Source organism: Aquarana catesbeiana, linkage group LG06 (genome assembly GCF_042186555.1).
Source record: "Aquarana catesbeiana isolate 2022-GZ linkage group LG06, ASM4218655v1, whole genome shotgun sequence".
NCBI lineage: Eukaryota > Metazoa > Chordata > Amphibia > Anura > Ranidae > Aquarana > Aquarana catesbeiana.
The window spans coordinates 73,250,701-73,394,879 of record NC_133329.1 but is presented as its reverse complement, the minus strand read 5'-3'; the positions used below and the strand labels follow the sequence as shown (position 1 = coordinate 73,394,879).

At 43.4% G+C, this 144,179-nt stretch overlaps 3 protein-coding genes across 3 annotated transcripts; all 3 read right to left on the bottom strand.

The window, feature by feature from the left end:
• Positions 1 to 12,112: 12,112 nt before the first annotated feature.
• On the bottom strand, positions 12,113 to 70,479 carry LOC141147991 (uncharacterized). The gene is made up of 8 exons (XM_073635147.1): positions 70,086 to 70,479; positions 65,829 to 66,122; positions 58,686 to 59,033; positions 53,620 to 53,913; positions 49,374 to 49,721; positions 42,853 to 43,215; positions 40,851 to 41,150; positions 12,113 to 14,160 (listed from the first exon to the last, which is right to left on the bottom strand). The coding sequence occupies exons 1-8, from the start codon at positions 70,477 to 70,479 to the stop codon at positions 13,826 to 13,828; spliced, it is 2,676 nt and encodes an 891-aa protein (XP_073491248.1). The 3' UTR covers positions 12,113 to 13,825.
• Positions 70,480 to 76,973: 6,494 nt separating this feature from the next.
• LOC141147990 (uncharacterized) lies at positions 76,974 to 108,443 on the bottom strand. Its single transcript, XM_073635146.1, has 6 exons — positions 108,314 to 108,443; positions 104,599 to 104,892; positions 91,783 to 92,127; positions 87,964 to 88,257; positions 81,290 to 81,637; positions 76,974 to 77,326 (listed from the first exon to the last, which is right to left on the bottom strand). Exons 1-6 carry the CDS (start codon positions 108,441 to 108,443, stop codon positions 76,974 to 76,976), a joined length of 1,764 nt encoding a protein of 587 aa, XP_073491247.1.
• Positions 108,444 to 123,849: 15,406 nt separating this feature from the next.
• LOC141147989 (uncharacterized) lies at positions 123,850 to 142,817 on the bottom strand. Its single transcript, XM_073635145.1, has 4 exons — positions 142,319 to 142,817; positions 137,934 to 138,281; positions 134,383 to 134,676; positions 123,850 to 124,352 (listed from the first exon to the last, which is right to left on the bottom strand). Exons 1-4 carry the CDS (start codon positions 142,815 to 142,817, stop codon positions 123,850 to 123,852), a joined length of 1,644 nt encoding a protein of 547 aa, XP_073491246.1.
• Positions 142,818 to 144,179: the final 1,362 nt, after the last annotated feature.

Here is a 144,179-nt window from a genome sequence, read left to right as displayed (position 1 = left end):
ATGGCAACCCTGGGTGACTTACAATCGCTCATCAAGATTTGATCAAACTCTTCTTTCTCTATAATAAGCCTCCGTTCCCCCCACCCCAGGTTCCCCACCCCCTTCTCTCCTTTCTTCCCCCCTTCTTTCCCACTTTCAATTTCTCTCTCCTTCTCCTTTTTCAGGCCCTCGGGCCTAATTCTGTAAGGACCGGACATTTAATAAATTACACAAATAAGTACATTCAGAGGTATTTGATCCTCTTTAAGGTTATTCAATTTAATCTGACTTTAGTACTGGTTCTTTTTTTTTTGTGTTTTTTTGTTTTGTTTTATATATCTATTTTTTATTTAATTTTTTTACTTATTTCTTCATGAAACATTATGTATTGCAACAACATCTCGTTTAGAAATCTTAGTTATTCCTATAGGTTTGCAATTATATTAATATCCGCTGATACCATACCACTACGCTAGAATAAGCGGGATGAGAATATGTCATGGTATGTCGCCTGGCCTCGGCATGGTGCCGCCCGAGTCCAGGCTTAAGTTTTTGAATAACAGTTTCACTCGCCGGATACCGGTAGTTTAATACCTGTTAACTCAAGATGTATCCATCACCGTTTTGTACTTATTTGTTGATGTATATTTTTTAAATAAAACCTTTTGTACAAGAAAATATGATTGTTATTCATATTTCAGAGGGGAATGTTATATTCTTAATATCTAAATTTTAATTGGCTTTATTAAAAAGAATATGCATTTTCCATAATTGTGTGAATGATAAGACTTTGAGCTAATGATATTCAGATGGCGACTCATTGACTAAGACTGCAGGTCAAGAACCTGTCAGAATTTGATGGATTTTGTAAATAATATATGTATGGGTTGAAAATCTTCCTATGTAACCGATACTCTGTTTGATATATGCGTTTATGTTTTAAATGGTCTGATGTTTAGTCTGAAGGTTTCTCTCACACATATATCTTGTTTCATGTTTAGAAGGTTTGGTAAAGTTAAAAATAGATGTTGCTCTCTGTTAGCCCCCACTCTTAGGAAGGAGGAGAAAGGGGAGTGTATGGGAGGGATTTGTGTTTGGGCGCGAATTTGAAAGACTGAGTTCATATAATCACAAGGAATCCAGTCTTCTGCCTCTTTCTTACATCTCCTCCTTCCAAGCTACACACACTTCTTCAAGACACACAGCATTTCTTCCAGGACACAAGAAGTTAATCGGCCATCTTTAAAGTCAATTCAAAGGAAAGCACATGTCTAATGACTTTAAGAACTCTTTTCAGATTTTTGAAACAAATGAACTATATTTGAACATTTTTTGCATATATGAAACAACACTAATTCTGAATATGAATGTACTATTTTTGTAAGTATTTTCCAAGTTTATGTGTGTACAATAAAACACACGGTTTGATTTAAGCTGACTCAAGCAGATATAATTCCAAAATTCGTCTCACGAGAAATCAATCATTATTGAAGGCTTTTATACAATATTAAGCCATTTATTTCAGTTACCCCCAGAGAAAGCGGACTTTTTTTCCGGTTACCATTTTCTCCAATGTGGCATTGGGCAGCTAGACTTGGCTCACACTTTTGCAAGGCGTATTCTGCATGAAGGCAGCCTATTCAATCTCCCCAAGGGTAAACAGATAAAAATCAACTAACAAGGGTTTAATGCATTCCTTACTCTAATCAAAATGAAAAAAAAAGGTTTGGCTTGATACTCTCAGGTATGTGTCCACATTCCACAGAATTTAAGATTTGTAGTAATCACTGGGGGTTCTTCTTGGTGGTCTTTTGGCATGAAGTTTTAACCAAGAAACTGAATATATACACAAGAATACACCGTAGTCGAAGTGCATCCCTCCGTCATACGCAGCCTTGCTCTCAGCTCTCCTTTCTCGCCCTCACCCCCTCCTCCATGCCTGTCCCCTCCTCCGTTGCCCCCTGCCCCCGCCGCTATTAGTAAAATAAAAAAATTTAAATGGTCCCTGCCAGCCCCTCTCTTATAGCCTGGCATAGCACACTGCATTAGTCTTTTATAAAAATGAGCGTTGTAAATTCTGATTCAGAGCGATCTTCAGGCTGGTTCACGTGACTCTCGGCAGGTTTGCAGGGCTACTGCAGAAGAGGCTGAGGGACCAGGTGATCTCGGCCCTCCTGCAGAAGCCCTATATCAGAGGTATACAGTGGTCGTGAGTCAGGCAGGCCTGAAGATCAATCTAAATCGGTATTTACAGCACTCATTTTTTAAAAGACCAATGCAGTGTGCTATGCCAGGCTCAAATAGAGGGGCAGTCAGTGTTTGTTATTTATGGGTTAACAAACACTTTAAAGCATCCCCTAAGCATGTTATTTAACCACTTGCTTACTGGGCACTTAAACCCCCCTCCTATCCAGACCAATTTTCAGCTTTCAGCCCTGACGCACTTTGAATGACAATTGTGCGGTCATACAACACTGTACCCAAATGACATTTTTATTATTTTTTTCCCACAAATAGAGCTTTCTTTTGGTGGTATTTGATCACCTCTGCGGTTTTTATTTTTTGTTAAAAAAATGTAAAAAGACCAAATTAAAAAAAAAAAATATTAAAAATATTTTGTTATAAAATTTTAAAAAAGGTAATTTTTCTCCTTCATTGATGTACACTGATGAGGCGGCACTGATGGGTACCGATAGGTGGCAGTGATGGGCACTGATGGGTGGCAATAAAGGGCACTGATCGGCAGCACTGCTAGGTGGCACTGGTTGGCACCACTGGTGGGCATTGATAGGTGGCACTTGTAGGCATTGATAGGTGGCACTCATGGGCATTGATAGGTGGCACTGGTAGGCACTGTCAGGTGGCACTGGCAGGGGGTACTGGTGGCACAATTGAGGCAGAATTGCCTCTTCATCTTCAGGACCGATGTCCCTTGCTGATAAGCCGGTGATCGGCTTTTTTTTTCTCCTCGCTCTGTCAGCGTTAGGAGAAAAAAAAAACGATCACAGAGCTTTTGTTTTGATCATGTGATCCGCTATCATTGGCTGACAGCTGATCACATGGTAAGGGGCCAGGACTGGCCCCTTACTCGGATCAGTGATCACCTCAGTCTCAGTGACTCAGTGATCACAGCGCGCTCCACGCAGGAGAATTCAGGTCCGCACTGTAGCCGTCATTCAGCTATAGCGCGGATGTCAAGTGTTAAAGGAATTCCATATTTTTTATGTTGCCCTTTAAGCTGCTCTAAAACGGCCTCTCCTCGTTGAACATGTACATGCCCAATTTAGGATTTCCCACGGTGGAAACACACACACTTATAGTACGTACATAACAAGGGTATATTGTTAGCAAAGGACTTTGTAAATTGTTGTCATAAAGGTGGAGCTATTAATAACAGTAACTACTTTAGGGATGAATTCATAAAATGACACATGAAAGATTTGGTAAATATAGAGAATACATAATACAGCTGAAAATCATTGTATTAGTAAAGAAAATAATTCAGATAATGCCCACCTATCATTACATAGTATACAGGCCTCTGCTTTTTTTATACTCCTCATTGCTGGGCTAGTTAAGAATTAATTAAAGACCACAAAATCTTATTTGCTTAAAGAAAATAATTATAATGGGATGCTCATTTCTCAAAAGTTTCAGAACACTTTTTACAAAAGTTTACCAAATTATATTTTTTATAAAAATCACATGAATCCTCTTTATTAATAGAAATGGTAAAAGTGTGTTTACAAACGTATGTAGACTTAAATAAACAGACAAATACACAGCATGCATTATACTATTTAAAATCAATACATTACAAAAAATACTTATAGGTGTAATTATATGATGGGGAGAAAATTCCATAAATATTGCATTGGGAAAATGCAGTTTTTATAAATATTACACATTAATTCCCAACAAAAACCAAAACAGGGCTATCTATCCCCCCACCCCCCCACCCCCCCAAAAAAATTGATGTGTAATATAGTAAAATAGGGTAGACTACAGATGCAAAAGTATAATATGTGGATCCAAGGCAAAAAAACCAAAGAATGTCCCCTGCAAGCCCAAGATCTGCATGGTGAGTGCTGCTGGGTAGAGGGGAGGTACACCAGTGCACATGCATTGTTAATCTCCCTTTCCTATTAACCACTTGACCAGGCCATTTTTTGTGATACGGCACTGCTTCGCTTTAACTGACAATTGCTTGGTCATGCGACATGGTACCCAAACAAAATGTATGTCCTTTTTTTCCCACAAATAGAGCTTTCTTTTGGTGGTATTTGATCACCTCTGCGGTTTTTATTTTTTGCACTATAAACAAAAAAAGACAGACAATTTTGATAGGAAGAAAAATATTTTTTTCTGTTTGCTATAATAAATATCCAAAAAACAAAAAAAAACAAAACAAATTTCTTCCTCAGTTTAAGCCAATATGTATTCTTCTACGTATTTTTGGTAAAAAAAATTGCAATGAGTATATTGTTTGGTTTGTGCAAAAGTTATAGCGTCTACAAAATAGGGGATATATGTATGGCATTTTTATTATTATTTTTTTTACTAGTAATGGCAGTGGTCTGTGATATTGCAGCGGACAGATCAGACACTTGACACTTTTTTGGGATCAGAGCTAAAAATAGCCACTAATTACTGTATAAATGTCACTGGCAGGGAAAAGGTTAACACTAGGGGGCAATCAAGGGGTTAACTGTGTGTCCTATTGAGTGTTTCTAACTGGGGGGGGATGGGACCGCCTGGAGGAGGAGACATGTCGCTGTTCATAATCAGTATGAACAGCAGATCTGTCTCCTCTCTCCTGACAGAATGAAGATCTGTCTGTTTACATTGACAGGTCTCCGTTCTGTCTCTCTGAGGAGCGATCACGGGCATGCGCATTGGCTCCGTCGTTGCACCCCCTAGTGGTCTTAAAGACCCAGAGGACCCACCTGCCACAGTGTAACTGCGGCGGCTGCTCCTTCAGTGGTTACGATCCCAGCAATGTGTATAACATCACTTCTGGTTTCTGCTGTAGCCAGAGAAGAAGCTGATGGAGTGTGATCTGTGCTTCATTAGCTTCAATGGAGGGCAAGTGAGACATCAGGGATCTAATACACCCCTAATGTATTATTACAAAGGACCTGTCAAAACAATATTATATCACACTTTTGGTCCCTATCTAATATAAATAAAGCTACGCTGGTACAACTAGAGAGACTCTGCAAGGCAACATAGCCACCCAAGAGGAGGATATAATATAGCATGAACTTTAAAAAGCCTATTTTGCTGAAAATATGTGTGCCACATAAAAATGGAAGATAAAACAATGATATAAAATAGACACTGCAAGGTCAACTGTAAAGTGGAACTTTAATCGCCACTACTCCAGTGATGCATGGTCTGTGGTGACCTTCGCCGACATCTTCTATCCAGCTTCTTCCTGGTCATCTTCATTACCGACCCTGGTGGATGTAACTTCCCCTGTATGCACACAGAAGTTCATTCATCCCGGTGTTCTGCCGAGAAAGTTCCCCTCGGCGGATAAGGACCCCCCTCTACTGCGCAGGCGCAGCGCTTGTGCAGTAGGAGCCGGCAGAAATAGCCAAAGCCGAAAAGAATACAAATCAGCTGTACACGGCGCCTGTAAGAGGGCCCCTCGCGGGCTCGCTTCACTCGCCACGCTTCGGGCACGGCCTTGCTTCGCTCGGCACTTTTTTATTCCCCCTCTAGGTCCACTTGGATGGTGGGCCTTGAACTTGGACCTAGGGCGCAGGCGCCATGTACAGCTGATTGAAGTTTCTCAGCTTCGGCTATTTTTGGCGGCTCCTTAGTCGTTCGTACTGCGCAAGCGCTGCGCCTGCGCAGTACAGGGGGGTCCTTATCCAACGGGGGGAACTTTCATGGCAAGACACCGGCACCCAGCAGATACCAGCACATATGCAGCTCAGGTTGTATGTAAATGAAGAATACAAACAGGAAGATAAAAAACCTTTATTACAGAAGAGAGATAACGTCTCTTACATAACAAAAAGACCTTCCTGCTCACAGCTCAAACCATCAATTAAACTTTTTTCCAAAATTGTTACAATTAAGGCATGCCATTGTTTCGTCACATATGGCGACCCATAACATTTGGCTACCCGCTGGAGTGCGCATGCGCGATGCCGCCATATGCGTTCCAACACTGTTTCGCCAGATTAGGTGACCCGTCAGAATGTGTAACGGAAGTGACGTTCCATCCCGCCATCTTGCTACATCCTGCACTCCTCAATACTAAGGATACACTGAGAAGGGGAAAGCGGACATCTTGTTACACCCACCGGAGTTTTGCATTTTACACTTATTTGTAACAGTAAACTGAGTATATATAATGAAATACAGTACTTAGAACTACGTCTGACTGGTTAGATGTTGAATTTTGAAAGCAGCGAACTTCTGTCAGATTAGCAAACCTATGACATAACACCGACGGAACACCACTTCCGTGATGGTTTTAGTGTGCTCTTTTGTCCTAAAACTGTTGGAACGCATATGGCGGCGTCGCGCATGCGCACTCCAGCAGGTAGCCAAATGTGATGGGTCTGCCATATGTGACGAAACACCATGAATGACAAATGTCACAGTTGCTTGTATTCTCAACTGAACTGTCTAGCCAACAAATGGCTAGCGTCTGATCACAAGCACAGAACTATGTCAACTGCCAGAGGTGTTAGATTCCTTGGCTGCACAGGATAGGAGGGTTAAGTTCTGGTTTAAAAAACACATATTGTTCTACTTTAAGATAGAAAAAAGCTTGGAACGCTACCTGTTCAGAGGAAATTGTAACCATGTCACTTTTAAACCCTCATAGAAGAAGTTCACACCTGCCACAAACACGTGGTAAATTTGCAATGGAAATTTTCTTTCTCTTCTGTACCATTGCAGAAGAGTGTTCGTCATCAGTACTCCAGTCTTATGCCCCGTACACACGATCGGACATTGATCGGACATTGATCGGACATTCCGACAACAAAATCCATCGGATTTTTTGCGAAGGATGTTGGCTCAAACTTGTCTTGCATACACACGGTCGCACAAAGTTGTGGGAAAATCCAATCGCTCTGAATGCGGTGACATAAAAAACGTACGTCGGGACTATAAACGGGGCAGTAGCCAATAGCTTTTGTCTCTTCATTTATTCTGAGCATGCGTGGCACTTTGTGCGTCGGATTTGTCTACACACGATTGGAATTTAAACGATCGGATTTTGTTGTCGGAAAATTTTATATCCTGCTCTCAAACTTTGTGTCTCGGAAATTACGACGGAAAAGTCCGATGGAACCCACACATGATTGGAATTTCCGACAACACAAACAGATCACACTTTTTCCGTTGGAAAATCCGACCGTGTGTACAGGGCATTACTCTTTTACAATGCCTTCTTGTTTAGGTTTGATTTTAGTGGTGAAGATCTCCAAAATTTAATATCCAATAAGGACTAGCAGTAAGGATTAGGGCCGAAACAACTAATCAATTAATCGACAACTAATCGATTATGAAAATAGTTGTTGACTCAGTTAAATTGATGATAGGCAACTCCTATCCTCATATTGATTAGTGGTTCCAAATTAATAATAACTACTGCAGTAGGGAACAGACACAAAAGATACGCTCAGCATCTTTCCAAATTACTGTTCTGCTTTATTATGACGCAATTGAAGGTTTTTATGCACATGATTACGTAGGTATCACATTAATATTACAATTGTACGTTTATGGTAACAAGGGGAGTTACATAGGCAGGCTAATTCTAATCAGGACTCGAAAGAATGTAAACATTTACTGAAAACATTATTAGTGCCGTGTGCACAGTGAGGGCAATGTGCAATACATACAAAATACAATACAATTATATACAGAACTTACAAATTTCCATTACAGTCTCCCCTCTTTTGATCAATATTTTGATCACTAACCATACCTGCTATCACCTTTAACCTGGAAACTCCACACGCTTAGGTGGAGGTAGTCCTGGCCAAAGAGGCAAAAAACTCCATTGTGGAGAAAATAATAGCTGAGCATCTTTTTCATTACAAAATGACTTTTCATTGTGAAAAACAAATGATTGATAAGACATATTTACAGTACTGGCTGTACACTCCTGTGGCCAGAATGGCCTTCTAGCTGAATTGTTGGCATGCTGACTTATCAGCACATGTAAACACAGACAATTCTACATAAAATGGAAGACGTACAAAAGACAAATATGACTTCACACATGGCTGAACTACTTTTCAAATATATATATATATATCCCTTACAATTAAAGTAATTGAATCAAAAAGTACCCTAGACTGTGATGACAAGAGGGAAACAAATCAAACACAGAGATTTCTTTAATTTAGTCATTTTTGCAGTGTCTGGTGTGGATCCAGGTGACTTTTCCTTCAAGTTTTGCAAAAACTGTACATGAAATAGATGCTGTATTGAGTCTCCAAACATTTCCTTATATATAAATGTCTCTTAACAATCCACAAGTCACCTGGCTTTAGTTTTAGATCCTTCCAAACTTTTAGGATCTGGAATAGGGGAGAAAACACATAAATGAGTTTGTCAAAAACCTTAAAAGATCAGCAACGTTCTCTGTGAGATCCGAATGGAGGACTTCAGCTGCTGAGACAAAATATAAGCAAGTGAGTAACACACTCCCAAACCAAATCCCATAGGGAGAGAGTCCAACATCCCCCTTAGGGGCTTCATAAAATATAAGAAAACATTCAGGCAAAAGTTTTCTAGTTTCTTACTCTACTTTGTCCGCTACATTGTAGACAGTAGGGGGTGTAAAAATAAAACCTCAAAACTTCTATTAAGGACTCTCCTATAAAAAATGATTTCCTCTGTTACTCTCTGTACTTTCTGGCACTCTGTACTTACAAACTACTTCTGATAACACTTTTTACTGTGGCCTTTGCAGTAGCATTTGCCACTGGACATCCAAAAAACATGTCCATACAGACAAAATGCATACTTGTAAGATCCTGACTTGGGCATCTGGATATATCTTTTTGTAATCTCTGGAAGGGATGTTCAGCTTTTGGTAACACCTTTGGTAACAGGTAAAACAAGAAGTGGTATGTTATAAAAACAACTGTGGAGAACCCTGGCTCTATCCCACGCTCATTTACTAAGGCAGCCATAACTACTTGTGACTGATGAAACGGTCCATGTGTCAAGCTGGAGGGAAAAGAGTGGCTGGCAGACATAAATGATCACCTTTTCCAAAGTCCTGTTTCATAAGAAGTTGCCCCCTGTGGACCACTTGTTCTTCTCGTTCTGGGGTCCTTAAAGTTGAATTATTAATCCCAGCTATACTGGGCCAGAACTAGGGTGGAATCTGTGAGTTGCACAGACCCATCAAGTGTCCGGGGCTGTAAATGCAGCATCCTTAGTCACCTGGTCTGCTTCCATGTGTGAAAGTTAATATGGCTACCTCAGCAAGAACCTGGAAGGCTGAAAACAGCCAATCAAATTAACTTGGCATGCTTTATTGGTTTACCTGCCGAAGTAAAAACAAACTTCTGGCCCTTCAAATGGAACCAAAAGCTCTCTATATCTCGACTATCTATATAAATATACACTTTTTTATAGCTCACAGGCTTTGCTAAAACATGGAGCTCTGCTTCTTGAGCTGGGAAAAAAGATCCAATGACTTTGAATACAGAGTATCCTTCTGGGTGATAAACTGAATACTCAAATCTACAAAAAATTAAATATCTGGGTCTTCAGGGAGTGTGTCCTGCACTGGGCTCACAGCAACTGATTCCTTCATCATCAATTTAACACATGTGTCTTTTCCTTTCTTTTGAATAAATGTACGCATTTTTCATTGTTAGATTTGTACATAAACAAACTCATATTTTAAACCTTTCATTAGACAGACATTTAGTTAGCTGTATATTTGCTGTGCAGAATGTCGGACCATTAAAAATTAAATGTTTGACCAAAACAAATATCTAACTTTGTCTAAAAGCACCTTTGTATAAAAGCTACAGCTCTGATATATTGGGGTGAACCCTTCATTACTGGGTCCAGCTTGCATAAATATATTACAATGGCTTGTTTTCTATCATGCTGTTTGTGTAAGAACTCCAGTTTCATGTTTCAAAACACAACTTTTTCCTGGCAATATTATAATAAATGATAACAATACCCTGTGGTCATGCAGAGATGCCCATAAATCCAAAATATTCTTCTACTTATACCACTGTACTTACAAGAAAAAGGGGCACATCATTTCACAATCCACACATTCTGCTTTGGATTTCAAAAATAAAAATAAATAAAACAAAAGGATCAACAATCTGTATGATGGACCAGAAAGCATCAAAAACTAAAAAACAACTGGCTGCAGGTGGCATTTATCCTAACAGGGTGTGTGGACTTGATGTGAGGGGTCTGTTATATTTAAATTTTATTTATTATTACTCTCACATCATGGACCGCACATCAAGTTATTATCAAAAACCTTAAAATTTCATTTTTGTAGAAGAACTTCTTATGTATCCCATCCATCTTGGTTTTGTTAAATATTATGGCAGCTTTATTCAAAATAACAACCTCATCTTAATCTTTTTTTTATCTCAATAAGGGCTTATTGTATAAATGTAAAATTACAAAATTGTTATCTTAATCTAAACTAATCTCATTCATTACAAATTTCCCCAATAACCTGAATATCATTTCCAACCAAAGGTTGTCTAAACCAGTTTCAATATACCTATATTATTAATAAAATTGTTAAACTCATATTAGAAATGAATACTCATTATTACTTAATTTTACTTAATTTCCCTTTTTTACATGCACTGTTTTCACTATCAAAGGATGTTCAATGTGTGCAATACACGGTTAAATGTAACCTTCATTTTACCATGTTTGGAAAACAGATTCAAAATAATTGTGATCACATTGTTTACCATTAGATTCCTTAACCCGGCACATGTTTTGTCTAAAAAACTGGATTGAATTGGCATGGTGTCCTTCCAGCTTATCACTGACCACATTCTTTCAGGAGAGCACAAAGGAGGGGGTCACATCTGCGTACATGACACACACAAGCAATAGAACTAAAGGTCCCAGCATTCGCACACACATACACCAATATCTCTCTCACTTTCTTTTAACTCTCATTAATATTTTCCTGTCTAAATTCTACTTTATTTTGTTCAGATATCTTTTATATCTAGCTTCTATGATCAGATGGGCAGCCAGAGTGCTCATCCCATCTTCCCTCTCTGACAACATATAAAGTATTCTGTTTTAATTCTCATTTCTCTGTTTCTGACTTTTACTAGTTGTAGTGCCTGACCCCAAATTCATCCCACAACTTAACATGAAAATGTCCCTTTCTGTCTAGTGTTAATGTCACCCTTGATCCATCCTGCTCACATAGATAGCTGTTTCTCTAGCTGTTTACTCTGCATGATTCTTAGTCCCTATGACCTTTGGTAACCCAGTTACCCATTGTGGATCCCTGTCCACTCTAACCATTAATCTAGGGGCTCAGTATAGGCGGAACCGCACCTTTGGTTCATATATAGCGCTCCTCTTGCGCTGGGCATTTTTGAGGGTCTCTTACCCTTCATTCCCTTACTTAATTCAATGCCCATAATGACTGGCCAGTCTTCTCTCTTCTCTACGTGTGCCTATACCCTCTTGCCTCTAAACTACTTTATCTAGCAGATTTACTACATATACCTGTGAACAGCACTATTCTTCCCTTTCTTATCTATAACACTCCAATGGACAATAGACAGGGACAACATAACATATAACCACCAATCAATACAGTTCGATTAAGGGGAGTAAAATAGGTACCCTTTGTCCCGAAAATGCCTTACCGATCAAGGAAGTCTGATAACTCAAATGTAAGCAAAAGGCTTACCTCAGCCGGCTGATTATCAGAAATTCCCAGATCGTCTCAAGCTCCTCGTTTCGGATACTCAGGGTCACCTGGAATCCCCTCCTAAGGCAAAGCTCGCCATGCTGACTCAGTTAAATTGATGATAGGCAACTCCTATCCTCATATTGATTAGTGGTTCCAAATTAATAATAACTACTGCAGTAGGGAACAGACACAAAAGATACGCTCAGCATCTTTCCAAATTACTGTTCTGCTTTATTATGACGCAATTGAAGGTTTTTATGCACATGATTACGTAGGTATCACATTAATATTACAATTGTACGTTTATGGTAACAAGGGGAGTTACATAGGCAGGCTTATTCTAATCAGGACTCGAAAGAATGTAAACATTTACTGAAAACATTATTAGTGCCGTGTGCACAGTGAGGGCAGTGTGCAATACATACAAAATACAATACAATTATATACAGAACTTACAAATTTCCATGACAGTCGTCAATGATTTTCATAATCGATTAATTGGCCAGCCGATTAGTTGGCCTGCATAAAGAATGCATTATTTGTTTACATATCAGGAAATACAATGCAGCACACATACAGCTCAGTACGCCATCCATACATGTCAATAAGTGCCTGAGAACTTCTAAATGTGTGAGGCGCAATGCCTCATGGGACATGTAGTTCTGGGCAAGAAGTGAGTGGTTCTAAAGGCAAAAGATTTATTTACCTTGCTATAGGGGCGCACTATACTACACTTTGCAGATTGCTATTGGGGCACTCTGAAGGCAGGAGGAGCCAGAAGTGTCAGTGGGGAACCCTAGAAGAGGAAAATCAGGGCTGCTCTGTGCAAAACCATTACACAGCGCAGGTAAGTATAACATGTTTGTTGTTTTAAAAAAATCACTTTAAAGACTCTGTGCAGGGAAGATCAGCCTCTGTACCCAGAGAAGGTGAAGGCTGATAGACTGGAGGTAATAGAAGGCATTACAAATTACATTTAAAGTAAACTTTTACCAGTATTGTGCATTATATTTAAAATGATCATATCCATGAAAAAATAAAAAAAGGCTCAGCTTTTAGCACTACTTTAATATAAAAGATTTATATCTCCCTTCCCCCCTTCATATAGCTTCACGTCTGACTCCTAGTTATAATGCCCATATATCCTACTTCTAGGTGTATTTATTATTATATATGATATAAGTAATATATATATTATTACTGTCACTGTTTCACAATCTGAGTCTGATGACGTTTACCAGATTCAACCTCTAATCGTATATACAGTATATCTCTTCTGCTTAGGTGTGCGCAACCTATTGCATTAGGGTGCGCACCTCAAAGCTCAAACACAAATGTGCGCGTGACATATTTACCAGCCTCTTCCCCACTCTTCATCCTGAAACAATGGGGGGAGGGGGGAGCAAAGGGGGACCAGGGCAGCAGAAAGAAAAGGGACAGGGGGAGTGGAGGGGGTGGCATATATTGGTACCGATCCCACCCCCCACTGTCCAGGTTCTTGGGGTCGGCGAGGAAGGATTGCGGTTTACCTTTCACCTTCCCGCGATCAACAGGTAGATCTCGACTGAGGGGTTGCCAGCCCCAGGATTAGGGTGTGCCCAGGCACACCTGGCACACCCCTTGCGCACGCCTATGCTCTTCTGTCTTTTATTCTCAGAGTGGATTAGATATTTTGCTCCCTAACCATATAGTGGGTTATTTATATTTACCACTGCATAGAGATATTAAAGAATAAAATGCCTTTTTTTTAAACTTTACATATTAACTAAATTGTACACCACACTTTTTTTAAGGTTATTATCTGATTAATCGAAACAATAATCGGCCAACTAATCGATTATGAAAATAATCGTTAGTTGCAGCCCTAGTAATGATAATCATCCAGAACAAAGGTCAGCTGCAAGACTTGCAGGTATACACAAATTAAACATTTTCATTGTCAGAGGAATTAAGGGATAAATGCTGGAGTTTATTCATGGTTCTATCTGAGGCGCGCTTCTTGGTTTCTGGATTCCTGCGTTTTTTCTCTTGGTCTTTTTCGTCATACATAGGATAGCGTGACCCATGCAGCTTGAAAGAGGGTTTCTGTTTATTCTTTACATAAGTCACTCCGGGTGTATCTAGGTTGGTCTCCCCTGGATCTGAGGGCACCTCCCAGTCATCCTCGCCCGTCTTTACCATAGTAGTAGCTGAATTGTGATCTTGGTAGGCCTCCTGATTATCTTCATATTGTGGAAGTTGGTTTTGCTGCTCTGGTTCTGCAACAAAAAGCCACAAAAGTTCAACCTGATGATTCAGAAACTTGATGTAAAAGATTTGTTTTAAAATTGGTACTTGAGTTCGAATGTTTGTACCATTCCAGAGATATTTTATATTGGATTTACATTTGTTACAAAGATGGCAGTAAACTTGTTTTTTATTTTTAAAGCAACCTAATACAAAAATGTAATTTCTAGTTTTGAAGGGAGATGTGAAGGAATAGAATACCTGTCAGGTATATGTGCTCTGGACTGTGTCCCCATTATGGAGGTTCACTCTCTCTAAGGGGTTGACGTACTAAAGGCAAATAGGCTGCACAGTCAGGGGCGGATCCAGGGGGGGGGCAACAGGGCAATGAGTGACATCTTTGAGTCAATCACGTCGGACTCGGAGTCTCAGACTCAGAGCCGACGTGACCGTGACAGGAGCTGCCTGGAGCGGAGGAGCCTACCTAAGTGTAGTCTTTCCTGGTCTGATAGGCAGTTGTTGCTGCAGTCTGGCACTGTGTGGCAGAGGCCAGCAATCTTCCTCCTCCGCACCGCCCATGAGTGTATTGGCCGTCCCACCAGCAGCACCTCCTCCATCTTGTCCATACAGTCACTCACACTGACTGCAGGACTCCGCCCCTGGTGAGTGTTGGCTCCACCCACCTCCTCCCTCCATCTTGTCCACCTTGCAGTCTGCAGAGCGGCGTGGATACAAGAAGTAGAAGGCTGCGGACACTGACAGTGAAATTACTGGACCCAACCAACTGGACTCCATTTCTCCTGCATGGGAGCCCCTCCCCCCACCAGAGCACCAAATTAATTGACTTAGCCTCACCGAGGCGACCTGCACATGACTTCCACGGCGACTTGCAAAACGACTTCTGTATAGAAGTCTATGCAAGTCGCCTCAAGTCGCCCCCAAAGTAGTACAGGAACCTTTTTCTAAGTCGGAGCGACTTGCGTCGCTCCTATTAGAACGGTTCCATTGTACAGAACGGGAGGCGACTTGTCAGGCGGCTAGGTCGCCTGACAAGTCGTCCCTGTGTGAACCGGCACTGAAAGTGAGTAAAAAAAATAAAAAAAGAATTAATTCATGTGTCAAGTCAAAAAGCAAAATACATGTGTGGCATTATGTATGAAAAAAAAATGCCCCTTTAGTCTTGACTTGTTCTATCTCAACCCCTTCAGCTCCAGAACCTTTACCCCCCCTTATGACCAGGCCATTTTTTGCGATACTGCGCTGCGTTGCTTTAACTGACTGACAATTGCGCGGTCGTGCGACGTTGTAACCCAAGTAAAATTGACATCCTTTTTTTTCCCACAAATAGAGCTTTCTTTTGGTGGTATTTGATTACCTCTGCGGTTTTTATTTTTTGCAATATAAACAGAATAAGAGCGTCAATTTTGAAAAAAAAAAAGCATTATTTTTTGCTTTTTGCTATAAAAAAAGTCTTAATTGGTTTAGGCGGATCTGCATTCTACTACATATTTTTGGTAAAAGAAAAATCCCAATAAGTGTATATTGATTAAAGCAGCGCTTCTCATCGCACATTATTCATGAGCTGAGGGGCGGGCCTACAGACACTGAACGTCATCCAGCCATCCAAGGCGTGGTCTGAGAGCTACAGGCCCCCTTTTTTATTGGCTGCCCAGTATGAGGGAGTTATGAATATGCAATAAGCCGGCCCCTGGTTGAAAGAACCAGGAAGCGGCTGTGGTCCAGGCGCCTCCCGCGGAACACGGATCGGGGGAGACACAGGACAGGAACCCCTGGGAGCATTCCCTCCACATTGGTGTCCCCGTTGCTGCGGACCATCTGTTTGGCGAGGAGAGCGGGAGAACAGCCTAAGGAACCTATTGTGGATCATCTCCACTACTAAGCCTGTATTGACCCCCCTGAATAAGGGCAGTCGCAGGTTTTCTGGTAAGCCTCCAATTTTACCATCTGGTGGTGGGCTGCACTAGCGGTGGATCATGCAATCCCGAACCCTGCAATAATATCAATTTTTTGGGATTTAAATATTTTTTGGATTTATTTCTTCACTTATGACACTTACGAACTTTATTTTACTTTTTTGCACTTATGAATTTTATATTTTTCAATTTGCGCTGGTGTTTGCTTTTTGTATACACCCCTCTAGGGTATGGACTCACGTTAACATTTATCACTATATATGTGATTTTTCACTATTTTGTATTTATTATATGATGGAATAAGTTTAGGAAATGATCTAATAATTCACATGTGCTTATAACATATATGTTGATTATATCACTAGTCCAGCGCTACACTGTTTGTTTTGATATAAGTGTATATTGATTGATTTGCTCAAAATTTATAGCGTCTACAAACTATGGGAAAGATTTATGGCATTTTTATTTATATATTTTTTACTAGTAATGGCGGTGATCAGTGATTTTTAGCAGGACTGTAACATTGCAGTGGACGGATCAGACACCTAACTGACTAAAAATATGTACTGTCACTGTACTAATGACATTGACTGTGAAGGGTTTAACATCAGGGGTGATCAAAGGGTTAACTGTGTCCCTAGAGGGTGCTTGCTAACTGTGTGGGGGATGGATTCACTAGATGAACAGAGTAATCCGTGTTTCTGGTTAGCAGAAAAACAAGATCACTCTGTTCATCTCTGACAGAACAATGGTCTGCCTTGTTTACATCTTCAGATCACTGTTCTATCTCTGTGGGGAGCGAGACAGCCAGACCTGCTGATTAGCTACCCCCTGGCCAATCAGCGCACGCGCCTTAGCTGGCTATTGTACGAAATGGCGTACGTGGTGAATGGCGTTACTGTGATACCTCTATCTACACCTCCCCTACTGTTAATACTATAAGGCGCGCACTTTTTGTTGCCCGTAGACAGATTGCTCTTAAGTGGACCTCTCCACATCCACTGACTGTGTCCGATTGGATTGTAGATCTCAATAGGATCATTCTCTTTGAAAAGCATACATATTCCCTAAGGAACTCCCTGAATAAGTTTGATGTTATCTGGTCTAGATGGCTTCAATCTATGACTTAGGTATCATGTCAACCAATGGGTACTGTGTACTTTTTAATACTGGATTTTATTATTCTTTTTTCGTGTGTCATATGCACTCCGAGTGAGCGGGGGGATGGTGGGGTTTGTTGAAGGGGGGTGGTCTGGGTTTTTTATTTGGGTTTTGGTTTGGTGTGATTTTTATTTTTGTGGTTTTGTCTGTATTGTGTCAATGTTGTTTTCATATAAAATAATAAAAAGGATTTGATTTAAAAAGTAATTCAGATGGAATTGGAAATGAATTTGAAAACAATTTTGAAATGTAAACATATCGCTGATTTCCGTCAAAAACAGTGTATTAGAATATAGTCGTCTTATAAAATTTAAACTTCAAAAAGAATAGAATAGAATAAAAAAGAATAGAATAGAAAATAAAATAATAGAATAGAAATAAAAGGAATAGAAACAAAAAGAAAAGAATAGAATAGAAAAGAAAATAATTAATTAGAAAATAGAAGAGAATAGAAAAAAATAGAGTTAAATTAAATAGAATAAAATAGAATATAAGCATATTCTGAAATTTGAATAGAATAAAATAGAAAGAATATAGCCATCTTCTGAAATTCACATTTCAAATTTCAAAAGAAATGGAACCAGATATTCTTCACAATGACTTTGGATTGATTCAATAAATAATTTAAACACATTTCGTTATTAATGCAACAAAATAAAACAAGCATCTGTGCCCCGTTGGGGAGTTTTCCCTTCACTTCCTGTCCCATAGCTAAACAGGAAGTGAGAGGAAATCCCTGTAAATTAAAGGAAATTCCTTGGGGAACCAGAATTAGTGGCCCCATTAAAAGATTTCCCCTCTATTACTTTTCTGGGGACAACCCAAATTTTGGGATTTTTTTTTACTTCCAATAATAATGGTAAACAGGACCAATAAAGAGGGTGACTCTCATTAATCGGGACACAGACAGCAATAAAAACTAATCCCTTTCCACTCTATCCAAAACTAAAAAAAAAAGTTTTTCCTTTAGTTATACTTTAACAAATCAATTCTGCACATCTTTGCTGCTCACTCTGCAAGCAAATTTGCCCCAGAGTTGAGTAAATGAGGTGAAGCTCTGCTGACTTCCATCATTCAATCATGTGCAAGCAAAAACATTTTTTTTTCCAACACGTGATTGGTTAATCTTTCCAAATGGAAACTTTCCACATTCACTAAGCTCTGGGGTAAATTTCCTTGCAAAGTGAACAATGAATTTGCCTTTAAAAAGATCTACCCCTGCATAGGCATGTGCATGGGGGTGTGCTGGAGGCGCCTGGGCACACCCTAATCACCCCAAAGGTATTAGTGTAGCCGTGCCCGCTTCCACCTTCTATGTGTTTATCTTTCTCGCTCCCCTGTGCCCCTGGAGCTGTTGCTGTACAAAGTGGCTGTTCTTGGTAGTGACAGGGCAGTTTTTGTTTCCTCCCGCACAGCTTTGTTGCTGGAGGGTAAGCCGAGCTCCGCTGCCTGCTCTCTCTTGCTGCTACCTCTGCACAGGGGACAAACAGGACAGCCTGTATGTCTGCTCCCTCCTCCCATCTCTCTACCGAGAGCAGCAGTGTAACACAGGGGAGAGAACAGAGCACAGTGCATCTCCCTCCACCTCCTTCCCTCTCCTGTATGATGTATGGCAAAGGATTAAAGAAAAGTAGTAGTAGTCCAGAGGGGCAGGAGTGCTGTGAAAATTCATGGAGCTGCAGACTCTAATGGCCACTGCGATTCTGCCCACGATTGCAAATTGTGAATGGAGCATAACGTTGAAGCCAGTGGGTGAGGACCTGATACCAAGGGTTGAGAGGTTGAGCTGCTGTGGATGTTTCATGTGTGTGGTAACCTGGAGCAGTGCATACCCAATGCTGGGTATCTGTGCCACACCAGGGCCCACAGAACTGGATCACTGAGTGTTGTTTGGCCACACCGGAAACCAAAGCTGGAGGGACCTGTTGCCGTGTGGACCTACTGCCTGGGTGAGTCAGTGAGGAAAAGATCACGAGGACCAGGAATTGCAGAACCTACTGAGCTGACCGCCAAGCCAGCGGGACCTAATTAGTCGCCTGCCAGGAGTGGCAATGCTGAACTACATACATTATTTTAACCTCGCATGTGTTTAAGCTTTGAGGGTTCACACCCTAATGCAAAAGGCAGCACACACCTATGAACCCCTAGCTGTCCTGGTGGCCACTACTACAAGGACTGATGTTAAGGGAAATACTACAAAATAATGTAAAACCAAATTTAAGGTATATACAGTTAATCATGAATATTGATCTTAGAATTATTGCCCTCACTATAATGTTCATGGCGATACCTCCCATGTGTGATGTAATCACTTTTTTTACATACATGTGCGGCACCTATGAGAACATTTGCATTTATGTGTATGCCCGGGGTTGGGGGTTGGTAACAGGCATGCTTTTACATTTTTTTATTTACTTTTTTATTTTATTTAAATGTATTTTTTTTTACATGTTTTATTTGACTTATTTTTTCATTTCAATTTATTACTATCACAACGGGAATAACAGGCCTCCTATATGATAGCTTTGGGCAGGTGACAGGTCCTCTTTATGGAGACATTAGTGGTCTATTAGACCTCTGATATCTTCCCTGCCCTCCAAAACAAGTACAGATGGTGCTTGGTTAGCTACTTCCCTGGCTGTAGCAGTCAGGGGATCACAGCTCTGAAACAGAAAGTGATGAAATAATCGTAACTTTTGGCTTCATTAGTCACAGATGAGATTTGAGAATAGATGTTCCTCATCTCCTGTGTTTAGCTATCCTGCCCATTTACCATGGTCCCAGGCTCCCCGGGTGGCTGGTGTTGGCCCTTCCCATTACAGCTGATCTCCGGCTGTAAAAATTGTACCAAGCTCATGGCTGCAACTTGTTATAACCACTTGCTGCCAGGAGGTTTATGAATGTTCAGCGGTAAGTGGTTAGTGATATAACTTCTTTTCCCTCTTCTCTTATTGCAGTGTATGTGGTACTCACCGGTGACTTGCAGAGCTCCTGTACTCCTCTCTTTTGGTTCCTCCAGGCTGGGATTTTTCACCCTGCAGATATATTCCACACCCTGATCTCTCTCCAGAGAGGGGGAGAAGGTCACACATGATCTACATCTATAGGGCTCATCATTCTGTCTCTCTAGTGGAATATTGGTGACTCCGTACACCTCATCTGAGGTCACAGGATACATTTCTCTGGATTGCTCGTCTTTTATTATTATTATACAAGATTTATATAGCGCCAACGGTTTACATAGCGCTTTACAAATTGAGGGTAGACAGTACAAATACAATACACTTTAATACAGTAGGAATCAGAGGGCTTATGAACTGCATCACCTTCACAGCATCCAGGAAGTATTTTGTTACTGCACACTGTATGGTGGCTTCTTCACCGATCTCCACCTGTGGCCTCCAAGGAAAATCTACACAATTGTACACAATGTATATAGCACACCGCACATAGAACCAAGAAAGTAAAGTCTTGAAACATATTTTGTATTCCCTAACAGCTGGAAATGGAAGGATAACTAAACCCAGGAACAAAATGCAATATGTTACAACCCTTATATATGGTGGCTGCATTAGTTTTCTTTTTTAACTACTTCAGACCCAGAAGAATTTGTCCCCTTCCTGACCAGGCCATATTTTGAGATACGGCAGTGCGTCGCTTTATGTCCTTTTTTTCCCACAAATAGAGCTTTCTTTTGGTGATATCTGATCACTTCTGCGTTTTTTATTTTTTACGCTACAAACAAAAAAAGAGCGACAATTTTGAAAAAAAACACAATATTTTTTACTTTTTGCTATAATAAATATCCCCAACATTTAAAAAAAAAATGTACCAATTTATCAGGCCGATATATATTCTACATATTTTTGGTCAAAAAAAAAATCACAATAAGCGCATATTGATTGGTTTGCGCAAATTTATAGCGTCTACAAAATAGGGGATAGATTTACGTAATTTTTGTTATTATTTTTTTTATACTAGTAATGGTGGCGATCTGCGATTTTTATCGGGACTGCGACATTGCAGCCGATAGATCGGACACTTTTGACACTTTTATGGGACTATTGACATTTATACAGCGATCAGAGCTAAAAATAGCCATTGATTACTGTATAAATGTCACTGGCAGGGAATGGGTTAACACTAGGGGGCGATCAAGTGGTTAGCTGTGTTCCCTAGGTGTATTTCTAACTGTGGGGGGATGGGACTTACTGGAGGGAGGAGACGGATTGTTGTTCCTACTTAGAGACGGCCGCCCTATATTGTGACATGTCGACGACAGGGGGGGGTGGGGTGGGGGGGGTGTCGGTCAGTAGGATTACCAGTTGAAAATAAAGTAAAAGAAGCTTAAAAAAAGGAAACAAGTACAGACACCAAACTGATGACTAGTAATCTGCAAAATATAAAATTTTTGGTTTTGGGTGTAGATACACTTTAAACATAAATGCATAGCTTTTAGTTCTTTACTATTTAAAATTGGAACGTAAACTGACACTTCTGAGAAGTCATTGCTGTAGAAGTGTAGTTGTAGTTTCAGCTTGGGGATCATAATACAAATTAGGGTTGCACCAATGCCGGTCAAGTACTCACTGCTGCCGAGTACTGATACCATTGTGGTGTGTTTCGAGGCCATACAAAATGAATGGGCTCAAATCGCACTGCAAGGAATCGAATGCGAAATCACAAGCAGTTTCCCGCACTGCTGCTGTGTGAATCTACTGAAACCACTATGACAAGCCTGGGTTCACACAAGAAAGGTGCGGGAAACCGCATGTGATTTCGCATTCGATTCCGCATTCGATTCCTTGCAGTGCCATTTGAGGCAATTCATTTTGTATGGCCTCGAATCGCACCTTAAAGGCATCTGTTTTTGGTATCGGAACATTTTCACAAGTACGAGTATGGTATCGGTGCAAGCCTAACACAAATATATACATTTAAATTATCATGAGGTTCTCCAAACCTCCAGAAGTCATCTGATCCAGAGATTATCCATGCTCTTGTGTTGAGTAGTTCTTATAGGTTTATAAATAATTATGTGCAGCGCAAAAAAAAGGAAACAATAAATGAATAGTGTATAAAGTATCTAAATTAAAGTCCATACAGATACAAATACAAATAAAAAATTCTTCTGGTTACATCCAGGACAATCGCTTGTCAGCAGCTGTGATAAGTAAAACCATGAGGATGCCGTTACCAGATCAGATGGACCCCTTAATTACAGGGGGTCTTTGAGGCGTGAATGGACCACTGGCACACTGCTCAGCTGGATGTCATCTGCAGGAGGCAATCATCTGATGTCCCGGGATCCGGAGCGGGCTGAGAGATCCGTGCAGATCAGGTGGACCACTTAATTATAGGGGGTCTTTAAGGCATAAATGGACCACTGTCACACTGCTTTGCGGGAAGAGGTCATCTGATATCCCGGAATCCGGAACAGGCTGAGAGATCCGTGCTTCGATGGCAGAATCAGCGGAAAAGTTCCCCAATGAAAGGAATGAGAAAGGAATCTAAGAGCGATCCGTTTGCAAAGTCTTTCCCAAAAAAATTTATTTAAAACACATGAGGGTTAAAAGCGCTCAGCTGAGAAAACTTTCCAGCGCTCAATGGGGACATCATCCCAGGACACAGTAAAATTTTAAAAAATAATAAAAACTAAGTAAAACTTATAATGCTAATATACATCCCAAAGATAGGATCCCAGAAATAGGATTCTGTATATGCACAGTCTATATATAGGGGTACTGAAAAATCACTATAAGACATTTGTCTTAAAATAAAATAAATACTTAAAACACCACCCGCAGCCATCTCTTACAATGAATCAGATCATTATTCACATTCTGAGCAGAATTCTCATTATGTTAATTATGATCAACAATATGCCAGGACTCCCATTGCGTTACAAAATAGATTCGCTCCTCTTTCCCAGGACAATGCATAGTATCAGAATCATTTTTTAGGGAACCCCCAACCCCAATGGCCGGATCAAGGAGAATTTACCCCGACCGGAAACAGACAGGGTGGAAAACGAAGACAAAGAGAGGGAGAAGAGCTGGACGAAAAACAAAAAAGATTAAAATGCCACTAGGTAGGGGCATATTTAATATCAGTGGGGTAGATCTGTCTGAAGACGAATTACGAGTGTTGGACAAGGGTTTAAAATTTGCCCCAGCCTGCAACCTCAGTGAATTTAAAACTTATATCAGTCTGCAAAAGTTTGTTAGAACTTTAAACATTAGGAGATATTTTCTCTCTAAACCTGGGGAAAGGTCAGTTTGCGGCCCGCCCAATATGAATGTAGGCACACACTCAAATTTAGCCAATAAATCAGTTTTTAACCCTCTAAAAAGTGATCATAGACATGTAGAGGTCTTTAAAAATATGGTGGCTAGTGATTTAGAGGACCTAAAAGTGAGAAAAGTTGGGGACCCCTCCTTTCTCAAAAAGGGAATTAACTTACTGGAAAAAAACAAAAATGTAGTGATCCGACCCGCCGACAAGGGGGGTGGGTTAGTGGTCATGAGCAAATCCTACTATCAAGGAGAAATGGATCGATTACTAGCTGATAGAAAAACGTACCAGATTCTTAGTACAGATCCTGTTCTCCAGTTCAAGAATGAATTGGAGGTCCTTATCACTTCAGGAAAAACTACTGGAGTGTTGAATAAAAAGGAAGCATCCTATCTGAACCCAAGTGCTTGCAGGAGACTGATTATATACTTTTTACCTAAAATCCACAAGGATCCCCAGGCTCCGCCGGGGAGACCCATTGTGAATGGTATAGACTCGGTCTCCGAACGCTTGGGTCAGTATATCGATTACTTTTTGAAGCCTCTGGTTACTACCACCACAGCCTTCCTGAAGGATACTAAGCATATTATTAACATTGTGGAAAACCTAACCTTCAGTAAAAATAGTTTATTGGTGACAGCCGATGTTGGCTCACTTTACACCATCATCCGCTCTGTTCAATGGGCGTTGGATAAGTCCAACCTTTCCCCCCAACTTTGTAATTTTATTGTGAGAGCACTAGAGTTTTGCCTAGCTAGGAATTACTTTTGGTACGGGGGTAAATTCTTTTTACAAATCCTCGGTGTAGCCATGGGCGCTCGTTTTGCGCAGAGTGTTGCCAACTTGTTCATGGCACACTGGGAGGAGGAATGTGTCTTTGGTAGCAGACCTGCTCAGTTGATCTGCTACCAAAGATATATAGATGACCTGTTCATGATTTGGGATGGAGACTCACTTAGTCTCCAGTTATTTATGTCCAGGCTTAATGGCAATACTAAGAATATCCATTTGTCTTGGAATGCTGATGCCAGGAGCATAGCTTTTCTAGACCTGGAGATTTTTAATCATGAAGGTGCCTATAGAACTCGCAATTACTGTAAACCAACTGACAGGAATGGGTATATCCCTCTGGACAGTTGCCATCACAACACATGGCTAATGAATATTCCTAGAGGGCAGTTCATTCGCCTATGGCGTAACTGCTTTCTAGGACAGTGATTATTATTCTCAAGCCAATATCATGGCAGAAAAATTTGTACAGAAGGGCTACACGCAAACTCTCATTACGGATGAAATATTGAAAGTAGGCTCCCTCGATAGATCCACTCTGGTAGGAGTCTCTACTAGGAATAAAAATGGGACCCAGGAGGACTCCCAATTTAGGATAATCCTTGATTATAATATTCAGTATAAGAAAATAGAGAAAATTATTTTAAAACATTGGGATATCCTGAAAAAGACAATATCCTGGGACCCACTCTCCCATTACGCCCGAGATTTATCTATAGACGCCCACCCACCTTACGAGATCTATTAGCCCCGGATGTAGTGGACCCCCCTGTTATTAAAGAAAACCGCATCTTTAATTTTATGTCTGGTTTCTACGCATGCGGAAAATGCCCAGCATGCAGGCACTGTAAATTTAATAATAAGAGGAAGAAGGATTTTTCTGCCAATGCCACCGGTAAAACTTATCAAAAATAAAAAAATCTTATTACATGCGACACTGTTGGCGTAGTATACATGCTGCAGTGTGAATGTGGCCTCCAGTACGTGGGGCGAACTTCGAGACCAATGGGGGTCCACATCTCAGAGCATGTTAATAACATTAAACGAGGCCTCAAAACTCACTCTGTCTCTAAACACTTAAGATTGTGCCATAACAGGGACCCAAAAAAATTGGTATTTTGGGGTATAGAAAAAGTTACGAAACATTGGAGGGGGGGTAATTTTATCAGGCAACTTAGTCAAAGAGAATCCTTCTGGATACATGAAACCAGGGTGTCAGTCCCCAGAGGACTAAATGTTGAGTTCGATCTTAATTGTTTTATTTCTAATAAATGATCGAACGTAATCTGGTTTTAAAATTACTGATTAATTTCTTATTTCCAGTTGTTGAGCTGTGGAATCTTATTTTTTTATTCACCTATATGCTAGTGCTATGTGGTTGCAATGTGGTTTTAAAAAAAAAAATTCTAATTCATTGTAAGAGATGGCTGCGGGTGGTGTTTTAAGTATTTATTTTATTTGTCTTATAATGATTTTTCAGTACCCCTATATATAGACCGTGCATATACAGAATCCTATTTCTGGGATCCTATCTTTGGGATGTATATTAGCATTATAAGTTTTACTTAGTTTTTATTATTTTTTAAAATTTTACTGTGTCCTGGGATAATGTCCCCAGTTTTCTCAGCTTCTGTTTCCGGTGCTCTGTCACTCCCGTTGGTTATTCAGTTAGAGTATATAAGTCTCTGGGTGATGGGCGTGCTCTACCCTTGCTGATGAAGTCCCCAGTGACGTAACGCCGCCTACGGGGTGGAGTATTACCGCCGACATCACCCGCAACCATCTCAAGTGAACAGCTGTCCCGCTCCGGACAGACTGCATTTATCGTTTTAATACTTTCTTATGTAACATAGCACTGCTGAGCGCTTTTAACCCTCATGTGTTTTAAATAAATTTTTTGGGGAAAGACTTTGCAAACGGATCGCTCTTAGATTCCTTTCTCATTCCTTTTATTGGGGAACATTTCCGCTGATTCTGCCATCAAAGCACGGATCTCTCAGCCTGCTCCGGATCCCGGGATATCAGATGACCTCTTCCCGCAGAGCAGTGTGACAGTGGTCCATTTATGCCTTAACCACTTCAGCCCCGGAAGAATTTACCCCCTTCCTGACCAGAGCACTTTTTACAATTTGGCACTGCGTCGATTTAACTGCTAATTGCGCGGTCATGCAATGCTGTACCCAAACGAAATTTGCGTCCTTTTCTTCCCACAAATAGAGCTTTCTTTTGATGCTATTTGATCACCTCTGCCGTTTTTATTTTTTGCGCTATAAACGGAAAAAGACCGAAAATTTTGAAAAAAAAATGATATTTTCTACTTTTTGTTATAAAAAAAATCCAATAAACTCAATTTTAGTCATACATTTAGGCCAAAATGTATTTGGCCACATGTCTTTGGTAAAAAAAAGTCAATAAGCGTATATTTATTGGTTTGCGCAAAAGTTATAGCGTCTTCAAACTAGGGTACATTTTCTGGAATTTACACAGCTTTTAGTTTATGACTGCCTATGTCGTCATTTCATGAGGTGCTAAAATGGCAGGGCAGTACAAAACCCCCCCAAATGACCCCATTTTGGAAAGTAGACACCCCAAGGAAATTGCTGAGGCACATGTTGAACCCATTGAATATTTATTTTTTTTGGCCCAAGTGATTGAATAATGACAAAAAAAAAAAAAAAATTACAAAAAGTTGTCACTAAATGATATATTGCTCACACAGGCCATGGGCATATGTGGAATTACACCCCAAAATACATTCTGCTGCTTCTCCTGAGTACGGGCATACCACATATGTGGAACTTTTTGGGAGCCTAGCCGCGTACGGGGCCCCGAAATCCAAGCACCGCCTTCAGGCTTTCTAAGGGCATAAATTTTTGATTTCACTCCTCATTACCTATCACAGTTTTGAAGGCCATAAAATGCCAAGATGGCACAGCCCCCCCCAAATGACCCCATTTTGGAAAGTAGACACCCCAAGCTATTTGCTGAGAGGCATGTTGAGTCCATGGAATATTTTATTTTTTGACACAAGTTGCGGGAAAGTGACAATTTTTTTTTTTTTTTTGCACAAAGTTGGCACTAAATGATATATTGCTCACACAGGCCATGGGCATATGTGGAATTGCACCCCAAAATACATACTGCTGATTATCCTGAGTATGGGGATACCACATGTGTGGGACTTTTTGGGAGCCTAGCCGCGTACGGGGCCCCGAAAACCAAGCACCGCCTTCAGGATTTCTAAGGGCGGAAAGTTGTGATTTCACTCCTCACTACCTATCACAGTTTTGAAGGCCATAAAATGCCCAGATGGCACAAAACCCCCCCAAATGACCCCATTTTGGAAAGTAGACACCCCAAGCTATTTGCTGAGAGGCATGTTGAGTCCATGGAATATTTTATTTTTTGACACAAGTTGCGGGAAAGTGACAATTTTTTTTTTTTTTTGCACAAAGTTGGCACTAAATGATATATTGCTCACACAGGCCATGGGCATATGTGGAATTGCACCCCAAAATACATTCTGCTGATTCTCCTGAGTACGGGGATACCACATGTGTGGGACTTTTTGGGAGCCTAGCCGCGTACGGGGCCCCGAAATCCAAGCACCGCCTTCAGGATTTCTAAGGGCGGAAAGTTGTGATTTCACTCCTCACTACCTATCACAGTTTTGAAGGCCATAAAATGCCCAGATGGCACAAAACCCCCCCAAATGACCCCATTTTGGAAAGTAGACACCCCAAGCTATTTGCTGAGAGGCATGGTGAGTATTTTGCAGCTCTCATTTGTTTTTGAAAATGAAGAAAGACAAGAAAAACGTATTTTTTTTTTCTTTTTTCAATTTTCAAAAGTTTGTGACAAAAAGTGAGGTCTGCAAAATACTCACTATACCTCTCAGCAAATAGCTTTGGGTGTCTATTTTCCAAAATGGGGTCATTTGGGGGTGGTTTGTGCCATCTGGGCATTCCACGGCCTCCGAAACTGTGATAGGCAGTGAAGACTGAAATCAAAAATTTACGCCCTTAGAAAGCCTGAAGGCAGTGCTTGGTTTTCGGGGTCCCGTACGTGGCTAGGCTCCCCAAAAGTCTCACACATGTGGTATCTCCGTACTCAGGAGAAGCAACAGAAAGTATTTTGGGGTGTAATTTCACATATTCCCATGGCATGTTTGAGCAATATATCATTTAGTGACAACTTTGTGCAAAAAAAAAAAAAATTGTCACTTTCCCGCAACTTGTGTCAAAAAATAAAATATTCCATGGACTCAACATGCCTCTCAGCAAATAGCTTGGGGTGTCTACTTTCCAAAATGGGGTCATTTGGGGGGGTTTTGAACTGTCCTGGCATTTTATGCACAACATTTAGAAGCTTATGTCACACATCACCCACTCTTCTAACCACTTGAAGACAAAGCCCTTTCTGACACTTTTTGTTTACATGAAAAAAATATTTTTTTTTGCAAGAAAATTACTTTGAACCCCCAAACATTATATATTTTTTTTAAAGCAAATGCCCTACAAATTAAAATGGTGGGTGTTTCATTTTTTTTTTTCACACAGTAGTTGCGCAGCGATTTTTCAAACGCACTTTTTTAAATTTTAATGCACTAAAACACACTATATTCCCCAAATGTTTGCTGAAATAAAAAAGATGATCTTAGGCCGAGTACATGGATACCAAACATGACATGCTTTAAAATTGCGCACAAACGTGCAGTGGCGACAAACTAAATACATTTTTAAAAGCCTTTAAAAGCCTTTACAGGTTACCACTTTAGATTTACAGAGGAGGTCTACTGCTAAAATTACTGCCCTCGATCTGACCTTCGCGGTGATACCTCACATGCATGGTGCAATTGCTGTTTACATTTGACGCCAGACCGACGCTTGCATTCGCCTTTGTGCGAGAGCAGGGGGGACGGGTGGTTTTTTTTTTTGTTTTTTTTTTTCTTCATTATTTTTTTGCTTTTTTATCTTATTTTTAAACTGTTCCTTTCATTTTTATTTTTTTTTAATAATTTTTATTGTTATCTCAGGGAATGTAAATATCCCCAATCATAGCAATAGGTAGTGACAGGTACTCTTTTTTGAAAAAATTGGGGTCTATTAGACCCTAGATCTCTCCTCTGCCCTCAAAGCATCTGACCACACCAAGATCGGTGTGATAAAATGCTTTCCCAATTTCTCAATGGCGCTGTTTACATCCGGCGAAATCTAAGTCATGAAATGCTCATAGCTTCCGGTTTCTTAGGCCATAGAGATGTTTGGAGCCATTCTGGTCTCTGATTAGCTCTATGGTCAGCTGGCTGAATCATCGGCTGCATTCTCAGGTTTCCTGTTGGGACAGGAGAGCCAGAGAAAAACATAGAAGACGGTGGGGGTGGGGGGGGGCATTTCCTCCCACTGCTTGTAAAAGCAGTCTAGAGGCTAATTAGCCGCTAGGATTGCTTTTACATGAAAGCCGACCGCTGGCTGAAAAGAATGATACCAAGATGATACCTAAACCTGCAGGCATCATTCTGGTATAACCACTCAAAGTCCAGCAACATACCAGTACGTTGCTGGTCCTTGTTGGGCATACATTGTAAACTTTTTTTTCATGCAGCCTGTGGGCTGAACGAAAAAAAAATATTGATCGGTGGGTATGCCCACCATTAGAATACCTCCCTTCATCCACCCACTTCTAATGATGGGCATACATGCACCGTTTATATATGCCGAAGCATGGGGGCATCCTCCCGCAAAAGGCAGGAGCAAATCGCTCCTCCACCCACTGCTGCCCCCACGCTTCGGCATATATGCTGAAGTATGTAACTGTGGTGGTGAAATCACCTCCGACAGCGCTGGAGTCGCGGCTTTATGTATCGTGGGAGCAAACGATGTTGCTGTCAAGATAAATAAATCCGCGCTGCAACTGAATGGCGTACCTGCTAAGCAAATGATGGTTAACAAAAAAACAAAGTAACATTACAGTATAACAGGAAAACTTACCATACCTGCAAAGCAAAATACAAAAAAAAACATAGTAAAAAATAAAACATTTAACGCAACCTGTGCCTACCTAAAATATATATATGCCGAAGCATGGGGGCATCCTCCCGCAAAAGGCAGGAGCAAATCGCTCCTCCACCCACTGCTGCCCCCACGCTTCGGCATATATGCTGAAGTATGTAACTGTGGTGGTGAAATCACCTCCGACAGCGCTGGAGTCACGGCTTTATGTATCGTGGGAGCAAACGCTGTTGCTGTCAAGATAAATAAATCCGCGCTGCAACTGAATGGCGTACCTGCTAAGCAAATGATGGTTAACAAAAAACAAAGTAACATTACAGTATAACAGTAATACTTACCATACCTGCAAAGCAAAATACAAAAAAAAACATAGTAAAAAATAAAACATTTAACGCAACCTGTACCTACCTAAAATATATATATGCCGAAGCATGGGGGCATCCTCCCGCAAAAGGCAGGAGCAAATCGCTCCTCCACCCACTACTGCCCCCACGCTTCGGCATATATGCTGAAGTATGTAACTGTGGTGGTGAAATCACCTCCGACAGCGCTGGAGTCACGGCTTTATGTATCGTGGGAGCAAACACTGTTGCTGTCAAGATAAATAAATCTGCTCTGCAGCTGAATGGCGTACCTGAAAACAAAAAAGTGGTTAACAATAAAAAAACAAAGTATAAAAAAATTGCATACCTATAAAGCAAACATGATAAAAACATAACAATAAAACATTGCAGTATAGAATGCAGAACAATAGAGAGAGAATAGAGAGAGAACAATAAAACAACAACTATTTTTGGTTTTTTTATTTTATATATTTTTTTGTGTTTTTTTCTTTTTTTTTACTTTTTTTTGTTTTTTTGTTTTTTTTACACTTTTTTTGTAACTTTAACTTTTTTAACTGGTATCAGGTTTGGGTCTATCAAAATGCGACAGCATCTTGGGAGACCCTGTGAAAGTGTGTCCTAGTCTGTGCAGTGCTGTACCCTACGCTAATACTCCGCTAGTGTATGGTAGCGTTCAAAACATTCAACAATGCAAAGACCAGGACTGCCAGGACAGAGGGGACAATAATACCGGGTGTCACGCCTAAATCCACGCTTGCTGCAGACACGACATCTTTTTTGGGGGGTTCGTTGGGTAGGGGTACTCGGGAGGGCATAAAGAAAATGCCTCTCATGCAGCCGGCTTACTGCATTTGGTTGGGGAAGGTGAGGTAGAGCACCGTCTGGAAACAGAAGGGCTCTGACGATCTCTTCCTGGAATTTAAGGAAGGATCCAGTCCGTCCTGAAGCTCTGTATAGCACATGAGCGTTCAGCAAAGCCAATTGAAATAAATAAACAGACACTTTTTTGTACCAGCGTCTGGCCTTACGGGCAATTAGGTAGGGCGCCAACAACTGGTCGTTGAGGTCCACCCCTCCCATAATAAGGTTATATTCGTCGACACAGAGGGGTTTCTCCACAACACCAGTCGCCGTAGGAATTTGGACCGTCGTGTCTGCATGAAGGGAGGTAAGAATGAAAACATTCTTATTGTCCCTCCACTTCATAGCGAGCAAGTTATTACACTTCAAGCAGGCTCTCTCCCCCAGCCTAAGACGGGAATCTACAAGCCGCTGGGGAAAGCCCCGGCGATTAGATCGCACGGTGCCACATGCTCCAATCTGATGATCAAACAAGTGACTAAAAAGTGGCACACTCGTGTAATAATTGTCCACGTACAAGTGGTACCCCTTTTCGAATAAGGGTGACACCAAGTCCCATACTATCTTGCCAGCGCTTCCTATGTAGTCAGGGCAGTTTGTCGGCTCTACGTGACTATCTCTTCCCTCGTAAACCATAAAACTACATGTATAGCTTGTGGCCCTGTCACAGAGCTTATACATCTTGACCCCGTATCTGGCACGCTTGCTGGGAAGGTACTGTTTGAATGACAAGCGGCCAGAAAACTTAATCAGGGACTCATCAACGCAGACAACTTGATGGGGGGTAAACAAGTCTGCAAAACGTTGGTTGAAGTGGTTTACGAGGGGCCGCATTTTGTGGAGCCGATCGTATCCAGGGTCTCCACGAGGACGACAGAGTTCATTGTCGTTGAAGTGCATGAACTGCAAAATCTGCTCGTATCGTGCCCTGGCCATGGAAGCAGAGAACAAGGGCGAATGGTAAATTGGGTCAGTGGACCAATATGACCGCAACTCACTCTTTTTATTCAACCCCATGAGGAGGGAAAGGCCCAGAAAGATCTTAAATTCGGAAACCGTAATTGGTTTCCAATCTCTGGCAAAGGTGGACTGGGGAATAGTGGCGATGTGTTGACCAGCGTACAAATTGCTTTGGTCCACAATAGATCTATAGAGATCTTCGGTGAAAAACAGCGAATAAAAATCCAGTGGCATAAAGTCAACTGTTTCCACCTGAATTCCGGGTTGGCCAGTGAAAGGGGGAAGTATGGGTGCTGCAGAAGTGGTGGGTTCCCAATTCGGATTGGCGAATGCAGCAGGAAGGGCACTATGGGCACGACGGGCCTGTGTTTGTCTTCTTGGTGGCAGCGGGACACTACTTGTGCTTGCCACCTCACTAGCTTGAACTGCACTTATGGGACTCGCCACGTCACCACGTGATACTGCAGTGCTGGATGTACGACCAGGGTGTACTAGGCCGCTGGTGCTTGCCAGTTCACCAGAAGGAATAGCGGCACTAGTACTTCTCTGCTCCATACGAGAGCCCTGCGGTTCTTGCACTTCAAGGACAGAAGAAGAAGTTCGGGGTCTGGTACGCCTGACCTTAGCAGGGACCACAACTCCGTCGTCAGAGCTATCTGTCATGGAGCCGCTGTCCTCTACAGGATCGTATTCTGAGCCTGAATCTGACAGATGAGTGACTTCCTCTTCACTATCTGTCATGATCAGAAACGTGTAGGCCTCTTCACTAGTGTACCTTCGATTTGCCATTTTGGGCTCTAAATTTAGGGGTACACTAGTGAGACTCTCAGGCAAAAAAGCTCCTGACTGTCAGCGACTGTATCAAAACGCTACCAAAAAACTGTTAGCGATCGCAGGGATCAGGCCTGACTCTGCGAACGCTGCAGTTATGTGTGCTTAGTGTTTTGTAAGTGTCAGTTATCGATCGATACTGCACTTGGGTGGGGTGGGCTGGGCTGGGCCGAGGAGCAAAATGCAGGTGCTAGCAGGTATCTGGGCTGATCCCGCTAACACTGCGTTTTTTTGGGGGACCCTAAATTGCTGGGGAGTATAGATCTGATCGGATCAGATATCGATCCGTTCAGATACTATAGCACTAAGGGAGGTGTATGCTGCGTGCGTGAGTTTTAGCAGTACTGGCGCTAACCTCGCGCTGCCTGGGGCGACGCAGACCTTATCTGATCCTAAAAACATAACTTCTATCACCGCCGGGCAATTAGGGAGTTAAACCTTTATAAGGTAATAAACGGCGGGTGCCCTAAAACTATAATAAACTATAATGGTAGGTTAATTGGATCCTGTCTAAATTGGCCCTAGTATAGGTATGAATGTGAGTTAGGGACCTTAGATTGTAAGCTCCTTGAGGGCATAGGGACTGATGTGAATGTATAATATATATATGTAAAGCGCTGCATAAATTGACGGCGCTATATAAGTACCTGAAATAAATAAATAAATAAAATAAAATAATAAACTATAATAAACTGTAATAAACTACAAAAAACAAACTAGCTAACCAGCGTCACCCGTAATACTTATACGGTGATCGCTGGTGAAAGGGTTAACTAGGGGGCAATCAAGTGGTTAAAACCTTTAGCAGGTAGTATATGGGGGTCCCTGTCGCTATAAAACACTCACAGCGAACCTATATACTTACCTCCCCTAACTAGCGTCACCTGTGTCACTAATGCAGCGATCAGAAAAACGATCGCTTAGCGACACTGATCACGGGGTTAACCTTTATTAGGGGGGGTTAGGGGGGTACCCTGGACCTAAAGGGAGGTACCCTAGACCTAAAGGGGGCTAACCTAACTGCCCTAACACTTATAACTGTCACAAACTGACACCAATGCAAAAAAAAAAAAAAACTGCTATTGGTATCAGAGTGACAGGGGGTACAGGGGGGTGATCGGGGGGTGATCGGGGTGTGAAGGGGGGTGAAAAGTGTGCCTGCGTGTTCTACTGGAAGTGTAGTGTTGGTGCACTTACTTGGATGTCTTCTCTCCTCGGCGCTGGGACGAAAAGACCGACTCGAAGAGGGATGACATCACTTCCTCTCCCTCTGTTTACATTACAGAGGGAGAGGAAGCATTTGATTCGCTGGGAGCGATCGGGAGGGGGTGGCCATCAATGGATGGCCTCCCCCTGACCTTTCATCGCCCGCGAACAAGAGCCGACCGCCTATGGCACTGGGGGGGGGGGGGTCCGATCGGACCCCCCGCCCGCAGGAAGGCATCACGTATCAGGTACGTGATTTTGCCTGCCCGTGCCATTCTGCTCACGTATATAGGCGTGAGGCGGTCGGCAAGTGGTTAAAGATCCCCTATAATTAAGTGGTCCACCTGATCTGCACGGATCTCTCAGCCCGCTCCGGATCCCGGGACATCAGATGATTGCCTCCCGCAGATGACATCCAATGGAGGAGTGTGCCAGTGGTCCTCAAAGACCCCCTGTAATTAAAGGGTCCACCTGATCTGGTAAGGGCATCCTCATGATTTTACTTATCACAGCTGCTGACAAGCGATTGTCCTGGATGTAACCAGAAGAATTTGTATTTGTATTTGTATCTGTATGGACTTTAATTTAGATACTTTATACACTATTCATTTATTGTTTCCTTTTTTTTGCGCTGCACTTAATTATTTATAAATATTTTGACTGAAGTTGGTGTATCCTTTAGTGTCCAGCTTGCATATTTCTATTAGGTTTAGTTTGCGCTGATTGTCCTTTTCATTTAAAAGTTCTTATAGGTTGTAGGGTTTAACCACTTGTGGACATTCTACAGTATATAAATGTCTTGCTTAAAGTGGTTGTAAAGCCTGGTAAAAAAAAAACAAAACTGCAAGACAAAGACATAATGAGCTAGCATGCGCGCGGGAGCCGCCGGTAACGGTACACAGACTGAAGCAAAGGCACATATTTATTATAGGCTTACCTGTAGCATAAAGTTGTTGTAAAGGGTTTACAACCACTTTAAAGAAAACCCATCAGAATTTTTTTTTTTTTTTTTCTAAGCTAACACAGTGAAGCCTAAAATACCGTATTTTTCGCTCCATAAGACACACCTGACCATAGGAAGCACCTAGGTTTTAGAGGAGGAAAACAAAAAAAAAACATTCTGAACCAAATGGTGTACTAAAATATTTACCAGTGCCCCTGAAATGCAGCCTGACCTGAGTCCATTAAAGCGGAGTTCCACCCAAAGATGGAACTTCCGCTGTAAGTGCTGGAGACCCCCTGACATGCCACATTTGTCATGTCATTTTTTGGGGGAGGGGGGGAGTGGGTACCCTGGTTTTACAGGCACCCAGCTCCCACTTCCTCCTCTGGTGCCGGAAGGAAGATCACCTCTTCCCCCTCCATCCCTGTAATCTTCTGGGACACGTCATAGGTCCGGCCATTCACAGCATGGCTTGCATGAAGCCACACCCGGATGCCCACAGTTAAAATGCCAGCGGAGAGGAGGGGGGGTGGGGCTTCGGGCGTCCACATCGTGGACCGTGGGACAGGTGAGTGTCTGATTATTAAATGTCAGCAGCTACACTTTTTGTAGCTGCTGACTTTTAAATGGGTGGAACTCCGCTTAATTTTCAGCCTGACCTGTATACATCACATGCAGCCTGACCTGTACGTGGCGACTGGCGAGGATGTCATCACATTCGCCTGTCTGCCTGTCACTCAGAAGACAGAGCAGCCCGAGCGGCAGTACTCCATTCGGCCGCTGGGGCTTCTCTGTCTCCTGTGAGTGATAGGAGATTGCCCAGCACTCGCGGGAGACGGCCGTCCTATATTGTGACATGTCGACGACAGGGGGGGGGGGGCTGGTCAGTATTTGCTCCGTAAGACGCACAAGCATTTAACCCCATTTTTTGGGGGGGGGGGTCTTATGGAGTGAAAAATAGGTTAGTAAATAAATCCTTGCATGCCTTAGTAAAATAAAACAAAAATAGCCTGATAATCAGGTTCAAGGAAAAGTATATATATACCGCGCTGTCCCCTTAATCAGAATAAAAGCAGCCAGCACAGCAAAGGATTAGTTATGCAAAGTGTAACATACAAATAAAAATTTCAGATGCCTACTAGGAATAGTGGCAAATAAATATATATAAGTGACTGTGCAAAAAAATATATAAAAAATAACATACAGTGGGGACGGAAAGTATTCAGACTATCTTAAATTTTTCACTCTTTGTTATATTGCAGCCATTTGCTAAAATCATTTAAGTTCATTTTTTTCCTCATTAATGTACACACAGCACCCCATATTGACAAAAAAACTGAATTGTTGACATTTTTGCAGATTTATTAAAAAAGAAAAACTGAAATATCACATGGTCCTAAGTATTCAGACCCTTTGCTCAGTATTTAGTAGAAGCACCCTTTTGATCTAATACACCCATGAGTCTTTTTGGGAAAGATGCAACAAGTTTTTCACACCTGGATTTGGGGATCCTCTGCCATTTCTTCCCGCTGAAGAAGAGGATACCAGGGTTATGGCAGCTAGCTGCTGCCATAACAACGATAGCCCTCTTCAAAGTACCGACGTATAATGATGGTGGGTGGTCCGTAAGTGGTTAATAGAGGTTTTTTTTGCCTTCCTCTAGATCAGGGATCTTCAAACTACGGCCCTCCAGCTGTGGTGGAACTACGCGTCCCATGAGGCATTGTAAAACTCTGACATTCACAGACATGACTAGGCATGATGGGAATTGTAGTTCCTGAACAACTGGAGGGCTGTAGTTTGGAGACCCCTGCTCTAGATCAACTGTGGGTATAGGGTTCCGTATATGGAGGTTTTAAAAAAAAATAATTCTATGTATTTTTTTTCTATTGGTTGAACTAGATGGAATCACTGATTAAAATACCCAAGCTATACTGTTGGTGATGCTAACCAAGGCTGAAGACTGGTGCTCATGGCTGGGATGTGAAGTCCCTCAATACTTTTAACATTGATAGATATAAGCCAGCAACTCGGTGGACTAAAACATTAAAAACCTTTATTGGCTACACAAGTACATCCAGTAAAACAATGCTAACTTTTTTCAGCCACTGTGGCCTTAGGGTCGGTTCACACTGGGGCAACACGACTTACAGCGTGACTTAGCAAGGTGACTTGGAGGTGACTTCAATGCAACTTCAGCTCGACTTTGAGCGACTTCAAGTCGCCCCCAGGACAGGTGACTTTGCCTGTGGCCAATCAGAGCTAATCAGCTCTTGTGACATACAGTACCTGCCCGCGAGAATGTATTCTGGTTCTCGGTGACTGGGTACTGTACATCTCACAGTCCCATCATGCCCCGAGACTGTGACGTCATAAGGTATGGGGTCACCGGGTGACCACACCCCATGCCTATATAATTTGTTGCGCACTATTGACACAATATCGCGGTCACTCTTCCTGGGTAAATTCTTTTCTTTTTCCTGTGAAGTCGCTTCACTATAGAAGAGGATCCGACTTGGAGGCGACTTCCATTGAATTCTATGGGTACAGGTCGCTTAGAAGTCGCCTTGAAGTAGTACAGGAACCTTTTCTGAAGTCAGAGCAACTTCAGTGTACATTAAGGCCCCTTTCACACTGTGGCGGGAGGTGCGTTGGCGGTAAAGTGTATTTTTAGCGGCGCTTTACCGTAGTTTTAACGCCGGTATTTGGCCGCTAGCGGGGCGGTTTTAACCCCGCTAGCTGCTGAGCAAGGGTTATAGCCACGGTGCCCCATTGATTTCAATGGGCAGGAGCGGTGAAGGAGCGGTATACGCACAGCTCCTTCACTGCTCCAAAGATGCTGCTAGCAGGACTTTTTTTCCCATCCTGCTAGCGCACTGCTCCAGTGTGAAAGCCCTCGGGGCTTTCACATTGGAGACAAAGCAGCGGCACTTTCAGGGCGCTTTGCAGGTGCTATTTTTAGCGATGTAGCGCCTGCAAAGCGCCCCAGTGTGAAAGGGGTCTAAGACGGCTCTCATTGACTATAATATAATTCCCAATGTCAAATGACTTGGGGCGACTTGAGGGCTGACAAGTCAGATCCCAAGTCGCGGCAGTGTGAACCGACACTCACTCATAGTATGCTATGAGTAAGGCCACAGCAGCTGAAACACATTAATAATAGTTTTTCTGGATGTACTTGTGTAGCCAACAATGATTTTCAATGTTTGTGTCCACCGAATTTCCGGCTAATATCTGTTGAACTAGATAGACTTTTTGTCTTTTTTCAACCTAAGTACAGTAACCATCTTGAGGATTCTGTTACCTGGAGATCGTTTTCAGTTGTCTAAATTACTGTTTTGAGAGTAATGATGATTTCTTTCAATGAAGGTGAATCGTGTGCAGATGTTGATTTGTGTTCTTTGTTGGTTTTGTCCATTGCAATCTGACACCTGCCTTCGCATCACACAACTGTGAGGTTGTGATTTCTGTGCCCATTGTATAATGCGATTAAGCTCTTGAGATAATTACATTTAAATGCATACTTGTAAGCTACTAAAAGTCTAGGTCTGCATTTTGTAGTTAGGTTTTTCGCTGTTAACAAAGGAAGTATGCAAGCAAAGCTGTTATTATCTGACATTAATTGTAAAGTTGGTTGAATGTGAAAATTCACAGAAAATAATGAAGTCCTGGAATTCTGATTATTTCATCAAAGGTTTCTGAGAAGAACACTGAATATGTCCCTCCTGATGGCCACATTCACATTTCCCAATAATATTCATAATGGTCATATGTATTCAGAGGATGAGGAAGCAGAAAGGAAAACACAGATCAAATGCTGGTTCAGTAACACTACGTTTTTTTTGTTCTCCCTTCCTCTAAACCAGGGGTCTCCAAACTATGGCCCTCCAGTTGTTCAGGAACTACAATTCCCATCATGCTTCGTCATGTCTGAATGTCAGAGTTTTACAATGCCTCATGGGATGTGTAGTTCCGCAACAGCTGGAGGGCCGTAGTTTGGAGATCCCTGCTCTAAACCCATATTCATTAATTCAATCCAATTACAGCTGCACTTTTGATATTGGATTGTACTGGATGTGGTATAAACTTTGTGAAAAAGTGATGGTTTGATGGGATGGTGCTTGGATGTTCTTTTATTGAACTGTTGTATGGTGGTGAAAAAATAGGATTCTCTTTTTCATTCCAGTTTGATGTACAAGTGTCTATTCAGGCTTTGTGTAGGTCAGTGGTTCTCAGCCTGTCTAGGGCCGTGACCCCTTGATAAAATTTCCCAAGTTGTGGGGACCCCTAACAGTAAAATTATTTTCGTAGCGTGGGTAGTCAGCACCCAAGGCAGGACAAGTAATTTGCGTCCCTAACCCACAGACATTTAGCACTCCCTGAGACCCTTCCACTCTTATTAAACCCCTTATAGTACATTTTAGGATGCATCATTCTCTTTGTTCTCCTTTCTTTTATCTCTCTCTATCCTAATTTCTTGTTTTTTTCCCCATCCCTCTCTCTAGCCATTTTTCTTGTTCTTTCTTTTATTTTTTCTCTCCCTTTATCTTTTTTCCTTCCCCTCTTTTCCTCTCCCCTCCATGTATTCTCTATTTTTACTCCTTGGTGGGGGGTGGGGAAAATGGGATGAGCAGCAGTGCTGGCGGGGAGTTGGGATGAGGGGCAAAGCTGGGGGAGTTCTGTTTAGCCAACTTTGGTGCTCTTGATCAAGGTCATCTGCTGATCTGAGAACTGTAGTGGGGACTTTTAATGGCAACTCTAATCACAGGTAGTGTTACTCACTGTATCTCCAGCTGTGTGGTGTCTCACAGCAGTGACACCTATGCCGAAATCAGGGGATAGGGTCTCCTCCAGCCTCTCCCACTTCACATTCCACACCAGCAAACTGACCTCTAGTCTCTGCCCCCCAGCCGTGCCATGAACTGAATGGGTGGCTGCGAAGAGACTGAGTGGGCGGCCACTGGCTCCAGGAACAGCCCAGTTGGGTGGCCGCGAAAGGGCTAGGAGAGCGGTGCGGGCTTCAGGAACAGCCCAGGATTCGGTGACCTCTGGAAAATCGTTATTCGACCCCCAGGTTGAGAACCACTGGTGTAGGTAAACAGCAAGGGCTCATTCATACGTTATATGCGTTGCTTTGATGCATTGCCATTCATTCTGAAAAGCACAACAATGCAGCTTACAACAGATGCAACTTTGTGGTGCGGTGTGCTTCCAAAAATGGGTGCATGCACCATTGTTTGGGATTGTAACACAAGTTAGTACATTATTACTCATTGCGCATTGAGGTGTGGTTTAGAGTTACAGCCACCAATGCATGTAACATAAATTGCCGTGCAGAGGGAATGGGCTCTAAGTTAGTGGTAAGAAATTAGTTTTTCTCGCACTTACCCAGATCCCTCCAGGACAGGACTTGTGATTGCTGTCCATCCAGAGATTTGTGGTTCCAGGTCACATGGAGAGTGAAGTTGGGATTTAATAATAGTTTTCCTGGGACAGTACAATGACTGTTACCATTAAATGTTCCATCATTATTCTCTTCATACTTCTCTCTGGACTCCAGCTTATCTTCTCCTGATCTCCAGCTGAGCTCCACATCTCGGGGGTAAAATTTCTGCAGGTTCAGAGAACAGAGGACATCTCCATTGTCGCACAGACTTGTCTTCACAGGTCCCAGGGCTTGTGGCTTTGCTAAAATTGATATTTAAAAGACTTTGGTCAAAAGTGCACATTAAAGTGTAGCTGTCTGTTTGGATAGGTTTTTAGTAGTATATTCAGCATAAACACAAGGTCTACTCACCTATCCATGCTCCCTCACTGCCTCCCCGCTTCACTGCAATGCTCACTTCCTTGCTCTAAAGGGATTGGACTTCAGGGTATGGAGAAGCATTCTACACCACTACTAAATTTACTATTTGCAGGTTTATTGCCAGTTGGAGTTTAGTGACAGATTCTCATTAATATAAATTCACTTCTAAATCCTCTTAAAACACCCCATCTGGCGCTCGTACCATTGGTTGAAAATTATAATATTGTATTACTAAAACCTTAAATTTGTCCTCTGCAGTTTTAACACCTTATGCACAAAATTTCTAGTGGTATATATGTAAAAAGCTGGGGCTGGGGCTGGGGCTGTACTATCTGGTAGGGCTTCTAGTATTGCTAGACTTCAAAAATTATTTTAACATGAAAAAACAAAATTGAAAGGGAATTATCACTCCTCTTTATGACACCAGATCCAGCACACCAGACATAGAAGCAAGTATCTTTCCTTGGGTTACTTGTTACATATCTAGATGCAACAACATACTAAAAATATCATCTAACATGGTCATTGTTGTAATGTATTGCAGCGTATTACTTAATACGCTTTTGTAGTCACTGAAGTCTCTAAGAACCTTCGGAGTCCAATGTCCAAATACAATGGATTAAGAACCTTCAGAGTCCTCTGCTCTGAGTCCCCTAATGCCGCGTACACAAGACCGGACTTTACGGCACACTTTGTCCGGCAGACTTTTCGACTGAGTTTACGACGGACTTTCCAAATGAACTGACTTGCCTACACACGATCAACCAAAGTCAGAAGGATTCGTTAATGATGACGTACGACCGGACTAAAACAAGGAAGTTCATAGCAAGTAGCCAATAGCTGCCCTAGCGTCGGTTTTTGTCCGTCAGACTAGCATACAGACGAGCGGACTTTCCGACCGGACTCGAGTTTCAAATCTAAGTCCGTCAAACTTTAGAGAAAAAAAAGTCAGCTGGAGCCCACACACGATCGAATTGTCCGACGGACTCCGGTACGCCGGACCAAGTATGCCGGAAAGTCCGATCGTGTGTAAGCGGCATTAGTCTTAAAATCACTCACAGGCTAGGATGCCCCTTTGGTAGGGTTGCACTTTTCATACAGTAGAAAAGCACCCTGCACACATACACTCTACCAAAGAGTATAAAGGCTGTTATCTATGACTTGAGGCTGGAGGCTTGCTGCCCCCTTACCATGGTGATATTATCCCAAGCATGGAAATATACTGTACTTAATAACCCTCTAAGTGTTCATAATGTAAAAAAAATGGATCAACTCAAAATTTGATGTATTGCCCATCTTTCAAATTAAATAATTGCATCATATTTATGATTCAAGGGAAAATAAGGAAGCCATTCATGCCAAAAATATATCGCCTGGAACTACTCCACCTATCAGTCTTTATTGCATCAAACCTTTTGTCCATTCATGAATTTAACATTATGTAATAAGCATTTTCTTATTTGGAAAATTCTGGCTTAAGACTGTTATAAAACAAGCAGTATTTGTTGTATTCTAACAATACAACTCATTCAGCACATATCACAAAAGCACTTGCAGGTACATTAAAATGAGGAATTATCTCACCATATATAGACTCAGGCTGGAATTTCACGGTCTTGGTTTGTTCATCAGAGGTGATTTTGCAGGCAAAAGTGACTTGAGGGTGTCTGGACACGGATGATACAAATGTCAGTGATGATGTTATATTGAACAGTACTTCTTTATCAGACTCTTCTGACTCCTTAGATATTGTATAACCAGAGTCTGTCAGGGGATCCCCTCCATTGCTGGATATTTCCTCTACTTTTCCATCTGTCATTTCCACCATCCACATCACCCCAGTGTCCTCAGAGCAATAAAACAGTGAAATATACAGAGCAACCTTCTCCCCATGAATCCACCGACGAGGTCCCTGAATCTTCCCAACAATGAATCTCAGCTGATCTGCTAAAAGAAGACATGAATACCAAAACTCAATGCTACTCATCTGCAGGAACTTGACACATTACATAGACTATAAACATCTACAATAAGTCTATACATTTTATTAAAAAAGCTGCTTTGTATCTCATAATACAAATCCATTTTTTTTTAAAGAAATAAAGAAATGATACAAGAAAACAAGAGAATCTAAATGAACTCTACATTATTTGATTGCTGCACCTGTTAACATGATAGATGTTGAGCAAGAAATATACCCAAAATCATTACTAGATTATACACACAGAACAGGAACATCTGGGGAAAGGTGGGAAAATAACCAGTAGCTGTATACACACTATATGGACAAAAGTGAGAGTATTGATTTTAGATATTTCCAGTGAAGAGTATTGTTAATAATAGAGCATAAAAAGGTATTTTCAACAATGGTGTACTTGCAACCTTGTGGTAACAGTTTGGTGAAGACCATTTTCTTTTCCAGCATGACTGTGCCCCTGTGTACAAAGCAGCTCTCTAACGACAGATTGATGATTTTGGTGTGGAGGAACTGGAGTGTCCTGCACAGAGCCCTGACCTCAACCGTACTGAATACCTTTGGGATGAATTGGAATGACGATTACCAATCATATCTTCCTATTCAACATCAGTACCGGACTTAACGCCACTCTTTTGGCTGAATAGGCAACAATTTCCCTAGATACACTCCAAAATCGTGTAAAACACCTTCCCAGAGGAGTGGGGTCTGTTAAAGCTGCAAAGGTAGGTCAACTCCATATTAACCACTTAAAGACCGCCCACCGCATATAATTTGTGGCAGGATGGCTCTATTGCGCAAAACAATGTACCTGTACATTGTTTCTTGCAATAGATACTGTTGGCGCGCGCACGCCGCCAGAGACACATGTGTGTGCCTGCTTCACAGAGGAGGAGCCGATGCACGTGCCTGGCGAGCCCAATGTCCACTGGCCACCCGTGATCGTGGTACAGAGAGGCAGAACGGGGATCTGCCAATGCAAACAAGGCAGATCCCCATTCTGACAGGGGACAACATCGAGATCTTCTGTTCCTAGTGATCCTAGTGATGTGTTGTCCCGGTGAGCCCATCCCCCACACAGTAAGAAAACACACTGAAACACACATTTAACCCTTTGATCGCCCTGATGTTAACCCCTTCTCTGCCAGTGTCATTTATACAGTAATCAGTGCATTTTTTTAGCACTGATCACTATATTGGTGTTACTGGTCCCCAAAAAGTGTCACTTAGGGTCAGATTTGTCCGTCGCAATGTCGCAGTCCCGCTAAAAATCGCTGATCACTGCCATTACTAGTAAAAACCATTAAAAAAAAAATTAAAAGTCCATAAATCTATCCTGTAGTTTTTAGACGCTATAACTTTTGCGCAAACCAATCAAAATTTGCTTACTGTGATTTTTTTATACCAAAAATATGTAGCAGAATACAAATTGGCCTAAATTGATGAAGAAATTTGTTTTTGTTTTTTTTTGGATATGTATTATAGCACAAAGTAACAAATTTTTTTTTTTCAAAATTGTCGCTCCTCAGTATGTGATTAAATATCACTAAAATCAAGCTCTATTTGTGGGAAAAAAAGGACATCAAAACTTATTTGGGTACAGCGTCTCACGACCGCGCAAAGTCCGTTAAAATAACGCAGTGTCATATCGCAAACAAATGGCCTGGTCATTAAGGGGGGTAAATCCTTCCGGGGCTGAAGTGGTTAATGGCCATGAATGTTTAACAAGATAAAGTAGGTGTGATGTTGAGGTGTTCACAATCCTTTGGCCATATGGCATAAATAAAGGTACTCCAGATTATCAAACAGGTTTACATGAGTCAGAACTCAGATCAAAATCACTCCAATATACATTCTAATGTTAAAAGTGGGACACCAGGAGAGTTTTACGGTGGAATGAAATCAGTGTTCACTATAAGTGCAGGACTTCCTCTATGACAGGGGCTGGGCTTCCATCTGCATTTAGTGTACTGATAATAGTCCCTTGGACTAGTTGTTACCAGTGCCAATCCCCTGGCAGATCTAGCAATGGACTTCACTTTTCACTTGACCTCAGTCACTGGTGGAATGGATTTATCATTTCATTTTTTTTTTAAATTCTATATGTATATAATCTATCTGGTGTATGTTATTTGCTATAATTAAAAATCACATTTAACCACTAAAGGACAGAGCCTCGTTTTGAGATTTGATGTTTACAAGTTAACCGCTTCCCGACCGGCGCACGCCGATGTACGTCGGCAGAATGGCACGGCTGGACAAATGGGCGTACCTGTACGTCCATTTGAATTTCCTGCCGTGTCATTGCGTGCGTGCGTGCCGGCCGGGAGCTCCGTGAGTCGGGTCACGGGTCCCGCGGACTCGATCGCCGCGGGGATACCCACGATCGTCTCACGGAGAGCAGGAACGGGGAGATGCTGATGTAAACAGCATCTCCCCGTTCTGCCTAGTGACAAGTGTCACTCGATCTCTGCTCCCTGTCATCGGAGCAGAGATCAGTGTACTGACACACACAGCCCCTCCCTCCTACAGTTAGAAAACACTCCCTAGTACTGACTTAACCCCTCCCCACCCCCTAGTGGTTAACCCCTTCACTGCCAGTGTCATTTACACAGGAATCAATGCATTTTTATAGCACTGATTGCTGTATAAATGACAATGGTCCCAAAATGTGTCAAAAATGTCCGATGTGTCCGCCAAAATGTCGCAGTCAAAATAAAAATCGCTGATCGCCGCCATTACTAGTAAAAAAAAATTATTAATAAAAATGCCATAAAACTATCCCCTATTTTGTAGACACTATAACTTTTGTGCAAACCAATCAATAAATGCTTATTGCGATTTTTTTTTACCAAAAATATGTAAAAGAATACATATCGGCCTAAACTGAGGAAAAAAAATGTTTTTTTATATATTTTTGGGGGATATTTATTATAGCAAAAAGTAAAAAATAATGCGTTTTTTTCAAAATTGTCACACTTATTTTGTTTATAGCGCAAAAAAAAAAAATTGCAGAGGTGATCAAATACCACCAAAAGAAAGCTCTATTTGTGGGAAAAAAAGGACGTCAATTTTGTTTGAGAGCCACGTCGCACAACCGCGCAATTGTCCGTTAAAGCGATGCAGTGCCGAATCGCAAAAAGTGCTCTGGTCAGGAAGGGGGTAAATTCTTCCGGGGCTGAAGCGGTTAAAATCTGTTTCTTTGTTTCTAGAGAATTACTTAGAACCCCCAAACATTATATATATATATATTTTTTTTTTACAGACACCCTAGAGAATAAAATGGCGGCCGTTGCAATACTTTATGTCACACCGTATTTGCACAGCGTCCTCACAAGCACAACTTTTTTGGGAAAAATAAACTAATTTTTTTTCATTAAAAAATAAGACAACAGTAAAGTTAGCCCAACTTTTTTTTTATTGTGAAAAATAATGTTACGCCAAGTAAATTGATACCCAACATGCCATGCTTCAAGATTGCGCCCGCTCATGGAATGGCAACAAACTTTGACCCTTAGAAATCTCCATGGGCTACGTTTAAAAATCTCTACAGGTTTTGAGTTACAGAGGAGTTCTAGTGCTAGAATTATTGCTCTCGCTCTAATGATTGTGGCGATACCTCACATGTGTGGTTTGATCGCCGTTTTTATACGACGGGGCGCTTTATTTATTTATTTTTTTCTTACACTGTCTTTGTAAACATCCCTTGTAATAGAAAAAAAGGATGACAGGACCTCTTAATGTGAGATCTGGGGACAAAAACACCTCGGATCTCATATTTACACAAAAATGCACCGATAAAAGTGATCTTGCGGCGTACCCGCAACTTAGACCACTTTTATCCAAAAGCCAACCGCTTGCTGAAGAAGAGGATACTGGGGTTACGGTAGCTAGCTGCTGCCATAACAATGTTATTCCTCTTCAAACAGCCGACGTATAATGACGGTGGGCGGTCGGCAAGTGGTTAAAGTGACTAAACCAACAACAGTAAAATCAGTCTGTATATGCAGTAAATGCATGCTTGTTATACTCACTTTGGAGCCTAAGGGGATAATCCGCCATTGTGTAAAAAGGCTGTTTGATTCTGTATTTTTAGCGCCGCTTTGCTGTCGTTTTAGCGGCACTATTTGGGGTTAAATCCGCCCACAAAATGCCGCTGCAGTGGCGCTTTGCCGGCGGTTTGGCAGCGTTGCCCATTGATTTCAATAGGCAGGAGCGGTGGAAGAGAGGTGTATTCACCGCTCCTACAGCGCTGCAAAGAAGCTGCTGGCAGGACTTTTTGTGACACCCTGCCAGCGCAGCGCCCCAGTGTGAAAGCACTCGGGCTTTCACACTGGGATTGCAGCTGAGGCTTTTTTCAGGCACTTTACAAGCGCCTGAAAAACGCCTCCAGTGTGAAAGGGGTCTTAAGCTTAACTTTAAAATCCTTTGGGGGGATTTGTGCTAGGAGGGGAATTTTGGTGGGGAGAGGATTTGGGTTAGGATGGGGGATTTGTGCTAGTAGGGGTGATCTTGGTGAGGGGAGAATTTGTGTTAGGAGGGGAAGTTTGGGAGGGGGATTTGTGCTGGGGGGGTTGAGTGGAGGAATATTTGTGCTAGAAAGGGGGATTTGGGAGAGTATTTTGTGCTAGGAGGGGGAAATTTTATTTAATATTTAAACGTAGTGACAAGAAAATTCAGGAATTCAAAGGAGCACATTTTTCCCCCTGTCCCCTTCCTGATTGGCTGGGCGGAGAATCAGAAAGACAATAGCGAATATTAATTTGCTATTGTTACACAACTGGGTGGGCTCAGGGCGCACTTTTTCCCCTGCCTCCATGATAACCTCATTAGAAGCTAAATAGCAGTTTAGAAAGCAATGAAAGGCAGTAGGACACTACTTAGTTCATCATTCTGCTGGTTGATCGGGTCACACGCACCCCCGCACTTTCCCCCCTGCACCCGTATGGACAGGCCGCCACTGGTCTGGTGCTCCTTACATTGTTACATGATATTTTATGGCACCCAGAGTTTATTGGTAAGTGCATCTAAAGCTGTCTGGCGATAATAATAATCGCATGTAAAATCTGACAGGTTGGTTGATCGATTGATCAGCTTGGGTACATTCAGCCTGCCCAAAACTGGTTTGAATCTCAGCTGGTCCCCACTGCACCGGCAGAGATTTGAACCGTCTATGGCCGGCTTTACTCAACCTGCTTCAAGCTGTTTTTGCATTACCATTGACATGCACCCCCGGCTGGTCACCAGCTCCGCACTTACCCCATCTAGGTCACGGGCAGTGGCTTTACCCTGTGTCTCCTCCTCTGCTTCACGGCGGGTTCACCTGCATCTCCTTCCTCCTCTGCGGCCAATAGGATTGCCTCTCCTCTCGGCAAATCGGGTGACAGGTCTCAGGATCCGCTTCCTGATTGGCCGGGAGGAGAATCAGGAAGACAATAGCGAATATTAATTTGCTATTGTTACACAACTGGGTGGGCCCCAAGTGCAGTGCTCTGCTCCCCGAGCCCACCCTTTTTTGAAGCCAAGCCAATTAGAGCCTCAGGCTCTAATCATGTGCTTCTAAAAAACCCCCCACTGGAATGTACTTGTACTGTCCTCCCTAATGTTGTAAAGCGCTGCGTAAATTGTTGGCGCTATATAAATCCTGTATAATAATAATGAATGCGTCCGGTGTCCCACATGTAGATTAGGGGGTGGATTTGGGGGGGGGGGTGTGGCGCCCCTGCGCCCCGTATGGACGGGTCGCTACTGGTCTGGTGCTCGTTCCATTGTTGCATGATATTTTCTGGCACCCGGAGTTTATTGGTAAGTGCATCTAAAGATGGCTGGTGATAGTAATAATTGTATGTAAAATCTGACAGGTTGGTTGATCGATCGATCAGCTTGGGTACATTCAGCCTGTCCAAACATGGTTTAAATCTCATCCAGTCCCCGCTGCACCGGCGGAGATTTGAACCGTCTATGGCCGGCTTTACTCAACCTGCTTCAAGCTGTTTTTGCATTACCATTGACTTGTATGGGGGAGAAGCAGGTCTGATACCAACAAAAGCCAAGCGACACAAGCCCTTAGCTACCCATAGTCTACCTTCATATACAGAACAGTTACACATTTCTGGCTGTTTTGAGGCACCTTCTATAGTAAGAGGTCCTGTGCTCTTCTCCACTGGTTCCTTCAAATATAGATGCTCCACCCTGCAGATAAACTCTTCTCCCTCATCTGCGATGGATGGCTTAAATTGTATACATGCTTTGTATGTGAATGTGTTATCCTTCTGCTTCTCTGGTGTGAGATCTGAGATATTGTACCCATCATTCTGGGACAGAGGGAATTTGTGTTCACTGTCCTTCTTCTTCTTTAGCCATTTCACACTCAGGACTTTGGGAAATACATTGGACACCTCACACTTCAGCGTTGCTGTATTTCCATAGAAAAGATTGGGAACTGGAATATCACATACCTCTGGCTTCCAGGGAAAGTCTGTGTGCAACAGGAAAAATATATAAATGATTATCAATATCATTACCAGACAAACAAATTGTGGAACCAGCAGGTAAAATTGATCAGTGAATTGCTAGCACTGTAATATTGCTTCTCTCATTTCTAACTCTGTGTATATTTTGGTGGCAATCATGTGACCTTGGTTTTTAAACCTATGATAAGCATTACAAGGAACCTGGAGACAGCGTGTTTTGTTTTTTATTATTAAAAGTTTTCAAATGTAGAAAAAGATTTACGTTGTAAAAGCTCATCATATATTTAAAAAAGAAAATGTAATTATGTTGTAACAGTTTGTACATCACTTTAACCACTTGAGGTCCGGGCCATAGCCGAATGACGGCTACAGCGCAGACCTCAATCTCCGGGAGGCCGTCATGGGACGTCCTCCCCTGTGCACGTGCACCGCGCGCACCCTGCAGGGCGCGCGGCGTGCGCGCTGTGATCACCGAGTCACGGAGACTCGGATGATCACAGATCCGAGTAAGGGGCCGGTCCCGGCCCCCTACCATGTGATCAGCTGTCAGCCAATGACAGCTGATCACATGATGTAAACAAAAACTCTGTGATCGGTTTCGTTTTCTCCTCACGCTGAGAGCGTGAGGAGGAAAAAAAAGCCAATCACAGGCTTATGTGAAAGGGACATCGGTCCCGAAGAGGAAGGAGGCACAGATGCCTCATCTGTGCCTCCAAGTGCCATTTGTCATTGACACCTGCCAGTGCCCACAGTGCCCACAAGTGCCACCAACAATGCCCACAAGTGCCACTAACAATGCCCACAAGTGCCACCAAAAATGCCCACAAGTGCCACCTAGCAGTGCTGCCATCAATCAGTGCCCAATCAGTGCCCAACACTGCCACCCATCAGTGCCCATCACCACCACTCATCAGTGCCCATCACTGCCACCTATCGGTGCCCATCACTGCCACCATCAGCGTACATCAACGAAGGAGAAAAATTACCTGTTTGCAAAAATTTATAACAAAATATAAAAAAATATATATTTTTTAAAAAAAATTCTGTCTTTTTCAATTTTTTTAACAAAAAATAAAAAGCGCAGAGGTGACCAAATACCACCAAAAGAAAGCTATTTGTGGGAAAAAAATTATAAAAATTTCATTTGGGTACAGTGTTGTATGACCGTGCAATTGTCATTCAAAGTGCGACAGCGCTAAAAGCTGAAAATTGGTCTGAACAGGAGGAGGGTTTAAGTGCCCAGTAAGCAAGTGGTTAAAGGAGTTTGATGGTTACGGCATACACTTTCATTTTATAACATCAGCATTGGAATAATACAGACATATTAGATTACTTGAAAAATCTCCTCCTTTCATGTTGTGACAGGGTTGCCAATCCTCATTAAATTTATGGACAGTTTGTAAAAAATGTTTACAACTGTCTGTAAATATGAAGGGCTGATAATCTGTCATGCTGGGTTGACTTTTTAAATATAAACCAGGCAAATGACTTGTTATGGGTATTGTCAGTTTTTCCATATCATGTTGATAGTGTTTACATATATATGAATTGTCTTAGTTTTTAATAGGAGCTGTGTTATTTTTCAGGTTCTCAGTAAAATAAGTGCACTGTCAGTAATTGTTTCATGGTTTCTCAGTAAAAAATGCTGTGGAGGTTGGTAACACTTTGTTGTGACTGTCTATCTGCTGGGTATCTCTGACCACAACTTCCTGGATTCCCTGCATGCTTTGCAGCTTCTCCTCCATTTTTAATGTCTACATGTCCCATGGTACCTTGCTGTCTGCAAGCAGTGATCCCTGTACTGACTTCGCCTCCTGAAACTCCTCCCCCCCAGTACCTCTGTAGATCAGAAGGCGGGCTCTGTGAAATGTGTGACACAGCATTGCCTACTCACAGGTCATATTGAATATGTGTCACAGAATTCCAGAAATTAAATGTGTGGCTGATCTTTAGAAAGTTGAAAACGTCCATATACACAATCCTATACCCACAGTTCATCCAGAGAAAGGCAAAAAAACCCAATAAAGCATGATCCAATTAGCTCCAGTGGGGGGAAAAATCATTCCTGATCCCCCAACAGGCAATCAGATATTCTCTTCAGGGGGATTCAGACTAATAGGTGTAGGCTAGAAATAATTTAAATAAAATGTGGAAATGATTATATGATTTCACATTTTGAGTATAGATATGATTTATAACAGTTGCAGGCTGCTGCTGTCAATGTGCCTCTCTGCATGGTGACAGTTGAGCTGGCAGGCTTGTATTGTAAACAAACTCATGTGATCTGTGTGATTGGATATCATGATGATCACATTAGGAACCAATCAGAGTGGTTTCTGATTGTTTGTGTAAAATTAGCAGTGACAGTGCAGTCTCTAAACTAGTGCAAGCTCCAAGTTACAAAATGAAAGGTAGATGAAAGTTCCCTCATTGGGGATTGTAGGGGGGGATTAGGTAAAGTGAGTCTAGCTTTAAAGCACTTGCTAACCAGCCGCCGTCATTATACTGCGGCCGATGTGTCCACCATAATGTCCCAGTCATGATAAAAATCGCAGATCGCCACCATTACTAGTAAAAAAATAAATAAACAATAAAAATGCCATAAATCTATCCCCTATTTTGTAGACGCTATAACTTTTCCGCAAACCAATATAAATCAATATACCAATCGATTGCTTTTTGCAATTTTTATTACTAAAATTATGTAGAAGAATACATATCGGCCTAAACTGAGGAAAAAATTCGCTTTTTTTTAAAAAAAATTGGGGCTATTACAGCAAAAAAGGACAAAATATTGTGTTTTTTCAAAATTGTTGCTCTTTTTTTGTTTATAGCGCAAAAAATAAAAAAAAAAAGAGACCACATGATCAAATACCACAAAAAGAAAGCTCTATTTGTGGGAAAAAAAAGGACGTCAATTTTGCTTGGTACAGCGTGGCACGACTGCACAATTGTCAGTTAAAGTGACGCAGTGCTGTATCGCAAAAAATGGCCTGGTCATTGAGCAGCCAATTCTTCCGGGGCTGAAGTGGTTAAAGTGTTACTAAACCCACAACAGTAAAATCAGTCTGTTTATGCAGCAAATCATGCTTGTTATACTCACTGTGGAACATATGCTCCGCATTGTGTAAAAAGGCTGTTTGATCCTGTCTTCTCTGACCCTCCCCTTTTTCCACTGTCCCCTGATAATTTCCTGATAACACAGAGCCTATGGAGTCAGACTGCACATGCTCAGTTTGGTGTGTATTGCTAGAGAGGCTTTTTTTTTTTTTTCTTGGATTTTCTTGGATTTCTTGGAGAGTGATGTGATGCTATATACTGCTGATGAGAAAAGGTATTTAGCAGTTTATATTTACTAAAATCATTGCATTTCCATGTTCTGTGTACTGTAGGAGAACAGATATAGTGACTGCAGGCTCCTGGGTTTAGTAACACTTTAAGTGTAGTGAAACAAAAATAGAAAAACACATTACTTACAGATAGTAGGATTGGCCCTTGTTCTTCTGGCTCCTACATTACCTGAGATCCTTATCCTCCGGCCCCCTCTTCCCCTGCCCCATAATCTTCTGACACAGAGGGGTTAATAGAGCTCACAGATCTGTAAGACACACTCAGCAAAAGTGCCAACTATGTCCACTGTTTTCTACCTACCTCCACCACTATGGAAGCTGTACTATAGATTCCTTTCACTGAACTGTCCCATTGCCTGCAATGGCAAAGAACAGCAGTTCCCGAATACTAAATGTACACTAACTGATATGTCAGATATCCCTAAAGGTTTTGCCATAGCAAGGTCAATGACTGAATAATCCTAAAGCTTCTCACATGATTGCATAATTATTCACTAACACAATCCCGGTTCATTTCTATTTAGTAAATTCTGGATCTGATCATTCTTGGTACCTTTATCCAGCACAGACATCTCTCTGCTCTCCCAGTCCTCCATGGAGTCGTGTTTCCAGGACACCCTCACCACAGAGTCTGGAAGACTGAAGAAGTTCCCAGGAAGTTTATATTCACTGTTAATTGTGTATGTTCTGTCATCGTTTTGAGATATTTTGCCACAATCTGAAGTCTCCTTGTCATTCCATTTGATCTGGATATTTCTAGGGTAAAATTTTTCGATATCCAGGGAGCACAAAACCTCTTCAGAATCAGTCAAAGACAGTTTTATAGGACCGGACACTGTGGGCTTTGCTGAAAGAAAAAGAGCAAGAAATGATCACAATCACAGTGCAGTATAATCACTTTTCTAATTGTCTTCCTAAAACTTGATACATATGGGCAGTGTGACAGCAGGCAGGTAAAATCACCTGGTTGCATCCAGGATGGAAAGTATGTATGCCCTAGATTCAGGCTTTATGCCGACTTATACCACTAGGGGGAGTGCTGGGAGTCCTGCAGGAGAAGAGTTAAAGAGGAGTTCCACCCAGGGGGCCGTCAAAAAAAAAAAAAAATTAAAAGTCAGCAGCTACAAATACTGCAGCTGCTGACTTTTAACTGGACACTCACCTGTCCCTGGGTCCAGCGATGCGGGGGATTGAGGCCTCGCTCGTCCCCCCCCTCCGCTCGTCGGCGCCGGCATTTCAAATGTGGGCGCCGGGCTGTGGCTTCACAGCCTGGCACCCACTGCACATGCGCAAGCGGCGCCGCGCGCCGTGATTGGCCGCTCAATCACCTGAGACCTGTAATGGGTCCCAGATGATTGACAGGAGGGAGGGAGCAGAGCAGAGCCCTTCCTGTGCCTGGGGGGAAGTGATGTCACCAGCCCAGGCAAAGGAACAGGCAGACTACGAGGGACCCCCTAGCAACAGGCATTTAGAGGTAAGTGAAAAAAAAAAATATCCAAATGTTTTTTTGTTTTAGATTTTTTTCCAGGTATTTTTGTTTTTTGGGTGGAACCCCACTTTAATGAGCCCAGCTGAAGTAAGTGGGCTCATTAAGACCTATACAAAAAACCCCAGAATGCTTAGGGAGATGCTCCATCCTGGAACCAGTTCTGTGTGTTTAGACTGGGGAGTGTGGCATCTGTCCTGTGTGGTGAGGTAACGCCTGTGTGGCAAACTTCTAAAAGAGAGATAGGGACTGGAGCAGCACAAGGCTGCACCCAATTGTTAGATAGGGAATCTATGTGTGTAGTAAGCGGTCAAGCTGACCAGGATTTCTTTTCATGTTTCTTTTTGTTTTGCTGTTATTTTTCAATGCATATAGTCTAAATAAACCGCACCTTTGTTTTTGTTTCACCTACAACACTGTCTGCTGTGCCTGATTTTGTGTGGTGAACCCATCCAGGGGGTCACACACACCCGCTGCCGAGCTAACCCCCTCACAGTTGGTGGAGAAGCAGGGGCAGAAGCAGGGGCAGTTTTTTTTAAGGCCAGCATGGAGGAGATACTGAGACAGCTGGCTCTAGCAAATGCAAATCAGCAGCAGACAAATGAGGGTTTGCAAAAGAGTCTTGCAGCTCAACAACAGAGCCTCGCAGCTCAGCAGCAAGCTCACCAGCAGAGTATGGAAGCTCAGCAGAAAGCTCACCAGCAGAGTCTGGAAGCTCAGCAACAAGCCCAGCAGCAATCTGAGGCCCACTTCATAGACCTGTTAAAAATGCAAGAACAGAGACTCCAACAACAAATGGAGACATATTAATGCAGCAACGTCCGCAGACCAGTGAGGCAAGTGGTTCCACTAATACTGCATCCTTTGGTGTGAGCCGTTTACTGACAAAAATGACTGGAGAGGATGATCCGTAGGTGTTTTTGACCACATTTGAAAGGACTGCTGAAAGGGAAAAGTGGCCTAAGGAGCAGTGGGCTGGACTTGTGGCCCCAATGTTAATGGGGGAATCGCAGAAAGCCTATTATGACCTAGAGCCGGACCAAGCAAAAGACTATGTGGTGCTAAAAACGGAAATATTGGCACGGCTGGGTGTCACCCTGGCCGTCCGGGCTCAGCGTGTACATAACTGGACTTTCCGGCTTGAAAAACCCCCCAGGTCTCAAATGTATGATCTCATTCACCTGAGCAGGAAGTGGCTGCAGCCAGAGACTTTGACCGCACCAAACATTGTGGAACGTGTTGTTATGGATCGTTTCCTGAGAGCTCTTCCTACTGCCATCCAAAAGTGGGTAAGCCATGGAGACCCAGAAACTGCAGATAAGCTTGTGGATCTGGTTGAGAGCAGTGTTGCCAACCGTCAGTATTTTTACTAGCAGCCAGTAAAAAATGGGCGCTTTTCTCCTGCCAGTAAATGCCAGTAAGAGGAAAAGGTTGCCAGTAAAAAATATGGCTGTGGTGCTTGGCTCGGAACTGGGCATGCGCAGCTCAGGTCCAGAGCTGGACAAGACCATCCAAGTGCCTGCTACAGTGTGTTCAGGCGGTACCGGCGGGGGGGGGGTCTGGCGGAGATGGTGCCTGAGCATGTTGTGTGATGTCATGGTGCAAGGGACATGAGCGGAGCGGCCAGAGCCTCGTGTGCGGGTCTGTGGGACAGGAGAAAGACAAGCCAGGAGCGGGATGGTCAGTGCTGTTTGGACTGGATGGACTGGAGGGGACTGAGAGGACAACCTGGCATGGTGAGAGACTGTCACTGTTACTCAGGAGGGGACGTGTCAGTGATCTGTGCTGCTGCACACTGCTGTCAGTGTCACTGAGAGTCCATTTCATGTGCGTGTCGCCCATTCTAATTTCCTGCCCCTGAGTAACTTACTTACTATATTGAGAATAAAATAAGAAATATGCTTTTGCCTTAATATCTACCTTAAATCACATTGCTAATTGCATATTGTACTTATTTGTAGCCTAAATACTAAAATTTGCACTTACAACTGTAATTTTGTAACTTTTGGAAATGCCAGTAGAAACTTGGCTGTGCCAGTAAATTTTGGGTGTCGTGTCAGTAAATTTCAATCTGGTAGGTTGGCAACACTGGTTGAGAGGTACTTGGCTACAGAGAACCTGACTACCTCTTCCAGGGACTCACGGACTTTCAACCCCAAGACCAGACCATCCCCAGTGGCGGGTAAGATGACTCCAAGGGGTGAGGGTGGAGAGAGTGAGAGGGTGGAGGTTCAACCTAATGTCTGGCGGGAGCAGCCCCGGAAGCCCAGGCTGCAAAAGGCAGCGAAAAAGATTATTTGCTACCGCTGCCGGCAAGAGGGACATATTGCAGCCAATTGCCCAGTTGTGGATGAACCTATGCAATGTGACTTTATAAGGGACAGACGTCAGTCACTGTCTGCGACAGTTGCATGCACTGCTATTCGGGGACCTGAGAAACATTTATGTAAAATTTGTATTAATGGTAAAAATGTTGATGTGTTGCTGGATTCAGGTAGCCTGGTGACATTGATAAAAGCTGAATTAGTTACTACAGAGGTCTCTGGGAATAACAAGGTGGCTGTTATTTGTGTGCATGGGGACACCCGAGAGTATCCTTTAACTTCAGTGTTTTTTGAGACCCACAAAGGTAACCTCTCTCATCAGGTGGGGTTAGTGTCTCACTTACCACATGATGCCATTGTGGGAAGGGATTTTCCAAAGTTCTGGGAACTCTGGGATTGTCCTGAGCTCCCCACTGGTGCCCCTATAGACCAGGAAGATGATGACCAGAGTTCCTCTGAGAGTGGTGAGGACTCTCCAGAATTTCCCTTGTCGGTATTGGCGGGGGAAACTTGAGAAACTGGGGAGGAGCCAACATCCTCAGATGAAAACATGCCGTCTGTGGAGTTTTCGGATCTCGAGGTTCACAGGGAAAATTTTGCCACAGAACAGTTAAAAGACCTCACCCTAATCAAGGCACGGGAAAATGTGGTGAAAATAGATGGCGAGTTAGTGAACCCAGAAAAGACTTGCACTTACCCGTACTTCACTGTGGAAAGGGACCTGCTGTATCGAGTGGCTCAAAGGGCAGAAGAAACCATTGAGCAACTTGTGGTGCCCAAACCTTACAGGAAGTTGGTGTTAGAATTGGCCCATGGGCACATTCTTGGAGGTCATCTGGGGATGGAGAAAACCAGAGAGAGTGTATTGCAGAGATTCTATTGGCCTGGGGTCATGAAGGAAACAGAAAATTATTGTTCCTCCTGCCCTGTGTGTCAGAAGTTGGCACCTATGCCACATTTCCGTAACCCGCTGGTACCTCTTCCTATCATTGAGGTCCCCTTTGAGAGGATCACAACGGATTTGGTAGGTCCGATAATGAAGTCCGCTAGGGGGCATCAGTACATTTTGGCTATATTGGACTATGCCACCCGTTATCCGGAAGCGATTCCTCTTTGAAATATCTCGGCCAAAACCATAGCCAAAGAGCTATCTCTTGTTTTTAGCCGCGTGGGTATTTGTAAGGAACTGCTTACAGACCAGGGTACACCTTTTATGTCCCAGGTTATGAAAGAACTATGCAAGTTGTTCAAAGTGACACAATTACATACGTCTCGGTATCACCCCCAAACAGATGGGTTGGTTGAAAGATTCAACAAAACCCTAAAACAAATGTTAAAGAAGGTGGTGTATAGAGATGGAAAGAATTGGGGCTGTCTAATACCCTATTTGATGTATGCCATTAGGGAGGTACCCCAATCCTCTACGGGTTTCTCACCCTTCGAGAAACTCTATGGGAGACACCCAAGAGGACTGCTGGATATCGCCAAGGAAACTTGGGAAAATGAGAGTTCTCCCCACAGGGGTGTGATTGAGCATGTCGCCCTGATGCAAGATAGAATTGCACAGATAATGCCAATCGTAAAGAAACATTTGGCCGGTCATCTGGTCCCCACTGCACCGGCGGAGATTTGAACCGTCTATGGCCGGCTTTACTCAACCTGCTTCAAGCTGTTTTTGCATTACCATTGACTTGTATGGGGGAGAAGCAGGTCTGATACCAACAAAAGCCAAGCGACACAAGCCCTTAGCTACCCATAGTCCACCCTCATATACAGAACAGTTACACATTTCTGGCTGTTTTGAGGCACCTTCTATAGTAAGAGGTCCTGTGCTCTTCTCCACTGGTTCCTTCAAATATGGATGCTCCACCCTGCAGATAAACTCTTCTCCCTCATCTGTGATGGATGGCTTAAATTTTATACATGCTTTGTATGTGAATGTGTTATCCTTCTGCTTCTCTGGTGTGAGTTCTGAGATATTGTACCCATCATTCTGGGACAGAGGGAATTTGTGTTCACTGTCCTTCTTCTTCTTTAGCCATTTCACACTCAGGACTTTGGGAAATACATTGGACACCTCACACTTCAGTGTTGCTGTATTTCTATTGAAAAGATTGGGAACTGGAATATCACATACCTCTGGCTTCCAGGGAAAGTCTGTGTGCAACAGGAAAGAAAAAATATATATGATTATCAATATCATTACCAGACAAACAAATTGTGGAACCAGCAGGTAAAATTGATCAGTGAATTGCTAGCACTGTAATATTGCTTCTCTCATTTCTAACTCTGTGTATATTTTAGTGGCAATCATGTGACCTTGGTTTTTAAACCTATGATAAGCATTACAAGGAACCTGGAGACAGCGTTTTTTGTTTTTTTATTATTAAAAGTTTTCAAATGTCGAAAAAGATTTACATTGTAAAAGCTCATCATATATTTAAAAAAGAAAATGTAATTATTTTGTAACAGTTTGTACATCACTTTAACCACTTCCCTACCCGCCCATAGTCATATGACGTCCTGGGATGGGATCTCCCATCCTGGGTGGGCGTCATATGACGTCCTGGGACTCCCGGCCGCCTAGGGGGCACGCGCGCGCCGGCCGCGTTCCTCGGGACCCGGTGCATGTGCCCGGCCGCGATGTCCGCCGGGCACCCGCGATTGCCCGTTAACCGGGCCGGCATGTGGATCTGTGTGTGTAAACACACAGATCCACAGCCTGTCAGCTCTGAGGAGAGCGATCTGTGTTCCCAGAACGGAGGAACACTGATCGGTCTCCTCCCCTTGAGCGTCCCCTCCCCCTTCAGTTAGTAATCACTCCCTAGGAAACACATTAACCCCTCCCCGCCCCCTAGTGGTTAACCCCTTCACTGCCTGTCACATTTACACAGTAATCAATGCAATTGTATAGCATTGATCGCGGTATAAATGTGAACGGTCCCAAAAATATTTCAAAAGTGTCCGATGTGTCCGCCATAATGTCGCAGTCACGAAAAAAAATCGCGATCGCCGTTAAAAAAATAAATACATTTTTTTTTTTAAAAATGCCATAAATCTATCCCCTATTTTGTAGACGCTATAACTTTTGTGCAAACCAATCAATATACGCTTATTGCGATTTTTTTTTACCAAAAATATGTAGAAGAATACGTATCGGCCGAAACTGAGGAAAAAATTTGTTTTTTAAAAAAAAAATTGGGATATTTATTATAGCAAAAAGTAAAAAATAGTGTTTTTTTCAAAATTGTCGCTCTTTTTTTGTTTATAGCGCAAAAAATAAAAACCGCAGAGGCGATCAAATACCACCAAAAGAAAGCTCTATTTGTGGTGAAAAAAGGACGTCAATTTTTTTTGGGTACAACGTCGCACGATCGCGCAATTGACGTTCAAAGTGCGACAGCGCTGAAAACTAAAATTTGGCCTGGGAAGGAAGGGGGTGAAATTGCCCTGTATTGAACTGGTTAAAGGAGTTTGATGGTTACGGCATACACTTTCATATTCTAACATCAGTATTGGAATAATACAGACATATTAGATTACTTGAAAAATCTCCTTTCATGTTGTGACAGGGTTGCCAATTGTCATTAAATTTATGGACAGTTTGTAAAAAATGTTTACAACTGTCTGTAAATATCAAGGGCTGATAATCTGTCATACCGGGTTGACTTTTTAAATATAAACCAGGTAAATGACTTGTTATGGGTATTAAAAAAAGGAAAGAAAGGAGAGCGCACTGACCTAGTGCATTACCACTAATAGCATTTATTTAAGAAAGTTAAAACAGCAAATGGATACTCACAAACGAGCGTAAAAGTCAGGCATGAACAATAGCTGCAGGTGAGCAGTAGCAAACATCAAACAACAGGGACGGACATCAGGTGGATGAGGCAATGGCTGACGCGTTTCGGGGGAGAACTCCTTTCTTCAGAGCCTAATCGGGTTGTGACTGCTCACTAGTGAGGGCTCCTCTATATATGTGTGTGCGTGTAACTATGCATCCCAATCACCACCAGCACCAGCCCACAGAGGCCACACCCACTCACACAGGAATCACAGCCCCCTTTGGGTGGTGGGGCCCTCCCTAGTGTCACTCAGTCGCCATAGTGACCCAGGGTGATTTTCTACCGAATTCCCCACATATCGATGGCTATACTGTACCCAAATCAATAGTAGGGTTAATGACTGACCATATCCTAGTATGTAAAAATAAAAATAAACTGCATAGGCTGACAAACGGAGGTGGTCGGGCAGGAGTATTACCATGGCCATGGTGTGCAAGTGTAAACTCCATAGGCTGACAAACGGAGGTGGTCTGACAGGAGTACTATCTGTATCACCTCTACAGTTGCCGTGTGTTGGGGGGGTGCTGTGGGGATAGCAAATACCTGTTCAGATGTCGGGGGCCTTCAGTCGCCATCTGTCGCCAGTGGAACGCATGCCGCTTCGATGTCCAGGAAGTGCGGGTGCGTTTACGCTCCACCGGCGAATACCGGCTGGCCCAGACGTCACTTCCGCTCGCGCGTGCGCAACAGACGCGGCCCAGAAGTGCGGGTGGATATGCGGTCCACCCGCTACCTCCAACAGCCGCAACCTCAACACTCGCAAAGAGCAGTGGGAGTGTGGATGCGCACGCATCCACAATGGACTGGCACCTCAGGACAATGTATATTACATGCAAGTCGCCCCCCTGAATTGACCCAGTGTAAACATAATAAAAAAGATAGATAAATAAACTGGATCGAAAAGGGGGGGGGGGCCAAAGTGGGAAGGCTAATACTGGAAGGTGGCAGGGACGCACAGAAACCATAAAGCACAACAGACAGAGGAAACCAACCTCGTAGAAGTTGTCATTAGAAAGTCCCCAGATATGAAATAGGTGGTGCAACATGAAGGAATCATTGTAGTCCATACAAAAGTATTGGACCACATAGTGGATCATGAATCTTGGAGCAAAAACCATTTCAGGGAGTGTGCATATGTATACACATACATATATATATACACACATACACACCCTCCCAGAAGGACATGCACACAAGGAAACCTGGTCTACATACATATATAAAAAAACTGAATCCACAGAACTGCACATACATGAAGTCCCGTACATACATCTGGAGGTATAGAACTAGATGCATAAAATCATAAAAAATCTATATCAGTGTCAAAGAATTAAAAATTCAAATTAAATTAAAATTTAAAAATTATTTTAAAATTCAAAATAGAAATTGGAATAAGAATTGAATAAAAAAAAATTATATATAATGATTCTCATTAATAAATTATATCAGTAAAAAATCATTGTCAATGGGAATGTAAACACAACACATGTGCACAAGTATGCGCACACATGTTGACCCATTGTACGTGTTCATAACTACAAAAAAAAATAATATTTTTTATATAATAAGGGAATTGGGACAAAGACAAACCAGAGATCAACTGCTAGGTGATGAGGAGTCAAACCAGATCACCCCACCCAGTAGCAATCCCTGGAGTGTCCTCCAATCTAAAACCGATATCTAAAAGCCATGGTGAAAAGTAGGGCACCTAAAATAGGTGCTACAATAACATCTGGAGACTTTCTAATGCCATGTACCCGCTGAATTCTGGTAAGTAGCAAGGGATATAAAATAAACCCAATGAAAATACACATATACTGTTGCAAATACACATGAACAAATCATACATAAAAAAACGTCTACACTGAACATGCTCAAAGACTATCTATGTCCTAGCAGGAGGACCCCAGCCAAGCAGGTGGGGACCCTCCTAATCTAACTATAGGTGCTCAATGGCTTCCATGGCCATAAATGGTATATGTGGGAAAATCACCTGGTTCATTCTGGTTCTCATTGATCTAGAGGTCCGGCCGATGTACAGAAGGCCACATGGACAAAAGAGACCATGAACCACATATGCGGTGCCGCAGTTGATAAATTGTTTGATCTTGTGGATCTTGCTATCAACTCCTACTACATCTTTCTTTCTGTGACACATGTGGATGCAATTTCCGCAATTTCCCACATCTATAACTGCCTTTTTGGTCAAAAATTGTTGTCCAAGGGCTATTAAGTCCTCTATTTTTGATCTTTTTCACCCTGCTTGGGGCAATTAGGCTCCTCAGATCTTTGGGCCTCCTGAAAACCAGATTAGGGTGTGAAGGAAGGCTTGTCTTTAGAATTGGATCCGATTCTAGAATCCTCCAATTCTTTTTTTAAAGGGGTTCTCCCCCGAAACGCATCAGTCCATTGCCTCATCCACCTGATGTCCGGTCCCGGTTTGATGTTTGCTACTGCTCACCTGCAGCTATTGTTCATGCCTGACTTTTAAGCTTGTTTGTGAGTATCCATTTGCTGTTTTAACTTTCTTAAATAAATGCTATCAGTGGTAATGCACTAGGTCGGTGCGCCCTCCTTTCTTTCCTTTTTTATAGTCCATGAATACCCATTATTCTGAGGGAGGCGGCAAGACAGCAGATACCACTGAAGCATTTGGTCCTACCACACATTAAAGAACTAGCTACCTGAGCGCAGGAGAGATTTTTTAGTTTTGTTATGGGTATTGTCAGTTTTTCCATATCATGTTGATACTGTTTAAATATATATGAATTGTCTTAGTTTTTAATAGGAGCTGTGTTATTTTTCAGGTTCTCAGTAAAATAAGTGCACTGTCAGTAATTGTTTCATGTTTTCTCAGTAAAAAATGCTGTGGAGGTTGGTAACACTTTGTTGTGACTGTCTATCTGCTGGGTATCTCTTACCACAACTTCCTGGATTCCCTGCATGCTTTGCAGCTTCTCCTCCATTTTTAATGTCTACATGTCCCATGGTACCTTGCTGTCTGCAAGCAGTGATCCCTGCACTGACTCCGCCTCCTAAATCTCCTCCCCCCAGTACCTCTGTAGATCAGAAGGCGGGCTCTGTGAAATGTGTGACACAGCATTGCCTACTCACAGGTCATATTGAATATGTGTCACAGAATTCAAGAAAGTCAATGTGTGGCTGATCTTTAGAAAGTTGAAAAGGTCCATATACACAATCCTATACCCACAGTTCATCCAGAGAAAGGCAAAAAACCCAAATAAAGCATGATCCAATTAGCTCCAGTGGGGGGAAAAATCATTCCTGATCCCCCAACAGGCAATCAGATATTCTCTTCAGGGTGATTCAGACTAATAGGTGTAGGCTAGAAATAATTTAAATAAAATGTGGAAATGATTATATGATTTTGCATTTTGAGTATAGATATGATTTATAACAGTTGCAGGCTGCTGTTGTCAATGTGCCTCTCTGCATGGTGACAGTTGAGCTGGCAGGCTTGTATTGTAAACAAACTCATGTGATCTGTGTGATTGGATATCATGATGATCACATTAGGAACCAATCAGAGTGGTTTCTGATTGTTTGTGTAAAATTAGCAGTGACAGTGCAGTCTCTAAACTAGTGCAAGCTCCAAGTTACAAAATGAAAGGTAGATGAAAGTTCCCTCATTGGGGATTGTAGGGGGGGATTAGGTAAAGTGAGTCTAGCTTTAAAGCTCTTGCCAACCAGCTGCCGTCATTATACTGCGGCCGATGTGTCCACCATAATGTCGCAGTCACGATAAAAATCGCAGATCGCCACCTTTACTAGTAAAAAAAAAAAATAATAATAAAAATGCCATAAATCTATCCCCTATTTTGTAGATGCTATAACTTTTCCGCAAACCAATATAAATCAATATACCAATCGATTGCTTTTTGCAATTTTTATTACTAAAATTATGTAGAAGAATACATATCGGCTTAAACTGAGGAAAAAATTAGCTTTTTAAAAAAAAAAATTGGGGCTATTACAGCAAAAAAGGACAAAATATTGTGTTTTTTCAAAATTGTTGCTCTTTTTTGTTTATAGCGCAAAAAATAAAAACCACAGAGATGATCAAATACCACAAAAAGAAAGCTCTATTTGTGGGAAAAAAAAGGACGTCAATTTTGCTTGGTACAGCGTGGCACGACTGCACAATTGTCAGTTAAAGTGACGCAGTGCTGTATCGCAAAAAATGGCCTGGTCATTGAGCAGCCAATTCTTGCGGGGCTGAAGTGGTTAAAGTGTTGCTAAACCCACAACAGTAAAATCAGTCTGTCTATGCAGCAAATCATGCTTGTTATACTCACTGTGGAACATAAGAGGTTAAGCCTCCGCATTGTGTAAAAAGGCTGTTTGATCCTGTCTTCTCTGACCCTCCCCTTTTTCCACTGTCCCCTGATAATTTCCTGATAACACAGAGCCTATGGAGTCAGACTGCACATGCTCAGTTTGGTGTGTATTGCTAGAGAGGCTTTTTTTTTTTTTTTTCTTGGGAGAGTGATGTGATGCTATATACTGCTGATGAGAAAAGGTATTTAGCAGTTTATATTTACAAAAATAATTGCATTTCCATGTTCTGTGTACTGTAGGAGACCAGATATAGTGAATGCAGGGTCCGGGGTTTAGTAACACTTTAAGTGAAGTGAAACAAAAATAGAAAAACACATTACTTACAGATAGTAGGATTGGCCCTTGTTCTTCTGGCTCCTACATTACCTGAGATCCTTATCCTCAGGCCCCTCTACCCCCGCCCCATAATCTTCTGAAGCAGAGGGGTTAATAGAGCTGACAGACCTGTAAGACACACTCAGCAAAAGTGCCAACTATGTCCACTCTTTTCTACCTACATCCACCACCATGGAAGCTGTACTATAGCTTCCTTTCACTGAACTGTCCCATTGCCTGCAATGGCAAAGAACAGCAGTTCCCGAATACTTAAAGTATACTAACTGATATGTCAGATATCCCTAATGGTTTTGCCACAGCAAGGTCAATGACTGAATAATCCTAAAGCTTCTCACATGATTGCATAATTATTCACTAACACAATCCGGTTCATTTCTATTTAGTAAATTCTGGATCTGATCATTCTTGGTACCTTTATCCAGCACAGACATCTCTCTGCTCTCCCAGTCCTCCATGGAGTCGTGTTTCCAGGACACCCTCACCACAGAGTCTGGATGACTGAAGAAGCTCCCAGGAAGTTTATATTCACTGTTAATTGTGTATGTTCTGTCATCGTTTTGAGATATTTTGCCACAATCTGAAGTCTCCTTGTCATTCCATTTGATCTGGATATTTCTAGGGTAAAATTTTTCTATATCCAGGGAGCACAAAACCTCCTCAGAATCAGTCAAAGACAGTTTTATAGGACCGGACACTGTGGGCTTTGCTGAAAGAAAAAGAGCAAGAAATGATCACAATCACAGTGCAGTATAACCACTTTTCTAATTGTCTTCCTAAAACTTGATACATATGGGCAGTGTGACAGCAGGCAGGTAAAATCACCTGGTTGCATCCAGGATGGAAAGTATGTATGCCCTAGATTCAGGCTTTATGCCGACTTATACCACTAGGGGGAGTGCTGGGAGTCCTGCAGGAGAAGAGTTAAAGAGGAGTTCCACCCAGGGGGCCGTCAAAAAAAAATAAATTAAAAGTCAGCAGCTACAAATACTGCAGCTGCTGACTTTTAATTGGACACTCACTTGTCCCTGGGTCCAGCGATGCGGGGGATCGAGGCCCCGCTCGTCCCCCCCCTCCGCTCGTCGGCGCCGGCATTTCAACTGTGGGCGCCGGGCTGTGGCTTCACAGCCTGGCACCCACTGCGCATGCGTGAGCGGCGCCGCGCGCCGTGATTGGCCGCTCAATCACCTGAGACCTGTAATGGGTCCCAGATGATTGACAGGAGGGAGGGAGCAGAGCAGAGCCCTTCCTGTGCCTGGGGGGAAGTGATGTCACCAGCCCAGGCAAAGGAACAGGCAGACTACAAGGGACGCCCTAGCAACAGGCATTTAGAGGTAAGTGAAAAAAAAAAATATCCAAATGTTTTTTTGTTTTTTAGATTTTTTCCAGGTATTTTTGTTTTTTGGGTGGAACCCCACTTTAATGAGCCCAGCTGAAGTAAGTGGGCTCATTAAGACCTATACAAAAAACCCCAGAATGCTTAGGGAGATGCTCCATCCTGGAACCAGTTCTGTGTGTTTAGACTGGGGAGTGTGGCATCTGTCCTGTGTGGTGAGTTAACGCCTGTGTGGCAAACTTCTAAAAGAGAGATAGGGACTGGGGCAGCACAAGGCTGCACCCAATTGTTAGATAGGGAATCTACGTGTGTAGTAAGCGGTCAAGCTGACCAGGATTTCTTTTCATGTTTCTTTTTGTTTTGCTGTTATTTTTCAATGCATATAGTCTAAATAAACCGCACCTTTGTTTTTGTTTCACCTACAACACTGTCTGCTGTGCCTGATTTTGTGTGGTGAACCCATCCAGGGGGTCACACACACCCGCTGCCGAGCTAACCCCCTCACAGTTGGTGGAGAAGCAGGGGCAGTTTTTTTTTTAAGGCCAGCATGGAGGAGATACTGAGGCAGCTGGCTCTAGCAAATGCAAATCAGCAGCAGACAAATGAGGGTTTGCAAAAGAGTCTTGCAGCTCAACAACAGAGCTCAGCAGAAAGCTCACCTGCAGAGTCTGGAAGCTCAGCAACAAGTCCAGCAGCAATCTGAGGCCCGCTTCATAGACCTGTTAAAAATGCAAGAACAGAGACTCCAACAACAAATGGAGACATTAATGCAGCAACGTCCGCAGACCAGTGAGGCAAGTGGTTCCACTAATACTGCATCCTTTGGTGTGAGCCGTTTACTGACAAAAATGACTGGAGAGGATGATCTGTAGGTGTTTTTGACCACATTTGAAAGGACTGCTGAAAGGGAAAAGTGGCCTAAGGAGCAGTGGGCTGGACTTGTGGTCCCTCTGTTAACGGGGAGAATCGCAGAAAGCCTATTATGACCTAGAGCCGGACCAAGCAAAAGACTATGTGGTGCTAAAAACGGAAATATTGGCACGGCTGGGTGTCACCCTGGCCGTCCGGGCTCAGCGTGTACATAACTGGACTTTCCGGCTTGAAAAACCCCCCAGGTCTCAAATGTATGATCTCATTCACCTGAGCAGGAAGTGGCTGCAGCCAGAGACTTTGACCGCACCAAACATTGTGGAACGTGTTGTTATGGATCGTTTCCTGAGAGCTCTTCCTACTGCTATCCAAAAGTGGGTAAGCCATGGAGACCCAGAAACTGCAGATAAGCTTGTGGATCTGGTTGAGAGGTACTTGGCTACAGAGAACCTGACTACCTCTTCAAGGGACTCACGGACTTTCAACCCCAAGACCAGACCATCCCCAGTGGTGGGTAAGATGACTCCAAGGGGTGAGGGTGGAGAGAGTGAGAGGGTGGAGGTTCAACCTAATGTCTGGCGGGAGCAGCCCCGGAAGCCCAGGCTGCAAAAGGCAGCGAAAAAGATTATTTGCTACCGCTGCCGGCAAGAGGGACATATTGCAGCCAATTGCCCAGTTGTGGATGAACCTATGCAATGTGACTTTAAAAGGGACAGACGTCAGTCATTGTTTGCGACAGTTGCATGCACTGCTATTCGGGGACCTGAGAAACATTTATGTAAAATTTGTATTAATGGTAAAAATGTTGATGTGTTGCTGGATTCAGGTAGCCTGGTGACATTGATAAAAGCTGAATTAGTTACTACAGAGGTCTCTGGGAATAACAAGGTGGCTGTTATTTGTGTGCATGGGGACACCCGAGAGTATCCTTTAACTTCAGTGTTTTTTGAGACCCACAAAGGTAACCTCTCTCATCAGGTGGGGGTAGTGTCTCACTTACCACATGATGCCATTGTGGGAAGGGATTTTCCAAAGTTCTGGGAACTCTGGGATTGTCCTGAGCCCCCTACTGGTGCCCCTATAGACCAGGAAGATGATGACCAGAGTTCCTCTGAGAGTGGTGAGGACTCTCCAGAATTTCCCTTGTTGGTATTGGCGGGGGAAACTTGAGAAACTGGGGAGGAGCCAACATCCTCAGATGAAAACATGCCGTCTGTGGAGTTTTCGGATCTCGAGGTTCACAGGGAAAATTTTGCCACAGAACAGTTAAAAGACCTCACCCTAATCAAGGTACGGGAAAATGTGGTGAAAATAGATGGCGAGTTAGTGAACCCAGAAAAGACTTGCACTTACCCGTACTTCACTGTGGAAAGGGACCTGCTGTATCGAGTGGCTCAAAGGGCAGAAGAAACCATTGAGCAACTTGTGGTGCCCAAACCTTACAGGAAGTTGGTGTTAGAATTGGCCCATGGGCACATTCTTGGAGGTCATCTGGGGACGAAGAAAACCAGAGAGAGTGTATTGCAGAGATTCTATTGGCCTGGGGTCATGAAGGAAACAGAAAATTATTGTTCCTCCTGCCCTGTGTGTCAGAAGTTGGCACCTATGCCACATTTCCGTAACCCGCTGGTACCTCTTCCTATCATTGAGGTCCCCTTTGAGAGGATCGCAACGGATTTGGTAGGTCCGATAATGAAGTCCGCTAGGGGGCATCAGTACATTTTGGTTATATTGGACTATGCCACCCGTTATCCGGAAGCGATTCCTCTTTGAAATATCTCGGCCAAAACCATAGCCAAAGAGCTATCTCTTGTTTTTAGCCGCGTGGGTATTTGTAAGGAACTGCTTACAGACCAGGGTACACCTTTTATGTCCTGGGTTATGAAAGAACTATGCAAGTTGTTCAAAGTGACACAATTACGTACGTCTGTGTATCACCCCCAAACAGATGGGTTGGTTGAAAGATTCAACAAAACCCTAAAACAAATGTTAAAGAAGGTGGTGTATAGAGATGGAAAGAATTGGGGCTGTCTAATACCCTATTTGATGTATGCCATTAGGGAGGTACCCCAATCCTCTACGGGTTTCTCACCCTTCGAGAAACTCTATGGGAGACACCCAAGAGGACTGCTGGATATCGCCAAGGAAACTTGGGAAAATGAGAGTTCTCCCCACAGGGGTGTGATTGAGCATGTCGCCCTGATGCAAGATAGAATTGCACAGGTAATGCCAATCGTAAAGAAACATTTTGGCCGGTCATCCGGTCTCCACTGCACCGGCGGAGATTTGAACCGTCTATGGCCGGCTTTACTCAACCTGCTTCAAGCTGTTTTTGCATTACCATTGACTTGTATGGGGGAGAAGCAGGTCTGATACCAACAAAAGCCAAGCGACACAAGCCCTTAGCTACCCATAGTCCACCTTCATATACAGAACAGTTACACATTTCTGGCTGTTTTGAGGCACCTTCTATAGTAAGAGGTCCTGTGCTCTTCTCCACTGGTTCCTTCAAATATGGATGCTCCACCCTGCAGATAAACTCTTCTCCCTCATCTGCGATGGATGGCTTAAATTTTATACATGCTTTGTATGTGAATGTGTTATCCTTCTGCTTCTCTGGTGTGAGATCTGAGATATTGTACCCATCATTCTGGGACAGAGGGAATTTGTGTTCACTGTCCTTCTTCTTCTTTAGCCATTTCACACTCAGGACTTTGGGAAATACATTGGACACCTCACACTTCAGTGTTGCTGTATTTCCATTGAAAAGATTGGGAACTGGAATATCACATACCTCTGGCTTCCAGGGAAAGTCTGTGTGCAACAGGAAAAAAAAAATATATATGATTATCAATATCATTACCAGACAAACAAATTGTGGAACCAGAAGGTAAAATTGATCAGTGAATTGCTAGCACTGTAATATTGCTTTTCTCATTTCTAACTCTGTGTATATTTTAGTGGCAATCATGTGACCTTGGTTTTTAAACCTATGATAAGCATTACAAGGAACCTGGAGACAGCGTGTTTTGTTTTTTTATTATTAAAAATTTTCAAATGTAGAAAAAGATTTACATTGTAAAAGCTCATCATATATTTAAAAAAGAAAATGTAATTATTTTGTAACAGTTTGTACATCACTTTAAAGGAGTTTGATGGTTACGGCATACACTTTAATTTTCTAACATCAGCATTGGAATAATACAGGCATATTAGATTACTTGAAAAATCTCCTTTCATGTTGTGACAGGGTTGCCAATCGAAATTAAATTTATGGACAGTTTGTAAAAAATGTTTACAACTGTCTGTAAATATCAAGGGCTGATAATCTGTCATACTGGGTTGACTTTTTAAATATAAACCAGGTAAATGACTTGTTATGGGTATTAAAAAAAGGAAAGAAAGGAGGGCGCACCGACCTAGTGCATTACCACTAAAAGCATTTATTTAAGAAAGTTAAAACAGCAAATGGATACTCACAAACGAGCGTAAAAGTCAGGCATGAACAATAGCTGCAGGTGAGCAGTAGCAAACATCAAACAACCGGGACGTACATCAGGTGGATAAGGCAATGGCTGACGTGTTTCGGGGGAGAACCCCTTTCTTCAGAGCCTAAGCGGGTTGTGACTGTTTACTAGTGAGGGCTCCTCTATATATGTGTGTGCGTGTAACTATGCATCCCAATCACCACCAGCACCAGCCCACAGAGGCCACACCCACTCACACAGGAATCACAGCCCCCTTTGGGTGGTGGGGCCCTCCCTAGTGTCACTCAGTCGCCATAGTGACCCAGGGTGATTTTCTACCGAATTCCCCACATATCGATGGCTATACTGTACCCAAATCAATAGTAGGGTTAATGACTGACCATATCCTAGTATGTAAAAATAAAAATAAACTCCATAGGCTGACAAACGGAGGTGGTCTGACAGGAGTACTATCTGTATCACCTCTACAGTTGCCGTGTGTTGGGGGGGTGCTGTGGGGATAGCAAATACCTGTTCAGATGTCGGGGGCCTTCAGTCGCCATCTGTCGCCAGTGGAACGCACGCCGCTTCGATGTCCAGGAAGTGCGGGTGCGTTTACGCTCCACCGGCGAATACCGGCTGGCCCAGACGTCACTTCCGCTCACGCGTGCGCAACAGACGCGGCCCAGAAGTGCGGGTGGATATGCGTTCCACCCGCTACCTCCAACAGCCGCAACCTCAACGCTCGCAAAGAGTAGTGGGAGTGTGGATGCGCACGCATCCACAATGGACTGGCACCTCAGGACAATGTATATTACATGCAAGTCGCCCCCCTGAATTGACCCAGTGTAAACATAATAAAAAAGATAGATAAATAAACTGGATCGAAAAGGGGGGGGGGGAGGGAAAGGGAGGGGGGGCCAAAGTGGGAAGGCTAATACTGGAAGGTGGCAGGGACGCACAGAAACCATAAAGCACAACAGACAGAGGAAACCAACCTCGTAGAAGTTGTCATTAGAAAGTCCCCAGATATGAAATAGGTGGTGCAACATGATGGAATCATTGTAGTCCATACAAAAGTATTGGACCACATAGTGGATCATGAATCTTGGAGCAAAAACCATTTCAGGGAGTGTGCATATGTATACACATACATATATATACACACATACACACCCTCCCAGAAGGACATGCACACAAGGAAACCTGGTCTACATACATATATAAAAAATCTGAATCCACAGAACTGCACATACATGAAGTCCCGTACATACATCTGGAGGTATAGAACTAGATGCATAAAATCATAAAAAATCTATATCAGTGTCAAAGAATTAAAAATTCAAATTAAATTAAAATTTAAAAATCATTTTAAAATTCGAAATAGAAATTGGAATAAGAATTGAATAAAAAAAAAAAAAAAAAAAAAAATATTATATATATATATATATATATATATATATATATATATATATATATATATATATATATATATATATATATAAAAAAATACGTGGAACGATGCTTATCAAGCATCGTTCCACGTATTTTTTTCTATTTATCATGGTGGAATTTTGGGAGTCCACCCTGACGGTGTCTTGATCTAACAAGGATATCAAGAGAAGAGGGTAACCCACCTGATGTTTATCTATATATATATATATATATATATATATATATATATATATATATATATATATATATATATATATATATATATATATATATATATATATATATATATATATATATATATATATAATGATTCTCATTAATAAATTATATCAGTAAAAAATCATTGTCTATGGGAATGTAAACACAACACATGTGCACAAGTATGCGCACACATGTTGACCCATTGTACGTGTTCATAACTACAAAAAAAAATAAAAATATTTTTTATATAATAAGGGAATTGGGACAAAGACAAACCAGAGATCAACTGCTAGGTGATGAGGAGTCAAACCAGATCACCCCACCCAGTAGCAATCCCTGGAGTGTCCTCCAATCTAAAACCGATATCTAAAAGCCATGGTGAAAAGTAGGGCACCTAAAATAGGTGCTACAATAACATCTGGAGACTTTCTAATGCCATGTACCCGCTGAATTCTGGTAAGTAGCAAGGGATATAAAATAAACCCAATGAAAATACACATATACTGTTGCAAATACACATGAACAAATCATACATAAAAAAACGTCTACACTGAACATGCTCAAAGACTATCTATGTCCTAGCAGGAGGACCCCAGCCAAGCAGGTGGGGACCCTCCTAATCTAACTATAGGTGCTCAATGGCTTCCATGGCCATAAATGGTATATGTGGGAAAATCACCTCTATAAGGGGGGGAGCATCACGAACAATACGAAAGACATTGAATTGATCAATATTTTTAAATATCGTGAGGGACCTAGATGGATCTCCCAAGAAGGAAATAGCGGACTTGCAAAAATTGCACATGTCATAGGACACTATGCAATTACATTTCTTCGTTCAGGCCTTTCGGGGACAAAGTCCCCAAAGTGAAAATCCAATAAGCCTCTCTGGTACACAATAACTGGTACTTTTTGCCACTGTCTAGATCATTGGGCATAGCTTCTAGGCCAAACACCCTAAGGCCATCTATAATACTGTCGTGAGCCTCTAGAAAGTGTCTTGATATAGAATATTTATCCTTTTTGGTCATGATGTTGCTTCTATGTTCGTTCATTCTGGTTCTCATTGATCTAGAGGTCCGGCCGATGTACAGAAGGCCACATGGACAAAAGAGACCATGAACCACATATGCGGTGCCGCAGTTGATAAATTGTTTGATCTTGTGGATCTTGCTATCAACTCCTACTACATCTTTCTTTCTGTGACACATGTGGATGCAATTTCCGCAATTTCCCACATCTATAACTGCCTTTTTGGTCAAAAATTGTTGTCCAAGGGCTATTAAGTCCTCTATTTTTGATCTTTTTCACCCTGCTTGGGGCAATTAGGCTCCTCAGATCTTTGGGCCTCCTGAAAACCAGATTAGGGTGTGAAGGAAGGCTGGTCTTTAGAATTGGATCCGATTCTAGAATCCTCCAATTCTTTTTTTAAAGGGGTTCTCCCCCGAAACGCGTCAGTCCATTGCCTCATCCACCTGATGTCCGGTCCCGGTTTGATGTTTGCTACTGCTCACCTGCAGCTATTGTTCATGCCTGACTTTTAAGCTTGTTTGTGAGTATCCATTTGCTGTTTTAACTTTCTTAAATAAATGCTATCAGTGGTAATGCACTAGGTCGGTGCGCCCTCCTTTCTTTCCTTTTTTTATAGTCCATGAATACCCATTATTCTGAGGAAGGCGGCAAGACAGCAGATACCACTGAAGCATTTGGTCCTACCACACATTAAAGAACTAGCTACCTGAGCGCAGGAGAGATTTTTTTAGTTTTGTTATGGGTATTGTCAGTTTTTCCATATCATGTTGATACTGTTTAAATATATATGAATTGTCTTAGTTTTTAATAGGAGCTGTGTTATTTTTCAGGTTCTCAGTAAAATAAGTGCACTGTCAGTAATTGTTTCATGTTTTCTCAGTAAAAAATGCTGTGGAGGTTGGTAACACTTTGTTGTGACTGTCTATCTGCTGGGTATCTCTTACCACAACTTCCTGGATTCCCTGAATGCTTTGCAGCTTCTCCTCCATTTTTAATGTCTACATGTCCCATGGTACCTTGCTGTCTGCAAGCAGTGATCCCTGCACTGACTCCGCCTCCTAAATCTCTTCCCCCCTGTACCTCTGTAGATCAGAAGGCGGGCTCTGTGAAATGTGTGACACAGCATTGCCTACTCACAGGTCATATTGAATATGTGTCACAGAATTCAAGAAAGTCAATGTGTGGCTGATCTTTAGAAAGTTGAAAACGTCCATATACACAATCCTATACCCACAGTTCATCCAGAGAAAGGCAAAAAACCCCAATAAAGCATGATCCAATTAGCTCCAGTGGGGGAAAAAATCATTCCTGATCCCCCAACAGGCAATCAGATATTTTCCTCAGGGGGATTCAGACTAATAGGTGTAGGCTAGAAATAATTTACATAAAATGTGGAAATGATTATATGATTTTGCATTTTGAGTATAGATATGATTTATAACAGTTGCAGGCTGCTGTTGTCAATGTGCCTCTGCATGGTGACAGTTGAGCTGGCAGGCTTGTATTGTAAACAAACTCATGTGATCTGTGTGATTGGCTATCATGATGATCACATTAGGAACCAATCAGAGTGGTTTCTGATTGTTTGTGTAAAATTAGCAGTGACAGTGCAGTCTCTAAACTAGTGCAGGCTCCAAGTTACAAAATGAAAGGTAGATGAAAGTTCCCTCATTGGGGATTGTAGGGGGGGATTAGGTAAGGGGGGTCCAGCTTTAAAGCACTTGCCAACCAGCTGCCGTCATTATACTGCGGCCGATGTGTCCACCATAATGTCGCAGTCACGATAAAAATCGCAGATCGCCACCTTTACTAGTAAAAAAAAATAAAATAATAATAAATATGCCATAAATCTATCCCCTATTTTGTAGATGCTATAACTTTTCCGCAAACCAATATAAATCAATATACCAATCGATTGCTTTTTGCAATTTTTATTACTAAAATTATGTAGAAGAATACATATCGGCTTAAACTGAGGAAAAAATTAGCTTTTTTAAAAAAAAAATTGGGGCTATTACAGCAAAAAGGACAAAATATTGTGTTTTTTCAAAATTGTTGCTCTTTTTTGTTTATAGCGCAAAAAATAAAAACCACAGAGATGATCAAATACCACAAAAAGAAAGCTCTATTTGTGGGAAAAAAAGGACGTCAATTTTGCTTGGGTACAGCGTGGCACGACTGCACAATTGTCAGTTTAAAGTGACGCAGTGCTGTATCGCAAAAAATGGCCTGGTCATTGAGCAGCCAATTCTTCCGGGGCTGAAGTGGTTAAAGTGTTGCTAAACCCACAACAGTAAAATCAGTTTGTCTATGCAGCAAATCATACTTGTTATACTCACTGTGGAACCTAAGGGGTTAAGCCTCCGCATTGTGTAAAAAGGTTGTTTGATCCTGTCTTCTCTGACCCTCCCCTTTTTCCACTGTCCCCTGATAATTTCCTGATAACACAGAGCCTATGGAGTCAGACTGCACATGCTCAGTTTGGTGTGTATTGCTAGAGAGGCGCTTTTTTTTTTTCTTGGGAGAGTGCATGTGATCAGCACAGGGCCAGTCAGCACTGTCCAGACAGAAGGTCAGGGGTCCTGCAGCCTCATAGGACAGCTCAGTACAGTATGAAAACTCCTCCTACAAGCTTTACCAGACACTGATAGAAGTCACAAGACTGCTATATACTGCTGATGAGAAAAGGTATTTAGCAGTTTATATTTACTAAAATAATTACATTTCCATGTTCTGTGTACTGTAGGAGACCAGATATAGTGAATGCAGGCTCCTGGGCTTAGTAACACTTTAAGTGAAGTGAAACAAAAATTGAAAAACACATTACTTACATACAGTAGGATTTGGCCCTTGTTCTTCTGGCTCCTACATTACCTGAGATCCTTATCCTCCGGCCCCTACTTCCCCTGCCCCATAATCTTCTGACGCAGAGGGGTTAATAGAGCTGACAGACCTGTAAGACACACTCAGCAAAAGTGCCAACTATGTCCACTCTTTTCTACCTACCTCCACCACCATGGAAGCTGTACTATAGATTCCTTTCACTGAACTGTCCCATTGCCTGCAATGGCAAAGAACAGCAGTTCCCGAATACTTAAAGTATACTAACTGATATGTCAGATATCCCTAATGGTTTTGCCATAGCAAGGTCAATGACTGAATAATCCTAAAGCTTCTCACATGATTGCATAATTATTCACTAACACAATCCCTGTTCATTTCTATTTAGTAAATTCTGGATCTGATCATTCTTGGTACCTTTATCCTGCACAGACATCTCTCTGCTCTCCCAGTCCTCCATGGAGTCGTGTTTCCAGGACACCCTCACCACAGGGTCTGGAAGACTGAAGAAGTTCCCAGGAAGTTTATATTCACTGTTAATTGTGTATGTTCTGTCATCATTTTGAGATATTTTGCCACAATCTGAAGTCTCCTTGTTATTCCATTTGATCTGGATATTTCTAGGGTAAAATTTTTCTATATCCAGGGAGCACAAAACCTCCTCAGAATCAGTCAAAGATAGTTTTATAGGACCGGACACTGTGGGCTTTGCTGAAAGAAAAAGAGCAAGAAATGATTCCAATCACAGTGCAATATAATCACTTTTCTAATTGTCTTCCTAAAACTTGATACATATGGGCAGTGTGACAGCAGGCAGGTAAAATCACCTGGTTGCATCCAGGATGGAAAGTATGTATGCCCTATATTCAGGCTTTATGCCGACTTATACCACTAGGGGGAGTGCTGGGAGTCCTGCAGGAGAAGAGTTAAAGAGGAGTTCCACCCAGGGGGCCGTCAAAAAAAAAAAAAATTAAAAGTCAGCAGCTACAAATACTGCAGCTGCTGACTTTTAATTGGACACTCACCTGTCCCTGGGTCCAGCGATGCGGGGGATCGAGGCCCCGCTCGTCCCCCCCCTCCGCTCGTCGGCGCCGGCATTTCAACTGTGGGCGCCGGGCTGTGGCTTCACAGCCTGGCACCCACTGCGCATGCGCGAGCGGCGCCGCGCGCCGTGATTGGCCGCTCAATCACCTGAGACCTGTAATGGGTCCCAGATGATTGACAGGAGGGAGGGAGCAGAGCAGAGCCCTTCCTGTGCCTGGGGGGAAGTGATGTCACCAGCCCAGGCTAAGGAACAGACAGACTACGAGGGAGCACCTAGGAACAGGCATTTAGAGGTAAGTGAAAAAAAAAATATCCAAATGTTTTTTTGTTTTTTAGATTTTTTCCAGGTATTTTTGTTTTTTGGGTGGAACCCCACTTTAATGAGCCCAGCTGAAGTAAGTGGGCTCATAAAGACCTATACAAAAAACCCCAGAATGCTTAGGGAGATGCTCCATCCTGGAACCAGTTCTGTGTGTTTAGACTGGGGAGTGTGGCATCTGTCCTGTGTGGTGAGTTAACGCCTGTGTGGCAAACTTCTAAAAGAGAGATAGGGACTGGGGCAGCACAAGGCTGCACCCAATTGTTAGATAGGGAATCTACGTGTGTAGTAAGCGGTCAAGCTGACCAGGATTTCTTTTCATGTTTCTTTTTGTTTTGCTGTTATTTTTCAATGCAAATAGTCTAAATAAACCGCAGCCTTGTTTTTGTTTCACCTACAACACTGTCTGCTGTGCCTGATTTTGTGTGGTGAACCCATCCAGGGGGTCACACACACCCGCTGCCGAGCTAACCCCCTCACAGTTGGTGGAGAAGCAGGGGCAGTTTTTTTTTTAAGGCCAGCATGGAGGAGATACTGAGACAGCTGGCTCTAGCAAATGCAAATCAGCAGCAGACAAATGAGGGTTTGCAAAAGAGTCTTGCAGCTCAACAAAAGAGCTCAGCAGAAAGCTCACCTGCAGAGTCTGGAAGCTCAGCAACAAGTCCAGCAGCAATCTGAGGCCCGCTTCATAGACCTGTTAAAAATGCAAGAACAGAGACTCCAGCAACAAATGGAGACATTAATGCAGCAACGTCCGCAGACCAGTGAGGCAAGTGGTTCCACTAATACTGCATCCTTTGGTGTGAGCAGTTTACTGACAAAAATGACTGGAGAGGATGATCTGTAGGTGTTTTTGACCACATATGAAAGGACTGCTGAAAGGGAAAAGTGGCCTAAGGAGCAGTGGGCTGGACTTGTGGCCCCTCTGTTAACGGGGGGAATCGCAGAAAGCCTATTATGACCTAGAGCCGGACCAAGCAAAAGACTATGTGGTGCTAAAAACGGAAATATTGGCACGGCTGGGTGTCACCCTGGCCGTCCGGGCTCAGCGTGTACATAACTGGACTTTCTGGCTTGAAAAACCCCCCAGGTCTCAAATGTATGATCTCATTCACCTGAGCAGGAAGTGGCTGCAGCCAGAGACTTTGACCGCACCAAACATTGTGGAACGTGTTGTTATGGATCGTTTCCTGAGAGCTCTTCCTACTGCTATCCAAAAGTGGGTAAGCCATGGAGACCCAGAAACTGCAGATAAGCTTGTGGATCTGGTTGAGTGGTACTTGGCTACAGAGAACCTGACTACCTCTTCCAGGGACTCACGGACTTTCAACCCCAAGACCAGACCATCCCCAGTGGCGGGTAAGATGACTCCAAGGGGTGAGGGTGGAGAGAGTGAGAGGGTGGAGGTTCAACCTAATGTCTGGCGGGAGCAGCCCCGGAAGCCCAGGCTGCAAAAGGCAGCGAAAAAGATTATTTGCTACCGCTGCCGGCAAGAGGGACATATTGCAGCCAATTGCCCAGTTGTGGATGAACCTATGCAATGTGACTTTAAAAGGGACAGACGTCAGTCATTGTTTGCGACAGTTGCATGCACTGCTATTCGGGGACCTGAGAAACATTTATGTAAAATTTGTATTAATGGTAAAAATGTTGATGTGTTGCTGGATTCAGGTAGCCTGGTGACATTGATAAAAGCTGAATTAGTTACTACAGAGGTCTCTGGGAATAACAAGGTGGCTGTTATTTGTGTGCATTGGGACACCCGAGAGTATCCTTTAACTTCAGTGTTTTTTGAGACCCACAAAGGTAACCTCTCTCATCAGGTGGGGGTAGTGTCTCACTTACCACATGATGCCATTGTGGGAAGGGATTTTCCAAAGTTCTGGGAACTCTGGGATTGTCCTGAGCCCCCTACTGGTGCCCCTATAGACCAGGAAGATGATGACCAGAGTTCCTCTGAGAGTGGTGAGGACTCTCCAGAATTTCCCTTGTTGGTATTGGCGGGGGAAACTTGAGAAACTGGGGAGGAGCCAACATCCTCAGATGAAAACATGCCGTCTGTGGAGTTTTCGGATCTCGAGGTTCACAGGGAAAATTTTGCCACAGAACAGTTAAAAGACCCCACCCTAATCAAGGTACGGGAAAATGTGGTGAAAATAGATGGCGAGTTAGTGAACCCAGAAAAGACTTGCACTTACCCGTACTTCACTGTGGAAAGGGACCTGCTGTATCGAGTGGCTCAAAGGGCAGAAGAAACCATTGAGCAACTTGTGGTGCCCAAACCTTACAGGAAGTTGGTGTTAGAATTGGCCCATGGGCACATTCTTGGAGGTCATCTGGGGACGGAGAAAACCAGAGAGAGTGTATTGCAGAGATTCTATTGGCCTGGGGTCATGAAGGAAACAGAAAATTATTGTTCCTCCTGCCCTGTGTGTCAGAAGTTGGCACCTATGCCACATTTCCGTAACCCGCTGGTACCTCTTCCTATCATTAAGGTCCCCTTTGAGAGGATCGCAACGGATTTGGTAGGTCCGATAATGAAGTCCGCTAGGGGGCATCAGTACATTTTGGTTATATTGGACTATGCCACCCATTATCCGGAAGCGATTCCTCTTTGAAATATCTCGGCCAAAACCATAGCCAAAGAGCTATCTCTTGTTTTTAGCCGCGTGGGTATTTGTAAGGAACTGCTTACAGACCAGGGTACACCTTTTATGTCCTGGGTTATGAAAGAACTATGCAAGTTGTTCAAAGTGACACAATTACGTACGTCTGTGTATCACCCCCAAACAGATGGGTTGGTTGAAAGATTCAACAAAACCCTAAAACAAATGTTAAAGAAGGTGGTGTATAGAGATGGAAAGAATTGGGGCTGTCTAATACCCTATTTGATGTATGCCATTAGGGAGGTACCCCAATCCTCTACGGGTTTCTCACCCTTCGAGAAACTCTATGGGAGACACCCAAGAGGGCTGCTGGATATCGCCAAGGAAACTTGGGGAAATGAGAGTTCTCCCCACAGGGGTGTGATTGAGCATGTCGCCCTGATGCAAGATAGAATTGCACAGGTAATGCCAATCGTAAAGAAACATTTTGGCCGGTCATCCGGTCCCCACTGCACCGGCGGAGATTTGAACCGTCTATGGCCGGCTTTACTCAACCTGCTTCAAGCTGTTTTTGCATTACCATTGGCTTGTATGGGGGAGAAGCAGGTCTGATACCAACAAAAGCCAAGCGACACAAGCCCTTAGCTACCCATAGTCCACCTTCATATACAGAACAGTTACACATTTCTGGCTGTTTTGAGGCACCTTCTATAGTAAGAGGTCCTGTGCTCTTCTCCACTGGTTCCTTCAAATATGGATGCTCCACCCTGCAGATAAACTCTTCTCCCTCATCTGCGATGGATGGCTTAAATTTTATACATGCTTTGTATGTGAATGTGTTATCCTTCTGCTTCTCTGGTGTGAGATCTGAGATATTGTACCCATCATTCTGGGACAGAGGGAATTTGTGTTCACTGTCCTTCTTCTTCTTTAGCCATTTCACACTCAGGACTTTGGGAAATACATTGGACACCTCACACTTCAGTGTTGCTGTATTTCCATTGAAAAGATTGGGAACTGGAATATCACATACCTCTGGCTTCCAGGGAAAGTCTGTGTGCAACAGGAAAAAAAAAATATATATGATTATCAATTTCCTTACCAGACAAACAAATTGTGGAACCAGCAGGTAAAATTGATCAGTGAATTGCTAGCACTGTAATATTGCTTCTCTCATTTCTAACTCTGTGTATATTTTAGTGGCAATCATGTGACCTTGGTTTTTAAACCTATGATAAGCATTACAAGGAACCTGGAGACAGCGTGTTTTGTTTTTTTATTATTAAAAGTTTTCAAATGTAGAAAAAGATTTACATTGTAAAAGCTCATCATATATTTAAAAAAGAAAATGTAATTATTTTGTAACAGTTTGTACATCACTTTAAAGGAGTTTGATGGTTACGGCATACACTTTCATTTTATAACATCAGCATTGGAATAATACAGACATATTAGATTACTTGAAAAATCTCCTTTCATGTTGTGACAGGGTTGCCAATCGAAATTAAATTTATGGACAGTTTGTAAAAAATGTTTACAACTGTCTGTAAATATCAAGGGCTGATAATCTGTCATACTGGGTTGACTTTTTAAATATAAACCAGGTAAATGACTTGTTATGGGTATTAAAAAAAGGAAAGAAAGGAGGGCGCACCGACCTAGTGCATTACCACTAATAGCATTTATTTAAGAAAGTTAAAACAGCAAATGGATACTCACAAACGAGCGTAAAAGTCAGGCATGAACAATAGCTGCAGGTGAGCAGTAGCAAACATCAAACAACCGGGACGTACATCAGGTGGATAAGGCAATGGCTGACGCGTTTCGGGGGAGAACCCCTTTCTTCAGAGCCTAAGCGGGTTGTGACTGTTTACTAGTGAGGGCTCCTCTATATATGTGTGTGCGTGTAACTATGCATCCCAATCACCACCAGCACCAGCCCACAGAGGCCACACCCACTCACACAGGAATCACAGCCCCCTTTGGGTGGTGGGGCCCTCCCTAGTGTCACTCAGTCGCCATAGTGACCCAGGGTGATTTTCTACCGAATTCCCCACATATCGATGGCTATACTGTACCCAAATCAATAGTAGGGTTAATGACTGACCATATCCTAGTATGTAAAAATAAAAATAAACTGCATAGGCTGACAAACGGAGGTGGTCGGGCAGAAGTACTATCTGTATCACCTCTACAGTTGCCGTGTGTTGGGGGGGTGCTGTGGGGATAGCAAATACCTGTTCAGATGTCGGGGGCCTTCAGTCGCCATCTGTCGCCAGTGGAACGCACGCCGCTTCGATGTCCAGGAAGTGCGGGTGCGTTTACGCTCCACCGGCGAATACCGGCTGGCCCAGACGTCACTTCCGCTCGCGCGTGCGCAACAGACGCGGCCCAGAAGTGCGGGTGGATATGCGTTCCACCCGCTACCTCCAACAGCCGCAACCTCAACGCTCGCAAAGAGCAGTGGGAGTGTGGATGCGCACGCATCCACAATGGACTGGCACCTCAGGACAATGTATATTACATGCAAGTCGCCCCCCTGAATTGACCCAGTGTACACATAATAAAAAAGATAGATAAATAAACTGGATCGAAAAGGGGGGGGGGGGGAGGGAGGGGGGGCCAAAGTGGGAAGGCTAATACTGGAAGGTGGCAGGGACGCACAGAAACCATAAAGCACAACAGACAGAGGAAACCAACCTCGTAGAAGTTGTCATTAGAAAGTCCCCAGATATGAAATAGGTGGTGCAACATGATGGAATCATTGTAGTCCATACAAAAGTATTGGACCACATAGTGGATCATGAATCTTGGAGCAAAAACCATTTCAGGGAGTGTGCATATGTATACACATACATATATATACACACACCCTCCCAGAAGGACATGCACACAAGGAAACCTGGTCTACATACATATATAAAAAAACTGAATCCACAGAACTGCACATACATGAAGTCCCGTACATACATCTGGAGGTATAGAACTAGATGCATAAAATCATAAAAAATCTCTAACAGTGTCAAAGAATTAAAAATTCAAATTAAATTAAAATTTAAAAATTATTTTAAAATTCGAAATAGAAATTGGAATAAGAATTGAATAAAAAAAAACAAAATATATATATATATATATATATATATATATATATATATATATATATATATATATATATATATATATATATATATATATATATATATATATATAATGATTCTCATTAATAAATTATATCAGTAAAAAATCATTGTCTATGAGAATGTAAACACAACACATGTGCACAAGTATGCGCACACATGTTGACCCATTGTACGTGTTCATAACTACAAAAAAAAATAAAAATATTTTTTATATAATAAGGGAATTGGGACAAAGACAAACCAGAGATCAACTGCTAGGTGATGAGGAGTCAAACCAGATCACCCCACCCAGTAGCAATCCCTGGAGTGTCCTCCAATCTAAAACCGATATCTAAAAGCCATGGTGAAAAGTAGGGCACCTAAAATAGGTGCTACAATAACATCTGGAGACTTTCTAATGCCATGTACCCGCTGAATTCTGGTAAGTAGCAAGGGATATAAAATAAACCCAATGAAAATACACATATACTGTTGCAAATACACATGAACAAATCATACATAAAAAAATGTCTACACTGAACATGCTCAAAGACTATCTATGTCCTAGCAGGAGGACCCCAGCCAAGCAGGTGGGGACCCTCCTAATCTAACTATAGGTGCTCAATGGCTTCCATGGCCATAAATGGTATATGTGGGAAAATCACCTCTATAAGGGGGGGGAGGGGGGGACATTGAATTGATCAATATTTTTAAATATCGTGAGGGACCTAGATGGATCTCCCAAGAAGGAAATAGCAGACTTGCAAAAATTGCACATGTCATAGGACACTATGCAATTAAATTTCTTCGTTCAGGCCTTTCAGGGACAAAGTCCCCAAAGTGAAAATCCAATAAGCCTCTCTGGTACACAATAACTGGTACTTTTTGCCATTGTCTAGATCATTGGGCATAGCTTCCAGGGCAAACACCCTAAGGCCATCTATAATACTGTCGTGAGCCTCTAGAAAGTGTCTTGATATAGAATATTTATCCTTTTTGGTCATGATGTTGCTTCTATGTTCGTTCATTCTGGTTCTCATTGATCTAGAGGTCCGGCCGATGTACAGAAGGCCACATGGACAAAGGAGACCATAAACCACATATGCGGTGCCGCAGTTGATAAAGTGTTTGATCTTGTGGATCTTGTTATCAACTCCTACTATATCTTTCTTTCTGTGACACATGTGGATGCAATTTCCGCAATTTCCCACATCTATAACTGCCTTTTTGGTCAAAAATTGTTGTCCAAGGGCTATTAAGTCCTCTATTTTTGATCTTTTTCACCCTGCTTGGGGCAATTAGGCTCCTCAGATCTTTGGGCCTCCTGAAAACCAGATTAGGGTGTGAAGGAAGGCTTGTCTTTAGAATTGGATCCGATTCTAGAATCCTCCCATTCTTTTTTTAAAGGGGTTCTCCCCCGAAACGCGTCAGTTCATTGCCTCATCCACCTGATGTCCGTCCCGGTTTGATGTTTGCTACTGCTCACCTGCAGCTATTGTTCATGCCTGACTTTTAAGCTTGTTTGTGAGTATCCATTTGCTGTTTTAACTTTCTTAAATAAATGCTATCAGTGGTAATGCACTAGGTCGGTGCGCCCTCCTTTCTTTCCTTTTTTTATAGTCCATGAATACCAATTATTCTGAGGAAGGCGGCAAGACGGCAGATACCACTGAAGCATTTGGTCCTACCACACATTAAAGAACTAGCTACCTGACCGCAGGAGAGATTTTTTTAGTTTTGTTATGAGTATTGTCAGTTTTTCCATATCATGTTGATACTGTTTAAATATATATGAATTGTCTTAGTTTTTAATAGGAGCTGTGTTATTTTTCAGGTTCTCAGTAAAATAAGTGCACTGTCAGTAATTGTTTCATGGTTTCTCAGTAAAAAATGCTGTGGAGGTTGGTAACACTTTGTTGTGACTGTCTAACTGCTGGGTATCTCTTACCACAACTTCCTGGATTCCCTGCATGCTTTGCAGCTTCTCCTCCATTTTTAATGTCTACATGTCCCATGGTACCTTGCTGTCTGCAAGCAGTGATCCCTGTACTGACTCCGCCTCCTGAAACTCCTCCCCCCAGTACCTCTTTAGATCAGAAGGCGGGCTCTGTGAAATGTGTGACACAGCATTGCCTACTCACAGGTCATATTGAATATGTGTCACAGAATTCAAGAAAGTCAATGTGTGGCTGATCTTTAGAAAGTTGAAAACGTCCATATACACAATCCTATACCCACAGTTCATCCAGAGAAAGGCAAAAAACCCCAATAAAGCATGATCCAATTAGCTCCAGTGGGGGAAAAAATCATTTCTGATCCCCCAACAGGCAATCAGATATTCTCTTCAGGGGGATTCAGACTAATAGGTGTAGGCTAGAAATAATTTAAATAAAATGTGGAATTGATTATATGATTTCGCATTTTGAGTATAGATATGATTTATAACAGTTGCAGGCTGCTGCTGTCAATGTGCCTCTCTGCATGGTGACAGTTGAGCTGGCAGGTTTGTATTGTAAACAAACTCATGTGATCTGTGTGATTGGCTATCATGATGATCACATTAGGAACCAATCAGAGTGGTTTCTGATTGTTTGTGTAAAATTAGCAGTGACAGTGCAGTCTCTAAACTAGTGCAAGCTCCAAGTTACAAAATGAAAGGTAGATGAAAGTTCCCTCATTGGGGATTGTAGGGGGGATTAGGTAAATGAGTCTAGCTTTAAAGCACTTGCTAACCAGCCGCCGTCATTATACTGCGGCCGATGTGTCCACCATAATGTCGCAGTCACGATAAAAATCGCAGATCGCCACCATTACTAGTAAAAAAAAAAAGTAATAATAAAAATGCCATAAATCTATCCCCTATTTTGTAGATGCTATGACTTTTCCGCAAACCAATATAGATCAATATACCAATCGATTGCTTTTTGCAATTTTTATTACTAAAATTATGTAGAAGAATACATATCGGCTTAAACTGAGGAAAAAATTAGCTTTTTTTAAAAAAAATTGGGGCTATTACAGCAAAAAAGTACAAAATATTGTGTTTTTTCAAAATTGTTGCTCTTTTTTTGTTTATAGCGCAACAAATAAAAACCACAGAGATGATCAAATACCACAAAAAGAAAGCTCTATTTGTGGGGAAAAAAAAGGACGTCAATTTTGCTTGGGTACAGCATGGCACGACTGCACAATTGTCAGTTAAAGTGACGCAGTGCTGTATCGCAAAAAATGGCCTGGTCATTGAGCAGCCAATTCTTCCGGGGCTGAAGTGGTTAAAGTGTTGCTAAACCCACAACAGTAAAATCAGTCTGTTTATGCAGCAAATCATGCTTGTTATACTCACTGTGGAACATAAGAGGTTAAGCCTCCGCATTGTGTAAAAAGGCTGTTTGATCCTGTCTTCTCTGACCCTCCCCTTTTTCCACTGTCCCCTGATAATTTCCTGATAACACAGAGCCTATGGAGTCAGACTGCACATGCTCAGTTTGGTGTGTATTGCTAGAGAGGCTTTTTTTTTTTTTTTTTTTTCTTGGGAGAGTGCATGTGATCAGCACAGGGCCAGTCAGCACTGTCCAGACAGAAAGTCAGGGGTCCTGCAGCCTTTATAGGACAGCTCAGTACAGTATGAAAACTCCTCCTACAAGCTTTACCAGAAATTGATAGAAGTCACAAGACTGCTATATACTGCTGATGAGAAAAGGTATTTAGCAGTTTATATTTACTAAAATCATTGCATTTCCATGTTCTATGTACTGTAGGAGACCAGATATAGTGACTGCAGGCTCCTGGGTTTAGTAACACTTTAAGTGAAACAAAAATAGAAAAACACATTACTTACAGACAGTAGGATTGGCCCTTGTTCTTCTGGCTCCTACATTACCTGAGATCCTTATCCTCCGGCCCCTCTACCCCTGCCCCATAATCTTCTGACACAGAGGGGTTATTAGATCTGACAGACCTGTAAGACACACTCAGCAAAAGTGCCAACTATGTCCACTCTTTTCTACCTACCTCCACCACCATGGAAGCTGTACTATAGATTCCTTTCACTGAACTGTCCCATTGCCAATGGCAAAGAACAGCAGTTCCCGAATACTAAATGTACACTAACCGATATTCCAGATATCCCTAAAGGTTTTGCCATAGCAAGGTCAATGACTGAATAATCCTAAAGCTTCTCATATGATTGCATAATTATTCACTAACACAATCCCTGTTTATTTCTATTTAGTAAATTCTGGATCTGATCATTCTTGGTACCTTTATCCAGCACAGACATCTCTCTGCTCTCCCAGTCCTCCATGGAGTCGTGTTTCCAGGACACCCTCACCACAGGGTCTGAAAGACTGAAGAAGCTCCCAGGAAGTTTATATTCACTGTTAATTGTGTGTGTTCTGTCATCATTTTGAGATATTTTGCCACGATCTGAAGTCTCCTTGTCATTCCATTTGATCTGGATATTTCTAGGGTAAAATTTTTCTATATCCAGGGAGCACAAAACCTCTTCAGAATCAGTCAAAGACAGTTTTATAGGACTGGACACTGTGGGCTTTGCTGAAAGAAAAAGAGCAAGAAATGATTCCAATCACAGTGCAATATAATCACTTTTCTAATTGTCTTCCTAAAACTTGATACATATGGGTAGTGTGACAGCAGGCAGGTAAAATCACCTGGTTGCATCCAGGATGGAAAATATGTATGCCCTATATTCAGGCTTTATGCCGACTTATACCACTAGGGGGAGTGCTGGGAGTCCTGCAGGAGAAGAGTTAATGAGCCCAGCTTAAGTAAATGGACTCATTAAGACCTATACAAAAAACCCCAGAATGCTTAGGGAGATGCTCCATCCTGGAACCAGTTCTGTGTGTTTAGACTGGGGAGTGTGGCATCTGTCCTGTGTGGTGAGTTAACGCCTGTGTGGCAAACTTCTAACAGAGAGATAGGGACTGGGGCAGCACAAGGCTGCACCCAATTGTTAGATAGGGAATCTACGTGTGTAGTAAGCGGTCAAGCTGACCAGGATTTCTTTTCATGTTTCTTTTTGTTTTGCTGTTATTTTTCAATGCATATAGTCTAAATAAACCGCAGCCTTGTTTTTGTTTCACCTACAACACTGTCTGCTGTGCCTGATTTTGTGTGGTGAACCCATCCAGGGGGTCACACACACCCGCTGCCGAGCTAACCCCCTCACAGTTGGTGGAGAAGCAGGGGCAGTTTTTTTTTTAAGGCCAGCATGGAGGAGATACTGAGACAGCTGGCTCTAGGAAATGCAAATCAGCAGCAGACAAATGAGGGTTTGCAAAAGAGTCTTGCAGCTCAACAACAGAGCCTCGCAGCTCAGCAGCAAGCTCACCAGCAGAGTATGGAAGCTCAGCAGAAAGCTCACCAGCAGAGTATGGAAGCTCAGCAGAAAGCTCGCCTGCAGAGTCTGGAAGCTCAGCAACAAGCCCAGCAGCAATCTGAGGCCCGCTTCATAGACCTGTTAAAAAAGCAAGAGCAGAGACTCCAACAACAAATGGAGACATTAATGCAGCAACGTCCGCAGACCAGTGAGGCAAGTGGTTCCACTAATACTGCATCCTTTGGTGTGAGCCATTTACTGACAAAAATGACTGGAGAGGATGATCCGTAGGTGTTTTTGACCACATTTGAAAGGACTGCTGAAAGGGAAAAGTGGCCTAAGGAGCAGTGGGCTGGACTTGTGGCCCCTCTGTTAATGGGGGAATCGCAGAAAGCCTATTATAACCTAGAGCCGGACCAAGCAAAAGACTATGTGGTGCTAAAAACTGAAATATTGGCATGGCTGGGTGTCACCCTGGCCATCCGGGCTCAGCGTGTACATAACTGGACTTTCTGGCTTGGAAAAGCCCCCAGGTCTCAAATGTATGATCTCATTCACCTGAGCAGGAAGTGGCTGCAGCCAGAGACTTTGACCGCACCAAACATTGTGGAACGTGTTGTTATGGATCGTTTCCTGAGAGCTCTTCCCACTGCCATCCAAAAGTGGGTAAGCCATGGAGACCCAGAAACTGCAGATAAGCTTGTGGATCTGGTTGAGAGGTACTTGGCTATAGAGAACCTGACTACCTCTTCCAGGGACTCACGGACTTTCAACCCTAAGACCAGACCATCCCCAGTGGCGGGAAAGATGACTCCAAGGGGTGAGGGTGGAGAGAGTGAGAGGGTGGAGTTTCAACTTAATATCTGGCGGGAGCAGCCCCAGAAGCCCAGGCTGCAAAAGGCAGCGAAAAAGATTATTTTCTACCGCTGCCGGCAAGAGGGACATATTGCAGCCAATTGCCGAGTTGTGGATGAACCTATGCAATGTGACTTTAAAAGGGACAGACGTCAGTCATTGTTTGCGACAGTTGCATGCACTGCTATTCGGGGACCTGAGAAACATTTATGTAAAATGCGTATTAATGGTAAAAATGTTGATGTGTTGCTGGATTCAGGTAGCCTGGTGACATTGATAAAAGCTGAATTAGTTACTACAGAGGTCTCTGGGAATAACAAGGTGGCTGTTATTTGTGTGCATGGGGACACCCGAGAGTATCCTTTAACTTCAGTGTTTTTTGAGACCCACAAAGGTAACCTCTCTCATCAGGTGGGGTTAGTGTCTCACTTACCACATGATGCCATTGTGGGAAGGGATTTTCCAAAGTTCTGGGAACTCTGGGATTGTCCTGAGCCCCCCACTGGTACCCCTATAGACCAGGAAGATGATGACCAGAGTTCCTTTGAGAGTGGTGAGGACTCTCCAGAATTTCCCTTGTCGGTATTGGCGGGGGAAACTCGAGAAACTGGGGAGGAGCCAACATCCTCAGATGAAAACATGCTGTCTGTGGAGTTTTCGGATCTCGAGGTTCACAGGGAAAATTTTGCCACAGAACAGTTAAAAGACCCCACCCTAAAAAAGGCACGGGAAAATGTGGTGAAAATAGATGGCGACTTAGTGAACCTAGAAAAGACTTGCACTTACCCGTACTTCACTGTGGAAAGGGACCTGCTGTATCGAGTGGCTCAAAAGGCAGAAGAAACCATTGAGCAACTTGTGGTGCCCAAACCTTACAGGAAGTTGGTGTTAGAATTGGCCCATGGGCACATTCTTGGAGGTCATCTGGGGATGGAGAAAACCAGAGAGAGAGTATTGCAGAGATTCTATTGGCCTGGGGTCATGAAGGAAACCTCCTTCCCTGTGTGTCAGAAGTCGGCACCTATGCCACATTTCCGTAACCCGCTGGTACCTCTTCCTATCATTGAGGTCCCCTTTGAGAGGATCGCAACGGATTTGGTAGGTCCGATAATGAAGTCCGCTAGGGGGCATCAGTACATTTTGGTTATATTGGACTATGCCACCCGTTATCCGGAAGCGATTCCTCTTTGAAATACCTCGGCCAAAACCATAGCCAAAGAGCTATCTCTTGTTTTTAGCCGCGTGGGTATTTGTAAGGAACTGCTTACAGACCAGGGTACACCTTTTATGTCCCGGGTTATGAAAGAACTATGCAAGTTGTTCAAAGTGACACAATTACGTACGTCTGTGTATCACCCCCAAACAGATGGGTTGGTTGAAAGATTCAACAAAACCCTAAAACAAATGTTAAAGAAGGTGGTGTATAGAGATGGAAAGAATTGGGGCTGTCTAATACCCTATTTGATGTATGCCATTAGGGAGGTACCCCAATCCTCTACGGGTTTCTCACCCTTCGAGAAACTCTATGGGAGACACCCAAGAGGACTGCTGGATATCGCCATGAAAACTTGGGAAAATGAGAGTTCTCCCCACAGGAGTGTGATTGAGCATGTCGCCCTGATGCAAGATAGAATTGCACAGGTAATGCCAATCGTAAAGAAACATTTGGCCGGTCATCCGGTCCCCGCTGCACCGGCGGAGATTTGAACCGTCTATGGCCGGCTTTTCTCAACCTGCTTCAAGCTGTTTTTGCATTACCATTGACTTGTATGGGGGAGAAGCAGGTCTGATACCAACAAAATCCAAGCGACACAAGCCCTTAGATACCCATGGACCACCTTCATATACAGAACAGTTACACATTTCTGGCTGTTTTGAGGCACCTTCTATAGTAAGAGGTCCTGTGCTCTTCTCCACTGGTTCCTTCAAATATGGATGCTCCACCCTGCAGATAAACTCTTCTCCCTCATCTGCGATGGATGGCTTAAATTTTATACATGCTTTGTATGTGAATGTGTTATCCTTCTGCTTCTGTATTGTGAGATCTGAGATATTGTACCCATCATTCTGGGACAGAGGTAATTTTTGTTCACTGTCCTTCTTCTTTAGCCATTTCGCACTCAGGACTTTGGGAAATACATTGGACACCTCACACTTCAGTGTTGCTGTATTTCCATAGAAAAGATTGGGAACTGGAATATCACATACCTCTGGCTTCCAGGGAAAGTCTGTGTGCAACAGGAAAAAAAAAAAATATATATGATTATCAATATCATTACCAGACAAACAAATTGTGGAACCAGCAGGTAAAATTGATCAGCGAATTGCTAGCACTGTAATATTGCTTCTCTCACTTCTAACTCTGTGTATATTTTAGTGGCAATCATGTGACCTTGGTTTTTAAACCTATGATAAGCATTACAAGGAACCTGGAGACAGCGTGTTTTGTTTTTTTATTATTAAAAGTTTTCAAATGTAGAAAAAGATTTACATTGTAAAAGCTCATCATATATTTAAAAAAGAAAATGTAATTATTTTGTAACAGTTTGTACATCACTTTAAAGGAGTTTGATGGTTACGGCATACACTTTCATTTTATAACATCAGCATTGGAATAATACAGACATATTAGATTACTTGAAAAATCTCCTTTCATGTTGTGACAGGGTTGCCAATCGTCATAAAATTTATGGACAGTTTGTAAAAAATGTTTACAACTGTCTGTAAATATCAAGGGCTGATAATCTGTCATACTGGGTTGACTTTTTAAATATAAACCAGGCAAATGACTTGTTATGGGTATTAAAAAAAGGAAAGAAAGGAGGGCGCACCGACCTAGTGCATTACCACTAATAGCATTTATTTAAGAAAGTTAAAACAGCAAATGGATACTCACAAACGAGCGTAAAAGTCAGGCATGAACAATAGCTGCAGGTGAGCAGTAGCAAACATCAAACAACCGGGACCAGACATCAGGTGGATGAGGCAATGGCTGACGCGTTTCGGGGGAGAACCCCTTTCTTCAGAGCCTAAGCGGGTTGTGACTGCTCACTAGTGAGGGCTCCTCTATATATGTGTGTGCGTGTAACTATGCATCCCAATCACCACCAGCACCAGCCAACAGAGGCCACACCCACTCACACAGGAATCACAGCCCCCTTTGGGTAGTGGGGCCCTCCCTAGTGTCACTCAGTCGCCATAGTGACCCAGGGTGATTTTCTACCGAATTCCCCACATATCGATGGCTATACTGTACCCAAATCAATAGTAGGATTAATGACTGACCATATCCTAGTATGTAAAAATAAAAATAAACTGCATAGGCTGACAAACGGAGGTGGTCTGACAGGAGTACTATCTGTATCACCTCTACAGTTGCCGTGTGTTGGGGGGGTGCTGTGGGGATAGCAAATACCTGTTCAGATGTCAGGGGCCTTCAGTCGCCATCTGTCGCCAGTGGAACGCACGCCGCTTCGATGTCCAGGAAGTGCGGGTGCGTTTACGCTCCACCGGCGAATACCGGCTGGCCAAAGACGTCACTTCCGCTCGCGCGTGCGCAACAGACGCGGCCTGGAAGTGCGGGTGGATATGCGTTCCGCTACCAACCTCGTAGAAGTTGTCATTAGAAAGTCCCCAGATATGAAATAGGTGGTGCAACATGATGGAATCATTGTAGTCCATACAAAAGTATTGGACCACATAGTGGATCATGAATCTTGGAGCAAAAACCATTTCAGGGAGTGTGCATATGTATACACATACATATATATACACACATACACACCCTCCCAGAAGGACATGCACACAAGGAAACCTGGTCTACATACATATATAAAAAAACTGAATCCACAGAACTGCACATACATGAAGTCCCGTACATACATCTGGAGGTATAGAACTAGATGCATAAAATCATAAAAAATCTATATCAGTGTCAAAGAATTAAAAATTCAAATTAAATTAAAATTTAAAAATTATTTTAAAATTCGAAATAGAAATTGGAATAAGAATTGAATAAAAAAAAAAACAAAATATATATTTATGGTTGGAGCCCTATGTCCGATATGTACATGGATAACACTTATAGTAAAGATAAGACTTACCAATCGGAGATAGACCTGAAAGTGTGGACTTACCATATGAAATGGACCTGAAAGTGTGCCTTGGTCTAATGGCTGGTATGCCAAAATAAGGGGGCATACCCTGGTTTAAGAAATGATTATTGTGTAAGAGAAATGAATGAAATGAATATTTGAGAAATGCTGTGAAATGGGGATGGGAGGGTGGGTATCGCGCACAGGAAACCGACAAGCACCACAGGTGAGCGGGCTGCTTAAGTACCCCCCGGGCTCCTCCCATAAATTCAGGCCACCATACTGGCCTTCCTACTTATGTTTGGAGCCCTATGTCCGATATGGACATAGATAACACTTATAGTAAAGATAAGACTTACCATCGGAAATAGACCTGAAAGTGTGGACTTACCATATGAAATGGACCTGAAAGTGTGCCTTGGTCTAATGGCCGGTATGCCAAAATAAGGGGGCAAAAACATTCAGGTAGGGTTATAATTTTATTGGTTTTCAGTTATTTATTGAGCCAATTTGGAGAATGCCTGTGCCATCTCTGTTTGTGGATTGGGGATATACCGGGCGAAGCAGGCTGACTTCCACCTGCCTAGTCTTTTGATGATGTGGTCTGGAACCCCGTGGCGGGACGCCGCGGAGGCGGCTCCGATGCGGAAAGAGTGTCCGGAATACTGACTAGGGTTAAGGTGAAGATTGCGGAGAAGTATCCTTATGTGTTCCACAAACTGAGAGGCGTTTAAGGGTTTAACTGGGAATGGTAGAAGGGGACTGCTGTCTGGTTGCTCAGGCAGAAGTGACAGGAGTCGGTTGAGTACGGCGACTGGACACCAGCTGTTGTTGGTTTTGTAGAGGTGAATGTTCACTCCTGAGCCCGTTTGCTGGGTTTTAGAGACCTCGAGGTGCAGGATGAAGTGGTCTTGGTATCGAAGCAAGTGTCGTCTGCATAGTACTTGGTCTGTGGGTTTGTTAGAGGTGAATTCGCCAGGCCGCAAGAACCCATAGTAAGCTAAATATATGGCTGCTTGTAAGACCGTGCTGCGGAGCAGACCGAATGGCGAAGTAGCCAGAATAGTTGACATGTCCCTAAAGATGGGCCCCGTAATGGGCAAGCGCTTAGTGCTGATGACTGGTTGTTGTTTCTGAATTCCCCTTAGAACGGCTCGTATAGCGTGAGATGAGAACAGTGAAGATTTCGTGGGGTCTTCAAGCGCCATGAAATGTTGAATGCCGGCTAGGTATAGCCGGATGGTATTGTAGGATAAGGCCAGCTGCGTGTGGCAGTGTGCAGTGAAGGCCAGTACCTGTTTGATATCTGTTGGTCCTTTACGGCAGGACGTGAGGAATTTATTGAAGGCCTTCCAAGCTGTCTGGTAGGCTTTAAGTGTGTTGTAAGAGAGGGAATGATTTATGAGTTGCGTGGCTCCGTGTACATGTTGAACTAGTCCAGGGTCAGTTGTGACCAGACAGGGATAGGGGCCGACATTGGATCGGCATCGGGAACCTGTTTGAAAAAGGAGGGATAATTGAAACGTGACAGTGCGTCAGCTGCTGAGTTGTATCTGCCGGGAATAAATGCACAGTGTATATTGAACTGATGCTGTAAGGACAGTTGTACCAACCTGCGCAGGAAGGACATGACTGCTAGGGACTTGGACCTGCCTCTGTTGATGATGTCTGCCGTGGCCTGGTTGTCGGTGGTGAAGACTACGGTTTGTCCTGTCCAGTGGTGGCCCCAGAGTTGTGCGGCTGCCACTATGGGATAAAGCTCAAAGAGGGCAGATGTTTGGGAAAAGCCGGGTATCAATAATATCTGTTGAGGCCAGGGTCCTGAAAACCAATGATGGCCAAAAATTGCCGCGAAACCTGTGGAGGCTGCAGCGTCCGTCACCACCTGGGGTGAATGGACCGAAACCATAGGTATAAATAGAGATATGCCATTCCAGGCGGACAAGAATTCCTCCCACATAGATAGGTCCGCTATAGCTGCGGAGTCTAAATTCAAAATCTGATCAGGGTCTTGAGTTTCTGACTGAAATCTGAGCAGACGTGATACAAATGTGCGGCCTTGTGGGATAATTCGCATGGCGAAGTTGAGCATACCCAGGAGAGACTGCAACTGTTTTTTGGTACAGCCCTTGGTGTGTGTAAACTCGTGAAGGACTGCCCTAATGCGTGTTAGTTTGTCGGGGGGGAGACTGGCTTGCATTGCGCAGGTATCCAAGCTGACCCCGAGAAAAGTGATGATGTTTGCTGGGCCATCGACTTTGTGCTCGGCGATAGGAACATTGAGGTTTCCAAAAATTACTCTGAGTTTGTCGAGATCTCCTGGGGGCTTGCTGGGCGGTTCTATCAGTAGGAAGTCATCCAGATAATGGATGACTTCATGGCATTGACCCTTATGTAATAGTATCCAAACGAGGGACTGGGCGAATGTGTCGAAGAGCCACGGGCTACTCTTCGAACCGAAGGTGAGTTTTGTAGCAAAATAATATGCTTCCTTCCATTTGATGCCATGCCAGCACCAAAGGGATGGGTGGATGGGCAGGAGCTTGAAAGCATCCGAGATGTCGGCTTTGGAGAGCCAGGCACCTGTGCCTGCTTTGATGATCGCTTGTATTGCCATGTCCACGGAGGAATATTTTAGGGAAAACTCTTCGGAGGGGATCAGGGAATTGAGACTGGGTATGTGGGAAGAATGAGGCGCAGACAGGTCGTACACCAAACGCAATTTATTTGAGAACTTGCCCTTGACAAGCCCAATAGGGCTGACTCTCCATGTGCTGAAAGGGGGGCAAGTGAAAGGGCCTATCACGTAGTCTCGATCTACCTCTGCCTGTAAGAGCTGATCTATGGCTTGTTCGTCAATGGCTGCCGAATGAAGATTGGCACATTCGTGAGTACTGTGGGGTAGTGAAATGAGGCCGGTGTGAAAGCCTGCTGTGAAGCCTTGGATAAGGTAGGTGGCCAGGGAAGGGGTGGGATGTGAAGTGAGATACAGTCCTAAACATAAGAGGTTGATGTGGCTTAGTCATGCCCTCTTGTGTTGCTTGACTTCACACAAATTCCTAGGGTGTGCTCTTTGGCATAAGGTGCAGATGTGAAGTAGACGGCACTGGCTGAAGTTGCAGGACCCATAGTTGAAGTTGTTACAGATGGCTGCCCCTCCCACGGTTCGGACTGGGCGTCCGAGTTTGTCCACCTGAGGCGTTGGTTCAGGGATCGACTGACCCTGTACTGTACCTGAGGTAGAGGGGAACTCGAAGGGCCGTCTGATCGCCGTATTGGCGCACCAGGTGGCAGTGTGGGTGGAAGACTGGCAAATCGCACACAGAGGTGAGCGTAAGCCGGCAAAGTGGCGGCAGAAGAGCTCTGTGTCCATGAGACTCCAATCTGTTGTAGTCTGGAATTGTATGAATCTGGCGGCGGCCTTGGCTGAAAAGGAACGATGATAATCGTAAAAGGCAAAACCTCCATACTTGTGGCCCAAGTCTACCACAGTATGGAGATACAAGTCCAGCTCTTCCCGCCTGCTAGGGGTGGCTGAGCACAGGACATCTCTGAGCATGCCAAAGGCCAAGGTAAACTCTGGGACTGATAGCTTGCGGTTCAACCTGGGGTCTTTGGCTTTAAGGAGCACCGATATGTCGCCCCAGGAGTAGGCCTTATTTTCTGCCAAATCATGCACTGAAATAAGGAGAGAGGCCAGGTTGACGTCCTTGCCGTCCAAAATGTCCTTCCTGATACTGGTTGGGACCAGATGGGAGGGGTAGACAATGGCGCTCGAGCCTAAGGTACCTGCAGGAAGAGGTGTCAAGGTTTGAGTTGCAGTTGGGTCGGGGACAGCCGTGGCCGGTCGGGCCTCCAGAAGTGCAACCCTGGTTTGGACGTCTGCAACTGAGGTGGATAGAGATGACACCATCGTGTGTAATTGCGAGATGGCCGATGATATGGACTGGAGGGATGCCTGTTGGGTACTGGGTCCTGCTGCTGGTGGGGGAAAGAGGAGTTTGAAGAGCTCGCCTTTCCTCGCTGTGGCGGGAAAGGGCACACCTCTGCGTCTGAGCTCTGCCGTCAGTTTGGGGATAGTCCATCCCCTGAGGGATTGCACGCTGCCGCTTTCTGAGACCGGAGAGGGTGACAGAGGGGCCGTGAAGTCTTCGCTGCCGGCCTGGGACATGGTTGCTCTGGTGAGGATCTCTCGAGCTTTATTTCCTGGTTGACTGTAACCTATTGGGGTGACATGAATTTCAAGTTTTTTCTTTTGATCCGCTGAGTCATACTTACCCGACTTATTCTCCCATTTCCTTTTTTTTTTTTTTTTTTTTTTACCTGGGGGGATATCGTCCAACCTGGTGCAGGGTGGACCTACTGAACTTTGACTGACCTGAGGAAAATGAAAAGGTGACAATTCGTGAAGGGATTGCTAACTAACTTGAAGCAACGATTTGTATGGTGCTTGCAATCTTGTGACAATGAAATGATTCGAAATGTTTGCCTTGATTATGAAATGAATGAACTCCATGACAGAGGTCCGACCTGGTCGTCATGATTTATTCGACCGTGAACCGGGCTCTGGAGCATGTATTGAAATGAGGCAACTGAAAACATTGGTGCACCCGGGACGAATCGGTGCCTGTTTGATGCATCTGGATTCGAATCGGAGTGCAGTATGAAATGAAATGAGAGAAATGATTATTTGACTGAGGCTCGAATTGGTTGTGCCGTGTATGTGACTGGCAACCAACCGAGCTCTGGTATAGGTATGAAATGCGATCGGAACCAGCGAGACATTCCGTGCCGAATCGGTGCATGTCAGATGCGACTGGTTTCGGAACGGTGATGCGTTGTGGGAGTGAAATGGTAGAAATTGCATGACAGAGATATGGATCAATCCCCCGATGTCTGCGACTAGCTATGAACCGGACTCTGGAGCATGTATCAGAAATGAGGCGGAGCCCTGGGGCACGCCGTAATGAATCGGTGCATTTCCATGCGACAGAATTCATGTCGGAACGTGATACGTGGAAATGAAATTATAACCATGACAGAGGTACGAATGACTGATACTAACGTAACTCTGGAGCATGTATAGAAATGAGGCCAATCCTGGGGCACGCCGAGACGAATCGGTGCATTTCCATGCGACTGAATTCATGTCGGAACGTGATACGTGGAAATGAAATGATAACCATGACAGAGGTACGTATGACTGATAAAACGTAACTCTGGAGCATGTATAGAAATGAGGCCAATCCTGGGGCACGCCGAGACGAATCGGTGCATTTTCATGCGACTGGATTCGTGTCGGAACGTGATACGTGGAAATGAAATGATAACCAAGACAGAGGTACAAATGACTGACAATAACGTAACTCTGGAGCATGTATAGAAATGAGGCCAATCCTGGGACACGCCGAGACGAATCGGTGCATTTCCATGCGACTGGATTCATGTCGGAACGTGAATACGTGGAAATGAAATGATAACCATGACAGAGGTACAAATAACTGAAAATAACGTAACTCTGGAGCATGTATAGAAATGAGGCCGTAATAACTGGGGCACACCGGAACGAATCGGCGCACCTTTTGGTGCGACTGGATTCGAATCGGAGCGCGGTAAGTGACTGAAATGAGAAATGATTTGAAATGTCAGAAATGAGTTTAGAAATGTTTCAGAAATGAGAAATGGTTGGTATCGAACTGACTTGATAAATTGCAAATTGCGACTCGCTATGGCTGTCTACCGACGCATATATATATATATATTTTTTTTTTTTTTTTTTTCGTTTTTGAATACCGACATGCTAGAAATGAAGCAACGTCTGCGTCGCGGTGCTGTCGAAATGGTAACATATCGAAAGTACGAGCGATATACATTGCAGTTTGTGAAATGCGAGTGAAACGAAAATTTGAAATCACGGTTTAGTGACATGATATGAAAACGAAAAGTCCGACGGGACCTTACCTGCGACAGCCAAGCCAGACGCGTGGTACAAACTACGAACGAAAAACGCGGACTTCGAAAGTTTTGAGTACGGAATATCGAATACGGGAACTTGCGAGGCAAGAACTTGCGGACGCTGGTATATCGAATAGTCGGCCTAGTGACGTATATCGCGCACAGGAAACCGACAAGCACCACAGGTGAGCGGGCTGCTTAAGTACCCCCCGGGCTCCTCCCATAAATTCAGGCCACCATACTGGCCTTCCTACATATAAGAGAACATAATGTGGTTTTGCTTTTCACACACAGCCAGAAAAGCCTGACGAAGAGCAACTTGCGCTCGGAACTGTACAGTGGCTTGCTTATATTTTGAAATATGTTATGGAATAACTTTCAGTAAAAGGACACTTTTTGCATCAAGCATCGTTCTACGTATTTTTTCTATATATATATATATATATATATATATATATATATATATATATATATATATAATGATTCTCATTAATAAATTATATCAGTAAAAAATCATTGTCTATGGGAATGTAAACACAACACATGTGCACAAGTATGCGCACACATGTTGACCCATTGTACGTGTTCATAACTACAAAAAAAAATAAAAATATTTTTTATATAATAAGGGAATTGGGACAAAGACAAACCAGAGATCAACTGCTAGGTGATGAGGAGTCAAACCAGATCACCCCACCCAGTAGCAATCCCTGGAGTGTCCTCCAATCTAAAACCGATATCTAAAAGCCATGGTGAAAAGTAGGGCACCTAAAATAGGTGCTACAATAACATCTGGAGACTTTCTAATGCCATGTACCCGCTGAATTCTGGTAAGTAGCAAGGGATATAAAATAAACCCAATGAAAATACACATATACTGTTGCAAATACACATGAACAAATCATACATAAAAAAATGTCTACACTGAACATGCTCAAAGACTATCTATGTCCTAGCAGGAGGACCCCAGCCAAGCAGGTGGGGACCCTCCTAATCTAACTATAGGTGCTCAATGGCTTCCATGGCCATAAATGGTATATGTGGGAAAATCACCTCTATAAGGGGGGGGAGGGGGGGACATTGAATTGATCAATATTTTTAAATATCGTGAGGGACCTAGATGGATCTCCCAAGAAGGAAATAGCAGATTGCAAAAATTGCACATGTCATAGGACACTATGCAATTAAATTTCTTCGTTCAGGCCTTTCGGGGACAAAGTCCCCAAAGTGAAAATCCAATAAGCCTCTCTGGTACACAATAACTGGTCCTTTTTGCCATTGTCTAGATCATTGGGCATAGCTTCCAGGGCAAACACCCTAAGGCCATCTATAATACTGTCGTGAGCCTCTAGAAAGTGTCTTGATATAGAATATTTATCCTTTTTGGTCATGATGTTGCTTCTATGTTCGTTCATTCTGGTTCTCATTGATCTAGAGGTCCGGCCGATGTACAGAAGGCCACATGGACAAAGGAGACCATAAACCACATATGCGGTGCCGCAGTTGATAAAGTGTTTGATCTTGTGGATCTTGTTATCAACTCCTACTATATCTTTCTTTCTGTGACACATGTGGATGCAATTTCCGCAATTTCCCACATCTATAACTGCCTTTTTGGTCAAAAATTGTTGTCCAAGGGCTATTAAGTCCTCTATTTTTGATCTTTTTCACCCTGCTTGGGGCAATTAGGCTCCTCAGATCTTTGGGCCTCCTGAAAACCAGATTAGGGTGTGAAGGAAGGCTTGTCTTTAGAATTGGATCCGATTCTAGAATCCTCCAATTCTTTTTTTAAAGGGGTTCTCCCCCGAAACGCGTCAGTCCATTGCCTCATCCACCTGATGTCCGTCCCGGTTTGATGTTTGCTACTGCTCACCTGCAGCTATTGTTCATGCCTGACTTTTAAGCTTGTTTGTGAGTATCCATTTGCTGTTTTAACTTTCTTAAATAAATGCTATCAGTGGTAATGCACTAGGTCGGTGAGCCCTCCTTTCTTTCCTTTTTTTATAGTCCATGAATACCCATTATTCTGAGGAAGGCGGCAAGACGGCAGATACCACTGAAGCATTTGGTCCTACCACACATTAAAGAACTAGCTACCTGAGTGCAGGAGAGATTTTTTTAGTTTTGTTATGGGTATTGTCAGTTTTTCCATATCATGTTGATACTGTTTAAATATATATGAATTGTCTTAGTTTTTAATAGGAGCTGTGTTATTTTTCAGGTTCTCAGTAAAATAAGTGCACTGTCAGTAATTGTTTCATGGTTTCTCAGTAAAAAATGCTGTGGAGGTTGGTAACACTTTGTTGTGACTGTCTATCTGCTGGGTATCTCTTACCACAACTTCCTGGATTCCCTGCATGCTTTGCAGCTTCTCCTCCATTTTTAATGTCTACATGTCCCATGGTACCTTGCTGTCTGCAAGCAGTGATCCCTGTACTGACTCCGCCTCCTGAAACTCCTCCCCCCAGTACCTCTTTAGATCAGAAGGCGGGCTCTGTGAAATGTGTGACACAGCATTGCCTACTCACAGGTCATATTGATAATGTGTCACAGAATTCAAGAATGTCAATGTGTGGCTGATCTTTAGAAAGTTGAAAACGTCCATATACACAATCCTATACCCACAGTTCATCCAGAGAAAGGCAAAAAACCCCAATAAAGCATGATCCAATTAGCTCCAGTGGGGGAAAAAATCATTCCTGATCCCCCAACAGGCAATCAGATATTCTCTTCAGGGGGATTCAGACTAATAGGTGTAGGCTAGAAATAATTTAAATAAAATGTGGAATTGATTATATGATTTCGCATTTTGAGTATAGATATGATTTATAACAGTTGCAGGCTGCTGCTGTCAATGTGCCTCTCTGCATGGTGACAGTTGAGCTGGCAGGCTTGTATTGTAAACAAACTCATGTGATCTGTGTGACTGGCTATCATGATGATCACTTTAGGAACCAATCAGAGTGGTTTCTGATTGTTTGTGTAAAATTAGCAGTGACAGTGCAGTCTCTAAACTAGTGCAAGCTCCAAGTTACAAAATGAAAGGTAGATGAAAGTTCCCTCATTGGGGATTGTAGGGGGGATTAGGTAAATGAGTCTAGCTTTAAAGCACTTGCTAACCAGCCGCCGTCATTATACTGCGGCCGATGTGTCCACCATAATGTCGCAGTCACGATAAAAATCGCAAATCGCCACCATTACTAGTAAAAAAAAAAAGTAATAATAAAAATGCCATAAATCTATCCCCTATTTTGTAGATGCTATGACTTTTCCGCAAACCAATATAGATCAATATACCAATCGATTGCTTTTTGCAATTTTTATTACTAAAATTATGTAGAAGAATACATATCGGCTTAAACTGAGGAAAAAATTAGCTTTTTTTAAAAAAAATTGGGGCTATTACAGCAAAAAAGTACAAAATATTGTGTTTTTTCAAAATTGTTGCTCTTTTTTTGTTTATAGCGCAACAAATAAAAACCACAGAGATGATCAAATACCACAAAAAGAAAGCTCTATTTGTGGGGAAAAAAAAGGACGTCAATTTTGCTTGGGTACAGCGCGGCACGACTGCACAATTGTCAGTTAAAGCGACGCAGTGCTGTATCGCAAAAAATGGCCTGGTCATTGAGCAGCCAATTCTTCCGGGGCTGAAGTGGTTAAAGTGTTACTAAACCCACAACAGTAAAATCAGTCTGTATATGCAGCAAATCATGCTTGTTATACTCACTGTGGAACATAAGAGGTTAAGCCTCCGCATTGTGTAAAAAGGCTGTTTGATCCTGTCTTCTCTGACCCTCCCCCTTTTTTCCACTGTCCCCTGATAATTTCCTGATAACACAGAGCCTATGGAGTCAGACTGCACATGCTCAGTTTGGTGTGTATTGCTAGAGAGGCTTTTTTTTTTTTTTTTTTTCTTGGGAGAGTGCATGTGATCAGCACAGGGCCAATCAGCACTGTCCAGACAGAAAGTCAGGGGTCCTACAGCCTCATAGGACAGCTCAGTACAGTATAAAAACTCCTCCTACAAGCTTTACCAGAAACTGATAGAAGTCACAAGACTGCTATATACTGCTGATGAGAAAAGGTATTTAGCAGTTTATATTTACTAAAATCATTGCATTTCCATGTTCTGTGTACTGTAGGAGACCAGATATAGTGAATGCAGGGTCCGGGGTTTAGTAACACTTTAAGTGAAACAAAAATAGAAAAACACATTACTTACAGACAGTAGGATTGGCCCTTGTTCTTCTGGCTCCTACATTACCTGAGATCCTTATCCTCCGGCCCCTCTTCCCCTGCCCCATAATCTTCTGACACAGAGGGGTTATTAGATCTGACAGACCTGTAAGACACACTCAGCAAAAGTGCCAACTATGTCCACTCTTTTCTACCTACCTCCACCACCATGGAAGCTGTACTATAGTTTCCTTTCACTGAACTGTCCCATTGCCTGCAATGGCAAAGAACAGCAGTTCCCGAATACTAAATGTACACTAACTGATATGTCAGATATCCCTAATGATTTTGCCATAGCAAGGTCAATGACTGAATAATCCTAAAGCTTCTCATATGATTGCATAATTATTCACTAACACAATCCCGGTTCATTTCTATTTAGTAAATTCTGGATCTGATCATTCTTGGTACCTTTATCCTGCACAGACATCTCTCTGCTCTCCCAGTCCTCCATGGAGTCGTGTTTCCAGGACACCCTCACCACAGGGTCTGGAAGACTGAAGAAGTTCCCAGGAAGTTTATATTCACTGTTAATTGTGTATGTTCTGTCATCGTTTTGAGATATTTTGCCACAATCTGAAGTCTCCTTGTCATTCCATTTGATCTGGATATTTCTAGGGTAAAATTTTTCTATATCCAGGGAGCACAAAACCTCTTCAGAATCAGTCAAAGACAGTTTTATAGGACCGGACACTGTGGGCTTTGCTGAAAGAAAAAGAGCAAGAAATGATCACAATCACAGTGCAGTATAATCACTTTTCTAATTGTCTTCCTAAAACTTGATACATATGGGCAGTGTGACAGCAGGCAGGTAAAATCACCTGGTTGCATCCAGGATGGAAAATATATATGCCCTAGGTTCAGGCTTTATGCCGACTTATACCACTAGGGGGAGTGCTGGGAGTCCTGCAGGAGAAGAGTTAATGAGCCCAGCTGAAGTAAGTGGGCTCATAAAGACCTATACAAAAAACCCCAGAATGCTTCGGGAGATGCTCCATCCTGGAACCAGTTCTGTGTGTTTAGACTGGGGAGTGTGGCATCTGTCCTGTGTGGTGAGTTAATGCCTGTGTGGCAAACTTCTAAAAGAGAGATAGGGACTGGGGCAGCACAAGGCTGCACCCAATTGTTAGATAGGGAATCTACGTGTGTAGTAAGCGGTCAAGCTGACCAGGATTTCTTTTCAGGTTTCTTTTTGTTTTGCTGTTATTTTTTAATGCATATAGTCTAAATAAACCGCAGCCTTGTTTTTGTTTCACCTACAACGCTGTCTGCTGTGCCTGATTTTGTGTGGTGAACCCATCCAGGGGGTCACACACACCCGCTGCCGAGCTAACCCCCTCACAGTTGGTGGAGAAGCAGGGGCAGTTTTTTTTTTAAGGCCAGCATGGAGGAGATACTGAGACAGCTGGCTCTAGCAAATGCAAATCAGCAGCAGACAAATGAGGGTTTGCAAAAGAGTCTTGCAGCTCAACAACAGAGCCTCGCAGCTCAGCAGCAAGCTCACCAGCAGAGTATGGAAGCTCAGCAGAAAGCTCACCAGCAGAGTATGGAAGCTCAGCAGCAAGCTCACCAGCAGAGTCTGGAAGCTCAGGAGAAAGCTCACCTGCAGAGTCTGGAAGCTCAGCAACAAGCCCAGCAGCAATCTGAGGCCCGCTTCATAGACCTGTTAAAAAAGCAAGAGCAGAGACTCCAACGACAAATGGAGACATTAATGCAGCAACGTCCGCAGACCAGTGAGGCAAGTGCTTCCACTAATACTGCATCCTTTGGTGTGAGCCGTTTACTGACAAAAATGACTGGAGAGGATGATCCGTAGGTGTTTTTGACCACATTTGAAAGGACTGCTGAAAGGGAAAAGTGGCCTAAGGAGCAGTGGGCTGGACTTGTGGCCCCTCTGTTAACGGGGGAATCGCAGAAAGCCTATAATGACCTAGAGCCGGACCAAGCAAAAGACTTTGTGGTGCTAAAAACTGAAATATTGGCACGGCTGGGTGTCACCCTGGCCATCCGGGCTCAGCGTGTACATAACTGGACTTTCCGGCTTGGAAAACCCCCCAGGTCTCAAATGTATGATCTCATTCACCTGAGCAGGAAGTGGCTGCAGCCAGAGACTTTGACCTCACCAAACATTGTGGAACGTGTTGTTATGGATTGTTTCCTGAGAGCTCTTCCCACTGCCATCCAAAAGTGGGTAAGCCATGGAGACCCAGAAACTGCAGATATGCTTGTGGATCTGGTTGAGAGGTACTTGGCTACAGAGAACCTGACTACCTCTTCCAGGGACTCACAGACTTTCAACCCTAAGACCAGACCATCCCCAGTGGTGGATAAGATGACTCCAAGGAGTGAGGGTGGAGAGAGTGAGAGGGTGGAGGTTCAACCTAATGTCTGGCGGGAGCAGCCTCGGAAGCCCAGGCTGCAAAAGGCAGCGAAAAAGATTATTTTCTACCGCTGCCGGCAAGAGGGACATATTGCAGCCAATTGCCCAGTTGTGGATGAACCTATGCAATGTGACTTTAAAAGGGACAGACGTCAGTCATTGTTTGCGACAGTTGCATGCACTGCTATTCGGGGACCTGAGAAACATTTATGTAAAATGTGTATTAATGGTAAAAATGTTGATGTGTTGCTGGATTCAGGTAGCCTGGTGACATTGATAAAAGCTGAATTAGTTACTACAGAGGTCTCTGGGAATAACAAGGTGGCTGTTATTTGTGTGCATGGGGACACCCGAGAGTATCCTTTAACTTCAGTGTTTTTTGAGACCCACAAAGGTAACCTCTCATCAGGTGGGGTTAGTGTCTCACTTACCACATGATGCCATTGTGGGAAGGGATTTTCCAAAGTTCTGGGAACTCTGGGATTGTCCTGAGCCCCCCACTGGTGCCCCTATAGACCAGGAAGATGATGACCAGAGTTCCTCTGAGAGTGGTGAGGACTCTCCAGAATTTCCCTTGTCGGTATTGGCGGGGGAAACTTGAGAAACTGGGGAGGAGCCAACATCCTCAGATGAAAACATGCCGTCTGTGGAGTTTTCGGATCTCGAGGTTCACAGGGAAAGTTTTGCCACAGAACAGTTAAAAGACCTCACCCTAATCAAGGCATGGGAAAATGTGGTGAAAATAGATGGCGAGTTAGTGAACCTAGAAAAGACTTGCACTTACCCGTACTTCACTGTGGAAAGGGACCTGCTGTATCGAGTGGCTCAAAGGGCAGAAGAAACCATTGAGCAACTTGTGGTGCCCAAACCTTACAGGAAGTTGGTGTTAGAATTGGCCCATGGGCACATTCTTGGAGGTCATCTGGGGACGGAGAAAACCAGAGAGAGTGTATTGCAGAGATTCTATTGGCCTGGGGTCATGAAGGAAACAGAAAATTATTGTTCCTCCTGCCCTGTGTGTCAGAAGTTGGCACCTATGCCACATTTCCGTAACCCGCTGGTACCTCTTCCTATCATTAAGGTCCCCTTTGAGAGGATCGCAACGGATTTGGTAGGTCCGATAATGAAGTCCGCTAGGGGGCATCAGTACATTTTGGTTATATTGGACTATGCCACCCATTATCCGGAAGCGATTCCTCTTTGAAATATCTCGGCCAAAACCATAGCCAAAGAGCTATCTCTTGTTTTTAGCCGCGTGGGTATTTGTAAGGAACTGCTTACAGACCAGGGTACACCTTTTATGTCCCGGGTTATGAAAGAACTATGCAAGTTGTTCAAAGTGACACAATTACGTACGTCTGTGTATCACCCCCAAACAGATGGGTTGGTTGAAAGATTCAACAAAACCCTAAAACAAATGTTAAAGAAGGTGGTGTATAGAGATGGAAAGAATTGGGGCTGTCTAATACCCTATTTGATGAATGCCATTAGGGAGGTACCCCAATCCTCTACGGGTTTCTCACCCTTCGAGAAACTCTATGGGAGACACCCAAGAGGACTGCTGGATATCGCCAAGGAAACTTGGGAAAATGAGAGTTCTCCCCACAGGGGTGTGATTGAGCATGTCGCCCTGATGCAAGATAGAATTGCACAGGTAATGCCAATCGTAAAGAAACATTTGGCCAGTCATCCGGTCCCCGCTGCACCGGCGGAGATTTGAACCGTCTATGGCCGGCTTTACTCAACCTGCTTCAAGCTGTTTTTGCATTACCATTGACTTGTATGGGGGAGAAGCAGGTCTGATACCAACAAAAGCCAAGCGACACAAGCCCTTAGATACCCATGGACCACCTTCATATACAGAACAGTTACACATTTCTGGCTGTTTTGAGGCACCTTCTATAGTAAGAGGTCCTGTGCTCTTCTCCACTGGTTCCTTCAAATATGGATGCTCCACCCTGCAGATAAACTCTTCTCCCTCATCTGCGATGGATGGCTTAAATTTTATACATGCTTTGTATGTGAATGTGTTATCCTTCTGCTTCTCTGGTGTGAGATCTGAGATATTGTACCCATCATTCTGGGACAGAGGTAATTTTTGTTCACTGTCCTTCTTCTTCTTTAGCCATTTCACACTCAGGACTTTGGGAAATACATTGGACACCTCACACTTCAGTGTTGCTGTATTTCCATTGAAAAGATTGGGAACTGGAATATCACATACCTCTGGCTTCCAGGGAAAGTCTGTGTGCAACAGGAAAAAAAAAATATATATGATTATCAATATCAATATCATTACCAGACAAACAAATTGTGGAACCAGCAGGTAAAATTGATCAGTGAATTGCTAGCACTGTAATTATTATGCCCGTCACTAGGGATGAGCCGAACACCCCCCCGGTTCGGTTCGCACCAGAACCTGCGAACGGACCGAAAGTTCGCACGAACGTTAGAACCCCATTGACGTCTATGGGACTCGAACGTTCGAAATCAAAAGTGCTCATTTTAAAGGCTAATTTGCATGGTATTGTCCTAAAAAGGGTTTGGGGACCCGGGTCCTACCCCAGGGGACATGTATCAATGCAAAAAAAACTTTTAAAAACGGCCGTTTTTTCGGGAGCAGTGATTTTAATGATGCTTAAAGTAAAAAAAAAAAAGTGAAATATTCCTTTAAATATCGTACCTGGGGGGTGTCTATAGTATGCCTGTAAAGTGGCGCGTGTTTCCCGTGTTTAGAACAGTCCCTGCACCAAATGTCATTTTTAAAGGAAAAAATCTCATTTAAAACTGCTTGCGGGTTTAATGTCATGTCGGGTCATGGCAATATGGATGAAAATCAGTGAGACAAACGGCATGGGTACCCCCCCAGTCCATTACCAGGCCCTTTGGGTCTTGTATGGATATTAAGGGGAACCCCGCACCCAAATTAAAATAAGGAAAGGCCCTATATACTCTGAACAGCAGTATACAGGCGGTGCAAACAAGACAGGGACTGTAGGTTTGTTGTTAAGTAGAATCTCTTTGTAATTTTGAACGGGTACATTTTTAACGTGTTTAGCTCCAGCCAAAAAATCTTTTTTAAGCTTTTTGGAAAACATAGGGAAGGGTTATCACCCCTGTGACATTTGTTTTGCTGTCTTTCCTCCTCTTCAGAAGATTTCACCTCACTTTTTGTCCCAATGAAAAATGTTTTTTGAAAATTTGGGTTTTTTTGTGGAACAAGGATTGGAAAGCATCAGTGGAAAGGAGAAATTGTTTTCCCATATTAACTCTTACAGGAGAGAATTTCCCTTCCTAGGTGTAGATTTCATCTCACTTCCTGTTGTCTCCTTCCGTTTGCAAGTAGGAGTCATTTGTAAGTTAGATGTTTGAAAGTAGGGTCCTGCCCTATATACTCAGCAGAAATTTGGGCCTTAGGTGTTGCTGTGGCCACAACACTGTAAGCCCTCACAGGGCCCTGCTGTGAAATATTAGATCAAGAATTGTAATTACATGCCCCTGTTGAACAGGAGCTGAAAAATTAGGCCTTAGGCACTGGTGCTGGTGCCACAACACTGCAACCCCTCACAGACACTCTAGTTGGAATGCAGGAACAAGCCCTGCTGCAAAGTATTACATCAAAAATTGTAATTACACGCCCCTGTTAAACAGGGGCTGAAAAATTGTGCCTTAGGCACTGGTGGTGGCGCCCAGAACCAAAAATGTTCTTACAAGCTATCAGCGTGATGATTGAGGAGGAAGAGGATAATTACTCAGGGATAGTCACTCAGCATCAGCATAGGCAGTCTTTGAAGGGATCTGAGATTTCAAAAAAAATTATTCGGTTACATCAGCATCAGGTGCTTGGTAGCTGGTGGTGATCCAAGACTGATTCATTTTTATGAAGGTCAGCCGATCGACCGAGTCGGTGGACAGACGCACCCTGTGATCCGAAAGAACGCTGGATGCAGGACAGGCCAGTAGCTCAATTGCATACTGTGCAAGCTCTGGCCAGTGATCCATCCTCAAGACCCAGTAACCCAGAGGATTTTCGGTGGGAAAGGTGTCCAAGTCTGATCTTGCCCCTAGGTATTCCTGCACCATGTAAAACAGACGCTGGCGATGGTTGCTGGAACCGATCATACCTTGGGGCTGCGGACCAAAAAATTGTCTGAACGCATCGGTCAGACGGCCACCTACTCCACCGCTCCTTCTTTGACTGACCGAAGCCTCAGCAACACGTTGTCCAGAAACAGGAGTTTGTAACCTCCCAGTCTCTGGGAACGCTTTGCACAGACCTTTCTGCAAGGCCTCCCGAAGATGTTTCATCCTCTGCTCCCTCTGCGATGGCAAGATAAGGTCCGCAACCTTACCCTTGTAACGTGGATCAAGGAGGGTTGCCAGCCAGTATTGGTCCTTCTCCTTGATACCACGAATACGAGGATCCTTACGCAGGCTTTGCAGGATCAGGGAGGCCATGCAGCGTAGGTTTGCTGAGGCATTCGGTCCGGAGTCCTCTGGGTCACTAAGGACAACAACGTCCGCAGCCACCTCCTCCCAGCCACGTACAAGTCCATGTGTTCCTTGGGACTGATCCCTTAAAGACTGCTGCTGATGCTGAGTGCCAGGCTCCACCTCCATACTGACACAATCTTCCTCCTCCTCCTCCTCCTCCTCCTCCTCGTCCTCTTCCTGTGTGATCGGCGGGCACGCAGGAACACTGTCTGGATAAAGGGGGCCTTGAGAGCTAAGGAAGTCCTCCTCTTCCTGCCTCTGTTCTGCCTCAAGTGCCCTGTCCATTATTCCACGCAGCGTGTGCTCCAACAGGTGGACAAGGGGGACAGTGTCACTGATGCATGCACTGTCAGTGCTCACCATCCTCGTGGCCTCCTCGAATGGTGACAGGACAGTGCATGCATCCCTGATCATGGCCCACTGGCGTGGGGAAAAAAAACCAAGCTCCCCTGACCGTCCTGGTGCCATAGTCGCACAGGTACTCATTGATGGCCCTCTGCTGCGTGTGCAGCCGCTGCAGCATGGCCAACGTTGAGTTCCACCTGGTGGGCATGTCACAGATTAGGCGGTTCTTGGGCAGGTTAAACTCCTTTTGGAGGTCCGTCAGCCGAGCACTGGCATTATATGACCGGCGGAAATGCACACAGACTTTCCTGGCCTGCCTCAGGACATCCTGTAAGCCCGGGTACCTGCCCAAGAACCGCTGCACCACCAAGTTAAGGACGTGAGCCAAACAGGGCACATGGGTCATTTGTCCCTGTCGGAGGGCAGAGAGGAGGTTGGTGCCATTGTCGCAAACCACCATTCCTGCCTTAAGTTGGCGTGGCGTGAACCACCTCTGAACCTGCCCCTGCAGAGCTGACAGAACCTCTGCCCCAGTGTGGCTCCTGTCCCCCAAGCACACCAGCTCAAGCACCGCATGGCATCTTTTGGCCTGCGTACTTGCGTAGCCCCTTGAACGACTACGGAGCACCGCTGGTTCCGAGGAAGAGGCCATGGAGGAAGAAGAAGAGGAGGGGGTGGAGGAGAGAGGTGTGTCACAATCAGCATTTTGGAGGCGTGGTGGCGGAACAACCTCCAACACTACTGCACCTTGTCCTGCATCCTTCCCAGCTGCCAGCAGAGTCACCCAATGCGCCGTGAAACTTAGGTAACGTCCCTGTCCATGCCTGCTGGACCATGAGTCAGCGGTAATATGCACCTTACCGCTGACCGCCCTGTCCAGCGAGGCATGGACATTGCCTTCCACATGCCGGTAGAGAGCCGGAATCGCCTTCCGTGAGAAAAAGTGGCGTTTGGGTACCTGCCACTGAGGAACCGCACATTCCACAAACTCACGGAAGGGGGCAGAGTCTACCAACTGAAAAGGCAGCAGTTGAAGTGCTAGCAATTTTGCCAAGCTAGCATTCAACCGCTGGGCATGTGGATGGCTGGGAGCAAACTTCTTTCGGCGGTGCAGCAGCTGGGGCAGGGAAATTTGCCTGGTACAATCTGACGTCGGTGTACCAAAAGCAGATTGCCCACAAGTACTTGGCTGTGACACACCTAATTCTACACCTTCATTCCTCTCACTGCAGGTCTCAGAGAGGACTGGAGGTCTAGTGGGGTTGGAAATCTCAGCTGATGAGGAGCAAGGAGAGATCCTCTTTGTTCTTTGGTGTGGGTCTTTTAGATACGCTTGCCATCGAACTGCATGGCAGGTCAACATATGTCTGGTCAAGCATGTGGTACCCAAGCGGGAGATGTTTTGGCCACGCGAGATACGCTTGAGACATATGTTGCAAATAGCAGCGGTGCGATCTGATGCACTGGTCTCAAAAAAGGCCCACACCAAAGAACTTTTTGAATAACGCGCAGAGACTGCAGCGCCCTGCACATGTGGAGCTTTGGGGTGTGATGCAGTCAATGTGCTGCCCTTAGGCTGGCCCCTGGAGGGCATCCTGCCTCATTGGTGATGTGCCGCCTCCTCCTCCTCTCTCCTATCAGGCACCCACGTTGAGTCAGTGACCTCATCATCCCCTCCCTCCTCATCACTGGAGCAAACCTGGCAGTATGCTGCAGCAGGGGGAGCATGACTGCCAGATTGCTGTCCTTCTTGGGCACTCCCTCTGTCCGTGCTCATGTTACTGCCTTCATCGAGCTCAGTATCATCATCAGAGCCTTCCAAACGCTGGGCATCCTCCTGGAGCATGTACCCAACACTGTGGTCAAACAGTTCGAGGGAATCCTCGGGAGGACATGGTGGAGCTAGGGAAGGAGTCACTGATGACATTGAGCTGAGGGAAGAGGCCGCTGCTTTGCCAGACAAAGCACCCTGGGTGAGAGAGGATGAGGAGGATGAGGACGGCTTGGTCATCCACTCGACCAAGTCTTCCGCATGTTGCGGCTCAACACGGCCAGCTGCCGAAAAAAAGGCCAAGCGTGTCCCATGGCCACGTGCTGATGAGGATGCACCGTCTCCATGACCAGCACTAGACACAGAGCCTGCTTGCCCTCTCTTATTGGCTTGTGACTGTCTGCCTCTCCTTCTTGGCCTTCCAGACATACTAATTGCCTGTAGCTGCACTAAGCTGGGATAGAACACCAGTAATTTTCTTCAGGTAGCTTTATATACTGTAACCAGACAAGCCTGCCTGTCAGTAGGAAGATAACAGGAACGGATCTAGCTGAACACTGTGAGCAGGACGCACTGTACTAAATGTAAATAGTCTAGCTGCCTGATCGTGGTACTAATAGGATCAAATAGAACACCAGTAATTTTCTTCAGGTAGCTTTATATACTGTAACCAGACAAGCCTGCCTGTCAGTAGGAAGATAACAGGAACGGATCTAGCTGAACACTGTGAGCAGGACGCACTGTACTAAATGTAAATAGTCTAGCTGCCTGACCCTGGTACTAATAGGATCAAATAGAACACCTGTAATTTTCTTCAGGTAGCTTTATATACTGTAACCAGACAAGCCTGCCTGTCAGTAGGAAGATAACAGGAACGGATCTAGCTGAACACTGTGAGCAGGACGCACTGTACTAAATGTAAATAGTCTAGCTGCCTGACCGTGGTACTAATAGGATCAAATAGAACACCTGTAATTTTCTTCAGGTAGCTTTATATACTGTAACCAGACAAGCCTGCCTGTCAGTAGGAAGATAACAGGAACGGATCTAGCTGAACACTGTGAGCAGGACGCACTGCACTAAATGTAAATAGTCTAGAAGATAACAGGAACGGATCTAGCTGAACACTGTGAGCAGGACGCACTGCACTAAATGTAAATAGCAGGAACGGATCTAGCTGAACACTGTGAGCAGGACGCACTGCACTAAATGTAAATAGTCTAGAAGATAACAGGAACGGATCTAGCTAAACTGAATACAGTGTATATATATATATATATATGCAACACCTGGGATGCATATATATACACAATACACTGTAAGTGCAGCTAACTGACTGACTGTTCTGCCTAATCTATCTAACTCAAATCAAATGACACTGTCTCTCTCTCTATCTCTCAGCACACCGGAACACACACTACACAGGGCCGCCGTGTAGGCGGCCTTATATAGTGTGGGGCGTGTACTAAATTCCCTGAGCCATAATTGGCCAAAGCCTCCTTGGCTTTGGCCAATTACGGCTCTCTGTTCAGGCGGCGCTGTGATTGGCCAAGCATGCGGGTCATAGTGCATGCTTGGCCAATCATCAGCCAGCAATGCACTGCGATGCCGCAGTGAATTATGGGCCGTGACGCGCCACACGAATTTGGCGCGAACGGCCCATATCGTTCGCAATTCGGCGAACGACCGAACAGCCGATGTTCGAGTCGAACATGGGTTCGACTCGAACACGAAGCTCATCCCTACCCCTCACTACACGTGACTGAGGTGTATTCGGGCACACTGTTAACTCCTCTCATACCAATGCATTCCAGTAGGCGCAGAATCCTTTTGAACTTTTATTGATACAAGATAGAGTAAAACTGTAACAGATACAGACAAAATGCAATTAACAAAGATCATACAATTAGTGCCTATCTATCTAGCTGAAGATACAATTAGTAAACATACCGAAGATGGATCCGGATGGCTAACGTAGAGCTTAGCAGCAGATGTGTATGCTTCCATGGTAGGAAAAGATGAAAATGGTGGAGGAAGCTGATGCAAGGCCTGATGGGATTGAAAGTACGGAGGCTTTCATGTACCAAATCTAGCCAGCTATACTAAATGACTACATGAAATAGATATAGCGCAGTTATGCAAAATGGTCGCTAGATGGCAGCATAGAGCAATCTAATTAAATCAAAGGGTAAATAGGAAAATCACAAGCCTTATTAAAGAAGGCATGACAATAATATTGCTTCTCTCATTTCTAACTCTGTGTATATTTTAGTGGCAATCATGTGACCTTGGTTTTTAAACCTATGATAAGCATTACAAGGAACCTGGAGACAGCGTGTTTTGTTTTTTTATTATTAAAAGTTTTCAAATGTAGAAAAAGATTTACATTGTAAAAGCTCATCATATATTTAAAAAAGAAAATGTAATTATTTTGTAACAGTTTGTACATCACTTTAAAGGAGTTTGATGGATACGGCATACACTTTAATTTTCTAACATCAGCATTGGAATAATACAGACATATTAGATTACTTGAAAAATCTCCTTTCATGTTGTGACAGGGTTGCCAATCGTCATTAAATTTATGGACAGTTTGTAAAAAATGTTTACAAATGTCTGTAAATATCAAGGGCTGATAATCTGTCATACTGGGTTGACTTTTTAAATATAAACCAGGTAAATGACTTTTTATGGGTATTAAAGAAAGGAGGGCGCACCGACCTAGTGCATTACCACTAATAGCATTTATTTAAGAAAGTTAAAACAGCAAATGGATACTCACAAACGAGCGTAAAAGTCAGGCATGAACAATAGCTGCAGGTGAGCAGTAGCAAACATCAAACAACTGGGACCGGACATCAGGTGGATGAAGCAATGGCTGAAGCATTTCGGGGGAGAACCCCTTTCTTCAGAGCCTAAGCGGGTTGTGACTGCTCACTAGTGAGGGCTCCTCTATATATGTGTGCGTGTAACTATGCATCCCAATCACCACCAGCACCAGCCCGTAGAGGCCACATCCACTCACACAGGAATCACAGCCCCGTTTGGGTAGTGGGGCCCTCCCTAGTGTCACTCAGTCGCCATAGTGACCCAGGGTGATTTTCTACCGAATTCCATACATATCGATGGCTATACTGTACCCAAATCAATAGTAGGGTTAATGACTGACCATATCCTAGTATGTAAAAATAAAAATAAACTGCATAGGCTGACAAACGGAGGTGGTCGGGCAGGAGTATTACCATGGCCATGGTGTGCAAGTGTAAACTCCATAGGCTGACAAACGGAGGTGGTCTGACAGGAGTACTATCTGTATCACCTCTACAGTTGCCGTGTGTTGGGGGGGTACTGTGGGGATAGCAAATACCTGTTCAGATGTCGGGGGCCTTCAGTCGCCATCTGTCACCAGTGGAACGCACGCCGCTTCAATGACCAGGAAGTGCGGGTGCGTTTACGCTCCACCGGCGAATACCGGCTGGCCCAGACGTCACTTCCCCTCGCGCGTGCGCAACAGACGCGGCCCAGAAGTGCGGGTGGATATGCGTTCCACCCGCTACCTCCAACAGCCGCGACCTCAACGCTCGCAAAGAGCAGTGGGAGTGTGGATGCGCACGCATCCACAATGGACTGGCACCTCAGGACAATGTATATTACATGCAAGTCGCCCCCCTGAATTGACCCAGTGTAAACATAATAAAAAAGATAGATAAATAAACTGGATCGAAAAGGGGGGGGGAGGGAAAGGGAGGGGGGGCCAAAGTGGGAAGGCTAATACTGGAAGGTGGCAGGGACGCACAGAAACCATAAAGCACAACAGACAGAGGAAACCAACTTCGTAGAAGTTGTCATTAGAAAGTCCCCAGATATGAAATAGGTGGTGCAACATGATGGAATCATTGTAGTCCATACAAAAGTATTGGACCACATAGTGGATCATGAATCTTGGAGCAAAAACCATTTCAGGGAGTGTGCATATGTATACACATACATATATATACACACACCCTCCCAGAAGGACATGCACACAAGGAAACCTGGTCTACATACATATATAAAAAAACTGAATCCACAGAACTGCACATACATGAAGTCCCGTACATACATCTGGAGGTATAGAACTAGATGCATAAAATCATAAAAAATCTATATTGGTGTCAAAGAATTAAAAATTCAAATTAAATTAAAATTTAAAATTATTTTAAAATTCGAAATAGAAATTGGAATAAGAATTGAATAAAAAAAAAATAATATATATATATAATTAATAAATATTATATATATATATATATAATTAAATAATATTAATAAATTATATCAGTAAAAAATCATTGTCAATGGGAATGTAAACACAACACATGTGCACAAGTATGCGCACACATGTTGACCCATTGTACGTGTTCATAGCTACAAAAAAAAATAAAAATATTTTTTATATAATAAGGGAATTGGGACAAAGACAAACCAGAGATCAACTGCTAGGTGATGAGGAGTCAAACCAGATCACCCCACCCAGTAGCAATCCCTGGAGTGTCCTCCAATTTAAAACCGATATCTAAAAGCCATGGTGAAAAGTAGGGCACCTAAAATAGGTGCTACAATAACATCTGGAGACTTTCTAATGCCATGTACCCGCTGAATTCTGGTAAATAGCAAGGGATATAAAATAAACCCAATGAAAATACACATATACTGTTGCAAATACACATGAACAAATCATACATAAAAAAACGTCTACACTGAACATGCTCAAAGACTATCTATGTCCTAGCAGGAGGACCCCAGCCAAGCAGGTGGGGACCCTCCTAATCTAACTATAGGTGCTCAATGGCTTCCATGGCCATAAATGGTATATGTGGGAAAATCACCTCTATAAGGGGGGGAGGGGGGGACACTCTAGAAAGTGTCTTGATATAGAATATTTATCCTTTTTGGTCATGATGTTGCTTCTATGTTCGTTCATTCTGGTTCTCATTGATCTAGAGGTGTAAAATTTGCAGTGACAGTGCAGTTTCTAAACTAGTGCAAGCTCCAAGTTACAAAATGAAAGGTAGATGAAAGTTCCCTCATTGGGGATTGTAGGGGGGGATTAGGTAAAGTGAGTCTAGCTTTAAAGCACTTGCCAACCAGCCGCCGTCATTATACTGTGGCCGATGTGTCCACCATAATGTCGCAGTCACGATAAAAATCGCAGATCGCCCCCATTACTAGTAAAAAAAAAAATAATAATAAAAATGCCATAAATCTATCCCCTATTTTGTAGATGCTATACCTTTTCCGCAAACCAATATAAATCAATATACCAATCGATTGCTTTTTGCAATTTTTATTACTAAAATTATGTAGAAGAATACATATCAGCTTAAACTGAGGAAAAAATTAGCTTTTTTTAAAAAAAAATTGGGGCTATTACAGCAAAAAAGGACAAAATATTGTGTTTTTTCAAAATTGTTGCTCTTTTTTTGTTTATAGCGCAAAAAATAAAAACCACAGAGATGATCAAATACCACAAAAAGAAAGCTCTATTTGTGGGAAAAAAAAAGGATGTCAATTTTGCTTGGGTACAGCGTGGCACGACTGCACAATTGTCAGTTAAAGCGACGCAGTGCTGTATCGCAAAAACTGGCCTGGTCATTGAGCAGCCAATTCTTCTAAAATCAGTCTGTTTATGCAGCAAATCATGCTTGTTATACTCACTGTGGAACATAAGAGGTTAAGCCTCCGCATTGTGTAAAAAGGCTGTTTGATCCTGTCTTCTCTGACCCTCCCCTTTTTCCACTGTCCCCTGACAATTTCCTGATAACACAGAGCCTATGGAGTCAGACTGCACATGCTCAGTTTGGTGTGTATTGCTAGAGAGGCTTTTTTTTTTTTTTCCTTGGGAGAGTGCATGTGATCAGCACAGGGCCAATCAGCACTGTCCAGACAGAAAGTCAGGGGTCCTGCAGCCTCATAGGACAGCTCAGTACAGTTTGAAAACTTCTCCTACAAGCTTTACCAGACACTGATAGAAGTCACAAGACTGCTATATACTGCTGATGAGAAAAGGTATTTAGCAGTTTATATTTACTAAAATCATTGCATTTCCATGTTCTGTGTACTGTAGGAGACCAGATATAGTGAATGCAGGGTCCGGGGTTTAGTAACACTTTAAGTGAAGTGAAACAAAAATAGAAAAACACATTACTTACAGACAGTAGGATTGGCCCTTGTTCTTCTGGCTCCTACATTACCTGAGATCCTTATCCTCCGGCCCCTCTTCCCCTGCCCCATAATCTTCTGACACAGAGGGGTTAATAGAGCTGACAGACCTGTAAGACACACTCAGCAAAAGTGCCAACTATGTCCACTCTTTTCTACCTACCTCCACCACCATGGAAGCTGTACTATAGCTTCCTTTCACTGAACTGTCCCATTGCCTGCAATGGCAAAGAACAGCAGTTCCCGAATACTAAATGTACACTAACTGATATGTCAGATATCCCTAATGATTTTGCCATAGCAAGGTCAATGACTGAATAATCCTAAAGCTTCTCATATGATTGCATAATTATTCACTAACACAATCCCGGTTCATTTCTATTTAGTAAATTCTGGATCTGATCATTCTTGGTACCTTTATCCAGCACAGACATCTCTCTGCTCTCCCAGTCCTCCATGGAGTCGTGTTTCCAGGACACCCTCACCACAGGGTCTGGAAGACTGAAGAAGCTCCCAGGAAGTTTATGTTCACTGTTAATTGTGTGTGTTCTGTCATCATTTTGAGATATTTTGCCAGGATCTGAAGTCTCCTTGTCATTCCATTTGATCTGGATATTACTAGGGTAAAATTTTTCTATATCCAGGGAGCACAAAACATCTTCAGAATCCGTCAAAGACAGTTTTATAGGACCGGACACTGTGGGCTTTGCTGAAAGAAAAAGAGCAAGAAATGATTCCAATCACAGTGCAATATAATCACTTTTCCAATTGTCTTCCTAAAACTTGATACATACGGGCAGATACCACTATACTTTGTTTTTTGATGTAGGGTCATCAAGCTTCAGTACTGTGTGGACTAAAAAAAAACAGACCTCCCTTGACTTTACAGTATACTAATTGTTAGAAATAGTTATGTGCTCTGTTTGGGTCGTCCCCTTTAAAATCTGTCATTGACCTACGTCCATACAATAAAAGTGCTCTTAAATTATATAAAAATCCATTTATGTATGTAGAATCAGTAAAAGACAGTTTTATAGGACCGGACACTGTGGGCTTTGCTGAAAGAAAAAGAGCAAGAAATGATCACAATCACAGTGCACTATAATCACTTTTCTAATTGTCTTCCTAAAACTTGATACATATGGGCAGTGTGACAGCAGGCAGGTAAAATCACCTGGTTGCATCCAGGATGGAAAATATGTATGCCCTAGATTTAGGCTTTATGCCGACTTATACCACTAGGGGGAGTGCTGGGAGTCCTGCAGGAGAAGAGTTAATGAGCCCAGCTGAAGTAAGTGGGCTCATAAAGACCTATACAAAAAACCCCAGAATGCTTAGGGAGATGCTCCATCCTGGAACCAGTTCTGTGTGTTTAGACTGGGGAGTGTGGCATCTGTCCTGTGTGGTGAGTTAACGCCTGTGTGGCAAACTTCTAAAAGAGAGATAGGGACTGGGGCAGCACAAGGCTGCACCCAATTGTTAGATAGGGAATCTACGTGTGTAGTAAGCGGTCAAGCTGACCAGGATTTCTTTTCATGTTTCTTTTTGTTTTGCTGTTATTTTTCAATGCATATAGTCTAAATAAACCGCACCTTTTGTTTTTGTTTCACCTACAACACTGTCTGCTGTGCCTGATTTTGTGTGGTGAACCCATCCAGGGGGTCACACACACCCGCTGCCGAGCTAACCCCCTCACAGTTGGTGGAGAAGCAGGGGCAGGTTTTTTTTTAAGGCCAGCATGGAGGAGATACTGAGACAGCTGGCTCTAGCAAATGCAAATCAGCAGCAGACAAATGAGGGTTTGCAAAAGAGTCTTGCAGCTCAACAACAGAGCCTCGCAGCTCAGCAGCAAGCTCACCAGCAGAGTATAGAAGCTCAGCAGAAAGCTCACCAGCAGAGTATGGAAGCTCAGCAGAAAGCTCACCAGCAGAGTATGGAAGCTCAGCAGAAAGCTCACCAGCAGAGTCTGGACGCTCAGCAACAAGCCCAGCAGCAATCTGAGGCCCGCTTCATAGACCTGTTAAAAATGCAAGAACAGAGACTCCAACAACAAATGGAGACATTAATGCAGCAACGTCCGCAGACCAGTGAGGCAAGTGGTTCCACTAATACTGCATCCTTTGGTGTGAGCCGTTTACTGACAAAAATGACTGGAGAGGATGATCCGTAGGTGTTTTTGACCACATTTGAAAGGACTGCTGAAAGGGAAAAGTGGCCTAAGGAGCAGTGGGCTGGACTTGTGGCCCCTCTGTTAACGGGGGAATCGCAGAAAGCCTATTATGACCTATAGCCGGACCAAGCAAAAGACTATGTGGTGCTAAAAACTGAAATATTGGCACGGCTGGGTGTCACCCTGGCCGTCTGGGCTCAGCGTGTACATAACTGGACTTTACGGCTTGGAAAACCCCCCCAGGTCTCAAATGTATGATCTCATTCACCTTAGCAGGAAGTGGCTGCAGCCAGAGACTTTGACTGCACCAAACATTGTGGAACGTGTTGTTATGGATTGTTTCCTGAGAGCTCTTCCCACTGCCATCCAAAAGTGGGTAAGCCATGGAGACCCAAAAACTGCAGATAAGCTTGTGGATCTGGTTGAGAGGTACTTGGCTACAGAGAACCTGACTACCTCTTCCAGGGACTCACGGACTTTCAACCCTAAGACCAGACCATCCCCAGTGGCGGGTAAGATGACTCCAAGGGGTGAGGGTGGAGAGAGTGAGAGGGTGGAGGTTCAACCTAATGTCTGGCGGGAGCAGCCCCGGAAGCCCAGGCTGCAAAAGGCAGCGAAAAAGATTATTTGCTACCGCTGCCGGCAAGAGGGACATATTGCAGCCAATTTCCCAGTTGTGGATGAACCTATGCAATGTGACTTTATAAGAGACAGACGTCAGTCACTGTTTGCGACAGTTGCATGCACTGCCATTCGGGGACCTGAGAAACATTTATGTAAAATGTGTATTAATGGTGAAAATGTTGATGTGTTGCTGGATTCAGGTAGCCTGGTGACATTGATAAAAGCTGAATTAGTTACTACAGAGGTCTCTGGGAATAACAAGGTGGCTGTTATTTGTGTGCATGGGGACACCCGAGAGTATCCTTTAACTTCAGAGGTTTTTGAGACCCACAAAGGTAACCTCTCTCATCAGGTGGGGTTAGTGTCTCACTTACCACATGATGCCATTGTGGGAAGGGATTTTCCAAAGTTCTGGGAACTCTGAGATTGTCCTGAGCCCCCCACTGGTACCCCTATAGACCAGGAAGATGATGACCAGATTTCCTCTGAGAGTGGTGAGGACTCTCCAGAATTTCCCTTGTCGGTATTGGCGGGGGAAACTCAAGAAACTGGGGAGGAGCCAACATCCTCAAATGAAAACATGCCGTCTGTGGAGTTTTCGGATCTCAAGGTTCACAGGGAAAATTTTGCCACAGAACAGTTAAAAGACCCCACCCTTATCAAGGCACGGGAAAATGTGGTGATAGATGGCGAGTTAGTGAACCTAAAAAAGACTTGCACTTACAGCAGGTCCCTTTCCACAGTGAAGTACGGGTATCGAGTGGCTCGAAGGGCAGAAGAAACCATTGAGCAACTTGTGGTGCCCAAACCTTACAGGAAGTTGGTGTTGGAATTGGCCCATGGGCACATTCTTGGAGGTCATCTGGGGACGGAGAAAACCAGAGAGAGAGTATTGCAGAGATTCTATTGGCCTGGGGTCATGAAGGAAACAGAAAATTATTGTTCCTCCTGCCCTGTGTGTCAGAAGTCGGCACCTATGCCACATTTCCGTAACCCGCTGGTACCTCTTCCTATCATTGAGGTCCCCTTTGAGAGCATCGCAACGGATTTGGTAGGTCCGATAATGAAGTCTGCTAGGGGGCATCAGTACATTTTGGTTATATTGGACTATGCCACCCGTTATCCGGAAGCGATTCCTCTTTGAAATACCTCGGCCAAAACCATAGCCAAAGAGCTATCTCTTGTTTTTAGCCACGTGGGTATTTGTAAGGAACTGCTTACAGACCAGGGTACACCTTTTATGTCCCGGGTTATGAAAGAACTATGCAAGTTGTTCAAAGTGACACAATTACGTACGTCTGTGTATCACCCCCAAACAGATGGGTTGGTTGAAAGATTCAACAAAACCCTAAAACAAATGTTAAAGAAGGTGGTGTATAGAGATGGAAAGAATTGGGACTGTCTAATACCCTATTTGATGTATGCCATTAGGGAGGTACCCCAATCCTCTACGGGTTTCTCACCCTTCGAGAAACTCTATGGGAGACACCCAAGAGGACTGCTGGATATCACCAAGGAAACTTGGGAAAATGAGAGTTCTCCCCACAGGAGTGTGATTGAGCATGTCACCCTGATGCAAGATAGAATTGCACAGGTAATGCCAATTGTAAAGAAACATTTGGCCGGTCATCCGGTCCCCGCTGCACCGGCGGAGATTTGAACGGCTATGGCCGGCTTTACTCAACCTGCTTCAAGCTGTTTTTGCATTACCATTGACTTGTATGGGGGAGAAGCAGGTCTAAAACCAACAAAAGCCAAGCGACACAAGCCCTTAGCTACCCATGGACCACCTTCATATACAGAACAGTTACACATTTCTGGCTGTTTTGAGGCACCTTCTATAGTAAGAGGTCCTGTGCTCTTCTCCACTGGTTCCTTCAAATATGGATGCTCCACCCTGCAGATAAACTCTTCTCCCTCATCTGCGATGGATGGCTTAAATTGTATACATGCTTTGTATGTGAATGTGTTATCCTTCTGCTTCTCTGGTGTGAGATCTGAGATATTGTATCCATCATTCTGGGACAGAGGGAATTTTTGTTCACTGTCCTTCTTCTTCTTTAGCCATTTCACACTCAGGACTTTGGGAAATACATTGGACACCTCACACTTCAGTGTTGCTGTATTTCCATAGAAAAGATTGGGAACTGGAATATCACATACCTCTGGCTTCCAGGGAAACTCTGTGTGCAACAGGAAAAAAAAAATATATATGATTATCAATATCATTACCAGACAAACAAATTGTGGAACCGACAGGTAAAATTGATCAGTGAATTGCTAGCACTGTAATATTGCTTCTCTCATTTCTAACTCTGTGTATATTTTAGTGGCAATCATGTGACCTTGGTTTTTAAACCTATGATAAGCATTACAAGGAACCTGGAGACAGCGTGTTTTGTTTTTTTATTATTAAAAGTTTTCAAATGTAGAAAAAGATTTACATTGTAAAAGCTCATCATATATTTAAAAAAGAAAATGTAATTATTTTGTAACAGTTTGTACATCACTTTAAAGGAGTTTGATGGTTACGGCATACACTTTCATTTTATAACATCAGCATTGGAATAATACAGACATATTAGATTACTTGAAAAATCTCCTCCTTTCATGTTGTGACAGGGTTGCCAATCCTCATTAAATTTATGGACAGTTTGTAAAAAATGTTTACAACTGTCTGTAAATATCAAGGGCTGATAATCTGTCATGCTGGGTTGACTTTTTAAATATAAACCAGGCAAATGACTTGTTATGGGTATTGTCAGTTTTTCCATATCATGTTGATACTGTTTAAATATATATGAATTGTCTTAGTTTTTAATAGGAGCTGTGTTATTTTTCAGGTTCTCAGTAAAATAAGTGCACTGTCAGTAATTGTTTCATGGTTTCTCAGTAAAAAATGCTGTGGAGGTTGGTAACACTTTGTTGTGACTGTCTATCTGATGGGTATCTCTTACCACAACTTCCTGGATTCCCTGTATGCTTTGCAGCTTCTCCTCCATTTTTAATGTCTACATGTCCCATGGTACCTTGCTGTCTGCAAGCAGTGATCCCTGTACTGACTCCGCCTCCTGAAACTCCTCCCCCCAGTACCTCTTTAGATCAGAAGGCGGGCTCTGTGAAATGTGTGACACAGCATTGTAAACAAACTCATGTGATCTGTGTGACTGGCTATCATGATGATCACATTAGGAACCAATCAGAGTGGTTTCTGATTGTTTGTGTAAAATTAGCAGTGACAGTGCAGTCTCTAAACTAGTTCAAGCTCCAAGTTACAAAATGAAAGGTAGATGAAAGTTCCCTCATTGGAGATTGTAGGGGGGGATTAGGTAAAGTGAGTCTAGCTTTAAAGCACTTGCTAACCAGCCGCCGTCATTATACTGCGGCCGATGTGTCCACCATAATGTCGCAGTCACGATAAAAATCGCAGATCGCCACCATTACTAGTAAAAAAAAAAAAGTAATAATAAAAATGCCATAAATCTATCCCCTATTTTGTAGATGCTATAACTTTTCCGCAAACCAATATAGATCAATATACCAATCGATTGCTTTTTGCAATTTTTATTACCAAAATTATGTAGAAGAATACATATCGGCTTAAACTGAGGAAAAAATTAGCTTTTTTAAAAAAAATTGGGGCTATTACAGCAAAAAAGTACAAAATATTGTGTTTTTTCAAAATTGTTGCTCTTTTTTTGTTAATAGCACAAAAAATAAAAACCACAGAGATGATCAAATACCACAAAAAGAAAGCTCTATTTGTGGGAAAAAAAAAGGACGTCAATTTTGCTTGGGTACAGCGTGGCACGACTGCACAATTGTCAGTTAAAGTGACGCAGTGCTGTATCGCAAAAAATGGCCTGGTCATTGAGCAGCCAATTCTTCCGGGGCTGAAGTGGTTAAAGTGTTGCTAAACCCACAACAGTAAAATCAGTCTATTTATGCAGCAATTCATGCTTGTTATACTCACTGTGGAACATAGGGCAGCACAGTGGCGCAGTGGGTAGCACTCTCGCCTAGCAGTAAGAAGGGTCGCTGGTTCGAATCCCGACCACGACACTACCTGCCTGGAGTTTGCATGTTCTCCCTGTGTCTGCGTGGGTTTCCTCCGGGTACTCCGGTTTCCTCCCACACTCCAAAGACATGCTGGTAGGTTAATTGGATCCTGTCTAAATCGGCCCTAGTATAGGTATGAATGTGAGTTAGGGACCTTAGATTGTAAGCTCCTTGAGGGTATAGGGACTGATGTGAATGTATAATATGTATATGTAAAGCGCTGCGTAAATTGACGGCGCTATATAAGTACCTGAAATAAATAAATAATAAATAAATAAAACATAGGAGGTTAAGCCTCCGCATTGTGTAAAAAGGCTGTTTGATCCTGTCTTCTCTGACCCTCCCCTTTTTCCACTGTCCCCTGATAATTTCCTGATAACACAGAGCCTATGGAGTCAGACTGCACATGCTCAGTTTGGTGTGTATTGCTAGAGAGGCTTTTTTTTTTTTTCTTGGGAGAGTGCATGTGATCAGCACAGGGCCAATCAGCACTGTCCAGACAGAAAGTCAGGGGTCCTGCAGCCTCATAGGACAGCTCAGTACAGTATAAAAACTCCTCCTACAAGCTTTACCAGAAACTGATAGAAGTCACAAGACTGCTATATACTGCTGATGAGAAAAGGTATTTAGCAGTTTATATTTACTAAAATCATTTAATTTCCATGTTCTGTGTACTGTAGGAGACCAGATATAGTGACTGCAGGGTCCTGGGTTTAGTAACACTTGAAGTGAAACAAAAATAGAAAAACACATTACTTACAGACAGTAGGATTTGGCCCTTGTTCTTCTGGCTCCTACATTACCTGAGATCCTTATCCTCCGGCCCCTCTACCCCTGCCCCATAATCTTCTGACGCAGAGGGGTTAATAGAGCTGACAGACCTGTAAGACACACTCAGCAAAAGTGCCAACTATGTCCACTGTTTTCTACCTACCTCCACCAATAGGGATGAGCCGAACACCCCCCCGGTTCGGTTCGCACCAGAACCCGCGAACGGACCGAAAGTTCGCACGAACGTTAGAACCCCATTGACGTCTATGGGACTCGAACGTTCGAAATCAAAAGTGCTCATTTTAAAGGCTAATTTGCATGGTATTGTCCTAAAAAGGGTTTGGGGACCCGGGTCCTACCCCAGGGGACATGTATCAATGCAAAAAAAACTTTTAAAAACGGCCGTTTTTTCGGGAGCAGTGATTTTAATGATGCTTAAAGTAAAAAAAAAAAAGTGAAATATTCCTTTTAAATATCGTACCTGGGGGGTGTCTATAGTATGCCTGTAAAGTTAAGCGTGTTTCCCGTGTTTAGAACAGTCCCTGCACCAAATGTCATTTTTAAAGGAAAAAATCTCATTTAAAACTGCTTGCGGGTTTAATGTCATGTCGGGTCATGGCAATATGGATGAAAATCAGTGAGACAAACGGCATGGGTACCCCCCAGTCCATTACCAGGCCCTTTGGGTCTTGTATGGATATTAAGGGGAACCCCGCACCCAAATTAAAATAAGGAAAGGTGTGGGGCCACCAGGCCCTATATACTCTGAACAGCAGTATACAGGCGGTGCAAACAAGACAGGGACTGTAGGTTTGTTGTTAAGTAGAATCTGTTTGTAATTTTGAACATTTTTAACGTGTTTAGCTCCAGCCAAAAAATCTTTTCTAAGCTTTTTGGAAAACATAGGGAAGGGTTATCACCCCTGTGACATTTGTTTTGCTGTCTTTCCTCCTCTTCAGAAGATTTCACCTCACTTTTTTGTCCCAATGAAAAATGTTTTTTGAAAATTTGGGTTTTTTTGTGGAACAAGGATTGGAAAGCATCAGTGGAAAGGAGAAATTGTTTTCCCATATTAACTCTTACAGGAGAGAATTTCCCTTCCTAGGGGTAGATTTCATCTCACTTCCTGTTGTCTCCTTCCGTTTGCAAGTAGGAGTCATTTGTAAGTTAGATGTTTGAAAGTAGGGTCCTGCCCTATATACTCAGCAGAAATTTGGGCCTTAGGTGTTGCTGTGGCCACAACACTGTAAGCCCTCACAGGGCCCTGCTGTGAAATATTAGATCAAGAATTGTAATTACATGCCCCTGTTGAACAGGAGCTGAAAAATTAGGCCTTAGGCACTGGTGCTGGTGCCACAACACTGCAACCCCTCACAGACACTCTAGTTGGAATGCAGGAACGAGCCCTGCTGCAAAGTATTACATCAAAAATTGTAATTACACGCCCCTGTTAAACAGGGGCTGAAAAATTGTACCTTAGGCACTGGTGGTGGCGCCCAGAACCAAAAATGTTCTTACAAGCTATCAGCGTGATGATTGAGGAGGAAGAGGATAATTACTCAGGGATAGTCACTCAGCATCAGCATAGGCAGTCTTTGAAGGGATCTGAGATTTCAAAAAAAATTATTCGGTTACATCAGCATCAGGTGCTTGGTAGCTGGTGGTGATCCAAGACTGATTCATTTTTATGAAGGTCAGCCGATCGACCGAGTCGGTGGACAGACGCACCCTGTGATCGGTTACCACGCCTCCAGCAGCACTGAATGTGCGTTCCGAAAGAACGCTGGATGCAGGACAGGCCAGTAGCTCAATTGCATACTGTGCAAGCTCTGGCCAGTGATCCATCCTCAAGACCCAGTAACCCAGAGGATTTTCGGTGGGAAAGGTGTCCAAGTCTGATCTTGCCCCTAGGTATTCCTGCACCATGTAAAACAGACGCTGGCGATGGTTGCTGGAACCGATCATACCTTGGGGCTGCGGACCAAAAAATTGTCTGAACGCATCGGTCAGACGGCCACCTTCTCCACCGCTCCTTCTTTGACTGACCGAAGCCTCAGCAACACGTTGTCCAGAAACAGGAGTTTGTAACCTCCCAGTCTCTGGGAACGCGTTGCACAGACCTTTCTGCAAGGCCTCCCGAAGATGTTTCATCCTCTGCTCCCTCTGCGATGGCAAGATAAGGTCCGCAACCTTACCCTTGTAACGTGGATCAAGGAGGGTTGCCAGCCAGTATTGGTCCTTCTCCTTGATACCACGAATACGAGGATCCTTACGCAGGCTTTGCAGGATCAGGGAGGCCATGCAGCGTAGGTTTGCTGAGGCATTCGGTCCGGAGTCCTCTGGGTCACTAAGGACAACAACGTCCGCAGCCACCTCCTCCCAGCCACGTACAAGTCCATGTGTTCCTTGGGACTGATCCCTTAAAGACTGCTGCTGATGCTGAGTGCCAGGCTCCACCTCCATACTGACACAATCTTCCTCCTCCTCCTCCTCCTCCTCCTCCTCGTCCTCCTTCCTGTGTGATTGGCGGGCACGCAGGAACACTGTCTGGATAAAGGGGGCCTTGAGAGCTAAGGAAGTCCTCCTCTTCCTGCCTCTGTTCTGCCTCAAGTGCCCTGTCCATTATTCCACGCAGCGTGTGCTCCAACAGGTGGACAAGGGGGACAGTGTCACTGATGCATGCACTGTCAGTGCTCACCATCCTCGTGGCCTCCTCGAATGGTGACAGGACAGTGCATGCATCCCTGATCATGGCCCACTGGCGTGGGGAAAAAAAACCAAGCTCCCCTGACCGTCCTGGTGCCATAGTCGCACAGGTACTCATTGATGGCCCTCTGCTGCGTGTGCAGCCGCTGCAGCATGGCCAACGTTGAGTTCCACCTGGTGGGCATGTCACAGATTAGGCGGTTCTTGGGCAGGTTAAACTCCTTTTTGGAGGTCCGTCAGCCGAGCACTGGCATTATATGACTGGCGGAAATGCACACAGACTTTCCTGGCCTGCCTCAGGACATCCTGTAAGCCCGGGTACCTGCCCAAGAACCGCTGCACCACCAAGTTAAGGACGTGAGCCAAACAGGGCACATGGGTCATTTGTCCCTGTCGGAGGGCAGAGAGGAGGTTGGTGCCATTGTCGCAAACCACCATTCCTGCCTTAAGTTGGCGTGGCGTCAACCACCTCTGAACCTGCCCCTGCAGAGCTGACAGAACCTCTGCCCCAGTGTGGCTCCTGTCCCCCAAGCACACCAGCTCAAGCACCGCATGGCATCTTTTGGCCTGCGTACTTGCGTAGCCCCTTGAACGACTACGGAGCACCGCTGGTTCCGAGGAAGAGGCCATGGAGGAAGAAGAAGAGGAGGGGGTGGAGGAGAGAGGTGTGTCACAATCAGCATTTTGGAGGCGTGGTGGCGGAACAACCTCCAACACTACTGCACCTTGTCCTGCATCCTTCCCAGCTGCCAGCAGAGTCACCCAATGCGCCGTGAAACTTAAGTAACGTCCCTGTCCATGCCTGCTGGACCATGAGTCAGCGGTAATATGCACCTTACCGCTGACCGCCCTGTCCAGCGAGGCATGGACATTGCCTTCCACATGCCGGTAGAGAGCCGGAATCGCCTTCCGTGAGAAAAAGTGGCGTTTGGGTACCTGCCACTGAGGAACCGCACATTCCACAAACTCACGGAAGGGGGCAGAGTCTACCAACTGAAAAGGCAGCAGTTGAAGTGCTAGCAATTTTGCCAAGCTAGCATTCAACCGCTGGGCATGTAGATGGCTGGGAGCAAACTTCTTTCGGCGGTGCAGCAGCTGGGGCAGGGAAATTTGCCTGGTACAATCTGACATCGGTGTACCAAAAGCAGATTGCCCACAAGTACTTGGCTGTGACACACCTAATTCTACACCTTCATTCCTCTCACTGCAGGTCTCAGAGAGGACTGAAGGTCTAGTGGGGTTGGAAATCTCAGCTGATGAGGAGCAAGGAGAGATCCTCTTTGTTCTTTGGTGTGGGTCTTTTAGATACGCTTGCCAACGAACTGCATGGCAGGTCAACATATGTCTGGTCAAGCATGTGGTACCCAAGCGGGAGATGTTTTGGCCACGCGAGATACGCTTGAGACATATGTTGCAAATAGCAGCGGTGCAATCTGATGCACTCGTCTCAAAAAAGGCCCACACCAAAGAACTTTTTGAATAACGCGCAGAGACTGCAGCGCCCTGCACATGTGGAGCTTTGGGGTGTGATGCAGTCAATGTGCTGCCCTTAGGCTGGCCCCTGGAGGGCATCCTGCCTCGTTGGTGATGTGCCGCCTCCTCCTCCTCCTCCTCCTCTCTCCTATCAGGCACCCACGTTGAGTCAGTGACCTCATCATCCCCTCCCTCCTCATCACTGGAGCAAACCTGGCAGTATGCTGCAGCAGGGGGAGCATGACTGCCAGATTGCTGTCCTTCTTGGGCACCCCCTCTGTCCGTGCTCATGTTACTGCCTTCATCGAGCTCAGTATCATCATCAGAGCCTTCCAAACGCTGGGCATCCTCCTGGAGCATGTACCCAACACTGTGGTCAAACAGTTCGAGGGAATCCTCATGAGGACATGGTGGAGCTAGGGAAGGAGTCACTGATGACATTGAGCTGAGGGAAGAGGCCGCTGCTTTGCCAGACAAAGCACCCTGGGCATGGGTGAAAGAGGATGAGGAGGATGAGGACGGCTTGGTCATCCACTCGACCAAGTCTTCCGCATGTTGCGGCTCAACACGGCCAGCTGCCGAAAAAAAGGCCAAGCGTGTCCCATGGCCACGTGCTGATGAGGATGCACCGTCTCCACGACCAGCACTAGACACAGAGCCTGCTTGCCCTCTCTTATTGGCTTGTGACTGTCTGCCTCTCCTTCTTGGCCTTCCAGACATACTAATGGCCTGTAGCTGCACTAAGCTGGGATAGAACACCAGTAATTTTCTTCAGGTAGCTTTATATACTGTAACCAGACAAGCCTGCCTGTCAGTAGGAAGATAACAGGAACGGATCTAGCTGAACACTGTGAGCAGGACGCACTGTACTAAATGTAAATAGTCTAGCTGCCTGACCGTGGTACTAATAGGATCAAATAGAACACCTGTAATTTTCTTCAGGTAGCTTTATATACTGTAACCAGACAAGCCTGCCTGTCAGTAGGAAGATAACAGGAACGGATCTAGCTGAACACTGTGAGCAGGACGCACTGTACTAAATGTAAATAGTCTAGCTGCCTGACCGTGGTACTAATAGGATCAAATAGAACACCTGTAATTTTCTTCAGGTAGCTTTATATACTGTAACCAGACAAGCCTGCCTGTCAGTAGGAAGATAACAGGAACGGATCTAGCTGAACACTGTGAGCAGGACGCACTGCACTAAATGTAAATAGTCTAGAAGATAACAGGAACGGATCTAGCTGAACACTGTGAGCAGGACGCACTGCACTAAATGTAAATAGTCTAGAAGATAACAGGAACGGATCTAGCTGAACACTGTGAGCAGGACGCACTGCACTAAATGTAAATAGTCTAGAAGATAACAGGAACGGATCTAGCTGAACACTGTGAGCAGGACGCACTGCACTAAATGTAAATAGTCTAGAAGATAACAGGAACGGATCTAGCTGAACACTGTGAGCAGGACGCACTGCACTAAATGTAAATAGCAGGAACTGATCTAGCTGAACACTGTGAGCAGGACGCACTGCACTAAATGTAAATAGGAACGGATCTAGCTGAACACTGTGAGCAGGACGCACTGCACTAAATGTAAATAGCAGGAACGGATCTAGCTGAACACTGTGAGCAGGACGCACTGCACTAAATGTAAATAGTCTAGAAGATAACAGGAACGGATCTAGCTGAACACTGTGAGCAGGACGCACTGCACTAAATGTAAATAGCAGGAACGGATCTAGCTGAACACTGTGAGCAGGACGCACTGCACTAAATGTAAATAGCAGGAACGGATCTAGCTGAACACTGTGAGCAGGACGCACTGCACTAAATGTAAATAGTCTAGAAGATAACAGGAACGGATCTAGCTGAACACTGTGAGCAGGACGCACTGCACTAAATGTAAATAGCAGGAATGGGTCTAGCTGAACACTGTGAGCAGGACGCACTGCACTAAATGTAAATAGTCTAGAAGATAACAGGAACGGATCTAGCTGAACACTGTGAGCAGGACGCACTGCACTAAATGTAAATAGCAGGAACGGATCTAGCTAAACACTGTGAGCAGGACGCACTGCACTAAATGTAAATAGCAGGAACGGATCTAGCTGAACACTGTGAGCAGGACGCACTGCACTAAATGTAAATAGCAGGAACGGATCTAGCTGAACACTGTGAGCAGGACGCACTGCACTAAATGTAAATAGCAGGAACGGATCTAGCTGAACACTGTGAGCTGGACGCACTGCACTAAATGTAAATAGCAGGAACGGATCTTGCTGAACACTGTGAGCAGGACGCACTGCACTAAATGTAAATAGCAGGAACGGATCTAGCTGAACACTGTGAGCAGGACGCACTGCACTAAATGTAAATAGTCTAGATAGAAGATAACAGGAACGGATCTAGCTAAACTGAATACAGTGTGTATATGTGTGTGTGTATATATATATATATATATATATATATATATATATATATATGCAACACCTGGGATGCATATATATACACAATACACTGTGAGTGCAGCTAACTGACTGACTGTTCTGCCTAATCTATCTAACTCAAATCAAATGACACTGTCTCTCTCTCTCTCTATCTCTCAGCACACCGGAACACACACTACACAGGGCCGCCGTGCAGGCGGCCTTATATAGTGTGGGGTGTGTGCTAAATCCCCTGAGCCATAATTGGCCAAAGCCACCCTGGCTTTGGCCAATTACAGCTCTCTCTACTGACGGCGCTGTGATTGGCCAAGCATGCGGGTCATAGTGCATGCTTGGCCAATCATCAGCCAGCAATGCACTGCGATGCCACAGTGAATTATGGGCCGTGACGCGCCACGCGAATTTGGCGCGAACGGCCCATATCGTTTGCAATTCGACGGACGGTCGAACAGCCGATGTTCGAGTCGAACATGGGTTCGACTCGAACACGAAGCTCATCCCTATCCACCAACATGGAAGCTGAACTATAGCTTCCTTTCACTGAACTGTCCCTTTGCCTTCAATGGCAAAGAACAGCAGTTCCCGAATACTAAATGTACACTAACTGATATGTCAGATATCCCTAATGGTTTTGCCATAGCAAGGTCAATGACTGAATAATCCTAAAGCTTCTCATATGGTTGCATAATTATTCACTAACACAATCCCTGTTCATTCCTATTTAGTAAATTCTGGATCTGATCATTCTTGGTACCTTTATCCAGCACAGACATCTCTCTGCTCTCCCAGTCCTCCATGGAGTCGTGTTTCCAGGACACCCTCACCACAGGGTCTGGAAGACTGAAGAAGCTCCCAGGAAGTTTATATTCACTGTTAATTGTGTATGTTCTGTCATCGTTTTGAGATATTTTGCCACAATCTGAAGTCTCCTTGTCATTCCATTTGATCTGGATATTTCTAGGGTAAAATTTTTCGATATCCAGGGAGCACAAAACCTCTTCAGAATCAGTAAAAGACAGTTTTATAGGACCGGACACTGTGGGCTTTGCTGAAAGAAAAAGAGCAAGAAATGATCACAATCACAGTGCAGTATAACCACTTTTCTAATTGTCTTCCTAAAACTTGATACATATGGGCAGTGTGACAGCAGGCAGGTAAAATCACCTGGTTGCATCCAGGATGGAAAATATGTATGCCCTAGGTTCAGGCTTTATGCCGACTTATACCACTAGGGGGAGTGCTGGGAGTCCTGCAGGAGAAGAGTTAATGAGCCCAGCTGAAGTAAGTGGGCTCATTAAGACCTATACAAAAAACCCCAGAATGCTTAGGGATATGCTCCATCCTGGAACCAGTTCTGTGTGTTTAGACTGGGGAGTGTGGCATCTGTCCTGTTTGGTGAGTTAACGCCTGTGTGGCAAACTTCTAACAGAGAGATAGGGACTGGGGCAGCACAAGGCTGCACCCAATTGTTAGATAGGGAATCTACGTGTGTAGTAAGCGGTCAAGCTGACCAGGATTTCTTTTCATGTTTCTTTTTGTTTTGCTGTTATTTTTCAATGCATATAGTCTAAATAAACCGCAGCCTTGTTTTTGTTTCACCTACAACGCTGTCTGCTGTGCCTGATTTTGTGTGGTGAACCCATCCAGGGGGTCACACACACCCGCTGCCGAGCTAACCCCCTCACAGTTGGTGGAGAAGCAGGGGCAGTTTTTTTTTTTTAAGGCCAGCATGGAGGAGATACTGAGACAGCTGGCTCTAGCAAATGCAAATCAGCAGCAGACAAATGAGGGTTTGCAAAAGAGTCTTGCAGCTCAACAACAGAGCCTCGCAGCTCAGCAGCAAGCTCACCAGCAGAGTATGGAAGCTCAGCAGAAAGCTCACCTGCAGAGTATGGAAGCTCAGCAACAAGTCCAGCAGCAATCTGAGGCCTGCTTCATAGACCTGTTACAAAAGCAAGAGCAGAGACTCCAACAACAAATGGAGACATTAATGCAGCAACGTCCGCAGACCAGTGAGGCAAGTGGTTCCACTAATACTGCATCCTTTGGTGTGAGCCGTTTACTGACAAAAATGACTGGAGAGGATGATCCGTAGGTGTTTTTGACCACATTTAAAAGGACTGCTGAAAGGGAAAAGTGGCCTAAGGAGCAGTGGGCTGGACTTGTGGCCCCTCTGTTAACGGGGGAATCGCAGAAAGCCTATTATGACCTATAGCCGGACCAAGCAAAAGAGTATGTGGTGCTAAAAACGGAAATATTGGCACGGCTGGGTGTCACCCTGGCCGTCCGGGCTCAGCGTGTACATAACTGGACTTTCCGGCTTGGAACACCCCCCAGGTCTCAAATGTATGATCTCATTCACCTTAGCAGGAAGTGGCTGCAGCCAGAGACTTTGACCAAACATTGTGGAACGTGTTGTTATGGATCGTTTCCTGAGAGCTCTTCCCACTGCCATCCAAAAGTGGGTAAGCCATGGAGACCCAGAAACTGCAGATAAGCTTGTGGATCTGCTTGAGAGGTACTTGGCTACAGAGAACCTGACTACCTCTTCACGGACTTTCAACCCTAAGACCAGACCATCCCCAGTGGCGGGTAAGATGACTCCAAGGGGTGAGGGTGGAGAGGGTGGAGGTTCAACCTAATGTCTGGCGGGAGCAGCCCCGGAAGCCCAGGCTGCAAAAGGCAGCGAAAAAGATTATTTGCTACCGCTGCCGGCAAGAGGGACATATTGCAGCCAATTGCCCAGTTGTGGATGAACCTATGCAATGCGACTTTAAAAGGGACAGACGTCAGTCATTGTTTGCGACAGTTGCATGCACTGCTATTCGGGGACCTGAGAAACATTTATGTAAAATGTGTATTAATGGTAAAAATGTTGATGTGTTGCTGGATTCAGGTAGCCTGGTGACATTGATAAAAGCTGAATTAGTTACTACAGAGGTCTCTGGGAATAACAAGGTGGCTGTTATTTGTGTGCATGGGGACACCCGAGAGTATCCTTTAACTTCAGTGTTTTTTGAAACCCACAAAGGTAACCTCTCTCATCAGGTGGGGCTGGTGTCTCACTTACCATATGATGCCATTGTGGGAAGGGATTTTCCAAAGTTCTGGGATTGTCCTGAGCCCCCCACTGGTGCCATTATAGACCAGGAAGATGATGACCAGAGTTCCTCTGAGAGTGGTGAGGACTCTCCAGAATTTCCCTTGTCGGTATTGGCGGGGGAAACTCGAGAAACTGGGGAGGAGCCAACATCCTCAGATGAAAACATGCCGTCTGTGGAGTTTTCGGATCTCGAGGTTCACAGGGAAAATTTTGCCACAGAACAGTTAAAAGACCTCACCCTAATCAAGGCACGGGAAAATGTGGTGAAAATAGATGGCGAGTTAGTGAACCTAGAAAAGACTTGCACTTACCCGTACTTCACTGTGGAAAGGGACCTGCTGTATCGAGTGGCTCAAAGGGCAGAAGAAACCATTGAGCAACTTGTGGTGCCCAAACCTTACAGGAAGTTGGTGTTAGAATTGGCCCATGGGCACATTCTTGGAGGTCATCTGGGGACGGAGAAAACCAGAGGGAGTGTATTGCAGAGATTCTATTGGCCTGGGGTCATGAAGGAAACAGAAAATTATTGTTCCTCCTGCCCTGTGTGTCAGAAGTCGGCACCTATGCCACATTTCCGTAACCCGCTGGTACCTCTTCCTATCATTGAGGTCCCCTTTTGAGAGGATCGCAACGGATTTGGTAGGTCCGATAATGAAGTCCGCTAGGGGGCATCAGTACATTTTGGTTATATTGGACTATGCCACCCGTTATCCGGACAAACAAATGTTAAAGAAGGTGGTGTATAGAGATGGAAAGAATTGGGGCTGTCTAATACCCTATTTGATGTATGCCATTAGGGAGGTACCCCAATCCTGTACGGGTTTCTCACCCTTCGAGAAACTCTATGGGAGACACCCAAGAGGACTGCTGGATATCGCCATGGAAACTTGGGAAAATGAGAGTTCTCCCCACGGGAGTGTGATTGAGCATGTCGCCCTGATGCAAGATAGAATTGCACAGGTAATGCCAATCGTAAAGAAACATTTGGCCGGTCATCAGGTCCCCGCTGCACCGGCGGAGATTTGAACCGTCTATGGCCGGCTTTTCTCAACCTGCTTCAAGCTGTTTTTGCATTACCATTGACTTGTATGGGGGAGAAGCAGGTCTAATACCAACAAAATCCAAGTGACACAAGCCCTTAGATACCCATGGAGTACCTTCATATACAGAACAGTTACACATTTCTGGCTGTTTTGAGGCACCTTCTATAGTAAGAGGTCCTGTGCTCTTCTCCACTGGTTCCTTCAAATATGGATGCTCCACCCTGCAGATAAACTCTTCTCCCTCATCTGCGATGGATGGCTTAAATTTTATACATGCTTTGTATGTGAATGTGTTATCCTTCTGCTTCTCTGGTGTGAGATCTGAGATATTGTACCCATCATTCTGGGACAGAGGTAATTTTTGTTCACTGTCCTTCTTCTTCTTTAGCCATTTCACACTCAGGACTTTGGGAAATACATTGGACACCTTACACTTCAGTGTTGCTGTATTTCCATAGAAAAGATTGGGAACTGGAATATCACATACCTCTGGCTTCCAGGGAAAGTCTGTGTGCAACAGAAAAAAAAAAATATATATATATATATATATATATATGATTATCAATATCATTACCAGACAAACAAATTGTGGAACCAGCAGGTAAAATTGATCAGTGAATTGCTAGCACTGTAATATTACTTCTCTCATTTCTAACTCTGTGTATATTTTAGTGGCAATCATGTGACCTTGGTTTTTAAACCTATGATAAGCATTACAAGGAACCTGGTGACAGCGTGTTTTGTTTTTTTATTAAAAGTTTTCAAATGTAGAAAAAGATTTACATTGTAAAAGCTCATCATATATTTAAAAAAGAAAATGTAATTATTTTGTAACAGTTTGTACATCACTTTAAAGGAGTTTGATGGTTACGGCATACACTTTAATTTTCTAACATCAGCATTGGAATAATACAGACATATTAGATTACTTGAAAAATCTCCTTTCATGTTGTGACAGGGTTGCCAATCGTCATTAAATTTATGGACAGTTTGTAAAAAATGTTTACAACTGTCTGTAAATATCAAGGGCTGATAATCTGTCATACTGGGTTGACTTTTTAACTATAAACCAGGTAAATGACTTGTTATAGGTATTAAAAAAAGGAAAGAAAGGAGGGCGCACCGACCTAGTGCATTACCACTAATAGCATTTATTTAAGAAAGTTAAAACAGCAAATGGATACTCACAAACGCGCGTAAAAGTCAGGCATGAACAATAGCTGCAGGTGAGCAGTAGCAAACATCAAACAACCGGGACCGGACATCAGGTGGATGAGGCAATGGCTGACGCGTTTCGGGGGAGAACCCCTTTCTTCAGAGCCTAAGCGGGTTGTGACTGCTCACGAGTGAGGGCTCCTCTATATATGTGTGTGCGTGTAACTATGCATCCCAATCACCACCAGCACCAGCCCACAGAGGCCACACCCACTCACACAGGAATCACAGCTCCCTTTGGGTGGTGGGGCCCTCCCTAGTGTCACTCAGTCGCCATAGTGACCCAGGGTGATTTTCTACCGAATTCCCCACATATCAATGGCTATACTGTACCCCAATCAATAGTAGGGTTAATGACTGACCATATCCTAGCATATAAAAATAAACTGCATAGGCTGACAAACGGAGGTGGTCGGGCAGGAGTATTACCATGGCCATGGTGTGCAAGTGTAAACTCCATAGGCTGACAAACGGAGGTGGTCTGACAGGAGTACTATCTGTATCACCTCTACAGTTGCCGTGTGTTGGGGGGGTACTGTGGGGATAGCAAATACCTGTTCAGATGTCGGGGGGCCTTCAGTCGCCATCTGTCGCCAGTGGAACGCACGCCGCTTCGATGTCCAGGAAGTGCGGGTGTGTTTACGTTCCACCGGCGAATTCCGGCTGGCCCAGACGTCACTTCCGCTCGCGCGTGCGCAACAGACGCAGCCCGGAAGTGCGGGTGGATATGCGTTCCACCCGCTACCTCCAACAGCCGCGACCTCAACGCTCGCAAAGAGCAGTGGGAGTGTGGATGCGCACGCATCCACAATGGACTGGCACCTCAGGACAATGTATATTACATGCAAGTCGCCCCCCTGAATTGACCCAGTGTAAACATAATAAAAAAGATAGATAAATAAACTGGATCGAAAAGGGAGGGGGGGCCAAAGTGGGAAGGCTAATACTGGAAGGTGGCAGGGACGCACAGAAACCATAAAGCACAACAGACAGAGGAAACCAACTTCGTAGAAGTTGTCATTAGAAAGTCCCCAGATATGAAATAGGTGGTGCAACATGATGGAATCATTGTAGTCCATACAAAAGTATTGGACCACATAGTGGATCATGAATCTTGGAGCAAAAAACATTTCAGGGAGTGTGCATATGTATACACATATATATATATATATATATACACACATACACACCCTCCCAGAAGGACATGCACACAAGGAAACCTGGTCTACATACATATATAAAAAAACTGAATCCACAGAACTGCACATACATGAAGTCCCGTACATACATCTGGAGGTATAGAACTAGATGCATAAAATCATAAAAAATCTATATTGGTGTCAAAGAATTAAAAATTCAAATTAAATTAAAATGTAAAAATTATTTTAAAATTCGAAATAGAAATTGGAATAAGTATTGAATAAAAAAAAAAATATATATATATAATGTGTGCAATCGTGTCAGATTGTGAACGTGTTTCTGCGCAAACAACAAATTAAATATCAAGTGAAAAAACTGCTTGCTTGAAAATACAGTCCTAACTCAGATAACACAGTTAAATAAATAAATACAAAGTGAAAGTCCATAAAAACGTGTATCAGAGTGACTAAAGTGTTAATAAAATCACACAAATCATAAAATATATAACACTTGTGACTGGTGGGTGAACATGCGTTGCTAGGTGATCTGGTGACTGTTCGTGGAAAAGGACACCCACTCGGGGCTCCCAGAACTCTCACCTTCCTGGCACAATATAAGTGCCTGTAGCTTTCAATAGGTATGTAGTTGCTATAATCCGGTGGTGGTAGTGGCGTCCTGGGCCATCTCCGGGGTGGTGTCACTTCCTCTAATGGATAAGCTCCATATGGTGGTGATAGGAAACAAAAGGGCTCCAATAGTGTAGTAGGTTTAAGCCAAGGAGTTTAATAAAATATAATAAAATGGCTGCTTACATCAAAATGAATGAAAAAAGTGCCAAACAACAGTGAGGACAGCTTGTTTGCGATACTCGCTACGTCACTTCCGGTCCGCGTTCTCGTGTTTCCGGTTACGTGCCTACGCGTTGCGTCATATCACGTGACTTCATCAGGGCACCGGATTGGCTAATGCCATGTTGGCTTTATATCATTGGGACAGGAAGTGGAGATGACTCCATTTTGTTGTAGACCAAGTAAGTATTTAAACCGCGGCCATCTTTGAGTGGGCAATGTCCTTTGGATACTAGTTAATAAAGTTATATACGAACAAGAAAAATAAAAAAATGCTTTATTTAAAAGAGTGTTTAAAACTAGTGGATGATCCGAGTTAATGCTAGCACCGATCGATAACCGGTCGGTCTGTATATAATGCAACTAACCTAAAATATGGATCTTGATACCCGAAGTAATATAGTAGATCATAATCTTTTAATATAACCCTTAGGTAAAATAGATAAAAATCAATTGACATTAAAAAATGTTAAAATGTATTTCTAATTTAAAACTGGCAGATCAAATACATAAAATATGCTCCCCAATTAAGAAATATGTATGAGACACACCGGAAATGAAGTACTGAGTTTACATAAAATTCCATAAAACTCCACAATTTCTAAAAGTCACTAATAAAACAGTTAAGATCGAATTCTACATTTAACCCTTCAGGTACTAATGTTCTGGTTTTATGTATCCACTTTGATTCTTTCTGGCTGAGGGTTCTGATTTTGTGATCACCTCTCCAGGCCTTGTTATATCTTTCTATACCCCAAAACATTAGTTCTCTGGGGTCTTTGTTGTGAAAAAGTGCAAAGTGTTTGGATACATTATGTTTCGGGCACCCTTTTTTGATGTTTACTATATGTTCCTTAATCCTAGTTTTTAGTGCCCTTTTAGTCCTTCCTATGTACTGTAGGTTACAAGGACATTGTAACATGTAAACAACCCCCTCTGTATAACAATTAATAAAATCTTTTATTGGGTAAATATTCCCAGTACTCGTTGCCTTAAAATCATGTTTCTTTGTTTGAAATTTCTTTGCATGCGTGCATGCAAAACAATATTTACAGGGATAGAACCCTTTGCCATTAAAAAAGGAAAATGTGTTTTTGGGGGGAGGTTCAACCACATTCTTCACAATGATATCCCTCAAAGTCGGAGCTCGTTTATAAACGATAGGTGGCCTCTCAGGTAGAATTTGTCGTAGGTGTTTGTCTTCCCTTAAAATGTACCAATGTTTACGAATGATTTTCTCTATATCTTTGAATTGGATGTTAAAATCTAAGATTAGACTTGGTGTTTCTGAAAGGCTCTGTACCTTCTTGGGTGCATGTATCAGTAGTTTTCTATCCATACTTTGGATACGTTCAATCTCTCTTTTTATTTGTTCTTCTTCATAGCCTTTCTTGACAAATCTCTGTCCAATTAGGTTGGCCTGAGTTACAAAATCTGCATCTTTCATGCAGTTTCGCTTGATTCTTACCAGTTGCCCTTTTGGAATATTATAGAGCCAAGGTTTGTGGTGGCAGCTTGTTATTGGTAGGTAACTATTTCTGGACACTTCCTTGAAGTGGGTTTTTGTTGTTAATCGATCGTCTTCAATACTTATTTCTAGGTCCAGAAATTCTACCTTTTTCATGTCAATATGCCAAATCAATTTTATATTTCTGTCATTGTTGTTTAATTCAGATAGAAATTGCTCCAACGTTTCTCTGCTTCCATTCCATATTATTAGGATATCATCAATAAATCTCTTGAACAATCCTAGTTCACACGGTGGGTTCTTGTATACTGCTTCCTCCTCCCATTGTGCCATAAAGGCATTAGCCACACTTGGGGCAAACTTAGCACCCATGGGTGTCCTTTTCCACGAACAGTCACCAGATCACCTAGCAACGCATGTTCACCCACCAGTCACAAGTGTTATATATTTTATGATTTGTGTGATTTTATTAACACTTTAGTCACTCTGATACACGTTTTTATGGACTTTCACTTTGTATTTATTTATTTAACTGTGTTATCTGAGTTAGGACTGTATTTTCAAGCAAGCAGTTTTTTCACTTGATATTTAATTTGTTGTTTGCGCAGAAACACGTTCACAATCTGACACGATTGCACACATTTTAGTCTTTTAGTGGTGAAGAGTGTTCACTACATCTGTTTTTGCAGCACCAATACTTATCACCTTCATAGATCATTGTATTTAGCCCTGTTTAGTAGCGCAGAAGTTTTTTCTTTTGATTCTATATATATATAATGATTCTCATTAATAAATTATATCAGTAAAAAATCATTGTCAATGGGAATGTAAACACAACACATGTGCACAAGTATGCGCACACATGTTGACCCATTGTACGTGTTCATAACTACAAAAAAAAATAAAAATATTTTTTATATAATAAGGGAATTGGGACAAAGACAAACCAGAGATCAACTGCTAGGTGATGAGGAGTCAAACCAGATCACCCCACCCAGTAGCAATCCCTGGAGTGTCCTCCAATCTAAAACCGATATCTAAAAGCCATGGTGAAAAGTAGGGCACCTAAAATAGGTGCTACAATAACATCTGGAGACTTTCTAATGCCATGTACCCGCTGAATTCTGGTAAGTAGCAAGGGATATAAAATAAACCCAATGAAAATACACATATACTGTTGCAAATACACATGAACAAATCATACATAAAAAAACGTCTACACTGAACATGCTCAAAGACTATCTATGTCCTAGCAGGAGGACCCCAGCCAAGCAGGTGGGGACCCTCCTAATCTAACTATAGGTGCTCAATGGCTTCTATGGCCATAAATGGTATATGTGGGAAAATCACCTCTATGGGGGGGGGGGGGAGGGGCCCAGCATCACGAACAATACGAAAGACATTGAATTGATCAATATTTTTAAATATCGTGAGGGACCTAGATGGATCTCCCAAGAAGGAAATAGCGGACTTGCAAAAATTGCACATGTCATAGGACACTATGCAATTACATTTCTTCGTTCAGGCCTTTCGGGGACAAAGTCCCCAAAGTGAAAATCCAATAAGCCTCTCTGGTACACAATAACTGGTCCTTTTTGCCACTGTCTAGATCATTGGGCATAGCTTCTAGGCCAAACACCCTAAGGCCATCTATAATACTGTCGTGAGCCTCTAGAAAGTGTCTTGATATAGAATATTTATCCTTTTTGGTCATGATGTTGCTTCTATGTTCGT

Bases quoted from the DNA above. Each gene is read 5' to 3' on its own strand.
- LOC141147991 (XM_073635147.1), bottom strand. From the start codon at position 70,479: ATGATATTGATAATCATATATATTTTTTTTTTCCTGTTGCACACAGAC. The intron at 53,914-58,685 runs GTGCCTCAAAAC...TTTTTCTTTCAG, and splicing joins AGGACCTCTTACTATAGAAG to CAAAGCCCACAGTGTCCGGT. The intron at 41,151-42,852 runs GTGAGATAATTC...TATCAATTTTAG, and splicing joins CCAGCCTGAGTCTATATATG to CAAAGCCACAAGCCCTGGGA.
- LOC141147989 (XM_073635145.1), bottom strand. From the start codon at position 142,817: ATGGGTGCTAAGTTTGCCCCAAGTGTGGCTAATGCCTTTATGGCACAA. The intron at 138,282-142,318 runs GTATGGATAGAA...TGTTGCACACAG, and splicing joins AGAGATTGAACGTATCCAAA to ACTTTCCCTGGAAGCCAGAG. The intron at 124,353-134,382 runs GTACCAAGAATG...TGTTGCACACAG, and splicing joins GATGTCTGTGCTGGATAAAG to AGTTTCCCTGGAAGCCAGAG.
- LOC141147990 (XM_073635146.1), bottom strand. From the start codon at position 108,443: ATGTGTAACTGTTCTGTATATGAAGGTGGTCCATGGGTATCTAAGGGC. The intron at 92,128-104,598 runs GTACCAAGAATG...TGTTGCACACAG, and splicing joins GATGTCTGTGCAGGATAAAG to ACTTTCCCTGGAAGCCAGAG. The intron at 81,638-87,963 runs GTACCAAGAATG...TGTTGCACACAG, and splicing joins GATGTCTGTGCTGGATAAAG to ACTTTCCCTGGAAGCCAGAG.